The 144179-nt window shown below is 45.0% G+C and overlaps 2 protein-coding genes across 3 annotated transcripts; both read right to left on the bottom strand.

Moving 5' to 3' along the window:
- Positions 1 to 31447: 31447 nt before the first annotated feature.
- On the bottom strand, positions 31448 to 72906 carry LOC121567556 (PTB-containing, cubilin and LRP1-interacting protein). Its single transcript, XM_041877699.2, has 3 exons — positions 72774 to 72906; positions 59663 to 59809; positions 31448 to 34121 (listed from the first exon to the last, which is right to left on the bottom strand). The coding sequence occupies exons 1-3, from the start codon at positions 72801 to 72803 to the stop codon at positions 33624 to 33626; spliced, it is 675 nt and encodes a 224-aa protein (XP_041733633.2). The 5' UTR covers positions 72804 to 72906; the 3' UTR covers positions 31448 to 33623.
- Positions 72907 to 80625: 7719 nt separating this feature from the next.
- On the bottom strand, positions 80626 to 141349 carry LOC121567555 (delta and Notch-like epidermal growth factor-related receptor). Of its 2 annotated transcripts, none has more exons than XM_045217743.1 (13): positions 140853 to 141349; positions 113995 to 114330; positions 111901 to 111998; positions 104117 to 104280; positions 101367 to 101518; positions 100238 to 100391; positions 99314 to 99430; positions 91892 to 92122; positions 84255 to 84377; positions 83641 to 83754; positions 83294 to 83425; positions 82544 to 82790; positions 80626 to 81974 (listed from the first exon to the last, which is right to left on the bottom strand). In XM_045217743.1, exons 1-13 carry the CDS (start codon positions 141150 to 141152, stop codon positions 81863 to 81865), a joined length of 2280 nt encoding a protein of 759 aa, XP_045073678.1. In that variant the 5' UTR covers positions 141153 to 141349; the 3' UTR covers positions 80626 to 81862. The 2 variants fall into 2 exon arrangements, with proteins under 2 accessions (XP_045073678.1, XP_041733632.2); XM_041877698.2 differs by having other exon boundaries at positions 99317 to 99430.
- Positions 141350 to 144179: the final 2830 nt, after the last annotated feature.

Below are 144179 nucleotides of genomic sequence, written 5' to 3'. Positions count from 1 at the left end.
CCCGGCCTGTTCCTGCTCCCCGCACCAAGCCAGTGGTGCGCGTTGCCAGCCCGGTCCGGCCTGTTCCTGCTCCCCGCACCAAGCCAGTGGTGCGCGTCGCCAGCCCGGTCCGGCCTGTTCCTGATCCCCGCACCAAGCCAGTGGTGCGCGTCGCCAGCCCGGCCCGGCCTGTTCCTGCCCCTTGCACCAAGCCTGTGGAGCGCGTCGCCAGCCCGGCCCGGCCTGTTCCTGCTCCCCGCACCAAGCCAGTGGTGCGCGTCGCCAGCCCGGCCCGGCCTGTTCCTGCCCCTTGCACCAAGCCTGTGGTGCGAGTCGCCAGCCCGGCCCGGCCTGTTCCTGCTCCCGCACCAAGCCAGTGGTGCGCGTTGCCAGCCCGGTCCGGCCTGTTCCTGCTCCCCGCACCAAGCCAGTGGTGCGCGTCGCCAGCCCGGTCCGGCCTGTTCCTGATCCCCGCACCAAGCCAGTGGTGCGCGTCGCCAGCCCGGCCCGGCCTGTTCCTGCCCCTTGCACCAAGCCTGTGGAGCGCGTCGCCAGCCCGGCCCGGCCTGTTCCTGTCCCTCGCACCAAGCAAGTGGTGCGCGTCGCCAGCCCGGCCCGGCCTGTTCCTGCTCCCCGCACCAAGCCAGTGGTGCGCGTTGCCAGCCCGGTCCGGCCTGTTCCTGCTCCCCGCACCAAGCCAGTGGTGCGCGTCGCCAGCCCGGCTCCGGCCTGTTCCTGCTCCCCGCACCAAGCCAGTGGTGCGCGTCGCCAGCCCGGTCCGGCCTGTTCCTGCTCCCCATACCAAGCCAGTGGTGCGCGTCGCCAGCCCGGCCCGGCCTGTTCCTGCCCCTTGCACCAAGCCTGTGGTGCTCGTCGCCAGCCCGGCCCGGCCTGTTCCTGCTCCCCGCACCAAGCCAGTGGTGCGCGTTGCCAGCCCGGTCCGGCCTGTTCCTGCTCCCCGCACCAAGCCAGTGGTGCGCGTCGCCAGCCCGGTCCGGCCTGTTCCTGCTCCCGCGCACAAGCCAGGGGTGCGGCGTCGTCAACCGGTCCGGCCCGTTCCTGCTCCCCGCACCAAGCCAGTGGTGTGCGTCGTCAGTCCGGCACAGCCCGTGCCTGTTCCACCGGTGCCTGGTCAGGCACCGGTCAGCTGCTCCACACCGGAGCCTGAGCAATCCGCTCTACCGGTGTCCAGTCCAGCTCCGGCCAGCGGGGCCAGACCAGACCAGGGGCGCTACGGGGGGGTAGCGAGAGAGTGGTGGTCACGCCCGGAGCCGGATCCGCCTCCGAGGCGGAATGCCCACCCAGCCCCTACCCTCTTGAGTTTGTGTGGCGCGGTCGCAGTCCGCGCCTTTGGAGGGGGGGTACTGTCACGCCCTCGCTCTGGGGACTCTTATACAGTGGGGGAAAAAAGTATTTAGTCAGCCACCAATTGTGCAAGTTCTCCCACTTAAAAAGATGAGAGAGGTCTGTAATTTTCATCATAGGTACACGTCAACTATGACATACAAAATGAGGAAAAAAAATCCAGAAAATCACATTGTAGGATTTCTAATGAATTTATTTGCAAATTATGGTGGAAAATAAGTATTTTGTCAATAACAAAAGTTTCTCAATACTTTGTTTTATACCCTTTGTGGGCAATGACACAGGTCAAATGTTTTCTGTAAGTCTTCACAAGGTTTTCACACACTGTTGCTGGTATTTTGGCCCATTCCTCCATGCAGATCTCCTCTAGAGCAGTGATGTTTTGGGGCTGTCGCTGGGCAACACAGACTTTCAACTCCCTCCAAAGATTTTCTATGGGGTTGAGATCTGGAGACTGGCTAGGCCACTCCAGGACCTTGAAATGCTTCTTACGAAGCCACTCCTTCGTTGCCCGGGCGGTGTGTTTGGGATCATTGTCATGCTGAAAGACCCAGCCACGTTTCATCTTCAATGCCCTTGCTGATGGAAGGAGGTTTTCACTCAAAATCTCACGATACATGGCCCCATTCATTCTTTCCTTTACACGGATCAGTCATCCTGGTCCCTTTGCAGAAAAACAGCCCCAAAGCATGATGTTTCCACCCCCATGCTTCACAGTAGGTATGGTGTTCTTTGGATGCAACTCAGCATTCTTTGTCCTCCAAACACGACGAGTTGAGTTTTTACCAAAAAGTTATATTTTGGTTTCATCTGACCATATGACATTCTCCCAATCCTCTTCTGGATCATCCAAATGCACTCTAGCAAACTTCAGACGGGCCTGGACATGTACTGGCTTAAGCAGGGGGACACGTCTGGCACTGCAGGATTTGAGTCCCTGGCGGCGTAGTGTGTTACTGATGGTAGGCTTTGTTACTTTGGTCCCAGCTCTCTGCAGGTCATTCACTAGGTCCCCCGTGTGGTTCTGGGATTTTTGCTCACCGTTCTTGTGATCATTTTGACCCCACGGGGTGAGATCTTGCGTGGAGCCCCAGATCGAGGGAGATTATCAGTGGTCTTGTATGTCTTCCATTTCCTAATAATTGCTCCCACAGTTGATTTCTTCAAACCAAGCTGCTTACCTATTGCAGATTCAGTCTTCCCAGCCTGGTGCAGGTCTACAATTTTGTTTCTGGTGTCCTTTGACAGCTCTTTGGTCTTGGCTATAGTGGAGTTTGGAGTGTGACTGTTTGAGGTTGTGGACAGGTGTCTTTTATACTGATAACAAATTCAAATAGGTGCCATTAATACAGGTAACGAGTGGAGGACAGAGGAGCCTCTTAAAGAAGAAGTTACAGGTCTGTGAGAGCCAAAAATCTTGCTTGTTTGTAGGTGACCAAATACTTATTTTCCACCATAATTTGCAAATAAATTCATTAAATATCCTACAATGTGATTTTCTGGAGAAAAAAAATCTCAATTTGTCTGTCATAGTTGACGTGTACCTATGATGAAAATTACAGGCCTCTCTCATCTTTTTAAGTGGGACAACTTGCACAATTGGTGTCTGACTAAATACTTTTTTCCCCCACTGTATGTTGAGCCAGGGTGTTAGTTTCTATGTTTAGTGTTCTATGTTCATGTTCTAGTTCATGTGTTTCTATGTTGGCCGGGGTGGTTCCCAATCAGAGGCATCTGTGGCTTGTTGTCTCTGATTGGGAACCATACTTAGGCAGCCTGTTTTGCACTTGTCATTTGTGGGATCTTGTTCCGGAGAGGTTTGTGTTTGTTAACCTTAGGACTTCACGTATCGTTTTGTTGTTTTGTATATGTATATAAGTACTCATTAAAAGATGTACGCATATCACGCTGCGCCTTGGTCCGTCTCTTACGACGATCGTGACATAGATACTGTATCTCTAAATCCCTAAAACATGTCACTACACCTCTATACATTACCAGTAGACAAGACAATTTGCTAGCCCCCAGAGGTTCTAGGTGGTGCTCCTCATGGATGGTCTCGCTGACAGTAATCACTTGTGATCACTTCGCTAACCAGAGACAACAGCAAGATAGAGAGGGAGAAGAGGAGAACGGGAGGACAAGATGGGGAGTGGAGGAGAGCGACAGCTCAACCCTCAACGTTGTCTGTGTCTCTGTGCGGACAAGTAGGCCTATCAGATCTCTATTGCTGTGCTGCTTGGGTGTGAAATGAATGGCTGTCTTCCCTATAGGCCTGTACTCTATGGTGCTGCACGCTCTGACACTATCTCACACCATCTCCCCAACCTGAGGCCTGCCATCCCCAGTTCTCCCCAGAGATTCTCCCCAGAGCTCCCAGTCTCTCCCTGTCTGTTTGATCCTAGTGGAGCTACTAGAGCTTATTCCATGTTCTAGGTCTGGACAGCTCTTTATCTAAACCTGCTTTAGACCTCCCCTCGGTCATCTCCCCCCTTGTATAGAGGACATAAGCATGGGTGTAAGGGTCAGTTCTATATCTACTCTTTTTTCTCTCCAATCTAGGCTGTTAGCTGTTTCTCACTAAGCCCATGGATATGAGGTTTTTACACCAGCCTATCCTTACAGAGATGAGCTGGTGACATTTGACACCAGCACTGATGAGAAAGAAGGATTAGACAACTCAGTCTCCCAGAGAGCAGTGGGCTGGTATCAGGGGAGCGAGGGACAACTGGGGAGAGTGGTCAAGTGCTGCAAAGAAGGACATAGAAAAGCTGCAGCTGGCCCAGAACAGAGCAGCACGTCTTGCCCGTCAATGTACACAGAGGGCTAATGTCAACAGTATGCATGTCAGTCTCTCTTGGCTCAAAGTAGAGGAGAGATTGAGTGCATCAATTCTAGTTTAAAAATATATATATTATTGTGTTGAAAATTCCAAATTATCTGTATAATCAACTTACATATAGCTCTGACAGACATACTTACCCCAACAGACATGCCATGAGAGGTCTCTGGGGGATGCAGGTAGCCAAGCAGTTAAGCGCGTTGGCCCAGTAAGTGAAAGGTTGCTGGTTTGAATTCCTGAGCCAGCCAGGTGGAAAAATCAGCTGTTCTTCTCTTGAGCAAGGCAGTAAACCCTCAACAACAACTGCTCCCCGTGCGCCAATGATGTCAATTAAGGCAGCCACCCGCACTTCTCTGATTCAGAGGGGTTGGGTTAAATGAGGAACACACATTTCGGTTGAATGTGTTCAGTTGTGCAGCTGACTAGGTACCCATTTCCCTCTTCATAGTCCCCAAATACAGAACAAATTAAAGGCAATGAACAGTATTATATAGACCCATGATCACACTTAGTTAAGGTATACAGTTGAAGTCAGAAGTTTACATACACTTAGGTTGGAGTCATTAAAACTTGTTTTTCAACCACTCCACAAATGTCTTCTTAACAAACTATAGTTTTGGCAAGTCGGTTAGGACATCTACTTTGTGCATGACACAAGTAATTCTTCCAACAATTGTTTACAGACAGATTATTTCACTTATAATTCACTGTATCACAATTCCAGTGGGTCAGAAGTGTACATACAGTAAGTTGACTGTGCCTTTAAACAGCTTTGAAAATTCCAGAAAATGATGTCATGGCTTTAGAAGCTTCTGTTAGGCTAATTGACATCATTTGAGTCAATTGGAGGTGTACCTGTGGATGTAGGCCTACCTTCAAACTCAGTGCCTCTTTGCTTGACATCATGGGAAAATCAAAAGAAATCAGCCAAGACCTCAGAAAAACAATTGTAGACCTCCACAAGTCATGTTCATCCTTGGGACAATTTCCAAACGCCTAAAGGTACCACGTTCATCTGTACAAACAATAGTACGCAAGTATAAACACCATGGGACCACGCAGCCGTCATACCGCTCAGGAAGGAGACGCGTTCTGTCTCCTAGAGATGAACGTACTTTGGTGCGAAAAGTGCAACTCAATCCCAGAACAACAGCAAAGGACCTTGTGAAGATGCTGGAGAAAACAGGTACAACATTTTCTATATCCACAGTAAAACGAGACCTATATCGACATAACCTGAAAGGCTGCTCAGCAAGGAAGAAGCCACTGCTCCAAAACCGACACAAAAAAGCCAGACTATGGTTTGCAACTGCATATGGGGACAAAGATCGTACTTTTTAGAGAAATGTCCTCTGGTCTGATTAAACAAAAATAGAACTGTTTTCCCATAATGACCATTGTTATGTTTGGAGGAAAAAGTGGGTGTCACGATCGTCGTTAGATGAAGCGGACCAAGGCACAGCGTGATATGCGTACATTCTTTATTTCTAGTACACACACGAACAAAAACAACAAAACAAACGATACGTGAAGTCCTGGGTTGAACACAAACCTTCCGGAACAAGATCCCACAATAAACAGTGCCAAACAGGCTGCCTAAGTATTGTCCCCAATCAGAGACAACAAGCTACAGCTGCCTCTGATTGGGAACCACCCTGGCCAACATAGAAATACACGAACTAGAACAAAACATAGAAAATCCACACCCTGGCTCAACATATAAGAGTCCCCAGAGCCAGGGCGTGACAGTGGGTGGCTTGCAAGCCGAAGAACACCATCCCAACCGTGAAGAATGGGGGTGGCAGCATCATGCTGTGGGGGTGCTTTGCTGCAGGAGGGACTGGTGCACTTCACAAAATAGATGGCATCATGAGGAAGGACATTTTATGTGGATATATTGAAGCCATATTTCAAGACATCAGTCAGGAAGTTAAAGTTTGGTCGCAAATGGGTCTTCCAAATGGACAATGACCCCAAGCATACTTCCAAAGTTGTGGCAAAATGGCTTAAGGACAACAAAGTCAAGGTATTGGAGTGGCCATCACAAAGCCCTGACCTCAATACTATAGAAAATGTGTGGACAGAACTGAAAAAGCGTGTGCGAGCAAGGAGGCCTACAAACCTGACTCAGTCACACCAGCTCTGTCAGGAGGAATGGGCCAAAATTCACCCAACTTATTGTGGGAAGCTTGTGGAAGGCTACCCGAAACGTTTGACCCAAGTTAAACGATTTAAAGGCAATGCTACCAAATACTAATTGAGTGTATGTAAACTTCTGACCCACTGGGAATGTGATGAAAGAAATAAAAGCTGAAATAAATCATTCTCTTGTCACGCTCTGGCTCCGGGACTTTGTATGTTGAGCCAGGGTGTGTTCGTTTTGTTGTGTTTTGGTTGGTTGTCTTTGGTTGTGTGTTCTTGGTTGATCGAGTGACTCCCAATCAGAGGTAACGAGTGTCAGCTGTCGGCTCGTTATCTCTGATTGGGAGCCATATTTAAACTGTCTGTGTTCACCTTGTGTTTGTGGGTTTTTGTTCCTGTACAGTCATTGTCACTGTGGACTTTACGATCGTCATTTGTTTTGTGGTTTTCGTGTTAGGCTTTAATTAAATAAAGTCATGTTCGCTCAACGCGCTGCGCTTTGGTCTACTCATTCGTCAGACGATCGTGACAGAAAAACCCACCATCAAAGGACCAAGCAGCGTGTCCAGGAATCGGCAGCCTGGACGTGGGAGCAGCGTCGGAGGGACGAGAGGCACCCCCAATAATTTTTTAGGGGGGGGCACAGGGCATGGACGACGGGGCTGACGGAGGCAGAGAAGGGGCGAATTCAAAAGGCCACCAGGTTACGGGGGCCACTGGTCAAAGTAGGGAAAGCAGGTTTAGAGGCACGGCGAGAGGTACTGGGGTGTGTTACCAGTCCGGTCCGGCCCGTTCCAATTCCCGGAGTAGAGCCAGTGGTGTGTGTCCCCAGTACGGTCCGGCCTGTTACGGCCCCTCGCACCAAATGGACGGTGCGCGTCTCCAGCCCGGTCCGGCCTGTTCCTGCTCCACGCACCAAGCCTACGGGGTGCGTCACCAGCCCAGCCCGGCCTGTCCCTGCTCTACGCACTAAGCCTACGGTGTGCGTCGTCAGCCCAGCCCAGCCGGTCCCTGCTCCACGCACCAGGTCCACGGTGTGCGTCGCCAGCCCAGCCCGGCCCGTTCCTGCTACTCGCACCAAGCCAAGGGTGCGAGTCGTCAGCCTGGTCCAGCCCGTTCCTGCTACTCGCACCAAGCCAGGGGTACGAGTCGTCGGCCTGGTCCAGCCCGTTCCTGCTACTCGCACCAAGCCAAGGGTGCGAGTCGTCCAGCCTGGTTCAGCTCGTCCCTGCTACTCGCACCAAGCCAAGGGTGCGAGCCGTCAGCCTGATCCAGCCCACTCCTGCTACTCGCACCAAGCCAGGGATGCGAGTCGTCAGCCTGGTGAGGCCCGTTCGGCTCCACGCATCAAGCCTAGGGTGCGTATCATCAGCCAGGTCCGGTCCGTTCCTGCCTCACGCGCCAAGCCAGGGGTGCGCGTCGTCAGTCCAGATCCTACCAGCTGGGTCAGATCGGACCGGGGGCGCCACGGGGGATTGAAGAAGGGTGGTGGTCAAGCCCGAGCCGGAGCCGCCTCCGAGGAGTAATGCCCACCCAGCCCTCCCCTGTTTGGGGTTTTTGAGGCGCGGTCGCAGTCCGCGCCTTTAGGGGGGGGGTACTGTCACGCTCTGGCTCCGGGACTTTGTATGTTGAGCCAGGGTGTGTTCGTTTTGTTGTGTTTTGGTTGGTTGTCTTTGGTTGTGTGTTCTTGGTTGATCGAGTGACTCCCAATCAGAGGTAACGAGTGTCAGCTGTCGGCTCGTTATCTCTGATTGGGAGCCATATTTAAACTGTCTGTGTTCACCTTGTGTTTGTGGGTTTTTGTTCCTGTACAGTCATTGTCACTGTGGACTTTACGATCGTCATTTGTTTTGTGGTTTTCGTGTTAGGCTTTAATTAAATAAAGTCATGTTCGCTCAACGCGCTGCGCTTTGGTCTACTCATTCGTCAGACGATCGTGACATCTCTCTACTATTATTCTGACAGTTCACATTCTTCAAATAAAGTGGTGATCCTAACTGACCTAAGACAGGGAATTTTTACTAGGATTAAATGTCAGGAATTGTGAAAAACTGAGTTTAAATGTATTTGGCTAAGGTGTATGTAAACCTCCGACTTCAACTGTATGTAGTAAGTCTGTAATGTTAATGTTTTTAAATTGTAAAGTATTTTTGTCAGTAATGTCCTTTTCATTATGTGTCGGACCCTAGGAAGACTATCTGTTGCCATTGGCTAATGGGGATCCCAATAAAATCAACAACTTAAAAAATAATGTTAATTCCTCTCTTGTTCAGAGTGGCGGGCATGTGAGGCGTGAAGCGTGAGGGCAAGAGGTCATTGACGTAACTCTGGGCTATATTTAGCTGATTATTCTGAAAATGTTTTTTAACGCTTGTGCGCTGATTAGTTTGGACGTGAGCATCTTGGCCGGGGGTAGAGCTGGCCCAGTGAAGGGGAAAGGAGCAGAGAGAGATAGCCGGAAGGTACAGTCCCTGTCAGCCAGCACGGCCCACTGAGATAATTGGAGCAGATGCTTCGGGCTGAATCCTGAACGCTGGGAGAGTAGGAGCAAAGCTATGGGCCATTCTGGTTCTGTACACACAGAACTCCTCCAGAACCACAACATAGGTTATACAACTCTCCACCAGAGGGCACAACTTCCTCAGAGAATATGTAAATCGTATATTTTCTATGTTAAAAGACAACTCATTTTTTGTTTTAGATTGTCGGAAGGTATGAGAACCATTTACCCAGATTTTGCAATGAATTGTTCTGTTTTACAATCGACTATTGGTTTGAACATTTCAACAACACATTCCTGTTGGTTATGTACTAGCACTTTGAGAATAAAAGGTTACACATTTCAACCTGTCCATGCTGCATGTTGTTTTCCCTTAATCAGCAGAATATTTTTCCTAACCTTTTCTCTTTATCCTTCGTTCACAGTGATTATATCGAGGAAAGCCAAAGATCCAAAAGCTTGGCCTAAAATAGTGTATAAGAGATCATCCAAAAGATTTTGCTGTGACTTATGTGGATGATGTAAAAAATATTTGTTGGTCTGATGTGATTAATAGGATGCATCCAGATGCTGCATTTGATAAATTTATGAAATTGTTTCTTCCACTTATTGATAAGCATGCACCTGTTAAGAAACTAACTGTTAGAACTGTTAAGGCTTCATAGATTGATGAGGAATTGAAAACTATATGGCTGAAAGAGATTGGGCAAAAGGAGTGGCTAATAAGTCTGGCTGCACATCTGACTGGCTGACTTACTGTAAATTGAGACATTATGTGACTAAACTCAACAAAAAGAAGAAGAAACTGTATTATGAAGCCAAGATCAATTATATAAAGTACTTTAAATGAAATTCTTGGCAGAAACACAAATTCAACTCAAAACCCTTTGATGTTGGCAATTATTTGAATGACTACTTTATTGGCAAAGTGGGAAAACTTAGGCAGGAAATGTCAACAATGAACAGTGAGCCATTGTACTCATGTATAAAAAAAACTAATAATGAAAGAAAAGCATTGCAAGTTAGAATTTTGTAAAGTTAGTGTGAGAGTGGTAGAAAAATGATTGTTATCGATCAATAACGACAAACCTCCTGGCATTGACAACTTAGATGGAAAGCTATTGAGGATGGTAGCTGATTCTATAACCACTCCTATCTGTCATATCTTTAATCTGAGCCTAGAGGAAAGTCTTTGTCCTCAGGCCTGGAGGGAAGCCAACGTCATTCCGCTACCCAAGAGTGGTAAAGCGGCCTTTACTGGTTCTAACAGCAGACCTATTAGCTTGCTGCCAGTTCTTAGCAAACTGTTGGAAGAAATTGTGTTTGACCAAATACAATGCTACTTCTCTGTATACAGATTAACAACAGACTTTCAGCATGCTTATAGAGAAGGGCACTCAACATGCACTGCACTGTTACAAATGACTGATGATTGGTTGAAAAAATGGATAATAAGAAGAGTGTGGGAGCTGTAATATTAGATTTCAGTGCAGCCTTTGGTGTTATTTACCATAACCTGTTGTTGAGAAAACGTATGTGTTCTGGCTTTTCAACCTCTGCAATATCATGGATTCAGAGTTATCTATCTAATAGAACTCAGAGTTGTTGTTTTTATGGAAGCTTGGTGTACCGCAGGGCAGCTCTTTAGGCCCCTACTCTTTTCTATTTTTACCAATGACCTGCCAGTGGCATTAAACAAGGCATGTGTGTCCATGTATGCTGATGATTCAACCATATACGCATCAGCAACCACAGCTAATGAAGTCACTGAAAGCCTTAACAAAGAGTTACAGTCTGTTTTGGAATGGGTGGCCAGTAATATCCTGAACATCTCCAAAACTAAAAGCATTGTATTTGGTACAAATCATTCCCTAAGTTATAGACCTCCGCTGAATCTGGTAATGAATAGTGTGGCTGTTGAACAAGTTGAGGAGACTAAATTACTTGGTGTTACCTTAGATTGTAAACTGTCATGGTCAAAACATATAGATGAAATGGTTGTAAAGATGGGGAGAGGTCTGTCCGTTATAAAGAGATGCTCTGCTTCTTTGACACCACACAAAACAAGTCCTGCAGGCTCTAGTTTTATCTTATCTTGATTAGTGTCCAGTCATATGTTCAAGTGCTGCGAAGAAAGATCTAGTTAAGCTGCAGCTGGTCCAGAACAGAGCGGCACGTCTTGCTCTTCATTGTAATCAGAGGGCTAATATTAATACTATGCAGGCCAGTCTCTCTTGGCTAAGAGTTGAGGAAAGACTGACTACATCTCTTCTTGTTTTTATAAGAAACATTAATGTGTTGGAAATTCCAAATTGTTTGCATAGTCAACTTACACACAGCACTGACACACACACTTACCCCACCAGACATGCCACCAGGGCTCTTTTTTCACACTCCCCAAGATAAATTCAAGGAAACGTACAGTATTATACAGTGCCATGAGTGCATGGAACTCCCTTCCATCTTCTATAGTGCAAGTGAACAGCAAACCTGGTTTCAAAAAACAAATAAAGCAACACCTCACGGCACAACGCCGCTCCCCCATGTGACCTACTTGTTGTGTGTATGTAATGATATGTATGTGTAACTGATAGATGCACACACACACTACATGTTCATGTTTTTAAATGTATGTAAATTGTAACGTCTTTTGTCTGTAATGTATTTTTCATTATATGTCGGACCCCAGTAAGACTAGCTGTCGCCATTGGCGTCGGCTAATGGGGATCCTAATAAATCAAATCAAAATCTATTCCCTGAAGCCTTAGATATATATATAGAGAGAGCGAGAGAGCGAGCGAGAGACGGAGACGGAGACAGAGACAGAGACAGAGACAGAGACAGAGACAGAGACAGAGACAGAGACAGAGACAGAGACAGAGACAGAGACAGAGACAGAGACAGAAAGATCAGTGGGTGTCTGAGCGATCTTGCCGGTCGGATGGTCAGTGGAATCCCAGTCAAGCTGTTCGGCAGCCCTGTGAACTTCCTGCTCTGTTTGTTTGGCTCCCAGGCGGTCGGCAATGAACACAGAGGTTACAGAAAGAAATGTCAGACTGCTGAGGGGGAATTCCGTTGTAATCAGAGCAAAAGGTCAGAACCGGAGGATCAGTAGGACTAATAAGAATGAAGACATGAGGTTGACTATTCCACGCGTGTAAGGGAACCTCAGGTCAGATCTGAGCTGGGGGTCAGTTGAGCTGAAGGTCAGATGTTTAGATGTATGGTTTGATGTCACAGGGAAGCCTGGCCACCTGTTTAGCATGTCTTAGCAGATGATATAGCCTTTTGGGAAACAGTTAGCATGTCTTGGCATGCAGTATGGGAAGCTATGGTCTTTGGCTAGCAATTAACGTGACTTAGCACACACTAGATAGGAAGATATGGCATGTATATCACGTTCATAACCAAGTTGGAAGGTGGTATTTACCACGGACGACTGGGGAAAATCCACTTGAACCCTCCAACTCGTAATTACTAGTGGGGAAACGTATCTATCATCCCTAAGCTCCGACTTCTCCCACATGCTGACATCTGAGGTCACCTACTAAGTAAATGACTTCGATAACAACATTTTTGGCAGTTAAATGTAACAACAAAACATTATTTATAAAAAGCAATCTATTAATATGTTTTTTTTAACACTATAATTTGTTTACATGCATGATAGCTGTACTTTTAGTTTATGGTTGATGCAGCTTGTTGGCCATTAGCCAATCAGCGGTTTATAACAAGTTCAAACCACGTGAATGCGTCCAACTGGTATATACGACTTCCCACTACATTATGAATGCATGTCTTAGCATACACTAGATAGGAAGCTATAGCCTTTAGCTAGCAGTTAGCATGTCTTAGCATACAGTATGGGAAGCTATGGTCTTTAGCTAGCAGTTAGCATGTCTTAGCATACAGAATGGGAAGCTATGGTCTTTAGCTAGCAGTAAGCGTGTCTAAGCAGCACACAGTATGGGGAAGCTATGGCCTGTCGAGGCAGTACTAGCTAGCTGCTTTAATGGAACCACCATTCTACTACAACCTCATTACCAGTGAAGATGAAAATGACTTTGCTGTATGATGAGAGATTTGTCTTGTATGTCTTAATTATCCACAGAAATAACACTTTATTATTTATGAGAAAGTCAATTTTGTTCAAGTGACTTATTCTCTATGTTCTTGTCAACGTCACCCCCTAAAGAATAGGTTCCTTTGGTGATTTATAAATGCATTGAAATGCAAGCTGTGACATGGGAAGACAATTCCAAGGACATCATCTCATTAAAAAGCCACACTGGGTGTCTGAATAACTGTCCAACACACCCAACTCATAAAAGTGCCACCCGCAGCCTATACAGGAATCCAGCAGCATTCTTTATGGAAAAATACTCTGAGAATAGAATTCAATTGTGGCACTATATACAGTAGGCATATGTATGTACTATTATGTGTATGATTTACTGCTTGATGGGATGATAAAACCATCTGCTGTGTGTGGAATCTGTATAAGTTTGTATGGGGTGTACTTGACTACACTCTTAGAAAAAGGGTGCTATCTAGAACCTAAAAGAGTTATTCAGCTGTCCTCATAGGATAATTCTTTGAAGAACCCTTTTTGGTTCCAGCTAGAACCCTTTAGGGGTCCATGTAGAGCCCTTTCCATAGAGGGTTCTACATGGATCCCAAAAAGGTTCTACCTGGAACCAAAAGGGTTCTCCTATGGGGACAGCTGAAGAACCCTTTTGGAACCCTTTTTTCTAAGAGTGTATATGTGTAGATGGACTGTATGTGAGTCTATCTGTGTCATGTATACACACACACACACAAACACTCCTTGACACGCAAAGATACAAATAATTGGCATAATTTCAGGATACAGCCTGTCTCCCCCATCTCTCTCTTCATGTCCTCCTGTACATACATGTGATTCAACCAATGAGATTAGTCAACACTATGCTTAGCCATGTTAAATATAACAATAACCAAATTATTTCACTCATGTGCTCCTCAAGTAGTAACACAACTGTGCTTAGAGCAAAACAACATATTGCAGTGGTGCAAAACAACATATTACAGTGGTGCAAAACAACATATTACAGCGGTGCAAAACAACATATTACAGCGTATAACAACATAGAGCAAAATATCAACTGTCATTGAGTGAGCAAGAAAATATAGGAGGGGACACGTGTTGGCATGACAACATACAGTATGTTGATGTTCTACAACACAGACGAACAACAAATAAACTAAGAGTGAAATATCAATTGAGTGCAGTCTTTCATTATTTCATTCTTTACTCATGTACAGCTATTTTTATACCAATATGGCTCTTTCTTACATTTACATTTTACATTTTAGTCATTTAGCAGACGCTCTTATCCAGAGCGACTTACAGTTAGTGAATACATTTTTTTTTTTTTATACTGGCTTCCCACTTCCTTTCCATCTCATCCTCAAAGGTTTGTCTCCTCCCACTGGGCACAAACTGGTTAAATCAATGTTGTTTCAACGTAATTTGTCAACGTATTGTGACGTGTATTCTATGTGGAAAATACATTTGATTTGAAGAAAGTCATCAACGTAAACTGTTGCTTTGAGGATAAAATTAAAACCACAGGATTATGTCATGGTGGTAACCAATTTTTGACATTGACAAACCTTTTATAAAATATGTTGAATTTGTACCTTTGAAACGTCAGATCTTCAACGTAATATCCACTATCAGAAAACAACCATAGGCTGGGCAGCACCTCCTACTGGAGAGTTTATCTATGTACAGGAGGGATGGGCAACTGGCGGCCTCGGATCAATTCAGTTTTTCTCTTGTTATGTCAGTCACTGATAGTCAATTAGCCCATGTCAGCTAAACATTTTTAGATTGCTAAGTTAGTTTAGCGGCCAGCTATCTAAACTTGTTATCGTAGTCGAATTACCGGCCGGGGGGCCCCCCATTGATTTTGTTAGTCAGTCTCACTCAGATATGACATTAAAAACTGCAAACATTTCCCTCCACCCTATAGCAAAATGTGTAGAAAGGCAGGAAATTAGTTATAGAATTGCTAAATCTTCTCTCCGCCCCATGGCAAAATGTGTAGAATTACAGCAAACTTGCTTTAAACCTGCAACATTTTCTCTACACCCCATGGCAAAATGTGTAGAATTGCACAACATTTACTCTATAACGTACATTTTTTATTTCCGCTGTCAAGAGGGGGGGCCACTAAAATGTTTTGCTCACAATGTGGGTATCCCTTCGGTCTCCCATCCAGGGTTTTAACCAAGTCCAGCCCTGCTTAGCTTTGATATTTGTTACTGACTATTACCAATGTTCTATAATGAGAATGATTGTTGAGGAATCTTCACTTAATAGATTCACTGTTGCTATCGAAGTCATTCCAAAGGGTAGGTTCAACAGAGCAAATGAAATGTAAGCATATTTTGTTAATCATATCATCAATGATGCTATTTAGGCCTACAGTGAGGGAAAAAAGTATTTGATCCCCTGCTGATTTTGTATGTTTGCGCCCACTGACAAAGAAATGATCAGTCTATAATTTTAATGGTAGGTTTATTTGAACAGTGAGAGACAGAATAACAACAAAAACATCCAGAAAAACGCATGTCAAAAATATTATACATTGATTTGCATTTTAATGAGGGAAATAAGTATTGGACCCCCACTCAATCAGAAAGATTTCTGGCTCCCAGGTGTCTTTTATACAGGTAACGAGCTGAGATTAGGAGCACACTCTTAAAGGGAGTGCTCCTAATCTCAGCTTGTTACCTGTATAAAAGACACCTGTCCAAAGAAGCAATCAATCAATCAGATTCCAAACTCTCCACCATGGCCAAGACCAAAGAGCTCTCCAAGGATGTCAGGGACAAGATTGTAGACCTACACAAGGCTGGAATGGGCTACAAGACCATCGCCAAGCAGCTTGGTGAGAAGGTGACAACAGTTGGTGCGATTATTCGCAAATGGAAGAAATACAACAGACCTGTCAATCTCCCTCGGCCTGAGGCTCCATGCAAGATCTCACCTCGTGGAGTTGCAATGATCATGAGAACGGTGAGGAATCATCCCAGAACTACACGGGAGGATCTTGTCAATGATCTCAAGGCAGCTGGGACCATAGTCACCAAGAAAACAATTGGTAACACACTACGCCGTGAAGGACTGAAATCCTGCAGCGCCCACAAGGTCCCCCTGCTCAAGAAAGCACATATACAGGCCCATCTGAAGTTTGCCAATGAACATCTGAATGATTCAGAGGAGAACTGGGTGTGTTGTGGTCAGATGAGACCAAAATCGAGCTCTTTGGCATCAACTCAAAGAACACCATCCCCACCGTCAAACATGGAGGTGGAAACATTATGCTTTGGGGGTGTTTTTCTGCTAAGGGGACAGGACAACTTCACCGCATCAAAGGGACGATGGACGGGGCCATGTACTGTCAAATCTTGGGTGAGAACCTCCTTCCCTCAGCCAGGGCATTGAAAATGGGTCGTGGATGGGTATTCCAGCATGACAATGACCCAAAACACACAGCCAAGGAAACAAAGGAGTGGCTCAAGAAGAAGCACATGGCCTAGCCAGTCTCCATACCTTAATCCCATAGAACATCTGTGGAGGGAGCTGAAGGTTTGAGTTGCCAAACGTCAGGCACGAAACCTTAATGACTTGGAGAAGATCTGCAAAGAGGAGTGGGACAAAATCCCTCCTGAGATGTGTGAAAACCTGGTGGCCAACTACAAGAAACGTCTGACCTCTGTGATTGCCAACAAGGGTTTTGCCACCAAGTACTAAGTCATGTTTTGCAGAGGGGTCAAATACTTATTTCCCTCATTAAAATGCAAATCAATTTATAACATTTTTGACGTGTTTTTCTGGATTTCTTTGTTGTTATTCTGTCTCTCACTGTTCAAATAAACCTACCATTAAAATTATAGACTGATCATGTCTTTGTCAGTGGGCAAACGTACAAAATCAGCAGGGGATCAAATACTTTTTTCCCTCACTGTATATAGCATTTGGGAATTCAGCCCAGGATTCAACTTAAAATAGACAATACGTATAGGCCTAGGGTTTCAAGCTTTGGTTTATTTCAAATGGAATATACAAGTTAATAATACATATCTTTGGATTCATGTCTCGATCTCAACCAAAAATCTAAATTAAAGAATAGGATTAAATCAAATCAAAGTATTCAAAGCGCATTTAAAGTTTTATTTGATTTAGTCCTTTTCTTTAACATACATTTTCCATTGAAATGGAGCCATGAATCTGACATATCAATTATCAATTTGTAGACAAACTGGAATTAAATCCAGACTCAGTGGCACAGATGGAGCTATCCAAGCAGTATATATATATCTCCTTTAAATGTTGATTTTTGGTTGCGTTGTCAACCAAACACAATTCAATATTAATTTTGTAAGACAGTAAATAGCCTAATGTTAAGGCCATTTTACAAACTGATGGAACAGTATTTATTCAACCTCAAAATGAGTAACATCCATGGCCTCATTTTGAGGTTAATGTAACAATAAATGTCTTCTTATGTAATAATAGAAAGTGTGCATGTTGAGGGTCGCAGGTCTGTGGAAATTTTCTCAATTGCTATAATAATCTGCATAGAATCTCATTGATAACTTGCACCATGTACTTTAATGTAATCTCAACTAACTGCAATCCAGGTCATTTGGTTGTGCTATTGGATGCAGCAGAGTGGTAACACATTCAGTTGTTGTATAAATAAACAAAATATCTGACATTGTATTCCAATTTGAACTTTGTTGTGCTTTTAAAATGGTTGAAAGCGCAGTGATAAGACATTTAGGTGACATTTAACCAAAAATCAAATCATAGATTTTCCACAAGGTTTTTAGACATTTTTGCTAATAAAAAATGCTTCACCATAGGGATGGTGTTAGGTTTCCTCCAGACGTGACGCTTGGCATTCAGGCCAAAGAGTTCAATCTTGGTTTCATCAGACCAGAGAATCTTGTTTCTCATGGTCTGAGAGTCCTTTAGGTGCCTTTTGGCAAACTCCAAGCGGGCTGTCATGTGCCTTTTACTGAGGAGTGGCTTCCGTCTGGCCACTCTACCATAAAGGCCTGATTGGTGGAGTGCTGCAGAAGTGGTTGTCCTTCTGGAAGGTTCTCCCATCTCCACAGAGGAACTCTGGAGCTCTGTCAGAGTGATCATTGGGTTCTTGGTCACCTCCCTGACCAAGGCCCTTCTCCCCCAATTGCTCAGTTTGGCCGGGCGGCCAGCTCTAAGAAGAGTCTTGGTGGTTCCAAACTTCTTCCATTTAAGAATGATGGAGGCCACTGTGTTCTTGGGGACCTTCAATGCTGCAGACATTTTTGGACACAATCCTGTCTCTGAGCTCTATGGACAATTCCTTTGACCTCATGGCTTGGTTTTTGCTCTGACATGCACTGTCAACTGTGGGACCTTATATAGGTGTGTGCCTTTCCAAATCATGTCCAATCAATTGAATTTACCACAGGTGGACTCCAATCAAGTTGTAGAAACATCTCAAGGATAATCAATGGAAACAGGATGCACCTGAGCTCAATTTTGAGTCTCAATTCCTCCTGTAGCTCAATTGGTAGAGCATGGCGCTTGCAACACCAGGGTTGTGGGTTCAATTCCCACGGGGGGCCAGTATGAAAAATGTATGCACTCACTAACTGTAAGTTGCTCTGGATAAGAGCAGCTGCTAAATAAATGTAAATGTAATGCAAAGGGTCTGAATACTAATGTCTATAAGGTATTTCTGTTTTTTATTTTTAATACATTTGCAAAAAAATCTAAAAACCTGTTTTCACTTTGTCATTATGGGGTATTTTGTGTAGATTGATAAGGAGAAATATAATTTAATCTATTTTAGAATAAGGCTGTAATGTAACAAAATGTGTTAAAAGTGAAGGGGTCTGAATACTTTCAGAATGCACTGTAAATGTATGTCAAATGTATATCACATTATATTTTAAATGCATCGGGAAATGTATTTTAATTATTTCAAAATACATTCTGAAATACTGTACATTAATTAATGTATTTTAGAAAATATTTTTACATGTATTTATCAATATATTTGGTCAATATATTTTTAATGTATTAGGAAATGTTTTGTAAAATATATTCCAACATGCATTGAAATGTATTTGCCAGAAATATATTTTTTTATGAAAATGTATGGCAAAAAAATAATAATTTTTGTTTATATTGTAACGAAGTGGTGACTGTCTTAACAATGAGACTTTAGTATCATATGCACTTGTGTCACTCTAATTAAGAATGCAGAAGTCTTAGTATACAAGCTCAACCTTTAATCATAGAACACAGAACACATTAACATTGATCTAGTGATCAATATGTAAAGAATAATTTATCCCACAAGAGTCTAAACCCTGTCTAAGCCAGGAGAGGGGAGGGGGGGGGTTATACTAAGCTATATGGAATTGCTTTAAGGTCATACCACATATCATTTTGCTATTTGATTTAGAATTTTAAGACCCCTTCAAGTATCAAAAAATATATATACAAAAATGAGTTGATGAAAAATAATTTTTGGCCTTACTGCTACTAGCCCATACATTCATGTTTACATTTTAGTAGACACTCTTATCCAGAGTGACATACAAGAGCAATTATAGTTAAGTGCCTTGCTCAAGGGCACATAAACAGATGTTCTGCATAGTCAGCTTGGGGATTCAAACCAGCAACCTTTCGGTTACTAGCCCAACACTCTTAACTGCTAGGATACTTGTTATTCAAATGCATTGAATAAGAGATTCACTACATGGAACAACAGATAGACCCCAAAATATCCAAAGGAAGTTTGTTCTGAAGTGTCTGTCCTATATCTGAGCGATATAAGAAAGATCAGGATGTATGTTGTTGTTTTTTACATGTATTTAACCCCTTATTTTTGGCACTAAACAGTCTCTATATTTACTTCCAATCATTTTTCCAACTGGTACCGGTGGACCTTCAGACGAGTCAAGTGAGGCCTGTGGGTGTCCTAGAGCAAAACATATACGTGTTCGTGAGAGTCTCATCTGTCCATAGAGAGGTCATATTAGTGTGTCGGCCAAACCGTTTGGACGTTACTGTCACGATCGTTGAGAGACGGTTCAGACCAAGGTGCAGCATGGTATGCGAACATGTTTATTAAACTCAATAAACAAAACAAGAAACAACGTAACGTGAAGTCCTACGGCTATACACATACAAGCCTAAACACGGAACAAGATCCCACAACTAAGGTAGGCAAACAGGCTACTTAAGTATGATCCCCAATCAGAGACAACGAGCGACAGCTGCCTCTGATTGGGAATCACACCCGGCCAAACCTAGAAATACAATTCTAGATCCTAAACATAGAAATTCTAACATAGAGTTTCACACCCTGACCAAACTACCTAGAGAATAACAGTCTCTCCAGGTCAGGGCGTGACAGTTACAGACGATTTTGTGAGAAGACCGATTTTTGGGGATGTCTCATGGTCTGACAAACACCGCTCTAGCTCTGTCACCGCAGATGCGGAAGAGCGACATATCAATCAATCAAATGTATTTATAAAGCCCTTTTTACATGTCACTAAGTGCTTATACAGAAACCCAGCCTAAAACCCCAAACAGCAAGCAATGCAGATGTAGAAGCACGGTGGCTAGGAAAAACTCCTTAGAAAGGCAGGAACCTAGGAAGAGACCTAGAGAGGAACCAGGCTCTGAGGGGTGGCCAGTCCTCTTCTGGCTGTCCCTGGTGGAGATTATAAGGCCAGATTGTTCTTCAAGATGTTCAAACGTACATAGATGACATTGGCGGATGTGGAGGATTGAGACGCATCCAATGCAAAAAAACTGAAATCTCTATCTTAAATTGGAGTTTTTATATGTGGCTTTATATTATGCTAATTAGATTTCCGTGGGGGCACGGACATCGACCTTAGGGGGTTTACGAAGCCGAATTAGGAACCACTTTGCCCACCCTGTAGACTAGATGGCTTAGCCATACATTTCTGGAATATTGTCAGCATTACATGCATTTGAGCAAAGATACAAATGTATGTACATGCATCTCTGGAATACATTTTAAGGCATTACATGCATTTTAGCAAAGATGTAAATGTATCTAGATGTTTTTGTGACATTAAATGTATTGAAATAAAGGTTTTCCCATAAGGGGGAAGGATTTGCAAATTGTTTCCAGCAGGTGACTGAACTACAAACAAAAATAGGCCATAACACTAAAATATCCTCTAAGGACAAATCTAGAGCTCTTTCCTCTAGTCTAATCTTGAATTTCTTGATAAGGAGTTTGTAAAGGGCCAAACATATTAAAACTATGGATTAGGGAGTGAGATCCTATCACAGATGAATCAAGGGCCATTTCCTGTTATTTTGTCTCCACAGAGCTGTCTGGGATTAAGGCTCTGCGGTCAGCGATGGATGGACACACACAGCCTTTCAATCTTTGATGCTCTGATAAAACCCTATCTGAGACCAGTCAAGAACAGATTGGGTTTCCACCATATGGGCTCCACTGCTCTGCTGTACTACTGTTGGCTCTGAGGGTCTTACTCTTATCGCTAAACCTCAAGCCCTGAGCTCCAGCGGGATCCTAAGCAAACTGGCTCACATAGTATCTGCCAATCGTCTTTTTTCTGGCTAAAAGGCCAATGTGAAATGTCAGGGCCAAGGAGCTTGTAAATGGTACTGCTTGCTGGTTCAATTCATTTCCCTTGGAAGGCGGAGTCAAGGAGGGCTACGCAAAATTGAACACACCCGACTTCAATTGGTCTTCTTCAGGATGCTGAGAAGCTGGCCTGTGTTCTGAGCTGACCCCTAGCAAAGTATATTACTGTGGTGTGTGCACCCAACCTGCCTAGACTAGGGCTTGTTGACTGTATGACCTTGCCTGGCTAAGACCGGTTTTGTTAAACGACTACTTTATGACTTAAAAGGAAGGCTCAATCAATTCTGCTTATCCGGCAGGTAGCTTAGCGGGTAAGAGCGTTGTGCCAGTAACTGAGAGGTCGCTGGTTCTAATCCCCGAGCCGACTAGGTGAAAAATCTGTCGATGTGCCCTTGAGCAAGGCACTTAACCCTAATTGCTCCTGTAAGTCGCTCTGGATAAGAGCGTCTGCTAAATGACTTACATGTAATGTAAAATGTTATCCAGTGGTAGTAGGCCTACCAGATTATCATCTAGAGATGACTGGCTGGAGCCCAAACTAGACATAACTAGATAATCTGATGCTCATAGCTAACTTTCATAGTCATTTCTAGGTTCTACCCTCTCTCCCTCCTCCATAGTCCCTCTATCCAATCCCTGGACAGCAGGGCCACGCATTATTATACTGAACAAAAAGATAACAATTTCAAAGATTTGACTGAGTTACAGTTCATAGAAGGAAATCAGTCAATTGAAATAAATTCATTATGCCCTAATCTATGGATTTCACATGACTGGCGCAGCCAAGGGTGAACCTGGGAAGGCATAGGCCCATCCACTTGGGAGCCAGGCCCCCTCAGACGATCCCATAGGTGAAGAAGCCGGATGTGGAGGTCCTGGGCTGGCATGGTTACACGTGGTCTGCGGTTGTGAGGCCAGTTGGACGTACTGCCATATTCTCTAAAACAATGTTGGAGGCGGCTTATGGTAGAGAAATGAACATTACATTATCTGGCAACAGCTCTGTTGGACATTCCTGCAGTCATCATGCCAATTGCACGCTCCCTCAAAACTTGAGACAGCTGTGGCATTGTGATGTGTGACAAACCTGCACATTTTAAAGTGGTCTTTTATTGTCCCCAGCACAAGGTGCACCTGTGTAATGATCATGCTGTTTAATCAGTTTCTTGATATGCCACACCTGTCAGGTGGATGGATTATCTTGGCAAAGGAGAAATGCTCACTAACAGGGATTTAAACAAATTTGTGCACAGAATTGGAAAGAAATAAGCTTTTTGTGCTTAAGGAACATTTCTGGGATCTTTTATTTCAGCTCATGGGACCAAAACATATTAATATTTTTGTTCAGTATACAGTTCATAGACAAAAACCTAAACATCCCTTGTCTGTAAAGAATGTTGAATAAAATGATATTTCAGCTTACTCTACCAATTGTCTGTGCGTTTGGTTATTATATAGGGCGGAATTTGAGACAAGATATCCAAAGAAACGTATTATTAAACACTTTCCAAATGTGGGTCTGTTGTAGACACACTTCTTCTGCTTTCCTTGTGTCAAAATAAAAGTCCTGAACGTGCGCCATATTTGCACAAACAAGCGATAACTTTTATTTTGACATGAGGAAAGCAGAGAGGAACTGGGTATCATGTGTGGAGGTCCATCTGTGGGGAGAGGAGGAAACCATCTGGGATCCCTAGATCTCCTCCCAGAAGATCACTGAGGAAAAAGCAGTCACTCCTGCCAAAGATGGTGGATAAATGAAGATGTCACACTCAGGCCATTTAACATTGAAAAACAATTGTCACAGTTCAGGTCTGCTCAAGGGGTGTCTCTCCCATAGGCACCAATGCATTAGCAGCTGGTTCTGGTCTGCTTAGTTCATTGACTGTATATGAACCAGAAAAGTAGTGAGTGAGATGTCTCTGCTCCTGCTACCTTGCTAACCTGTTGTATGTTAATGAACTATTATGCAGAGCCAATAGAAAGATGTGTCCATTGGATTCGGAAGACACACAGAGTACTCAAGTTTTGGTTACTGCTCAGAGGCTGTCCAGATAAGAAGAGAATCTTTCACTTTGTACATACGCAAGCCAATAACACCATGATGTTTTTTTCTAGAAAACAACACAACTGCATCATCCTGGCATTTGAAGACTGTGTTCCTTTGAAAAACTAGAGTGCCCTCTTGAGGAAATTAATGTGCAGTAGCATCCAATTAGTGACTCCAATGGGAGCAGAGGCAGATATATTACAGTAAATGGAAATGAATGGCCACAAATGAGAATTACTCACTGTAATTTTCTAACCACCTTTTATAATGCGTTGATATGATATGATAGAGAAAACATACAGTCCTTGTGTTCACCTGTCATCCGCAGTAGGTAATATTGAGGACACATGGATAGCGACTCTGATGACACCAAGTGGTGTATAATAGACTTCATTTTTCATGGAAATAGAAACTGATGTAAGATGATATCAGCTGAATCATGAAGCCCACTGCCAATGCATAGATTCTACAAGTCTAACTGTGTTTCCATAAGAATCATAATCAACCTCAACACACTACCATCAACTTGTCATCAAAATAAATATAGGTTTATCATGAGGTACATTGGTCAACAAGGCCTTAAGTATAATGTTCTGGAGAAACACAGGATACAGTAAAAATGTAAACATTTGGGAAACAGCATTTTTATTAACTGAGTGTGTTTTGAGTGTGTGGGAGATTTTAGTAGGTTTTTGTATACTATGAATCTGTCTGTGTGTGAGTGTATGTATGTACAGTGAGGGGAAAAAGTATTTGATCCCCTGCTGATTTTGTACGTTTGCCCACTGACAAAGAAATGATCAGTCTATAATTTTAATGGTAGGTTTATTTGAACAGTGAGAGACAGGATAACAACAAACGCATGTCAAAAATGTTATAAATTGATTTGCATTTTAATGAGGGAAATAAGTATTTGACCCCCTCTCAATCAGAAAGATTTCTGGCTCCCAGGTGTCTTTTATACAGGTAACGAGCTGAGATTAGGAGCGCACTCTTAAAGGGAGTGCTCCTTATCTCAGCTTGTTACCTGTATAAAAGACACCTGTCCACAGAAGCAATCAATCAATCAGATTCTAAACTCTCCACCATGGCCAAGACCAAAGAGCTCTCCAAGGATGTCAGGGACAAGATTGTAGACCTACACAAGGCTGGAATGGGCTACAAGACCATCGCCAAGCAGCTTGGTGAGAAGGTGACAACAGTTGGTGCGATTATTCGCAAATGGAAGAAACACAAAATAACTGTCAATCTCCCTCGGCCTGGGGCGCCATGCAAGATCTCACCTCGTGGAGTTGCAATGATCATGAGAACGGAATCAGCCCAGAACTACACGGGAGGATCTTGTCAATGATCTCAAGGCAGCTGGGACCATAGTCACCGAGAAAACAATTGGTAACACACTACGCCGTGAAGGACTGATATCCTGCAGCGCCCGTAAGGTCCCCCTGCTCAAGAAAGCACATATACAGTGGGGGAAAAAAGTATTTAGTCAGCCACCAATTGTGCAAGTTCTCCCACTTAAAAAGATGAGAGAGGCCTGTAATTTTCATCACAGGTACACGTCAACTATGACAGACAAATTGAGAAAAAAAATCCAGAAAATGACATTGTAGGATTTTTAATGAATTTATTTGCAAATTATGGTGGAAAATAAGTATTTGGTCACCTACAAACAAGCAAGATTTCTGGCTCTCACAGACCTGTAACTTCTTCTTTAAGAGGCTCCTCTGTCCTCCACTCGTTACCTGTATTAATGGCACCTGTTTGAACTTGTTATCAGTATAAAAGACACCTGTCCACAACCTCAAACAGTCACACTCCAAACTCCACTATGGCCAAGACCAAAGAGCTGTCAAAGGACACCAGAAACAAAATTGTAGACCTGCACCAGAATGGGAAGACTGAATCTGCAATAGGTAAGCAGCTTGGTTTGAAGAAATCAACTGTGGGAGCAATTATTAGGAAATGGAAGACATACAAGACCACTGATAATCTCCCTCGATCTGGGGCTCCACGCAAGATCTCACTCTGTGGGGTCAAAATGATCACAAGAACGGTGAGCAAAAATCCCAGAACCACACGGGGGGACCTAGTGAATGACCTGCAGAGAGCTGGGACCAAATTAACAAAGCCTACCATCAGTAACACACTACGCCGCCAGGGACTCAAATCCTGCAGTGCCAGATGTGTCCCCCTGCTTAAGACAGTACATGTCCAGGCCCGTCTGAAGTTTGCTAGAGTGCATTTGGATGATCCAGAAGAGGATTGGGAGAATGTAATATGGTCAGATGAAACCAAAATATAACTTTTTGGTAAAAACTCAACTCGCCGTGTTTGGAGGACAAAGAATGCTCAGTTGCATCCAAAGAACACCATACCTACTGTGAAGCATGGGGGTGGAAACATCATGCTTTGGGGCTGTTTTTCTGCAAAGGGACCAGGACGACTGATCCGTGTAAAGGAAAGAATGAATGGGGCCATGTATCATGAGATTTTGAGTGAAAACCTCCTTCCATCAGCAAGGGCATTGAAGATGAAACATGGCTGGGTCTTTCAGCATGACAATGATCCCAAACACACCGCCCGGGCAACAAGGAGTGGCTTCGTAAGAAGCATTTCAAGGTCCTGGAGTGGCCTAGCCAGTCTCCAGATCTCAACCCCATAGAAAATCTTTGGAGGGAGTTGAAAGTCCGTGTTGCCCAGCGACAGCCCCAAAACATCACTGCTCTAGAGGAGATCTGCATGGAGGAATGGGCCAAAATACCAGCAACAGTGTGTGAAAACCTTGTGAAGACTTACAGAAAACGTTTGACCTGTGTCATTGCCAACAAAGGGTATATAACAAAGTATTGAGAAACTTTTGTTATTGACCAAATACTTATTTTCCACCATAATTTGCAAATAAATTCATTAAAAATCCTACAATGTGATTTTTTTTCTCATTTTGTCTGTCATAGTTGACGTGTACCTATGATGAAAATTACAGGCCTCTCTCATCTTTTTAAGTGGGAGAACTTGCACAATTGGTGGCTGACTAAATACTTTTTTTCCCCACTGTACATGCCCGTCTGAAGTTTGCCAATGAACATCTGAATGATTCAGAGGAGAACTGGGTGAAAGTGTTATGGTCAGATGAGACCAAAATTGAGCTCTTTGGCATCAACTCAACTCGCCGTGTTTGGAGGAGGAGGAATGCTGCCTATGACCCCAAGAACACCATCCCCACCGTCAAACATGGAGGTGGAAACATTATGCTTTGGGGGTGTTTTTCTGCTAAGGGGACAGGACAACTTCACCACATCAAAGGGACGATGGACGGGGCCATGTACCGTCAAATCTTGGGTAAGAACCTCCTTCCCTCAGCCAGGGCATTGAAAATGGGTCGTGGATGGGTATTCCAGCATGACAATGACCCAAAACACACGGCCAAGGCAACAAAGGAGTGGCTCAAGAAGAAGCACATTAAGGTCCTGGAGTGGCCTAGCCAGTCTCCAGACCTTAATCCCATAGAACATCTGTGGAGGGAGCTGAAGGCTCGAGTTGCCAAACATCAGCCTCGAAACCGTAATGACTTGGAGAAGATCTGCAAAGAGGAGTGGAACAAAATCCCTCCTGAGATCTGTGCAAACCTGGTGGCCAACTACAAGAAACGTCTGACCTCTGTGATTGCCAACAAGGGTTTTGCCACCAAGTACTAAGTCATGTTTTGCAGAGGGGTCAAATACTTATTTCACTCATTAAAATGCAAATCAATTTATAACATTTTTGACATGCGTTTTTCTGGATTTTTTTGTTGTTATTCTGTCTCTCACTGTTCAAATCTACCATTAAAATTATAGACTGATCATGTCTTTGTCAGTGGGCAAACGTACAAAATCAGCAGGGGATCAAATACTTTTTCCCCTCACTGTATGTGAGCGCACGTGTTTGTTAGCGTGTGTGTGTTAGCGTGTGTTTGTTAGCGTGTGTGTGTCTCCTTTGCTTTGTTTGTTTGTCTGCTGTTCTCTTTCCAGGCGGTGCTTGTGGCCCAGTCAGCAGGATGTGTGTATGTTGTGTGCTGCAGTGTTGCCCAACTCTCCCCTCAGCATCTGTGAGCAAGATGCTGCTTTTGTGGGCCCGCAGGAATCTGTGTGAATCTCAAAGAACATTTATACATTGAATCACCCTGAGAGTAACGTATTCCATTCTTCTTAGTTGATTCTCTCCTGGGGTTAACACACACACACTTCTGGGATCAATCATTGCCATGGCACGCTCTGCTCTGAGCTTCTTCTCAACATCCATGTTTTTCATGGACGAGATTCTCAGACATTTCCTGTGTTCTGAGAGCACAATGAGATAGGATTTGGAAATGTAGGTTCACTAGGATAGTGGTGTGCTGGAAATCCCGGTGGCTTAACTTCCAGGGATGAGAGAATCTGGTGTCCTAGTGTTGTGATCGGCACCGGCCTCCTCCACTCAGACACTCCATCTTTCCTTATGGTCAGGATCTAAATCATATGAATGGTTTATGAGCCAATCAGACGTGAGCGATGAGTAGGGATGAAGAGCTTGGACATGACTGAAACGTTATGTAAGTCAGACAGGGACCTTGTGGTCTCCTCTGTTCTGTTCTGGAAAGGACATCAGGTTTACTAAACTTACCTTCCTTTCTCATTCTCATTCTCTATCGCTCTCTCTCTCTCACACACACACACACACACACACTTCTGGGATCAATCATTGCCATGGCACGCTCTGCTCTGAGCTTCTTCCCAACATCCCTGTTTTTCATGGATGAGATTCTCAGACATTTCCTGTGTTCTGAGAGCACAATGAGATAGGATTTGGAAATGTAGGTTCAGTAGGCATCAGGTTTACTAAACTTACCTTCCTTTCTCTCTCTCTCTCACACACACACACACACACACACACACACTTCCATCTATGGTACCTTTAATCACCTTCTTTTCATATGTTCTCTGAAATGCTTTCTTATTGGCCTACTGCTCTATTCCTTTTCTTATATTTGAAACACCCATTTCATCTACACTGATACAAAACATTAAGAACACCTGCTCTTTCCATGACATAGACTGACCGGGTGAATCCAGGTGAAAGCTATGATCCCTTATTGATGTCACTTGTTAAATCCACTTAAATCCACAGTGTAGATGAAGGGGAGGAGACAGGTTATAGAAGGATGTTTAAGCCTTGAAACAATTGAGAGGATAAATGGGAAGACAAAAGATTTAAGTGCCTTTGAACAGGGTATGGTAGTAGGTGCCAGGCGCACCGGTTTGTGTCAAGAACTGCAACGTTGCTGGGTTTTTCACGCTCAACAGTTTCCCGTGTGTATCAAGAATGGTCGACCACCCAAAGGACATCCAGCCAACTTGACACAACTGTGGGAAGCGTTGGGGTCAACATGGGCCAGTATCCCTGTGGAACGCTTTCGACACCTTGTAGAATCCATGCCCCGACAAATTTAGGCTGTTCTGAGGGCAAAAGCAGGTGGTGCAACTCAATATTAGGAAGGTGTTCTTAATGTTTTGTACACTCAGTGTATATATCCATCAAACAAAATCTCCACTTCAAAGTGATCAGTTTTATGCAGACAGTTGGTATTAGTGAATGTCATGAAGAGCAAAAGTTATATAGAGCACCTGGCAATGTCAAAATGAGTCCTCCTAACTATTTACTGTCCACTCCTGATGAATCCAAGTTCAAAGTGCACATCGGAGTGTAATCTGCTCTTCACAAGTCCCACCTCAAATGTAACCATTGTATTTACTCTGATATCTGCAAACTCTGTTTTAGAGCAGACATTCACAACAGTCCCAAGTCACTCACTGCACGTACTTTACTCACAGGAATCGTCTATACCTCTGTGGGCTGAGTTATGGCCTATACACATAAAGGTAGAGAGTGAACTGAACATGTGTAGCAGGAAGGTAGGCCAGTGCTCAGATCCTGACAGTACGGAGGTCAGGGACATTTCCTTTAGTGTAGTGGGTGATGTAATCCCTGTGATGTAATCCCTGTAGACTTCCTGGTCCATTTCACACGCGTTTCTCTGCATACTCTCTCTCTACACTCCTCCTCTCTCTCTTCATGAGGCCCAGGCCACCTGCTTGGGGAAAGAGTGAATGAGTGACTGAGTGAGTGAGTAACTCCTTACTGATCTAGCCTGTAACTCCTGATGAAGATCAGTGAAATTATGGAGATATGAGAAAGAGAGAAAATGTGTGCGAGAAACAAGGGAGAGAGGAGCAGAGAGAGGTGGGAGATCAGAGAGAGGTGTAAGATTAGAGAGAGGTGGGAGAGCAGAGAGAGGTGGGAGATCAGAGAGAGGTGGGAGAGCAGAGAGAGGTGGGAGATCAGAGAGAGGTGGGAGAGCAGAGAGAGGTGGGAGAGCAGAGAGAGGTGGGAGAGCAGAGAGAGGTGGGAGGTGGGAGATCAGAGAGGTGGGAGATCAGAGAGAGGTGGGGGATCAGAGAGGGGTGGGAGATCAGACAGAGATGGGAGATCAGAGAGGTGGGAGAGCAGAGAGAGGTGGGAGAGCAGAGAGAGGTGGGAGATCAGAGAAAGGTGGGAGATCAGAGAGAGGTGGGAGATCAGAGAGAGGTGGGAGATCAGAGAGCTGTGTGCTGTGTGTTCCCCAGGACCGGATCTCAAGAATGCCGGCGCTGGCCGGGTAACTAGGCGGCGTAGGGACCCAGCGGACAGCAGCCAGCTGGAGGAGGAACAGAGTGGTATTGTATGGCTGACTGACGCCTTGTTGGAGGAAGCAGGCAGGCCCCGGCAGAGGTGGCCTCATTCTGGGGCCCGCGGGCCCCCGGCACTGACGTACTATACTTCCAGAACTGGGTCAAACATAGAGGAATACTGGAGCACAGGAGAACACTCAACACATCTCCGAGACAAAATGGTGGAGCAACTTGAAAGGTTCAGGCTGGCTCCTCAACCAAGACAGAAAGTGGCACAGAGACAGAGAAGCATACCCTAACTATGTAACTGTCTACACATTAATTGTATGGAGACAGGCAGACAGACAGATAAGTCCTTCAGAATTAGTCAATTTGCGAGTTGTGATACGCACACTTCTCATATATAATAAACCCATAACATAAGTTATCAAAATATCTAAATATATTCTCTATGTGGGTTATGCTCTTTTATCTGAATGGGAAAGTGAGGAAGGTGTTCCTCTACCTTCCAGAAGGAGGCAGTGCTCCCATTCAGCAGTCATTCACACTGTTTCCAGCATCCATTTTGCTCTCGATTCTCTGCAGTTTCTGAGCAGCAAAATGATAGCAAAGACAGTACAGTATGAAGATAGGCAGAAACTGCTTCTCCAATAGAAATCCCTGATCGTGCTTGTAGGGGATGTCATGGCGACGTTGGCTAGCTAAGCTCATGCGCAGAAACACGTCATCGGGTCTAACGTTCGTCTCGCACCGAACTGCGCACGTGCAGGCCGTCAAATCAAAGGCACTCCTTCAATATAAAGCCGTTTTTGACTCAAATGAAAATGTGTCAGTTTGTCACTTTCAGAAGTCTATGCCTTTAGATTAACAACTAAGAAATACTTTTTTACTTCTCAAACCCCATAATGACTTCTCAAACCCCAAACCTCAGCCTGGTCTGCCTGGTCTGCTTCACAAGCGTTCCCGGAAGTCTTGTCATGTTGCACCTCTGGGTTTAGAAACTCTGTGACGATAGCCAAATGTATAAGCACCCAAGTTATGGGAATACCTTGAGACTGATGTGGGCCCCAAAATGGCTGCCACACATTGCTGGTGGTTGAGGGGAATGAGCCCCACAACAATGAAAAGAGCTTTGCAGTCTATAAATGTAAGAAATGGAGACAAATACAATTATTGGTAGGCTTTGAGCAAACCTCTGGCTGTAATATTGTATGTGTACACAAACATAATACATAAACAGCCATTGAAATTCACCCACATGTACAATTCCTAGTACTGTGAGAAACATTTGTTATGGAGGCCAAGCATCACAGCCAACCTGAATCAATATGAAAGTTTTCGTAACAAACAATACACTTGTCATCACCAGTCAGTCTTGGTAAATAGTTTATATGTGATTGTTTCTTTATCTTTGCAAATACTGTATAGAAAACACTTATGGTAACATTTCCAGACATTTAAAGCACATCTGAGCCTTCAGACAAGACATGACACAGTAATCTACAGCTTTATAAACATTCTCTCCTCCTCTCATCCTGGCATTTCAAGCCCGGTGTCCCGGGCTCACACCTTCTTAACAGCCAGTTCTATGGAACTCTACATATTCACAATTGACTTTAAAACACTGGTGCTGTCTTTAATTTCCCGTTGTTTATTTAAAATAGCTATCAACATTTAATGCTGTAATATTTGGAAACGGATACTTCTTTTTTGTATTTACATAAGCTTATTGAATGAGTTTCAAATACAATGTATATATTTATATATGTACGTACTGACCAGAGCCATCTTAATAAAATCTGCTTTAGTCACAACAGACAAAATACATGACCCACCCCACTGTGAGTACCAGCATCCAGTCCATTCAAAGGAGTCTTGTTAGAAAGGTGGGTGGGGTGGAGCTCTTGTGTCATGGGGACTTCCAGTTGCCCCAAAATGGCCGCTCTTACCCTTCAACAGCACAGGGAAACTGAGAAATGTGTGTCTGTTCATGGACTCAATACGCATTCAGCCCACGAGACATAATCGTTACCTTAAGGTGTCTGTACAGAAAACTGCCCTCGCCAACTGCACCTAATCCACATATAACAATGTAGAAGACATGTACTAACAAAACAAAGGAACTAAAAGGTGCAAGGAGCTTGCAGCACGACAGACCTATAATACATTCAGCACAGGCCAAGAGACTTCAGGCATTCTTTATGGACGGCTGTGTTTGGGGTCCTAGAACATTGTTTCTGTTACTCTCACATTTACCTACCCTTTTCATAACCCCAAAAAAAAAAAAAAATAATAATAATATGTGGCAAATGGTCACATTACTGTTTCAATTTAAAAAGCCCTGCAGAGCTTCCCAAAATGGATGCCGCGAAGGCTGTGAGAAGTTTTACACTTTTAGTTGGATTACTAGGCCATTATCAGTCATGCTCTCTCTCCTGACCATCCTTTTTCTTAGATCACACATTGCACACACACACACGCACGACTACACACACACACACACACACACACACACACACACACACACACACACACACACACGTTTGGCACTGCGGGACTGAGAGACCAGCCTTGGTGTGTGAGAAGTGAGGCACAAAGTCAACAGACAAAACACAGCTAAAAGACTCACTTTTGGTATGCTTCAAAACAGGAATCAAAATGTGATCGATAAGGGATGACGCTCTCATGGCCTAATAAATATGTCAGGACATCCCTCCTACCGGCAACCTTACACACATATATTAGAGTCAAGACTTTCTTTTTTAAACCACACATTTAACAGTGCTACAGGCATACCTCGTAACTCGTGCTGTTGTTTTAAAGTCAGAACGTGAGGCAGTGATCTGGGATTTTTAGGAAGTGATCTGTGTTTTTGATTGGGCAGGAAGGGAGGGGCGAGAGGTGGTGTAAAGAGGCAGAGTCTCTCTGCACATTGCAGCCAGACAGACGGACAGACAACAGTGTCGAATGGGAATGTAACTGTCTTATACCCATTATTCACTAATCCCTTATGGGCAGATCAGGCGCTTCAATGGCAATCCAGATGTTTGAGGACCGATTTATCCAAAGCGGCAGCTAGTTTAGTTTCGCTTCCTCATATGTTAGGTCTCCTGTTGTTCCTTTGTCCTCCTATTTTTCCCTTTTTAAAACTACGTCCTCGTCATCCTTTAGTCAGCGTTTGCGGTCAGTGTGTCGGTCAGTTTTAGTTTTTGTTCCGTGATTTTTCTTTAAACCAGAGTAGAGTGAGAGAGAGAGACAGAAAGTAGAGCGAGTGCTCCGGTTGCCCCTGTGCACCTCCCCTCACGGGCTTGCAACCGGGGGAGGTGGGCGGCGGCGACCCTGGCGCTCAGCCGTCCTCCTCTGGGGTGGAGTCGTCTGGAGCGGAGTCGTCGGTGGCGAACTCGTCCGAGGAGCCGCTCTTGTGGATGCGTCCATCGCTGCGCATACTGTGGAAGGTCTTGCGGAAGGCCTCCATCATGGAGTGGGCCAGCTTCTTGGCCTCCAGCTTGCTCTCACACTCCACGGCGTGGCAGTCCATCTGGAAGGTCAGGTCGTCGTTGATCTCCCGGTAGATCCAGGCGAACACATTGGGGCTTGTGCAGTGGTCCGCCGTACAGTAGGCGATGCGCGCCACCTGGTACGTGTCCATGGTGACCGAGGTCTCGCCGCGCCCGTCCAGGTGGTGCAGGCGCACCTGGAAGGGGCGGATCTCCAGGAGGGAGTTGGCAGGGAGGTGCTCTTCCTGGGCCAGCGCCCGGCGGTCCCACAGGCCCACCACCGCCGACTCTGTGCAGCCCGACAGGAACTGGGTCCCTGAGATAGTCACCTTGCCCAGGTACGTCACCTGTGGAGAGAACACAGAGAGAGAGAGAGGCTGTTAAACATCTAACAGCATTTAGTGGTACAAAACTATGACTGCCTATGTGGCTCAACTGGTAAGAGTGTGGGGTTATCAATGCTAAGGTCATGGGTTCAATTCCCGCAGGGATCACGTACACACATATTATTATCAATGTATGCATTCACTGTACTGTAAGTGTCAGCTAAGTGGCATATTATACATATCAGCAAGAAACAAATATGTACACTCAGAATCATTCAGCCGAGTACTAGTTGCAAATCAATGGTTTTCTATTGGGACACCATCTGTAAGTCTCCAGACATGCAAAATGCAGACGTGATGAGAGGTTTGTCTGTTGGTATGTGTTGACATGCTGAGGAACGTGTGTGTTATTTTCCCAGATGGAAAACACTGTGTGGAGCTGAGAGTCTTCTCCTTATGGCCGCAGCAACCAGCCAACACTACAGAATAACATAGTAATGAGACACACTACATACTGGGAGAGGCTAGCTACTACTGTACTGACAGACTCTACTTTTGAGGGAGAGAGAAAGAGAGTGTGTTAAGGGGTGAGTATAAAGGGTTGATGGAGGGAGGGAAAGGAGAGAATGTAAAGCAGAGGGAGAGAGAAAGGTGAACTGATTTTGTGAAAAGATTTTGATAATTAGGTGAAAAGATTTTGATAATTAGCGGGTATCGGCCTAATTCTGCTCTGCATGCATTATTTTGTGTTTTTCGTTGTACACTGAGGATATTTTTTGCAGAATTCTGCATGCAGAGTCTCAATTTGGTGTTTGTCCCATTTTGTGAATTCTTGGTTGGTGAGCAGACTCCAGACCTCACAACCATAAAGGGCAATGGGTTCTATAACTGATTCAAGTATTTTTAGCCAGATCCTAATTGGTATGTCAAATTTTATGTTCCTTTTGATGGCATAGAAGGCCCTTCTTGCCTTGTCTCTCAGATCGTTCACAGCTTTGTGGAAGTTACCTGTGGCGCTGATGTTTAGGCCGAGGTATGTATAGTTTTTTGTGTGCTCTTGGGCAACGGTGTCTAGATGGAATTTGTATTTGTGGTCCTGGCAACTGGACCTTTTTTGGAACACCATTATTTTTGTTTTACTGAGATTTACTGTCAGGGCCCAAGTCTGACAGAATATGTGCAGAAGATCTAGGTGCTGCTGTAGGCCCTCTTTGGTTGGGGACAGAAGCACCAGATCATCAACAAACAGTAGACATTTTACTTCAGATTCTAGTAGGGTGAGGCCGGGTGCTGCAGACTGTTCTAGTGCCCTCGCCAATTCGTTGATATATATGTTGAAGAGGGTGGGGCTTAAACTACATCCCTGTCTCACCCCACGGACCGTGGAAAGAAATGTGTGTGTTATTTGCCAATTTTAACCGCACACTTGTTTGTGTACATGGATTTTATAATGTCATATGTTTTTCCCCCAACCCAACTTTCCATCAATTTGTATAGCAGACCCTCATGCCAAATTGAGTCAAAAGCTTTTTTGAAATCAACAAAGCATGAGAAGACTTTGCCATTGTTTTAGTTTTTTGTTTGTCAATTAGGGTGTGCAGGGTGAATCCATGGTCTGTCGTAGGGTAATTTGGTAAAAAGCCAATTTGACATTTGCTCAGTACATTGTTTTCACTGAGGAAATGAACTAGTCTGCTGTTAATGATAATGCAGAGGATTTTCCCAAGGTTGCTGTTGACGCATACCCCACGTTAGTTATTGGGGTCAAATTTGTCTCCACTTTTGTGGATTGGGGTGATCAGTCCTTGGTTCCAAATATTGGGGAAGATGCCAGAGCTAAGGAGGATGTTAAAGAGTTTAAGTATAGCCAATTGGAATTTGTGGTCTGTATATTTAATATTTTCATTGAGGATACCATCAACACCACAGGCCTTTTTGGGTTGGAGGGTTTGTATTTTGTCCTGTAGTTCATTCAATGTAATTGGAGAATCCAGTGGGTTCTGGTAGTCTTTAATAGTTGATTCTAAGATTTGAATTTGATCATGTATATTTTTTTGCTGTTTGTTCTTTGTTATAGGGCCAAAAATATTGGAGAAGTGGTTTACCCATACATCTCTGTTTTGGATAGATAGCTCTTCGTGTTGTTGTTTGTTTAGTGTTTTCCAATTTTCCCAGAGTCTATGGATTCTTCAATTACATTGAGCTGATTTCTGACATGCTGTTCCTTCTATTTCCGTAGTGTATTTCTGTATTTTTTTTGTGATTCACCATAGTGAAGGCGTAGGCTCAGGTTTTCTGGGTCTCTATGTTTTTGGTTGGATAGGATTCTCAATTTCTTTCTTAGGTTTTTGCATTCTTCATCAAACCATTTATCACTGTTGTTACTTTTCTTCGGTTTTCTGTTAGAGATTTTTAGATTTGATAGGGAAGCTGAGAGGTCAAATATACTGTTTAGGTTTTCTACTGCCAAGTTTACACCTTCACTATTACAGTGGAACATTTTGTCCAGGAAGTTGTCTAAAAGGGATTGAATTTGTTGTTGCCTAATTGTTTTTTGGTAGGTTTCGACACTACTTTCCTTCCTTCTATAGCATTTCTTAATATTATTTAGTTCCTTTGGCTTTGATGCCTCATGATTGAGTATTGCTCTGTTCAAGTAGACTGTGATTTTGCCGTGATCTGATAGGGGTGTCAGTGGGCTGACTGTGAACGCTCTGAGAGACTCTGGGTTGAGGTCAGTGATAAAGTAGTCTACAGTACTACTGCCAAGAGATGAGCTATAGGTGTACCTACCATAGGAGTCCCCTTGAAGCCTACCATTGACTATGTACATACCCAGTGTGCGACAGAGCTGCAGGAGTTGTGACCCGTTTTTGTTGGTTATGTTGTCGTAGTTGTGCCTAGGGGGGCATATGGGGGAGGGAATGCTGTCACCTCCAGGTAGGTGTTTGTCCCCCTGTGTGCTGAGGGTGTCAGGTTCTTGTCCAGTTCTGGCATTTAGGTCGCCACAGACTAGTACATGTCCCTGGGTCTGGAAATGATTGATTTCCCCCTCCAGGATGGAGAAGCTGTCTTCATTAAAGTATGGGGATTCTAGTGGGGGGATATAGGTAGCACACAGGAGGAAATTTTTCTCTGTTGAGATCATTTCCTTTTGAATTGCTAGCCAAATGTAAAATGTTTCTGTTTTGATTAATTTAATAGAGTGAGTTAGGTCTGCTCTATACCAAATTAGCATACCCCCTGAGTCCCTTCCCTGTTTCACACCTGGTAGTTTGGTGGATGGGACTACCAGCTCTCTGTAACCTAGAGGGCAACCAGTGGGTCCGTCTCCTCTATACCATGTTTCTTGTAGGATGACAGTGTCTGTATTTCCGATTGATTTGGTGAAGTCCAGGTTCCTGCTCTTTAGGCCAAAGGCAGATGACCTCAGGCCTTGGATATTCCAGGATGAAATAGTGAAGGCTTTGTGTTCCATAAAGCTCAGTTGGTAGAGCATGGCGCTTACAACGCCAGGGTTGTGGGTTCGTTTCCCACAGGGGGCCAGTATGAAAAATGTATGCACTCACTAACTGTAAGTCGCTCTGGATAAGAGTGTCTGCTAAATGACTAAAATGTAAAAATAAAGTGTCTAATGTTGTTGGTCATGTGGTTTGGCCTCTCTCTCTCTCCATGGTGCACTTTATGACTTTATAAAAATACACAGGGGAGGTGCCTGGTTCTCTATTGCTCCTCTATGGTTCCCACAAGCAAGGGGGAGGCCAATGACATCAGAGTAAACCCATCAGACCAACCCCTTGAATGGCCAACTCTTGAAGTTTGTAGTTGTGTCAAAATTGTTTTGCTGAAAACATATGTTTTATTACCCTTAAGTGTGTGTACATTATTGTATTTGTCCTTGGATATTGTTTTTCAACAGGAAAAGTAAAACAATTGCTGGAATTCTTCTTTAAAAGATGAAGCATAACATCAGAATGTATCGTAAAAGTACATCTCTGGACCCTAGAGCAAGCTGGCAAAACGGTATATCATTAAGAGACACAAACGTGAAGACACAAAATACACATAATGTACACAAAAGACTGTATACAAACAACACAACAGTTACTCTGAAAGATACAGTGCTATCTGATAATATGTCAAGGACAGGGGCACACAGACATGTACAACAGTATCAATGAAATATTGACACAAACAGGAACTGCAGAGGAGACAAGCGAGAAATAAGGAGAAAATAGAACTTCTGTGACTTTTGTCTGACAGTTTTTTCTTCCATCTGGAAGTTTTGTTTAGCCTGTGACCACAACGACTATATCTGGCCCCTCTCTCGCTCTCTCTTTCACACCCTCCATCTCTCCATCTCTCTCTCTCCCTCCATCCATCCCTCCCTCCTTCCTTCCCATTTAGAAACTTTCTTCTCAGTCCCAGTCATTCCATCCACAAACTATTACAACCCTGTAGTGGTGAAGCCTGGGAGAACAGAGAACAGAGGACGGTCTTCAGGCTGGCTGGCTGGTGTGAGAAACACTAGTCCCCACCACATCACACCACAGAGAGGCCAGCCAATAGAGAAATCACAGCCAGTGCCAAGGCAGACCAAGATCCCTTTACATCCACAGTCCTGTCTGCCACCACCATGACCAACTGAACCACTCTGTAGCGATGGAGAGAGGGGAAGGGACTAAGAGGGAGGGGGAAGTCGGGGAGAGAGAGGGAGAGGTGGGAGAGAGAGGGGTAGAAGAAGGGGAAGGACAGCGAGAAGGAGCAAGAGAGAGAGAGAGAGAGCGAAAGACAGAGAAGGGGACAGAGAGCAACCCAGGGAGTGAGCGAGACAAAGACAGAGCAAGTGAGATGAGAGAGAGAGACAGAGAAAGCGAGATGGAGTGAGAGGGAGACAGAGCAAGCGAGATGGAGAGAGAGGGAGACAGAGCAAGCGAGATGAGAGAGGGAGACAGAGCAAGTGAGATGGAGAGAGGGAGACAGAGAAAGCGAGATGAGAGAGAGGGAGACAGAAAGCGAGATGGAGAGAGGGAGACAGAGAAAGCGAGATGAGAGAGAGGGAGACAGAGAAAGCGAGATGAGAGAGAGGGAGACAGAGAAAGCGAGATGGAGACAGAGCAAGTGAGATGGAGAGAGGGAGACAGAGAAAGCGAGATGAGAGAGAGGGAGACAGAGAAAGCGAGATGAGAGAGAGGGAGACAGAAAGCGAGATGGAGAGAGGGAGACAGAGCAAGCGAGATGAGAGAGGGAGACAGAGCAAGTGAGATGGAGAGAGGGAAACAGAGAAAGCGAGATGAGAGAGAGGGAGACAGAGAAAGCGAGATGAGAGAGAGGGAGACAGAGAAAGCGAGATGGAGAGAGGGAGACAGAAAGCGAGATGGAGAGAGGGAGACAGAGCAAGCGAGATGGAGAGAGGGATACAGAGCAAGCGAGATGGAGAGAGAGGGAGACAGAGAAAGCGAGATGATGGAGAGGGAGATAGAGAAAGCGAGATGGAGAGGGAGACAGAGAAAGCGAGATGGAGAGAGGGAGACAGAAAGCGAGATGGAGAGAGGGAGACAGAGCAAGCAAGATGGAGAGAGAGCAAGCGAGATGGAGAGAGAGCAAGCGAGATGGAGAGAGGGAGACAGAGAAAGAGAGATGAGAGAGGGAGACAGAGCAAGCGAGATGAGAGAGAGGGAGACAGAGAAAGCGAGATGGAGAGAGGGATACAGAGCAAGCGAGATGGAGAGAGGGAGACAGAGAAAGTGAGATGGAGAGAGGGAGACAGAGCAAGCGAGATGGAGAGAGGGAGAGAGAAAGCGAGATGGAGAGAGAGCAAGCGAGATGGAGAGAGAGCAAGCGAGATGGAGAGAGGGAGACAGAGAAAGCGAGATGAGAGCGAGGGAGACAGAGCAAGCGAGATGGAGAGAGGGAGACAGAGCAAGCGAGATGGAGAGAGGGAGACAGAGCAAGCGAGATGGAGAGAGGGAGACAGAGCAAGCGAGATGAGAGAGAGGAAGACAGAGCAAGCGAGATGGAGAGAGGGAGACAGAGCAAGCGAGATGGAGAGAGGGAGACAGAGAAAGCGAGATGAGAGCGACGGAGACAGAGCAAGCGAGATGGAGAGAGGGAGACAGAGCAAGCGAGATGAGAGAGAGGAAGACAGAGCAAGCGAGATGGAGAGAGGGAGACAGAGCAAGCGAGATGGAGAGAGGGAGACAGAGAAAGCGAGATGAGAGCGACGGAGACAGAGCAAGCGAGATGGAGAGAGGGAGACAGAGCAAGCGAGATGGCGAGAGGGAGACAGAGAAAGCGAGATGAGAGAGAGGGAGACAGAGCAAGCGAGATGGAGAGAGGGAGACAGAGCAAGCGAGATGGAGAGAGGGAGACAGAGCAAGCGAGATGGAGAGAGGGAGAGAGAAAGCGAGATGGAGAGAGAGCAAGCGAGATGGAGAGAGGGAGACAGAGCAAGCGAGATGAGAGAGAGGAAGACAGAGCAAGCGAGATGGAGAGAGGGAGACAGAGCAAGCGAGATGGAGAGAGAGAGACAGAGAAAGCGAGATGAGAGCGACGGAGACAGAGCAAGCGAGATGGAGAGAGGGAGACAGAGCAAGCGAGATGGCGAGAGGGAGACAGAGAAAGCGAGATGAGAGAGAGGGAGACAGAGCAAGCGAGATGGAGAGAGGGAGACAGAGCAAGCGAGATGGAGAGAGGGAGAGAGAAAGCGAGATGGAGAGAGAGCAAGCGAGATGGAGAGAGGGAGACAGAGAAAGCGAGATGGAGAGAGGGAGACAGAGCAAGCGAGATGGAGAGAGGGAGACAGAGCAAGCGAGATGAGAGAGAGGGAGACAGAGCAAGCGAGATGGAGAAAAATAGGACAGAAAAAGAGAGAAAACAGGCAAGCAAGAGAGAGAGAGAGAGAGAGATAAACAGAAAGAGAAAACGAGAGTACAGAGAGAATCCTAGTCACTGGATCCAGTTGCTGCAGCCTCAGCCTCAGGCAGCATGGTTGTCATCATGGGGCGACCGCGACATTTCTCCCCCGACGTTTCTCCAGCAGATCCATCATGGTGAAAACCTCTGGAGCACCCCCAGAGGCCAGGCGGTTAGCCAGCCAACCACACTGACATCCCACTCTCAGCCAACTGACATCCACAAGGATATTTACAGTGGAGATAAAGTATAATGCTATCAATAATTAGTTTTGATGGTCTTTTGAGTGATTTATTTTCTTTTTCCATTTTGTATTGAGGTTTTAGATTATTTTCTTTTTAGATCTGCTTAGTAGTTGAGTGCGGGCTGGTAATGATGGCCTGTGGATGTCCTATGTACTGGATATATAGAGATCTTACTATTAGAATGCACAGAGCATTTGGATGACGCATGTTAAAAAGTAATAATTGAAATCTACCTTAGCATTCAAATCGAATCTATATGTCTGTTAGATCTATCTGTCCAATTCTCTGACACTATCCACTCTCACACTGTCCCCTACTGCCCCATCTGTCCCCATGCCAGGCAGGTCGTACTCTGCTCTGTGTCAGGCAGCACTGTCAGCAGGGACAACTGGCCCATTCTAGAGGCCCATAGCCTACCGGTTGTACTGGGTGACCAGTGAGCACACCTTACCACACACACGCATGCATGTACACTACCGTTCAAAAGTTTGGGGTCACTTAGTAATGTCCTTGTTTTCGAAAGAAACTCTTTTTTTTTGTCCATTAAAATAACATGAAATTGATCAGAAATACAGTGTAGACATTGTTAATGTTGTAAATGGCTATTGTAGCTGGAAACGGCTGAATATCTACATAGGCGTACAGAGGCCCATTATCAGCAACCATCAGTCCTGTGTTCCAATGGCACGTTGTGTTTGCTAATCCAAGTTGATCATTTAAAAAGGCTAATTGATCATTAGAAAACCCTTTTGCAATTATGTTAGCACAGCTGAAAACTGTTGTGCTGATTAAACAATCAATAAAACTGGCCTTCTTGAGACTAGTTGAGTATCTGGAGCATCAGCAATTGTGGGTTCGATTACAGGATCAAAATGTCCAGAAACAAATAACTTTCTTCTGAAACTCGTCAGTCTATTCTTGTTCTGAGAAATGAAGGCTATTCCATGCGAGAAATTGCCAAGAAACTGAAGATCTCGTACAACGCTGTGTATTACTCCCTTCACAGAACAGCGCAAACTGGCTATAACCAGAATAGAAAGAGGAGTGGGAGGCCCCGGTGCACAACTGAGCAAGAGGACAAATACATTAGAGTGTCTAGTATGAAAATGTATGCATTCACTAACTGTAAGTCGCTCTGGATAAGAGCGTCTGCTAAATGACTAAAATGTAAAATGTAGTTTGAGAAACAGACGCCTCACAGGTCCTCAACTGGCAGCTTCATTAAATAGTACCCGCAAAACACCAGCCTCAACGTCAACAGTGAAGATGCGACTCCGGGATGCTGACCTTCTAGGCAGAGTTGCAAAGAAAAAGCCATATCTCAGACTGGCCAATAAAAATAAAAGATGGGCAAAAGAACACAGACACTGGACAGCGGAAGATTGGAAAAAAGTGTTATGGACAGACGAATCGAAGTTTGAGGTGTTCGGATCACAAAGAAGAACATTTGTGAGACGCAGACCAAATGAAAATATGCTGGAGGAGTGCTTGATGCCATCTGTCAAGCATGGTGGAGGCAATGTGAAGGTCTGGGGGTGCTTTGGTGGTGGTAAAGTGGGAGATTTGTACAGGGTAAAAGGGATCTTGAAGAAGGAAGGCTATCACTCCATTTTGCAATGCCATGCCATACCCTGTGGACGGCGCTTGATTTGAGCCAATTTCCTCCTACAACAGGACAATGACCCAAAGCACAGCTCCAAACTATGCAATAACTATTTAGGGAAGAAGTAGTCAGCTGGTATTCTGTCTATAATGGAGTGGTCAGCACAGTCACCAGATCTCAACCCTATTGAGCTGTTGTGGGAGCAGCTTGACCGTATGGTACGTAATAAGTGCCCATCAAGCCAATCCAACTTGTGGGAGGTGCTTCAGGAAGCATGGGGTGAAATCTCTTCAGATTACCTCAACAAATTGACAACTAGAATGCCAAAGGTCTGCAAGGCTGTAATTGCTGCAAATTGAGAATTCTTTGACGAAAGCAAAGTTTGAAGGACACAATTATTATTTCTATTAAAAATCATTATTTCTAACCTTGTCAATGACTACATTTCCTATGCATTTTGCTATATTTCCTATTCAAACTCATTTCATGTATGCTTTCATGGAAAACAAGGACATTTCTAAGTGACCCCAAACTTTTGAACAGTAGCGTACGTATGCACACACACACGCACACAAACACACACATACACACACACACGGTGTGGGAGGTGTTTGGGGTTGCTACAGGGGGAACAGAGGCCTCCTCTCTTCCTCCAAGGCTGGCTGGCGCTCCACAAAGAGTCCCTCACTCCTCAGTCTCACTCACTGGGCTCTGCAGTATTTCTGTCCTCAAAGCCCCTCATTGACAGCAGTTCTCTTTGGTCTTTGTAATATCACACAGACTAAACATGTTTGCTCTAATACGACCGAAGAGGGGGGGTGGGGGGGAATGAAGGGAAAGGGGGAAGGGGTAGGTAGGTAGGTAGGTTGGGGTAGGCAGGAATCAGTGCAGTGAGGATGTAGAGCTATAATTATTATTACACATACTGTAGTAAAAGGATGGGAAAACCCCGATTCTGACTTCTCATTTTACCTGTCTACTTTTACTTGTCTTGGAGGCTCAGTCAGGAGAAGACATTCAGACAGATAAGATTCACCTCTTTCCAGAGACCCTATTAGGTGTTTTCTCTTTGTATTCACACTGCCTTTGCCTTTGAATGAGGACTCAACTCTTTTGCCAGTTCACTTCAACTATTTTGTGGACAGAGTCCTCTTTGCATTCACATTGCTATGTTTAGAAAGGAACCGAGATCTTGTTCCAACATGAACTCTGGGTTTTTACAAAGTGCAGGACAAGCCATTCAATCAGAATGCGTTATCAGACAGCTAGATATACCTACAGTACTTACATTTTGGAAGCTAATCAATTGCATTTAATTAAAATATGAGACATAATAATTGTAATCAGAAGATACTATTAACATGTAAATGTTATTGGTAACAGAATAAATAGCAATAGAATAACTGCAGAATAAATAATGCTGTCATTGAAAACTGTACACCCAAGGTAGGCTACTGCCCCTTTAAGAGCTAGAATAGATGTTGTACTCTATGTTGTTATTCTCACCAAATATGTTGTCTTCTCACACTATTCAAACCCCACAATCAATAAACAGCTTATGAAGCTCTCTTAGCCTATCGATCACATATTGCAAACAAATAATCTGAACTAAAAACTCCACACATTTTGGAATTTCTGTGCATCCTTGACAATCACTAATCAATATCCAAAAACAGCACACACTTTTTTTAGCGAACCTGCACATCATCATCTTCTCTCTTTTGTGGCACCAATGTGAGGGTTTATGGCAGGGGAAACCGTGTTGCAGTAGTCTAGTGTGTGGTGCGGGAATAATGACAAGCGAACCGTGGGGAGCTTTGCGTTCACATTGTCCTAAAAAAAGGGAACCGGGCCGTGGAATTCAAGCGAACCAAACTCAGACCACCTCTCGAGATGGTCTCAGTTCGGTTCGCTCCGGGGGCTCTTTTGAGGGTTCCTTTGGAGTGTTCACACTGCAAAAAAAAAGAAAAGCAAACCGCACTGAGTTCACAAAAATTGTCTGAAAGGGACTGAAAGTGTGAAAACACCGTTAGAGACTCTGTAGAGCGGGACAACTATACACAGGAATAGAGGATAATCCTTAGATAATCCTATATAGATTAAATTAGCCTGGGTGCCAGTCTGTTTCTGCTTAAACCTACTTCCTTGTCGTGGTCATACCAGAGAATGACAAGTTGTCTGCAGCAATAGACTGGACCCAGGCTAAGATAAAAGAACAGTCACAGGTACATACTGTATGTGAAGTTTGTTCAGGTCGGCTTGTCCCAGGGCTATAGTATCAGCACGCAGGGGTGTGTGTTCCAGTAGGAGACAAAGGTCATTTTATACTGACTGCTGAACAGAATCTCACTGTGCATTTGTGACCTCACCATCACAACATTACAGCAGCCTGTGTTCATGTCTGGTGTAAACGTTTGAAAACAGGAGGAAATGCCTCCTCTCCTCTCCTTCTCTCCTCTGATGATTTACAGGGATGAAAGAATGAGGGGGTGACAGTCCTCCTCATCTGGGAAACTAGAATGTTGGAGCAGTGTGTGTGTGTGGATGTGTTTAACTATACTTGTAGGGACCAGAAGTCCCCACAAGAATAGTAAACAAACAAACATTTGACCACCTGGGGACATTTTGTTAGTCCCCACAAGGTCAAATGCTATTTCTAGGGGGTTTAGGGTTAAGGTTAAAATTAGTGTTAAGGTTAGAATTAGGTTTAGGGTTGGGAGCTAGGGTTAGTTTTAGGGTTAGGGTTAGGAGCTAGGGTTAGGTTTAGGGTTAAGGTTAGGCTTTCGGGATAGGCTTAGAGTTAAGGTTAGGGTAAATAGGATTTGAATGGAACTGAATTGTGTGTCCCCACAAGGTTAGTTGTACAAGACTGTGTGTGTGTGTATATGTGATACCTTCCTGTATATGTGGATACATACACGAATGCACCCGTACGCACACACACACACACACTCACATACAACACACACATATGCATGCACATACACGTCAGTGCTCAACAGAATCTCACAGGCAAACACCAGAAAGCAGGTGGGTAGGGGTTTCACATGGGTCTAGTCTATTAATCATACAGACAGTTATCTACCATGGTGTACTCCTTCTCAGGAGCGATGCTCAGAAACTCCTCATATACAGTGGGGGGGAAAAGTATTTAGTCAGCCACCAATTGTGCAAGTTCTCCCACTTAAAAAGATGAGAGAGGCCTGTAATTTTCATCACAGGTACACGTCAACTATGACAGACAAAATGAGAAAAAAAAATCCAGAAAATCACATTGTAGGATTTTTAATGAATTTATTTGCAAATTATGGTGGAAAATAAATATTTGGTCAATAACAAAAGTTTCTCAATACTTTGTTATATACCCTTTGTGGGCAATGACACAGGTCAAACGTTTTCTATAAGTCTTCACAAGGTTTTCACACACTGTTGCTGGTATTTTGGCCCATTCCTCCATGCAGATCTCCTCTAGAGCAGTGATGTTTTGGGGCTGTCGCTGGGCAACACGGACTTTCAACTCCCTCCAAAGATTTTCTATGGGGTTGAGATCTGGAGACTGGCTAGGCCACTCCAGGACCTTGAAATGCTTCTTACGAAGCCACTCCTTCGTTGCCCGGGCGGTGTGTTTGGGATCATTGTCATGCTGAAAGACCCAGCCACGTTTCATCTTCAATGCCCTTGCTGATGGAAGGAGGTTTTCACTCAAAATCTCACGATACATGGCCCCATTCATTCTTTCCTTTACACGGATCAGTCGTCCTGGTCCCTTTGCAGAAAAACAGCCCCAAAGCATGATGTTTCCACCCCCATGCTTCACAGTAGGTATGGTGTTCTTTGGATGCAACTCAGCATTCTTTGTCCTCCAAACACGACGAGTTGAGTTTTTACCAAAAAGTTATATTTTGGTTTCATCTGACCATATGACATTCTCCCAATCCTCTTCTGGATCATCCAAATGCACTCTAGCAAACTTCAGACAGGCCTGGACATGTACTGGCTTAAGCAGGGGGGACACGTCTGGCACTGCAGGATTTGAGTCCCTGGCGGCGTAGTGTGTTACTGATGGTAGGCTTTGTTACTTTGGTCCCAGCTCTCTGCAGGTCATTCACTAGGTCCCCCCGTGTGGTTCTGGGATTTTTGCTCACCGTTCTTGTGATCATTTTGACCCCACGGGGTGAGATCTTGCGTGGAGCCCCAGATCGAGGGAGATTATCAGTGGTCTTGTATGTCTTCCATTTCCTAATAATTGCTCCCACAGTTGATTTCTTCAAACCAAGCTGCTTGCCTATTGCAGATTCAGTCTTCCCAGCCTGGTGCAGGTCTACAATTTTGTTTCTGGTGTCCTTTGACAGCTCTTTGGTCTTGGCCATAGTGGAGTTTGGAGTGTGACTGTTTGAGGTTGTGGACAGGTGTCTTTTCTACTGATAACAAGTTCAAACAGGTGCCATTAATACAGGTAACGAGTGGAGGACAGAGGAGCCTCTTAAAGAAGAAGTTACAGGTCTGTGAGAGCCAGAAATCTTGCTTGTTTGTAGGTGACCAAATACTTATTTTCCACCATAATTTGCAAATAAATTCATTAAAAATCCTACAATGTGATTTTCTGGATTTCTTTCCCTCAATTTGTCTGTCATAGTTGACGTGTACCTATGATGAAAATTACAGGCCTCTCTCATCTTTTTAAGTGGGAGAACTTGCACAATTGGTGGCTGACTAAATACTTTTTTTCCCCACTGTACCTCATAGACAGACAGACAGAAAGAAAGCCAGACAGACGGATGGACAGTAGGCTTGGGCAGTATACTGTATATACCGTATACCAAGGGGCGGCAGGTAGCTTAGTGGTTAAGAGCGTTGTGCCAGTAACCGAAAGGTCGCTGGTTCTAATCCCCGAGCCAACTAGGTGAAAAATCTGTTTATGTGCCCTTGAGCAAGGCACTTAACCCTAATTGCTCCTGTAAGTCGCTCTGGATAAGAGCGTCTGCTAAATGACTAAAATGTAAATGTATTTGGAAATAGCCACGGGATGGTTTTTCAATACTGTCAATACCATTTAAACTTTTTTTTATACTTTTGAATATTTGTAGCTACTTTTTAAGTAAATACCTGCAGTCAACTTCTGCAATAAATTAGGAGATAAAGAAGATTGCGTTCTTCATTTCACCTGTCAGATAATAGTCCACAGTCACGTGGTGTTTGTTTTAAAGCACACAACAACAAGAGACAAGAGACCGGAGCCTTGTGAGTCACTCACTGTTGTGCAGCATGCACCAGGTGATCTAGTTACTGTATGGAATTCACAACTAAATGTTTGCCAGCTAGATATCTTATAATAATTAAGTTAACATTCTAAAATGTGCAAAATGCTCTGCAGTTGTGCATTTGGTTTGCTAATTTAGTAGGTTAGTTAGCTACTGTATATAGCTAAGTGGTTAGCTTCTTCCAAAATCAAGCTTCACTTGGTAATAGCAGATAATCCCCTCCTGGATCAAGAGCCTTGCTGTCTAATATTTGTTTTGTGCGTGCAGAAAACTGTGAGTAGCATTTTTGAGTTACTTGTATAACTTTATGAGCTGGGACGTCTATCCTGCAAATAGTTTAAGTCTCCCGAGTGGCGCAGTGGTCTAAGGTACTGCATCGCAGTGCTAGCTGTGCCACTAGAGATCCTGGTTCAAGTCCAGGCTCTGTCGCAGCCGGCCGCGACCGGGAGACCCATGGGCGGCACACAATTGGTCCAGCATCGTCCAAGGTAGGGGAGGGTTTGGCCGGCAGCGATGTGGGTACGTTTCCCACAGGGGGCCAGTATGAAAAAAACATGTATGCATTCACTAACTGTAAGTCGCTCTGGATAAGAGCGTCTGCTAAATGACGTAAATGTAAGTCAGAAACTGTATAAAATGTGCTCGTTAGCATTTAGCTAGCATTCTCTGCGGGATTTTACATGTACTTGTTAGCATTGCTAACCTTTGGATTACAGTGGCTCAGTGGGGTTTGAAAATAGTGTCCCTTGTGTTCAGTGCCGGTATTACATAATATCCCGGAATGGCACAAGGTCTGTATGAAGGTATGACAGTCTGGATTCCACCCAAGCCTAACAGACGGACGGACAAACAGTGGCTGCATTCTTGTGTTACAGTCCCTTTTCAGACCTCTCTACCTTTTAGGAAAGTGTTTGACACACACACACAGACTTGCTGACGTGTTACTCAATCCTCTCTCTGTGTGTGTCTGTGACGACCCAGCGGGGGTGTCAGAGACAAGGGGTCCGGGCTTGTCAGTCTGTCTGCTAGAGGGATTGACACCTCCTCAAGTGTAATGATATGATGATATGTGTGTGTGTGTGTGTGTGTGTGTGTGCATGTGTGCATATAGCGTGTGTGCCGTATAGTGTGTGCATGCTTGTGTACGTGCCTGTGTGTGTGTGTGTTTGTGTGTGTCGTCTTTGACGAGCTGATGATAACTCATCTCAGTCCCCGTTTGTGTGCTGCAGCCTCGCAGTCTGACTGGTGGCTAGGGGGCCTAAATCATGCAGCCTGGGCGCTACATAGCTCCACAGTCTCCACAGATTCCTCTCATTTCTCCCCATGTGTTTCCCCCAGCCAGCCTCCCCTCCCTCCTCCAGCCTTCTCTCCATAGCTAATTGCTAACAGTGCCAAGCGCTGATCCTGATGAAGGCAGCATATTGGTTCCATCTGAACATTCTGAACACAAGGACCAGAAAAAAAGACCAGGGAAAGCCAAAGCCTTGAGGGCCTGAGGCAGAGGAATGCCAGAGAGCCAGAGTGGATCACTCACATACAGACAGACAGACTGACACAAGGATAGGCATACAGACAGAGCAGACACACAGAGCAGACACACAGACAGACAGAGGTAGACACACAGACAGACACACAGAGCAGACACACAGACAGACAGAGGTAGACAGGCAGGCCGTGAGGCGCAGGAACAGTGGGTTGGTGGCTATAACAGAGTTAAAGCATGGATATGAAGAGGGGACTGAAGAGAGGAGGGAGATGTGGAGCGATAGTGTGGCAGCAGTAATGTGGGTGACTGATGAGGGGTACAGAATAGTAGAGTAGGAGGGTCAGAGGTTGCATTGTACAAGGTAGGGGAGTCAGGTGGAAGACGCCATAGATGACTGATTGGATGGGGGACGCGGGTTCAGATCTAAAATCAGATTGCCCTACCTCCAATCCTAACCTTAACCTTTAGGGGTTAAAATAATATCTGACCCTGTATCAGTTGTTAAATTAGGTACTGAATACACACATGATTCCTGCTAGCTAAACAAGACACATGACTTTGCTGTAGTTGGTTAGGCCTGCAGAGAGTTGTGCTGTGAGACAGACACTCAGAAAGAGAGCGAGAGAGATAGAGAGCATGGTTAAACACTAGCTTGTGTGGATAAACATGTGGCCACAATTACCAGCACTGGGATTATGGACGATTCTCTCTCTCTCTCTCTCTCTCTCTGTCTCTCTCTCTCTCTCTCTGTCTCTCTCTCTCTCTCTCTGTGTCTCTCTCTCTCTCCAGACTGTCTCTCTCTCTCCAGACTGTCTCTCTCTCTCCAGACGGTCTCTCTCTCTCCAGACGGTCTCTCTCTCTGTCTCTCTCTCTCTCTCTGTCGCTGTCTCTCTCTCTCCAGACTGTCTACTCTCTCTTTTCCTCTCTCCGTCTCATTTATTTTCTTGTTTTTACTCAGTATCTCCCGGTCTCTCGTACATGTACGCACACACACACGCACACACACACACTCACTTCACAAAAGCCAAAGCTGAACCATGACTGCCAAGAGAGTACAGAATGTTTGTGCAGATAATTCTTTGTGAAATAATCTCTGTCATTTCTTCCCGTTGAATCACCAGAAAAATACCTAACTGATTACCTGAACACAGCATATTATGAGTGATCAACACATAGGTGTAGAGACCAGCGAGAGGTGAGAAGGACCGAAGGAGGGAGAAAAGAGGTGGTGGTAGAGAGAGAGTGAGAGAGGCAGAGAGAGAGAGAGAGAGAGAGAGAGAGAGAGAGAGAGAGAGAGAGAGAGAGAGAGAGAGAGAGAGAGAGAGAGAGAGAGAGAGAGAGAGAGAGAGAGAGAGGAGAGAGAGAGAGAGAGAGAGAGAGAGAGGCAGAGAGAGAGAGAGAGAGAGAGAAGCAGAGAGAGAGAGAGAGAGAGAGAGAGAGAGAGAGAGAGAGAGAGAGAGAGAGAGAGCAGAGAGAGAGAGAGAGAGAGAGAGAGAGAGAGAGAGAGAGGCAGAGAGAGAGAGAGAGAGAGAGAGAGAGAGAGAGAGAGAGAGAGAGAGAGAGAGGCAGAGAGAGAGAGAGAGAGAGAGAGAGCGGCCAGGGAGTCAAGAGCAAACATCCGCAGATCAGCTTTCCTAAACCCAATAGGGAGACAGACACTGACAGGAACATCCTGGCTCTTTCGCTCCCCTCCTCTCCAGTCTCCTCTCGGCCCAGACAGATAGGTGGGGGGTAGGATGTGGGCCAGAGGGAGGTGGGGGGGTCAAGTGAATGGGGGTGGAGTGGGTGGGGTGTGTAGCTCTGTGTGTGTGTGTGTATGTTTGTCTGGCTGTCTGTGTGTGTGTGTGTGTCCAGCACATGCGTGCTGGTGGAGCAGTACGACACGTCCAGCAGCTGCATTAACCCCCCCCGTACGTCTCCCTCTCCCTCTCCCTCTCGCTCCCTCTCTATCCTAGACTGTTTACTGAACGGAGACGCACAGCTGGTTTGTGTATCAGAGGAGAGAACAGAGGAGATGAGAAGAGAAAGAGATAAGATGAGAAAGAGTGAAGGACGCGAGTCCAACTGGAGAAGTGGAGTTTTGGGAACGGACTGTGATGTTCAGGTACTTGTGTTGGGAACACTTCTCATTAAAACACTGTGCACTTTTCCCTGGACACACTCCAAATCTAGGCTAACTCACATACCATACTGAGGACTGACAGCACAGGAGGCTACTGAGGGAAGGACAGCTCATAATAATGGCTGGAACGGAGCGAATGGAATGGCATCAAATACATGGAAACCATGGAAACCATGTATTTGATAACATTCCATTCATTCCGTTCCAGCCATTACCACGAGCCTGTCCTCCCCAATTAAGGTGCGACCAACCGCCTCTGACTGACAGAGAGAGGGAACCATGTCTATAAAACCAAAACATGCCACGACAGCCCTGGTTTAGCTACTCTAGTAGAAAGCCTTTCCTGTATTGGCATTGTAGGTTTTGAAAATGTTCTGGGTCATACTGGTCTTATTTGGGATACTACCCGTGTCCAAAATGTCTTCTTATTTCCTACAGAACACACTCATAAAGCTATGGCCAAAAGTAATGTGTTATATAAGGAATAGGGGGGAATTTGGTATTTGCCCCTTGTCTCTACTGAGGTCCCTCTTTGTAGGCCTCCCCTTACATTACATTCCTACCAAAGAACTCCTGGACAATTCTGCATTCCTGAGGTGGTTGTTAACATTCTTCTCCACTTATTGAATCAGCCTAGTACAGCTGGCTAGGGACTGAGCTGCACGTGAAAGTGCGGGAGTTTGTTTAAAGATATTCTACAGTACTTTTGTATACTTTTTAGCCAGTAGTTCTGAAAGTAGCACCCACAAGCCAAAAGTGGTCCCAGAAAATTGCGTATTACATCACAAATGTGCAGATATGTGCACCACGTCATTGCTCTCTCTCGCTCTACTGTTTGTGTGTCTTGCTAATTGTCACTCAAATGGTGAGGGGCTGAAGCTCAGTGGCTGAAACTCAAATTGCTAGGGGCTGGCCCACGTGGGGGTAAATGTAGGGAAAATGGCACTGCACAGCTTTCAGAAAACAGTCGCTTTCAAACTACTGATTTCATGGCTAGCTAATCGAGGTAAGTAATTCTGCTCATAGATTATGCATGTATGAACTACACATTGACACATCCAGTCCAAAGCAGGAGGTAAAAAATACTTACTAGTCGCCAAAGTACCGGAGCATGTATTTAAGTATGTGCTCACTGGCTTGTGTTGAATAACAGTGCCTGTGTGTTTGTATGTGTGGGGGCAGGGGACAGGTTTGTGTGTAGACAAAACAGACGCTGTAGGCTAAATCCCAGTGAGTCCTCAGAACCACCTCAACGCGGTCCTTCACACCCCCAGAATCCCACAGCATTCCTGCCACCAGTCTCTCTCTCTCTCTCTCTCTCTCTCTCTCTCTCTCAAAATGAGCTGAGTCATTTAGCCACAACTCTAGCCAACATAGAATGGCTAAATTCAGCAGGCTAGCGGGTAAGCTAACAATCTAGCTTTAAACTAGCTTAACCATGCTAGCAGAAAGAGCACATTGTGAGCTCACCGACAGATCTTGTCACTCCTAGCCTTAGTTCTTAGTGTGATGAAGGTATAGGCAGCCATATTGACATAACTTATGCTAGCTGATAGACTGGGGTCATGTGGCTTTCTGTGAGATTATATCCATTATCTGTCTCTAAGACTGTTTGTTGTACTGCACTCACCCCTCAACATCTCTCTTCCTTCATAAAATGTGGTCCTCTGTAGCTCAGCTGGTAGAGCACGGCGCTTGTAACGCCAAGGTAGTGGGTTCGATCCCCGGGACCACCCATACACAAAAATGTATGCACGAATGACTGTAAGTCGCTTTGGATAAAAGCGTCTGCTAAATGGCATATTATTATTATTATTATATTATTATAAACTCCTGTTTTTATATCCCCCTCCCCCATTCAACATTTTCATTGTTCTTTTCATGGACACAAATACAGAAGTGCTTTGTTCTAACACTTCTCTAAAATTAAGTTAAGTGATGTTGTGAAATGCAAGCAGAGACAGGAAGAAAGATGGTGAGGAAAAATAGGATTATAATGCTGAAAATGATGAAATGTTTTGGGACTTTCCTATTGGTTTATTAAAGGGATATTTTTACATGAGCCCCTTTATCTACATCCCCAGAGTCATATGAACTCGTGGATACCATTTTTATGTCTCTGCATGCAGTTTGGAGGAAGTTGCTAACTAGTGCTAACGCAATTGCTAATTAGCATTAGCGCAAGCCAAGTTAGCATTGGCTGGCGAAACTACCTCTAACTTCCTTCATACTGGACACAGACACATAATCTGACTCTGGGGAAGTAGATAAAGGGCCTCATTGCCAAAATCCCTATCCCTTTAAATCAGGCACACAAAGCAAACAAGAGTGAATTTGATATCAAAGGGACCAATCTGAGGGAAGCCCTGGCTGAGATTGTCACCGCCAAGAGAAAGTAGTTAATTTAAAGCAGACATCTGCCTTGTTTGTGTGTGTGTGTGTGTGTGTGTGTATGTGTGTGTGTGTGTGTGTGTGTGTGTGTGTGTGTGTGTGTGTGTTCGACAGATAGGGAGAGAGTAAAAACGAGAGAGAAGAGTGTGAGAGATCATAGATCATGTGTCTGTCAGTGATGCCTTTGTTTCGCTTTGTACTTTGTATTCTAATGTAAGTGTGTGAGATGGTGTGTGTGTCTGTACGTGTTTGTGTACACAAACAATGAACCTACTAAAGCTTGAGAATCTGTCTTGAGTGCTTTTTCTTAGAATCCCACAGTGAAATAGAGCTAATGTAATATACAGAGACAGGACCGGGACCAGAGAAGAATTTCCAAGAGCTCCAGGGATTCTGTCACACAGCTCCCGACTGACCCAGATGGTTATAAAATCACTGTTCTCCAAAACAACTGAAAACGGACAATAATACTCCTACCCCCTCCCTGGGTCTGTCTGCAAACAGAATGCCATTATCCTGGTCCATTATTAAATCTCAAGCAGACCAAAGACTCCAGGAAAGATTAACTTTTTAAATGTCCATGAAACCAATTTGTCAGAGTAAAATGACCAACGTTACGCAAAACAAAATAAATGAAAATGTATACTGAACAAAAATATAAATGCAACATGTAACAATTTCAAAGATTTTACTGAGTTACAGTTCATATAAGGAAATCAGTCAATTGAAATAAATTCATTAGGCCCTAATCTATGGATTTCACATGACTGGGAATACATATATGCATCTGTTGGTCACAGATACCACAAAAAAAGGTAGGGGCATGGATCAGAAAACCAGTCAGTATCTGGTGTGACCACCATTTGCCTCATGCAGCGCGACAATGAACACAATTGCATTTTATCGATGGCAAATTGAACGCACAGAGATTCATCTCCTTCGCATAGAGTTGATCAGGCTGTTGATTGTGGCCTGTAGAATGTTGTCCCACTCCTCTTTAATGGCTGTGCGAAGTTGCTGGATATTGGCGGAACTGGAACACAAGGTCGTACACGTCAATCCACAGCATCCCAAATATGCTCAATGGGTGACAGGTCTGGTGAGTATGCAGGCCATGGAAGAACTGGGACATTTTCAGCTTCCAGGAATTGTGTACAGATCCTTGCATTGGGCTGTGCCTTATCATGCTGAAACATGAGGTGATGGCAGCGGAGGAATGGCACGACAATGGGCCTCAGGATCTCGTCACGGTGTCTCTGTGCATTCAATTTGCCATCGATAAAATGCAATTGTGTTCATTGTCCGTAGCTTATGCCTGCCCATACCATAACCCCACCGCCACCATGGGGCACTCTGTTCACAACGTTAACATCAGCAAACCGTTCGCCCACACGACGCCATACACAACGCCATACACGTAGTCTGGGGTTGTGAGGCCGGTTGGACGTACTGCCAAATTCTCTAAAACGACGTTGGAGGCAGCTTGTGCTGTTTAATCAGCTTCTTGATACGCCACACCTGTCAGGTGGATGGATTATCTTGGCAAATGAGAAATGCTCACTAACAGGGACGTAACTAAATTTGTGCCCAACATTTTTGTTCAGTGTACTACACATGTATATATATATCAATCCAAGTATAACCTTGAGGTATAAGCAGATCTGGTTGGTTGTTGGGTTCAAAGGCAGAATAATCTTTGTTTCATCACAAAACCGAAGAGAGCAACATCTGTCCGGTGAAGTCCACAAAGCATATTACATGTAACAAACAGTTACATGACCTACAGCATGGCCAAGCAAGTTAATGTTTCCGACATTTGATTTAGAACCACGGAGAGTTACCCCAAGTCGGAGAGAAAACAGGAGCTGCCTCCTCTATTCCAGCACCATTTCAACTTGAACATTTAACATCAACATCACCTATGCTTAGTCTAATACAGTGACAACTTACCAAAAACAAACAATTTAGGCCTAGTCCCATCAACGTAAGCTAAATATCATGTGGCTGTCCATGGTACTGATTTGTATGTGTGTGTGTGTGTGTGTGTGTGTGTGTGTGTGTGTGTGTGTGTGTGTGTGCACAAGCACACAAGTAGAAAAAACATGTTGACTCACCTACTTGACTCACCTACTTAACATTAGCCTACTAATTGAACTTCCATCCTCACAGGCCAGGGGCACAATGTATGAATTAATGGTTGGATCAGAATCGGCGTTATAATCATTGGGCAGTATGAAGAATGAAGTCCAAATCCCTATATCCAAGGCTTATTTAGGGAAGGGACGATTTTAGCTAGGTAGATAGCCAAATGCTTGCTGGCTTCCGTTGCTATTGAATTCAATGCTACAGGCGGCAACAATGTCATACTCTTTTTGGCCAGACAGCATCAGATACATGGGCTACACATACTGAGACAGAGGGACGCTACTTCGCTCACTTGGATTCATTTTCCGTTGAGATACATACTTCCCTTGGCATCCATGAATATATGCCACTGAGAGAATGCTAAACGTTTAGAAAAAGTAGTTTTTTAAATAAGTCCTAAGATCAACTGTCTGTTCAGTAAGGCTGAGACATGGATGGCCATGGGAGAAGTAGAGGGCAGATAAAAGGGCCTGATGAAAGGTCTGGTGCTGTAACAGACAGGGCGTCTTTGACCAAAGTCGTCATCTAACCAATTAAACCAATTCCTTAAGGTAGGGGGGAGGGAGGGCAGCCCGCCTATACAATGCTAGCGGAAACAGAGGCGTGAACACTGAGGCTGAAGCTTTTAGCTGACGAGCCGAGATGGTCAGCAGCAGAGTACCCAGATCCTCACCTGGCCTCATCTTTGTCTCCATGGAAACGCTGTGCCGCTGCTGACCTCTGCAGCTGGGTAGTTATATAATCAAGGAGATGCAGACCAGAGCCAGGCGATTAGCTCTCGCTTTCTGGATCACATCCTTGTCTCACACACACACTCACAGGGGGTGCTTGTATGGTTCTTTGTTTGGTTAGTCAGTGTTCTGTCTCAAAACTGGGAACACCGAATGGAAAACTCAGCTCCTTCCCAAGCTGCAGCATCTTTTTTCAGAAGCACACTGAAATAAGGAGCTTTCCTTTTCCTCTCCCTGCTTCTTTACCTGGAGGAGCTGTAGAACTCAGAGCCACAAAGTGCACACACACACACACACACACACACACACACACACACACACACACAGAGTGTGAAAGCTTAGATGCCTCCCTGAAGGTAAGTAACACACTAATACCCCTCTGCAGCTGCTCTGAGTAAAGGTGGTTCCTACCAGTGTTGACAGAGTGACGGGGGAGTGGTTGAAACGTGGTTGGAACGTGGTGTGGACCACAGCTATGGACTCCATGGCAGAGATTGGGATCTGGGTTGTAGAGAGAGCAGGTAGGGAAAAGAGAGGCCCAATCCAAAATCAACCCCGTACCACCCTTGGCACTTATTGAGATCTGAGACGATTGTACAGGTATGAGCAATATGGTAATAACGCCACCTTGCCCCCTGACAGGCTAGGGTGAAGTTTTGCCATAATGTTTATTCCTATCCAAGGCTCCGTGGTTGGGAGAGCAGAGAGCAGGGCAGTGTCTGTGCAGAATCACTGATCTACAAATCACCTTAACTAAGGCCCAAATAACTAGGCCTATGTGATCAAGATTAGCAATTTTGTGCCTCACCTTGCTCAAACTGATCCCTTCAGACACACTGAGTCTCCAGCCAGAGAGGGGCTGTGGGTTGGGAGAGAGGGGAACATTGAGAAATAGCTTTTCATCCCAGCAGCTGTTAGCATTGGCAGGGGGACAGCGGTGGTCGGGTTGGGGTAGGTGGGTGGATGGATGGATGGAGGCTATGGCTGGGAATTGCCAGGGACCTCACGATACGATATTAACACGATACTTAGGTGTCGATTCGATATAGATTGCGATTCTATATTTATTGCAATTCTATACTGTGATTTTATTGCATTTCGATGTTCCAAACATATTGTTCACCATATGTCTTCTGCAGAGGGACAAGAGAGCCATGAGAAAACAAGTTCTGATCATACACACACACTTACACACCTCTAATGTAGCTGCTAGCATTCAAATCCACGCCCCTGGAAAAAGCCCTGGAAAAGCATAGAGCCAGTGTGAGTAAGTAAAAAACAAAAAATAAACTTCTATTGTAGCTGGCATTCCCTGATAAATAGATGTTGTGGTATCCATGGCAACTAAATCAAGCTCTCTCACAGCTACCTTGAAAAGAGCAACGTCTGAGCCGAGGGGAAGAGGGACTGTGTGTGTGTGTGCATGCGTGTATACTACAGACTGTGGGCAGATTGAGACCTTACTAGTCCACACTGGACAGAGAGGTCCACTGAGGAGCTCCAAATAATCAGCTTCAACCTCACAGTTCAGCAGAGGACAGAAGTCTGGGAAAAATACAGGCATGCACAAACACCGTAACACAAGCTAGAGACCAAAACCCCAGTCAGTGTATGCATCCCAAATGGCACCCTGTTTCCTTTATAGTGCACTACTTTTGACCAGCGCCTCAAAAGTAGTGCACTATATCGGAAACAGGGTGCAATTTGGGATGGAGACTGCCAGTTTCCCATTGGCTGTACTGAGCCCCAGACCCAAAGACCAAAAGCCCCACTGTTCCCTTCTCTTCTGTCCTGCCAGAGGGTTATATAGGATGGCCGGTTGGATTTCAGAAGGAACATTTTCGCAGGTGTTCTGGAACAAGTCCTGTCCCGACAGAGATCAGCACCTCTACACTAAATAGTGTCTGCTCTTCTAATCAGTCAGTCATGTGATCTGCATGTGCACCCCTCTTAAAAAGGTACAACCTGACCTGTTCATTCTACTAGCACATAGCATAGCCGGTCACTCAAATAGAATAGAGCTTTATTGTCCATTGTGAAACGTCAAGTTGTCTTTTGGTTGTCTGTGTTCTGTGTTGTGATTGAATGAGTTAGATCATAAGTGAGCCAGTGGTTTGGTGTGTGTTTATATTCAAAGCCTTTTCCAAATGAGCTGATATGAAAGCCTTACCAAGCCTGCCAAACATCTCCCACCATCTCACCCACACACGCACACACAACTGGAAGTTGCCTTAGTTACAGCCAACATACCACCCTGCGCCCCTACCCCAGTCTCCTGGGTTCCCCCCTGCTGGTGCACACACAGGGAAGTGTTGTCTGTAATAACAGAACATGTGTCTCTCCTGCTTTTTCAACCTGCATGACTGTTTCTGTTTGTTTTAGGTTGAATAGACTTTGACTCAGGCAGCTCGCAGGATAAACATCTAAATTAGACAGTTATCACAGCTAGGCAAACACACATACAATCAAATGATACACACACAACATTGATAGAAGACACGTGCCCATAACACACACCTACGATACGTGCCAGGATTACGGTTCTAACACAAGCCCATTGTTCTCACCAGTGATACACACATAACCGTGTGTGTGTGTGTGTGTGTGTGTGTGTGTGTGTGTGTGTGTGTGTGTGTGTGTGTGTGTGTGTGTGTGTGTGTTACCTTGTAGCCGTTATGGGTGCTTTTCTTCATGAGCGGCGTGGTAGAGCACAACTCGATGGCCTCTGGCTCGTGGAATATCACCGTGGGCATCGGCTCCTTCCTCAGTGTCAGCACGTTCAGCTTGGTCTTCAGCATCGTCTGGAAGTGCTGGGGGAGATAATGTCATGGTCAATCAATAAACCAATCAAGAAATCAATCAAGAAATCATTCAATATGCCCATCCATCCATCCACCCATACACCCACCCATCCATCCATCCATCCATATACACCCACCCATCTATCCATTCACCCACCCACCCATCCATCCATCCTTCCATTAATCTATCCATCCATCCTTTCACCAACCCATCCTTCCATCCATCTATCCATCCACCCACACACCCATCCATCCATCTACCCATACACCCACCCTTACATTAATTGATCCATCCATCCATATAACCAACCATCCATCCATCAATCAACATTGAAGAGGAGGAGAGGAGAAGAGGAGGAGAGGAGAAGAGGAGGAGAGGAGGAGAGGAGAGGAGAGGAGAAGAAGAGGAGAGGAGAAGAGGAGGAGAGGAGAGAAGAAGAGGAGGAGAGGCAGTTTTGAAACTAAAGCCACGTGTGTAAATGATCGCTGACCTCCGCATCAGCACTTTATGGCTTTCTGACAGTGCTCCACATTCCTGTGGTCAGGCCGGATCGGAGGGTGGGGGACTCACACAGGCACCGCGCGGAATAAAACTGGAATTCTATTCATAATATTTTCACTGACTTTTCATTATTTTATTATTCCTCTGGATGAAAAATAACCTCATCGAGTTACGACTATTGATTCTATTTGGGTTGGGGATGAGGAGGAGTGTCTGATTCTGGATCCAAGGAATTGACATTGATACTGAGATTATCCTCAGATAGAGATCTCTCTCTCTCTCTCACTATACTCTCTCCTTCTCTCTATACTCTCTCCTTCTCTCGCTCTTTCTACCCCTCCCTCCCTCCCTCTCTCCCTCTCTCTCTGACACACCAGGCTCTGTCTGTACAGTCTGGTCCTCATCTAGCCCATTCACTGAAATCTTTAGATGCATTTCATACTCTAATGCAACATGTGTTTTGTTACTTGTAAACACTGGTATACATTTCACGCATGAGCGAGGCACATGGCTTTTCCCAAATAACTTTTGGCTGAATGTTATGGATTGGGAGAGAGCATTTGAAAATAGAGGGGAGTAGAAATTTTACACTGTTTGTAAGTGACCATTCTGGAGTGAGAGAAAGGGGATTCTATAGCTCTGTGAGAGATAAGAGGAGAAACAGTACAGGGATTGTTCTGCCATTGAAATCATTGGGCGGGCTGCCTAAGCGTTTTTTCATGATGCCTACAGTGGGGAAAAAAGGATTTAGTCAGCCACCAATTGTGCAAGTTCTCCCACTTCAAAAGATGAGAGGCCTGTAATTTTCATCATAGGTACACGTCAACTATGACAGACAAAATGAGTGTGACTGTTTGAGGTTGTGGACAGGTGTCTTTTATACTGATAACAAGTTCAAACAGGTGCCATTAATACAGGTAACGAGTGGAGGACAGAGGAGCCTCTTAAAGAATAAGTTAAAGGTCTGTGAGAGCTTGTTTGTAGGTGACCAAATACTTATTTTCCACCATAATTTGCAAATAAATTCATAAAAAATCCTACAATGTGATTTTCAGGATATTTTTTTCTCAATTTGTCTGTCATAGTTGACGTGTACCTATGATGAAAATTACAGGCCTCTCTCATCTTTTTAAGTGGGAGAACTTGCACAATTGGTGGCTGACTAAATACTTTTTTCCCCACTGTATGTCCAAACAGTGTAAAATAATTGGTTTTGATACAGAAAAAAACCCTGCTTGTTTTTGAGAAAAGTAAAACTAACACACTCACTCACACACCACAAAGTAAAAGCATCAATTTACAGAATATACACACTGGCACACTGTTACCTTTTTAGTCCTTCTCTGACAAATATACATTGACAAACACTAAACAGTGTTCAGGTAGGCATAGATTGACTCTGGAGTGTGTATGTGTGTGTGTGTATTTGCGCGTGTCAACTGTGATGTGTCTGTGTGCACACGAGCGTGTATGCATGTACAGTGCCTTGCAAAAGTATTCATCCCCCTTAGCGTTTTTCCTATTTTGTTGCATTACAACCTGTAATTTAAATTGATTTTTATTTGGATTTCATGTAATGGACATACACAAAATAGTCCAAATTGGTGAAGTGAAATAACTTGTTTAAAAAAATTCAAAAAAAATAATAAAAATAACGGAAAAGTGGTGCGTGCATATGAATTCATCCCCTTTGCTATAAAGCCCCTAAATAAGATCTGGTGGAACCAATTACCTTCAGAAGTCACATAATTAGTTAAATAAAGTTGTGTCACATGATCTGTCACATGATCTCAGTATATATACACACCTGTTCTGAAAGGCCCAGAGTCTGCAACACCACTAAGCAAGGGGCACCACCAAGCAAGCGGCACCATGAAGATCAAGGAGCTCTCCAAACAGGTCAGGGACAAAGTTGTGGAGAAGTACAAATCAGGGTTGGGTTATAAAAAAATATCCGAAACTTTGAACATCCCACAGAGCACCATTAAATCCATTATTAAAAAATGGAAAGAATATGTCACCACAACAAACCTGCCAAGAGAGGGTCGCCCACCAAAACTCACAGACCAGGCAAGGAGGGCATTAATCAGAGAGGCAACAAAGAGACCAAATATAACCCTGAAGGAGCTGCAAAGCTCCACAGCGGAGATTGGAGTATCTGTCCATAGGACCACTTTAAGCCATACACTCCACAGAGCTGGGCTTTACGGAAGAGTGGCAAGAAAAAAGCCATTGCTTAAAGAAAAAAATAAGCAAACACGTTTGGTGTTTGCCAAAAGGCATGTGGAAGACTCCCCAAACATATGGAAGAAGGTACTCTGGTCAGATGAGACTAAAATTGAGCTTTTTGGCCATCAAGGAAAACGCTATGTCTGGCGCAAACCCAACACCTCTCATCACCCCGAGAACACCATCCCCACAGTGAAGCATGGTGGTGGAAGCATCATGCTGTGGGGATGTTTTTCATCGGCAGGGACTGGGAAACTGGTCAGAATTGAAGGAATGATGGATGGCGCTAAATACAGGGAAATTATTGAGGGAAACCTGTTTCAGTCTTCCAGAGATTTGAGACTGGGACGGAGGTTCACCTTCCAGCAGGACAATGACCCTAAGCATACTGCTAAAGCAACACTCGAGTGGTTTAAGGGGAAACATTTAAATGTCTTGGAATGGCCTAGTCAAAGCCCAGACCTCAATCCAATTGAGAATCTGTGGTATGACTTAAAGATTGCTATACACCAGCAGAAACCATCCAACTTGAAGGAGCTGGAGCAGTTTTGCCTTGAAGAATGGGCAAAAATCCCAGTGGCTAGATGTGCCAAGCTTATAGAGACATACCCCAAGAGACTTGCAGCTGTAATTGCTGCAAAAGGTGGCTCTACAAAGTATTGACGGGGGGGTGAATAGTTATGCACGCTCAAGTTTTCTGTTTTTGTCTTATTTCTAGTTTGTTTTACAATAAAACATATTTTGCATCTTCAAAGTGGTAGGCATGTTGTGTAAATCAAATGATACAAACCCCCCAAAAATCCATTTTAATTCCAGGTTGTAAGGCAACAAAATAGGAAATATGCCAAGGGGGGTGAATACTTTCGCAAGCCACTGTATGTGTGTTTGCGTGCGTCGACCGCGTAATTGTGTGTGTGTGTAGGTTGCAGGTCATAGATGGTACAATCCCAGCCCTCAGGGAGCATTCTGGCTGGAGTAGACAGGCTCTCAGGTCAATCATAGTATAAGCCACAGTACAACAACCCACTGACACAGCTGAGACACAGAATATAGGGGTCATACATAGGCTTGGGCGTTATACAGTATATACTGTATACCGGATTATTTGGAAACAGCCACAGGATGGTTTTTCAATACCGTCAATACCGTTTAAACTATTTATTTGAAGTGTTGTAGCTACTTTTTAAGTAAATACCTGCAGTCAACTTGTGCAATACATTAGGAGATAAAGAAGATTGCGTTCTTCATTTCACCTGTCAGATCATTTTTCAATTTGAAGCTCATCGCTACTTCCCAGTCACATGGTGTTTGTTTACAACAATAAGAGACCGGAACTTTGTGAGTCACTCACTGTTATGCAGCACACGCCAGGTGATCTAGTTACAGTATTGAATTCACAACTAAATGTTTGCCAGCTAGATATCTTATAACTATTAAGTTAGCTGTCTAAATTGTGCTAAATGTTCTGCAGTTGTGCATTTGGTTTGCTAATTTAGTAGCTAGTTAGCTGCTAAGTGCTTAGCTTCTTGTAAAATCAAGCTTCGCTTGGTAACAGCAGAGAATCCCCTCATGGATCAAGAGCCTTGCTGTCTAATATTTGTTTTGTGAGTGCAGCAAACAGTGAGTAGCAATTTATAGTTGATTGTATAACTTTATGAGCTGGGATGTCTGTCCTGCAAATAGTTTAGGTCAGAGACTGTATAAAATGTTCGCAATGCGCTCGTTAGCATTTAGTTAGCATTTGCTATGGGATTTTACATGTACTTGTTAGCATTGCTAATCTTCGGATCTCAGAGGCTCAGTGGGGTTTGAAAATAGCGGCTCTTGTGTTTAGTACCAGTATTACCGAATATCCCGGGATGTTACAAGGTCGGTAAGAAGGTATGACAATCTGGATACCACCCAAGCTTAGTCATACAAACATACCCAGTGTTGCCAACTTAGCGATTTGTCGCTATATTTAGCGAGTATTCAGACCCCTCTAGCGACACATTTTCAAAAAAACAACTAGCGACAAATCTAGCGACTTTTTCTGGTGTTATTGGAGACTTTTGGAGACTCTGACGTGAAAGCACGTATCGTTCTTACTCTTCTCAACGAGCAGCGGGTGCTTTGTTACCCCCGTCCCAAAGCACTCACAGGCGGCCCAGTCCTCGCGCAGCAGTCCCTCCTAGCTGCAGTCAGAGCAGGAGATGTTCACCCCTCCGCGTCCAGACTGCAAATGAATCGTGCATGCGGGAAGCTGCCGCTGGCTGATCCCACCCTGGCTTACATTCAGGGCGGGATGTAAATGTAGGGTGTTTTTTACTCACTTTTTGTCTCTCCCACGATGTTATTCCTCTCTCCTACAGCGTCCATCACAATTACATGCACATGGCCAATTATGCAAGTCTAGCGACTTTTAGGACAGCCAATAGCTACTTTCCTTACTGAGGAGTTGGCAACACTGCACATACCACCTTATTCAAACACACAAACGGACTGATATACAGTACACGATTGCAAACACTAGTCTGTAACGTCCACATTTAGCATTGAAATAAACTGACCCCAAAACTTTCCACTGGAAGCAAACACAAAGATTCACAGAGACACATGCATGCACACACACACAGAGACACACACACACAGTCTGAAGATGAAAGAGCAGAGTGGAGCAGACTAACAGATGTTTGAGAGCTGGGCTGGTGTGTGTTGGCGTCGGGTTGAGACAGTGGGCCATCTCAACCTGGTCTCAGACTGTTATCAGACCATCTCTCTCTCTCTGTCTGGCTGGCTGGCCAGACGCTCACATAAACCAACATCAGCCTTGGCCCCTCAACTCACTCTGACACACACACACACATAACTCACTATGACACACACATTCTTACTCCATTTGCGCTCTGACTGAGGCATTAAAAACACAGCTGGAGCAGCGGAGGACAGGTAGTCAGGAAGCCACCCACGCCCATCCAGTGGTTGGCTCCCAAACCATAAGTGGGACCCCTCGCCCTCACCCCCAGCATAGTACGAGTCAGCCGTATCACCCTGGTCCTGCCAGACTGTGTTAATGGCCTCCGCCTCTGATCCTGGACCAGTTTATGAGTAGAACCACCACGTTTCACAAGCGTCTGAGAGGCCTAAATCCAGAGAGGACCGTGGGAGGTCCTGCGCCCTGATTGGTGGCTTGGTTCTGTGGGAGGTGGGCTGTCGTCGCTCTGATTGGTGGGTCAATGGTGTTGTGGGAGGTGGATATTGACAGAAGCCAACCACAGACCCCAGCCGGGGGTGGCTGTATCTTTGGCTGGCCGTAAAAACATTGTCAATTCTCTGACGCAAATGACCACAGTTAACCCGCCCCCACATATACAAGAATAGAGTAAACACATTAACTACCCTGACGGAGAGACACAATACATTAACGTCATTTAGCAGACGCTCTTATCCAGAGCGACTTACAGTTAGTGAGTGCATACATCTTTTATTTTTTTTTATACTGGAATCGAACCCACAACCCTGGCATTGCAAACACCATGCTCTACCAACTGAGCTACATCCCTGCCGGCCATACCCTCCCCTACCCTGGACAACGCTGGGCCAATTGTGCGCCGCCCCATGGGTCTCCCGGTCGCGGCCGGCTACGACAGAGCATGGATTCGAACCAGGATCTCTAGTGGCACAGCTAGCACTGCGATGCAGTGCCTTAGACCACTGCGCCACTCGGGAGGTATTGCACCTTGCAATACACATGCAATATTCACAGTGATCAATAAAATAAATAAACCACTACACCTACAAAACAACTGAGGTAAACAGTTAATTGGAAATGGGCTGCGGTAGTGTCGCAGTATAATTTGGGTAACAATCCATTGGACCCTTTAACTTAAATGTATTCTCCACAAATGCAATGTCTTCAAAAAAGACATGAAGGCCTTGAGGCAGGAATAATGTCAGCCTTTGTCCACAGATACAGTGCCCTCTGTAATTATTGGGACATGAAGCATTTTTTCTTATTTTGGCTCTATACTTGAAATCAAACAATGACTATGAGGTTAAAGTGCAGACTGTCAGCTTTAATGTGAGGGTATTTTCATCCATATCGGGTGAACCATTTAGAAATTTCAGCACTTTTTGTACATATTCCCTCAATTTTAGGGGAACAAAAGTATTGGGACAAATTTTTTTTTTTTTTTACATTTTAGTCATTTTAGCAGACGCTCTTATCCAGAGCGACTTACAGGAGCAATCAGGGTTAAGTGCCTTGCTCAAGGGCACAGACAGATTTTTCACCTAGTCGACTCGGGGATTAGAACCAGCGACCTTTCGGTTACTGGCACAATGCTCTTAACCACTAAGCTACCTGACGCATTTATATATGTATTAAAGTAGTAAAAAGTTAAGTATTTGGTCCCATATTCATAGCACGCAATGACTACATCAAGCTTGTGACTCTACACCTTTGTTGGATGCATTTGCTGTTTGTTATGGTTGTGTTTCAGATTATTTTGTGCCCAATAGAAATGAATAGTAAATAATGTATTGTGTCATTTTGGAGTCACTTTTATTGTAAATAAGAATATAATATGTTTCTAAACACTTCTACATGAATGTGGATGCTACCATGATTACGGATAATCCTGAATGAATCGTGAATATTGATGAGTGAGAAAGATACAGACGCACAAATACTGTATCATACCCCCCCAAAAAATGTTTGTAATGGTGAGAGGTTAGCATGTCTTGGGGGTATGATATTCTGCGTCTGTAACAAATTAAAGCTGACAGTCTACACTTTAGCCTCATAGTCATTGTTTGATTTCAAATACAACTTTTGGAGTATAAAATAATACAAAATGCTTCACTGTCCCAATAATTACAGGGGGCACTGTAGTTGAATCCACATGGAGAACCTTGTTTTTCTCATTACTTCCTCCTTCTAGCAGAGAAGGCGCCACAGGAGCCCCAGACAGACAGACAGACAGACAGACAGACAGACAGACCTAGTGGTGCTTCTGACCATGAGTGACCTCAAACAGGCCCGGAGGCTGAACACATTTCTGCAGTGTCAGGATAGGACGTTTTGTCTGCTCAGCCAGTTGTAGTCAATGTACAAAACTATGAAAGCACTGGCAGCAGTGAGAGGTGCTGAGTAAGAGGAACGTACATAAATTGGGAGATGGTTGTGATGGAAGTGTGTGTGTGTGTGTGTGTGTGTGTGTGTATATGCACAGACCGGCACTGCACACATTGTGAAATCGGTTGAAAATCGCTGAGCGATGCCAGGGAGAGAGGTGGCTCTTGAAATTGATTCTTCAGGGGGACTTGTTAGGAGAGGAATGGGAGGACGGGGGAAGAGAAGAGGAAGTAGTCAATGCTGCATGATACGTCCTGTGTTGCAACATAGAAGTCTAATAGTGGACAAAAATATGTCTCAATATGGGACATTTTAAGCTGTTGGTACCACAGAGGCCATTTTGTAGACACAAACACAAAGTCATGTTGTTTATGTTTCCATCATCCCTCTCTCCATCTGACACATACAGCAGGTTCTTAATACCAGCCTGAAAAGGTGTCTGCTCTAACATTGGCTCATTTATCTTCTTCCTGCTCTGACATGAGACGAGAAAATGTAGCAAGACACTGGACGTTACCATGGCAACAGAAGAGAGAAGAAAGAAAATGAAGGATACCATGGTAACGACGAGCAAAACAGCCAAACACAACATTCTCGGATGTATAGGATACGTGACGCAACTCTACTAGAACAGGATTGTTCCAGAACAGGGATAAAGGACAACAACGTAGTCAAAGGGGCTAGAGCGACTGATCAGTGCAGCAGCGAGCCATTGAGCGTCACCATGGCAACAGTACAGTGGCAAGTCACTGAGAGAACCAAAAATGGCCGTCACTACAGTGGCAAGAAAAAGTATGTGACCCCTTTGGAATTACCTGGATTTCTGCATAAATTGGTCATAAAATGTGATCTGATCTTCATCTAAGTCACAACAATAGACAAACACAGTCTGCTTAAACTAATAACACAAAAATTATTGTATTTTTATACATTGAATACATCATTTAAACATTCACAGTGTAGGTTAGAAAAAGTATGTGAACCCCTAGTCTAATGACTTCTCCAAAAGCTAATTGGAGTCAAGAGTCAGCTAACCTGGAGTCCAATCAATGAGACGAGATTGGAGATGTTGGTTAGAGCTGCCCTGCCCTATAAAAAACACTCACAAAATTTGAGTTTGCTATTCACAAGAAGCATTGCCTGATGTGAACCATGCCTCGAACAAGAGATCTCAGAATAATTGTTGACTTGCATAAAGCTGGAAAGGGTTACAAAAGTATCTCTAAAAGCCTTGATGTTCATCAGTCCATGGTAAGACAAATTGTTTATAAATGGAGAAAGTTCAGCACTGTTGCTACTCTCCCTAGGAGTGGCCGTTCTGCAAAGATGTACAGCGCAGAATACTCAATGAGGTTAAGAAGAATCCTAGAGTGTCAGCTAAAGACTTACAGAAATCTCTGGAACATGCTAACATCTCTGTTGACGAGTCTATGATACTTAAAACACTAAACAAGAATGGTGTTCATGGGAGGACACCACAGAAGAAGCCTCTGCTGTTCAAAGAAAACATTACTGCATGTCTGAAGTTCGCAAAAGAGCACCTGGATGTTCCACAGCGCTACTGGCAAAATATTCTGTGGACAGATTAAACTAAAGTTTAGTTGTTTGGAAGGAACACACAACACTATGTGCGGAGAGAAAAAGGCACAGCACACCAACATCAAAACCTCATCCCAACTGTAAAGTATAGTGGAGGGAGCATCATAGTTTGGGGCTGCTTTGCTGCCTCAGGGCCTGGGCAGCTTGCTATCAATGAATTTCCAAGTTTATCAAGACATTTTGCAGGAGAATGTAAAGCTATCTATCCACCAATTGAAGCTCAACAGAAGTTGGGTGATGCAACAGGACAACGACCCAAAACACAGAAGTAAATCAAAAACAGAATTGCTTCAACAGAAGAAAACGCGCCCAATTGAGATGCTGTGGCATGACCTCAAGAGAGCGGTTCACACCAGACATCCCAAGAATATTGCTGAACTGAAACAGTTTTGTAAAGAGGAATGGTCCAAAATCCCTCCTAACCGTTGTGCAGGTTTGATCCGCAACTACAGAAAACGTTTGGTTGAGGTTATTGCTGCCAAAGGAGGGTCAACCAGTTATTAAATCCAAGGGTTCACATACTTTTTCCACCCTGCACTGTGAATGTTTACACGGTGTGTTCAATAGACATGAAAACGTATAATTGTTTGTGTGTTATTAGTTTAAGCACACTGTGTTTGTCTATTGTGGTGACTTGAAGATCAGATCAAATTTTATGACCAATTTATGCAGAAATCCAGGTAATTCCAAAGCGTACAAACATACTTTTTCTTGCCACCGTAACTTGGCCTCCTTTTTACCAGAATTGTCATTCTTACTGAGTCTCTTCATATCATTCAGATACGGAACTAAACGAAAACTAAGCATCGTTAGGGGCACAGTTAACTGCCATTCCGCCTGGTATTCCATCCATGGGGGTCACATGACAAGGGAAATTAGTGTGCAGGCAGCGAGCTGGAACAGCTCCATTACCATGTGATAAATGGCTCTCCCTCAGAACCATACGTCATCTCAGCACTTTCCCCCAGGGATGTGATTGATCACAGGGCTCCGGTATGGAGAGCTGAGGCCCGCCACTCTAGGATCAGTAGGCTGGGACAGGCTCCATCAGTCAACCCAGAATATGGAGTATGGAGATCAGTACCAGAACACATGCAGGCCAGGCCACGCTGTTAGTACCACTAAGCTGCAATGAACAGATCAGGGGAGCCTCCAACCTGCAATCGAGCTAGCCTCCAAAAATATTTTTGAGAAATGCTTGAATAAGCACTTTGGTCACATTACGCCGGCATTTTGTGACCAATAGATTAAGGGGGTTAGCACTTGGAAGGCCCCTATGAGAATGAAAGATTGTTTTAACAGTCTGTACATTAATGAAGGCAAACATAATAGCGCAGAAGTATGGAAGTTATGTGTATAGGTCCTTATGTATATCAAAACATGTGATGGGAATAAATTGGTCCTTTCTGGTCTGGTGGCTGGTGTAAGGTGTAATTACTCAATAATTACAATGTAATAAACATTCACCTCTTAAAGTGGTAGTATTTCACGGCGTGCAGCTGTAAAATATGTAGATAGTATCGCTTAAAACTATTTACCCAAGTTTACTACGAGATTCAATCTTCTTGATGCTTGGGCAAGCACTGTGAGAGGGGTTGTGCAAGTTAATTTGGCAAAGTAGTCGACCCGACATCTGGATAGCATTAAAGGAGACACGAAGCCAGCCTCAGTGAATGGCTTGCCCCGCGCCCCTGGAGATCAAAATAAGTGTCATTAACAATTTTTTCACCACTTCCAAACAGGTCAGAGAATCGGTGTTAATTACTTGAACTGTAGTGATTAATGACACCTCTGTTTGCTATGTAGGCCTAGACTATAAGGCAGGGTTCCCCAACTGGCGGCCTGCAGGCTGAATATGGCCTGTGGGTGATTTTATTTGGACCCCCAAGTTTTCGGACCCCCCCCCCAAAAAGAACAAAGTAATAATTGTCTAAGTGATTTTATTTTGGGAAATCTGTTCCAAAGTATCCCCACGCATAATAGAGAGCTATACAGCGCCTTCAGAAAGTATTCATACCCCATTTTGTTATGTTACAGCCTTTTTCCTCATCAATCTACACACAATACCCTATAATGGCAAAGCAAAAACAGGTTTTTATACATTTTTGCAAATGTATTAAAAATAAAAATCAGAAATACCTTATTTACATAAATATTCAGATCCTTTGCTATGAGATTCGAGATTGAGCTCAGGTGCATCCTGTTTCCATTGATCATCCTTGAGATGTTTCTACAACTTGATTGGAGTCCACCTGTGGTAAATTCAATTGATTGGACATGATTTGGAAAGGCACCCACCTGTCTATATAAGGTTCCACAGTTGACAGTGCATGTCAGAGTGAAAACCAAGCCATGAGGTCGAAGGAATTGTCCGTAGAGGTCAAAGACAGGATTGTGTCGAGGCACAGATCTGGGGAAGGGTACCAAAACATTTCTGCAGCATTGAAGGGCGCCAATAACACAGTGGCCTCCATCATTCTTAAATGGAAGAAGTTTGGAAACACTAAGACTCTTCCTAGAGCTGGCAGCCCGGCCAAACTGAGCAATCAGGGGAGAAGGGACTTGGTCAGGGAGGTGACCAAAAACAGGATGGTCACTCTGGCAGAGCTCCAGGGTTCCTCTGTGGAGATGAGAGAACCTTCCAGAAGGACAACCATCTCTGCAGCACTTCACCATTCAGCCTTTATGGTAGTGGCCAGATGGAAGCCACTCCTCAGTAAAAGGCACATGACAGCTCACTTGGAGTTTCTGACCATGAGAAACAAGATTCTCTGGTCAGATGAAACCAAGATTGAACGTACAAATGTGGAAAAAGCGAAGGGGTCTGAATACTTTCCGAATCCACTGTATGTGATCGTTTACAAATATAAGCAAGGTTTGAAATTATTATGTTTTAGTCAAATATTATCTGTTTGCTGTCAATTTTCAGTCTACAAATTATTTTGCATTTATGTTCTGGTCCGCTGACCATCCTTTCAATGCCCGCGGCTGAATCTAGTTGATGATCCCTGCTATAGGGTGATCCATGGCCTCTGCAACATTACTAAAACTAAAAAACTGCTTGACAGACATGGGGTCCAGCAAGTAGATGTTATACATTTTTCATGATGAAAAATGGAAGGCCATATTCCAGCAGAGTTTCAGGAGTCTGATAAACCTATAGCTTACACTGTAACATTGGCAGGCTTGCGTAACGTGTATGAACGAGACACAACGTAGCCTACAACTAGTTGGGCAATGGGGTTACTCGGGGAGGGAGGAGGCAACACGAAAGAGAGGGTTTGAATTCAGAAAAACGAGCATACCATCGCGCAGGCGGCCACCTGCGTAATAAAACAATCCTTGATAGGACTGAAACACACAAACCATCCGGGGAAGCGTTTGTGTTTTGCATCTGAGCAAAAAAAACACATCAAAGCACAGAGACCAGGTTTATATGCACGATGGGTTTTCATACCGTTAAACATCTGACAGTCAGCCAAATATCCCTAAATATGCGCTGGTCAGGAATACTAATCAATCCATACCTGCAATCGCTCTGTCGCTGGCTGCCACATTTTAGTATAATCAAAGGTTTCCGTCTCTACTGCAGCTGGTTCTTCTCTGCGTAGTCCAGCTCACATCTGCTTGTTCTCGGCGCTTGCTTCTCCTGTTCTGCAATCTGGAGAAAACAGACAGTGAATTCCAATGAAGCATGATGAAGCTCCGCCTGCGAGCAGTTCCGAGACTGGTCTGCAGAGGGCGGTAGCGACAGCTTCAAGGAAGGACAGGCCCTATAGTCAGCCAGAGAACCCTTTTTTACAGACACTCAAACTTTCCTCCTGGAATGTCGCAAAATAATTCAATTGACTGCATATTAAAGGCTCACATAAAAATATTGCCATTATTTTAAAAAATTTTGGTCAATGTTACTCCACAGCTTGGTTTACTAATTGCTGTGTTGTGTTATGGTTTTTGCCCAAACAGTCATGGTTTTGATGGTTGATGGCCACTTCTAAAGACCCTGTTTTAACAACAGACACATTCCAGCCTTCTGGCTCCAGTGAAGTGGCTCAGTCAGATCTGGCCGTGACTCAGTTTATAGGAGCTGTGCCCACCAATGGACCCCTACAGAGGCCAAACAGTGCCTGTGACCCTGGAGGTCATGGAAAGGGGGAAGTGGGTAGAGGTCAACAAAGGCCCCCCACTCAGACTGCAGTGTAGGGTGAAACTCATCAATAAACTGTCTGTTTTCTCCAGATTGCAGAACAGGAGAAGCAAGCGCCGAGAACGAGCAGATGTGAGCTGGACTACACAGAGAAGAACCAATGTCGTTTTAGAATTTGGCCGTACATTCTCCCGGCCTCACAACAGCAGATCACGTGTTACCAGACCAGCCCAGGACCTCCACATCAGGCTTCTTCACTTGTGTATGAGACCAGCCACCTGGACAGCTGATGAAACTGTGGGCTTGCACAACCGAATAATTTCTGCTCAAACAGTCTAAGGGAAGCTCATCTGCATGCTCATCATCCTCACCAGGGTCTTGACCTGACTGCAGTTTGGCATCATAAACGACTTCAGTGGGCACATTTTCACCTTCGATGGCCACTGGCACGATGGAGAAGTTTCTTCACGGATTAATCACTATTTCAACTGTGCCGGGAAGATGACTGATGGCATCATGTGGGCGAGCGGTTTGCTGATGTCAACGTTGTGAACAGAGTGACCCATGGTGGCGGTGGGGTTATGGTATGGGCAGGCATAAGCTACGGACACAATTGTATTTTATTGATGGCAATTTGAATGCACAGAGATAACGTAATGAGGGGTCCCATGTGACTCAGTTGGTAGAGCATGGCGCTTGCAATGCCAGGGTTGTGGGTTTGATTCCCACGGGGGACCAGTAAGGAGAGAAAAAGTATAAAATGTATGCACTCATTACTCTAAGTCGCTCGGGATAAGAGCGTCTGCTAAATGACTAAAATGTAAAAAATGTATGTGTATCTGTCTGTCTGTCTGTCTGTCTGTGTGTGTTTGTGCGTGTGTGTCCGTGCACGTACATGTAAAGTATGTTTGTATATGTGTGTGTGTGTGTGTGTGTGTGTGTGTGTGTGTGTGTGTAGGTGCGGTGAGTGACGAGATGACATCACAGCCAGCCTGTATTTACAGATGTTTACTCTGGGAACATCTGGATCAAGCAGGAGGTCACCAAGGCTGCACACAGGGCTAACAAGAATCCTTATATATATTTTTTATTTTTTATTTCACCTTTATTTAACCAGGTAAGCCAGTTGAGAACAAGTTCTCATTTACAACTGCGACCTGGCCAAAGCAGTGCGATAAAAACAACAACACAGAGTTACATATGGGGTAAACAAAACATAAAGTCAAAAATACAAAAAAATATATATATACAGTGTGTGCAAATGTAGCAAGTTATGGAGGTAAGGCAATAAAGAGGCCATAGTGCAAAATAATTACCATTTAGTATTAACACTGGAAGGATAGATGTGCAAGAGATGATGTGCAAATAGAGATATTGGGGTGCAAATGAGCAAAATAAATAACAATATGGGGATGAGGTAGTTGGGTGGGCTAATTTCAGATGGGCTGTGTACATGTGCAGTGATCGGTAAGGTGCTCTGACAACTGATGCTTAAAGTTAGTGAGGGAGATAAGAGTCTCCATCTTAAGAGATTTTTGCAGTTCGTTCCAGTCATTGGCAGCAGAGAACTGGAAGGAATGGCGGCCAAAGGAGGTGTTGGCTTTGGGGATGACCAGTGAGAAATACCTGCTGGAGCGCATACTACGGGTGGGTGTTTCTATGGTGACCAATGAGCTAAGATAAGGCGTGGATTTGCCTAGGAGTGATTTATAGATGACCTGGAGCCCGTGGGTTTGGCGACGAATATGTAGTGAGGACCAGCCAACAAGAGCGTACAGGTTATAGTGGTGGGTAGTATATGGGGCTTTGGTGACAAAACGGATGGCACTGTGATAGACTACATCCAATTTGCTGAGTAGAGTGCTGGAGGCTATTTTGTAAATGACATCGCCGAAGTCAAGGATCGGTAGGATAGTCAGTTTTACGAGGGCATGTTTGGCAGCATGAGTGAAGGAGGCTTTGTTGCGAAATAGGAAGCCGATTCTAGATTTAACTTTGGATTGGAGAGGCTTAATGTGAGTCTGGAAGGAGAGTTTACAGTCTAACCAGACACCTAGGTATTTGTAGTTGTCCACATACTCTAGGTCAGATCTGCTGAGAGTAGTGATTCTAGTCGGGTGGGCAGGTGCCAGCAGCGTTCGATTGAAGAGCATGCATTTAGTTTTACTAGTGTTTAAGAGCAGTTGGAGGCTACGGAAGGAGTGTTTTATGGCATTGAAGCTTGTTTGGAGGTTTGTTAACACAGTGTCCAATGACGTGCCAGATGTATACAGAGGTGGATCTGAGAGTCACCAGCAGCAAGAGCGACATCATTGATATACAGTGGGGGAAAAAAGTATTTAGTCAGCCACCAATTGTGCAAGTTCTCCCACTTAAAAAGATGAGCGAGGCCTGTAATTTTCATCATAGGTACACGTCAACTATGACAGACAAATTGAGAAAAAAATTTCCAGAAAATCACATTGTAGGATTTTTTATGAATTTATTTGCAAATGATGGTGGAAAATAAGTATTTGGTCACCTACAAACAAGCAAGATTTCTGGCTCTCACAGACCTGTAACTTCTTCTTTAAGAGGCTCCTCTGTCCTCCACTCGTTACCTGTATTAATGACACCTGTTTGAACTTATTATCAGTATAAAAGACACCTGTCCACAACCTCAAACAGTCACACTCCAAACTCCACTATGGTCAAGACCAAAGAGCTGTCAAAGGACACCAGAAACAAAATTGTAGACCTGCACCAGGCTGGGAAGACTGAATCTGCAATAGGTAAGCAGCTTGGTTTGAAGAAATCAACTGTGGGAGCAATTATTAGGAAATGGAAGACATACAAGACCACTGATAATCTCCCTCGATCTGGGGCTCCACGCAAGATCTCACCCCGTGGGGTCAAAATGATCACAAGAACGGTGAGCAAAAATCCCAGAACCACACGGGGGGACCTAGTGAATGACCTGCAGATAGCTGGGACCAAAGTAACAAAGCCTACCATCAGTAACACACTACGCCGCCAGGGACTAAAATCCTGCAGTGCCAGACGTGTCCCCCTGCTTAAGCCAGTACATGTCCAGGCCCGTCTGAAGTTTGCTAGAGTGCATTTGGATGATCCAGAAGAGGATTGGGAGAATGTCATATGGTCAGATGAAACCAAAATAGAACTTTTTGGTAAAAACTCAACTCGTCGTGTTTGGAGGACAAAGAATGCTGAGTTGCATCCAAAGAACACCATACCTACTGTGAAGAATGGGGGCGGAAACATCATGCTTTGGGGCTGTTTTTCTGCAAAGGGACCAGGACGACTGATCCGTGTAAAGGAAAGAATGAATGGGGCCATGTATCGTGAGATTTTGAGTGAAAACCTCCTTCCATCAGCAAGGGCATTGAAGATGAAACGTGGCTGGGTCTTTCAGCATGACAATGATCCCAAACACACCGCCCGGGCAACGAAGGAGTGGCTTCGTAAGAAGCATTTCAAGGTCCTGGAGTGGCCTAGCCAGTCTCCAGATCACAACCCCATAGAAAATCTTTGGAGGGAGTTGAAAGTCCGTGTTGCCCAGCGACAGCCCCAAAACATCACTGCTCTAGAGGAGATCTGCATGGAGGAATGGGCCAAAATACCAGCAACAGTGTGTGAAAACCTTGTGAAGACTTACAGAAAACGTTTGACCTGTGTCATTGCCAACAAAGGGTATATAACAAAGTATTGAGAAACTTTTGTTATTGACCAAATACTTATTTTCCACCATATTTTGCAAATAAATTCATTAAAAATCCTACAATGTGATTTTCTGGATTTTTTTTCCTCATTTTGTCTGTCATAGTTGACGTGTACCTATGATGAAAATTACAGGCCTCTCTCATCTTTTTAAGTGGGAGAACTTGCACAATTGGTGGCTGACTAAATACTTTTTTTCCCCACTGTACACAGAGAAAAGAGTCGGCCCGAGAATTGAACCCTGTGGCACCCCCATAGAGACTGCCATAGATCCAGACAACAGGCCCTCCGATTTGACACATTGAACTCTATCTATCTGAGAAGTAGTTGGTGAACCAGACGAGGCAGTCATTTGAGAAACTAAGGCTATTTAGTCTGCCAATAAGAATGTGGTGGTTGACAGAGTCGAAAGCCTTGGCCAGGTCAATGAAGACGGCTGCACAGTACTGTCTATTATCGATCGCGGTTATAATATCGTTTAGGACCTTGAGCGTGGCTGAGGTGCACCCATGACCAGCTCGGAAACCGGATTGCATAGCGGAGAAGGTACGGTGGGATTCTAAATGGTTGGTGATCTGTTTGTTAACTTGGCTTTCAAAAACTTTTGAAGGGCAGGATGGATATAGGTCTGTAACGGTTTGGATCTAGAGTGTCACCCCCTTTGAAGAGGGGGATGACCGCGGCAGCTTTCCAATCTCTGGGGATCTCAGACATTACGAAAGAGAGGTTGAACAGGCTAGTAATAGGGATTGCGACAATTTCGGCGGCTAATTTTAGAAAGAAAGAGTCCAGATTGTCTAGCCCAGATGATTTGTAGGGGTCCAGATGTTGCAGCTCTTTCAGAACATCAGCTGTCTGAATTTGTGTGAAGGAGAAGGGGGGGGGCATCGGCAAGTTATAGCGGAGGGTGCAAAGCTGGTGGCCGGGGTAGTGGTAGCCAGGTGGACAGCATGGCCAGCCGTAGCTACATTTCTGTGGGTATTTCTCACTGCTGACATGTTGTCTGGGGCAGCAGGGCATGGAGGGACTATCTATTGGTGGAAACATTTTGCACATTGTCCTATGGTAGTGGGTGCTGAGTCTATGGACACTCCTCATTCTGAAAACTGGCTGGCCAGTGTTGTTGAGGTCATATAGTGTCTCTTGTGTTTAGCATGTCTTTTGGTGGCTTGATGCTAGATAACGCCAGTGCTTACAAAACCTCTGGTGTTTACCTGTTTTTCCTTCAATTGATAAGATTGATCATGTTTTCAGGAGTTGTGAAATGCACAATATTGATATGATAGAATTTTGAGTTGGTTTTCACGCACTAGTCTACAGTTGATGTGGGAAGTTTAAAACGCATTTTTCAACCGCTCCACAAATTTCTTGTTAACAAACTATAGTTTTGGCAAGTCGGTTAGGACATCTACTTTGTGCATGACACAAGTAATTTTTCCAACAATTGTTTACAGACAGATTATTTCACTTATAATTCACTGTATCACAATTCCAGTGGGTCAGAAGTTTACATACACTAAGTTGACTGTGCCTTTAAACAGCTTGGAAAATTCCAGAAAATGATGTCATGGCTTTAGAAGCTTCTGATAGGCTAATTGACATCCTTTGAGTCAATTGAAGGTGTACATGTGGATGTATTTCAAGGCCTACCTTCAAACTCAGTGCCTCTTTGCTTGACATCATAGGAAAATCAAAAGAAATCAGCCAAGACCTCAGGAAAAAATGTCTGGTTCATCCTTGGGAGCAAATTCCAAATGCCTGAAGGTACCACGCTCATCTGTACAAACAAAAATACGCAAGTATAAACACCATGGGACCATGCAGCCATCATACCGCTCAGGAAGGAGATGTGTTTTGTCTCCTAGAGATGAACGTACTTTGGTGCGAAAATTGCAAATCAATCCCAGAACAACAGCAAAGGACCTTGTGAAGATGCTGGAGGAAACGGGTACAAAAGTATCTATATCCACAGTAAAACGAGTCCTATATCGACATTACCTGAAAGGCCGCTCAGCAAGGAAGAAGCCACGCTCCAAAACCGCCATAAAAAAGCCAGACTATGGTTTGCAACTGCACATGGGGACAAAGATCGTACTTTTTGGAGAAATGTCCTCTGGTCTGATGAAACAAAAATAGAACTGTTTTCCCATAATGACCATCGTTATGTTTGGAGGAAAAAAGGGGGACTTGCAAGCCGAAGAACACCATCCCAACCGTGAAGCACGGGGGTGGCAGCATCATGCTGTGGGGGTGCTTTGCTGCAGGAGGGACTGGTGCACTTCACAAAATAGATGGCATCATAAGGAAGGAAAATTATGTGGATATATTGAAGCAACATCTCAAGACATCAGTCAGGAAGTTAAAGCTTGGTCGCAAATGGGTCTTCCAAATGGACAATGACCCCAAACATACTTCCAAAGTTGTGGCAAAATGGCTTAAGGACAACAAAGTCAAGGTATTGGAGTGGCCATCACAAAGCCCTGACCTCAATCCTATAGAAAATGTGTGGGCAGAACTGAAAAAGTGTGTGCGAGCAAGGAGGCCTACAAACCTGACTCAGTTACACCAGCTCTGTCAGGAGGAATGGGCCAAAATTCACCCAACTTATTGTGGGAAGCTTGTGGAAGGCTACCCGAAACGTTTGACCCAAGTTAAACAATGTAAAGGCAATGCTACCAAATACTAATTGAGTATATGTAAACTTCTGACCCACTGAAAATGTGATGAAAGAAATAAAAGCTGAAATAAATCATTCTCTCTACTATTATTCTGACATTTCACATTCTTAAAATAAAGTGGTGATCCTAACTGACCTAAGACACGGAATTGCTACTAGGATTAAATGTCAGGAATTGTGAAAAACTGAGTTTAAATGTATTTGGCTAAGGTGTATGTAAACTTCCGACTTCAACTGTAAGTGAGGCGAAGTCTTTCACTTTGCCTTGTGCTTTCTCCAAAAAGAGTACTTAGCTTTCTGCTTTGGAGGTTATCCAAACCCACTTCTCATGTCAGGTTGTGATAATTAATCTTTGCGACTTCAGTATTATTTTCCCATTTCAAGAGTATGGAGATCTACTTGCTGACGTTTTGGTCACAATACTCAAGAGACGCTGCTGGAGCTGGATTGGACATGTTCTAAGAATAAATGCAGATTCCATTCCAAGGTTAGCTGTCCATTGGACATGGAGAACAATGAAGAGTGAAGACTGAGAACCAGCAACACCAGTAGAGCTGGAGCACAATGGAGAAGATGGCCAAAGACGGCAGGAAGTGGAGATCCTTTGTTGCTGCCCAATGCTCCAGCCGGCGTGACGGGATGAGTGAGTCAATGAGCTGAGGTTTTACATATTAAATGCATGTTTATACACGTGAATTACAATGATCAAGTCTTGTCATAGTACATTTCCATTCAGTCAACAGAATCCTGTGAGTCAAATGTTTTCCTAGACACAAATAGACCTCTGGTGTAATAATAAGTACAAACACCACGGAACTCACACGAGACACCAGCTGGGTTTGTGTTCACTTAAACCTTTATTGTTACATCATTGAACATAGATAATAATAATGTGGTTCTTCTCATTTAAAAAAGGACAATGACCCTAGTAGGCCAAAATTCAGTCAAGTGGAGAGCTCACTCGATGCTCCGGGGGGGCGGAGATTTCACTAAAGAACCAATGGAATGGTCTAAAATGTGCCGCCCATCCAGCGCCCAAAAACCAATGCACCCAGGGGTTGACCCTGAGTGGAACAACACAACCGCACACAGACAGAGAGAGACACCTATACCTGGGACACAGAAGCACATATATTACTGGAGCAGACCCACCAGCTAAACCCCACCTGTCAATCATCCACACAAGACCCGCCCACCCCACCTGTCAGTCATCCTCCACACAAGACCCGCCCACTGGCTACTCCGACCACTCCTGCGAAAAACACTGTCCTCATAATAGGGAAACCATACAACACTGTGAATACAATTATTACTCCTCCTTTATTTGTACAGAACTTGCATGTAAATAACAAAAACATGATAACCAATGTTTTTTTTAAACACTGTTTTAAAGCTTCCCCCAAAGTGGTTTTATACGTGTTCTACCTCTACCACACGTTGTCGCCTGAAGAAGGAGACGATTTTGGCACAAACCTGGCAAAGATACAGTAAATCAACCACAATGTACGGAGGGTTTCAAAATTATGCAGAAACCATCGAATCTACCCATGCACCAAGTAAGGCAACCTACTGCAGATTTTTAATATAGAAAGATATATATATCGTACTGCACTATGACAAGTGCACCTATTTCTACCACACCTGTAAGAACTCCTATCAGCAGCCTCTGCTGAATCTACACTTTAAACTGAGCTCATGGGTTGGTGGGGGATGTCAGGAACCGCCCCCTCTAGGACCCCAATGGCATCCTGGGTAATGTAGTCACATTCTACTGGAGAGAAGAAGCAACCAACATGGCAATGTCACCCAACACCTACTAAAATTATGCAAGGTACGCTCTTATGCTACAGTATCTTTATGGATATTCCAACCGTAAAATAGATTTATCAAATTCCAGATTTGTATTTTTCTTCCCGCAGAACTATTGTTTTGTTCACATTTATTTTGTAAATTTGTATCTAAAGAAATACTAAATGGTCTGCATTGACTGAGTTTGTGTGTATTGGTGCACATCCGAACATGTGCAGTTGTATGTGTGAACAGGTGATGTGTGATACTGTGTGTGGGTGTGTTTTCTACAAATCTTTTGTTTTGATCAGAGTGACCAGGGGCTTGTCATCAGGGCTGTAGTCCTCGTAGGAGATGGGTGCGGCGTCGTACATGGCCGGCCGGGACTTCTTCCCAAATCTGAGAGAAGGAAGAAAACACATAAATGGAACATCACTTCAGGTAGGACAGCTAGCTACCTGCAATACAGTTCTTAATGTTTCAAGTGTAGAGTTGTTAGGTTGAGAATGAAATACAGGTGACAGGTGAGTGTAGTGTTATAAAAGAGATGTTCCAAACAGAGTAATATGAATATGATGTTGTAAGAGAGGTATTACACATTTCCCCACAGTGTATTACAGGTGAGTATACACTAGTGCTGGCAACCTTCCCAGTTTGGCCTGAAATCTACCGGAATGGGCCTTTATCTCGTGTTTTTTCTAGTATTACATTGTTATTGATTATTGCATTGTTGGGTTTTGAGTTTGCAAGAAAGGCATTGCACTGTACTTGTGCATGTGACATTAAAAACTTGAAACTTGAATGGGTCTTTATCTTCCGGTGAACAGTAAAGCTATAACAGGAGGTGTTTCTAATGGCTGAATCAAATGAATACATTAAATATCAACAATGTTCTGGCACTTATATACTTATAGTAAGCAAGTCTACCCTGAGGTGTGACTGGTTCAGAGAGATTTGTGCCGTCTCACCTGGCGTGGCGGATGGAGGCGATGGCGTTGCTGAACTCGCTGTCGATGCTGCGGCAGTTGTAAAACTCCTGGTAGGCATGGCGAGACGAGCCCTGGTACTCGATGCGGCTGATGCGGCAGATGCCCACGATGAGGATGATGAGCATGAGGACGAAGGCCACGCACAGGGCGCCGATGATGATGTAGAGGGAGTGACGCGGCATGTTGGTCAGGGTGTCCTCGGGGTGGGCCGTCTTCCACTGCAAGTCTGAGAGAGAGAGAGAGAGAGAGAGAGAGAGAGAGAGAGAGAGAGAGAGGGGAGGGGGGGGGGGGGGGGGGGGGGGGAGAGAGAGAGAGAGGGGGGGGGGGGGGGGGGAGAGAGAGAGAGAGGGAGAGAGAGAGAGAGAGAGAGAGAGAGAGAGAGAGAGAGAGAGAGAGAGAGAGAGAGAGAGAGAGAGAGAGAGAGAGAGAGAGAGAGAGACAGACAGACAGACAGACAGACAGACAGACAGACAGACAGACAGACAGACAGACAGACAGACAGACAGACAGACAGACAGACAGACAGACAGACAGACAGACAGACAGACAGACAGACAGACAGACAGACAGACAGACAGACAGACAGACAGACAGACAGACAGACAGACAGACAGACAGACAGACAGACAGACAGACAGACAGACATGAATAACATAAGAAAGGCATGTGCATGTAATTATATTTCATAATTTACTCCTTCAAACAGGGGATTCTGGGTAATGTACTTACGTATCTCACAGCTGGCCCCTATCCAGCCTGGGGGGCAGTGGCAGGTGTAAGCATTTGATTGGTCGATGCAGGTTCCTCCGTGATGACAGGGGCTGCTCTCACACTCGTTAACATCAACCTCACAGGCCTCCCCTGAGAGAACCGGTAGGGGGGGGGGGATTATGTTTAACTGGAACATCGGGTACAGTTATATTTCCAAAAGGTTCAGAGGGGGTTTGCTCCCTAGTCAGAACAGCCTGTGTCCCCAAGGCCCATTATGATAGACTGGGTGACAGACATGTATTCACACACAGACGCATGCACGCACGCACACACAAAACACACACATACAGAGTTGAAATCCTCACCCAGGTAACCAGGTGGGCAGACACAGGTGGCGTTGAGGCCCACACTCTCACAGCGTCCACCATTCTGACAGTGAGCCGTCAGACAAGGATCCGTGTAGATCTCACAGTGTCTGCCTGCACAGGGACACACACACATATGGCCCGTTAATGACACTCACACAGTACGCTCTACAGACCTGGGTTCAAATACCATTGGAAATATTCCAAACTCTTTAAGCATTTGCTTAAGCCTGTCTGGAGTGCCAGGGGGGCTGTGTTTGCACTTTTGGGACTTTTCTATTGGTTCCATTGCAACAGACAAGCTCAATCAAGCACAGCATAAGTATCTGAAATGATTACAACTAGTATTTGAATCCAGGTCTGCTTTACATATGACAGTTTACACCAACACAGCACACTTTCTCGCAATCTACTACACAAATACATACTGTAGACAACATACAATCCCTTTTATGGATACATTTGTGATACAGGTTGTATAAACTCATTGAATTAGCATACATATTGCAGTATCAGCATCATCACACAAGCCCACCCCAGGATAACATATGTAAAAGTGTCCCCGTTGAGTTGTCAGTCACATTGGATGAAAATCAACACACACACACACCTACCTTCATACTGAGGAGTGCAGACACATTCGTAAGCATTGATGAGGTCTCTGCAGGTAGCGTAGTTCTGGCAGGGGGCTGACAGACACTCGTTGTATTCCTCCTCACAGTACAGACCATGGTACCCTGGGAGACACACACACACACCACACACACCACACACACCACACACACATTAAGTCACACTGTCTTTGATCATAATATTAGATGACAGTTAAAGTAATGATTACGTTTAGATATCACTAACGAGAAGATCACGGTGGTACACTCCTCAGCACATATCATATTTTTTATGAGATGGTTTTAAAGGGTGAGTTAAAAGTAGTTTAATGTGCCTTTATTTCTACATAGAGATTATCACTTAGACGGAACAAGTCAATGCATTTGTTTCCCTACATGACTATGACAAAACCTTGTGGATGTTATATCCACAGACATCCTATTAAATTAATTCTAGATGTAATTCTATGGTTACATCGATAAAGCCTAGATTCAGCCGTGACTGTTAGTGGTCTATTAAATGCAGTACACTCCAGTTGCCACTGGGTGGCAGGTTTGCACTGGGACTGAGAACTGTGGGTCTTGATGTTTTTTCCTATAAAAGAGAAGCAGTATGAGCCCAAGGTCAGAACACAGTGATTAACAGAATCTCAGAGTTGATGTAGGACATTGTGTTCTTTCTTCAGAGCTTACAAGCAGAAGCTATTGTACTGAGTATAGACATGTCTGTATGTGTAATGTGTGTGTGAGTGTGTGTCGGGCTGTGTGTGTCTGGCTGTCTGCTGGTGTGTTCATGTGTTTGTCGTTTACCATGAGAAGAAACATTTACATACAAAGTAAGCCTTGATAAATCACAGAGGTTCTCATAAAAAGCCAGTGAAATGTCAAGTGCCTTTCCCAGACTCCCAGACCCATTTCCTCTGGCTAGTCTGACTCTCCTCTGTCTGATATGGATACAGGGAGCCTAGGATCCACTAGAGTATATATCAGCTCCCTCACAGCCTCCTCTCCTTGTAGAGGACGCAGACACCAGCTGGCATATTGATGAACAGGAGAAAAGGTCAATTATTTCCCTAAACGAGTCTGATGTGTGTGTCTGTCTGTTTATGTGTGTGTGTGTGTTTGCGTTTGTGTGTGTGTTTGTATGTGTGTATGTGTGTGCGTGTGTTTTGGTTGCGTGTGTGTGTGTGCGTGTGTTTTGGTTGCGTGTGTCCCTTCTTGCATGTGTGTGTGTGGAGTCTGGGTGTGGAGTGTTAAGCGTATCATCTGGAATGCTGATTGCGAATCACCAATCACATCATTCCCATTAGATGCGGGCTGTCTGAACGGAGATGTGTGATTGGACGGCATCATCTGCCCAACTTGTGTAGACAGACAACGGCTGCAGACATACAATGGTCTGGAAGGAAGTGAAAAGCACCTGTCTCACTTAATAAAAAGAGATCCTAATAAAAATGACAGAGGAGGGGGGAGAGGGAAATGAGGTGAGGAAAGAGAAATAAAGAGAGAGAAGAGAGGAGGACAGAGAGAAAGAGATGAAGAGCAATGGAGAGTAACAGAGAATAGGTTAGAGTGAAAGGTGAAAATAGATATTATGTGTGAATATACTGTCAGTATACAGTACATGGGAAGGAACTGTCACGATCGTTATAATGAGTGGACCAAGGCGCAGCGTGATATGCGTACATCTTCTTTAATAGAGTACTTAGCAACACAATAACACAACAAACGATACGTGACGTCCTCGGTTAACAAAGCACAAACCTACACGGAACAAGATCCCACGAATCACAAGTGCACAAAAGGCTGCCTAAGTATGGTTCCCAATCAGAGACAACAAGCAACAGCTGATTCTCGTTGCCTCTGATTGAGAACCACCCCGGCCAACATAGAAACACATAACCTAGAACAGAACATAGAAAACGAAACATAGACACTACACAAAGAAACTAACACCCTGGCTCAACATACACGAGTCCCCAGAGCCAGGGCGTGACAGTACCCCACCCCAAAGGCGCGGACTGCGACTGCGCCAACATAAACCCAACAGGGGAGGGGCCGGGTGGGCATTCCGCCTCGGAGGCGGATCCGGCTCCGGGCGTGACCACCACCCCGTAACGCCCCTGGTCTGGTCTGGCCCCGCTGGCTGGAGCTGGACTGGACATCGGTGGAGCGGATTGCTTAGGCTCCGGTGTGGAGCAGCTGACCGGTACCTGACCAGGCACCGGTGAAGCAGGCACGGGCTGTGCCGGACTGACGACGCACACCACAGGCTTGGTGCGGGGAGCAGGGATGGGCCAGACCGGGCTGGCGACGCGCACCACAGGCTTGGTGCGGGGAGCAGGAACAGGCCGGACCGGGCTGGCGACGCACACCACAGGCTTGGTGCGGGGAGCAGGAACAGGCCGGGCCGGGCTGACGACACGCACCATTGGCTTGGTGCGGGGAGCAGGAACGGGCCGGACCGGGCTGACGAAGCGCACCACTGGCTTGGTATGGGGAGCAGGAACAGGCCGGGCCGGACTGGCGACGCACACCATTGGCTTGGTGCGGAGAGCAGGAACGGGCCGGGCTGGCAACGCGCACCATAGGCTTGGTGTGGGGCGCAGGAACAGGCCGGGCCGGGCTGGCGACGCGCACCATAGGCTTGGTGCGGGGAGCAGGAACGGGCCGGACCGGGCTGGCGACGCGCACCATAGGCTTGGTGCGGGGAGCAGGAACAGGCCGGGTCGGGCTGGCGACGCGCACCATTGGCTTGGTGCGAGGGGCAGGAACAGGCCGGGCCGGCCGGGCTGGCGACGCGCACCATAGGCTTGGTGCGGGGAGCAGGAACGGGCCGGGCCGGGCCGGGCTGGCGACGCGCACCATAGGCTTGGTGCGGGGAGCAGGAACAGGCCGGGCTGGCGACGCGCACCATTGGCTTGGTGCGAGGGGCAGGAACAGGCCGGGCCGGGCTGTGGAGACGGACTGGAGGTCTGGAGCGAAGAGCTGACACAACCCGTCCTGGCTGAATGCCTATTTTTACACACTCTGTGTGAGGTATCAGCACAGGACGTACAGGGCTGTGTACTCGTACTGGCACTACAGCACGTGACACTGTCGCAGGATATCCGGGACCGAGGAGGGGTACTGGAGGCCACGAGCGTTGAGCCGGCACACTCCGTCCTGGATGCATGCCCACCTTAGCACGACACGTGCGTGGTGCTCGCACAGGACGTACCGGACTGTGCCGGACCACTCGCGGCACAGTACGCAGCTCTGCATACCTCGGAACCTGCCCAGTCTCACGCTGCCTAGCCTGAGTACGGGGAGTTGGCTCTGCTCTACCTCTAGGCTCCGCCAACCTCCCTTCCAGCCCCCCCAAACCCGGTGGCATCCTCTCCTAATCCCCAAACTCGCCCCGTAGCTGCCTCCAGCAGCCCCGTCGTCCATGCCGTGTGCCCCCCCCAAAAAATGTATTGGGGTTGCCTCTTGCGTGTCCGACGTCGGCCCCGTTGGCGCCGCTGCTCCTCTCTATGGCGCGCCTCCACCGTCTCCTCCCACGGACGGCGATCCATTCCGGCCTGGATTTCCTCCCAAGTCCAGGACCCCTGCCCGTCCAAGATCTCCTCCCATGTCCAGGCTGTCTGCTCCTGGACACGCTGCTTGGTCCTTTGATGGTGGGATCTTCTGTCACGATCGTTATAATTAGTGGACCAAGGCGCAGCGTGATATGCGTACATCTTCTTTAATAGAGTACTTAGCAACACAATAACACAACAAACGATACGTGACGTCCTTGGTTAACAAAGCACAAACCTACACGGAACAAGATCCCACGAATCACAAGTGCACAAAAGGCTGCCTAAGTATGGTTCCCAATCAGAGACAACAAGCAACAGCTGATTCTCGTTGCCTCTGATTGAGAACCACCCCGGCCAACATAGAAACACATAACCTAGAACAGAACATAGAAAACGAAACATAGACACTACAAAAAGAAACTAACACCCTGGCTCAACATACACGAGTCCCCAGAGCCAGGGCGTGACAGGAACATACTGTACCAATGCAAGGTCTGAGGTTGTTTCTATGAGAGAACAAATAACATAATGCAATATTATGAGACAAGAATATACTAATAAGAGTATGAACACGGTGAGAAGTACCTGGCTACAGAGGACAATAGAGGACAGTCTGAATCGATAGTCTGGTCACCAAAGGAACTATTTTAAGTGAAGTGATCTAAAATGGTGGAATTGGGTTGTTTCTGTAAAAAATGTAAAACAGCCATTACTAATTTAGAGTGTATCTCACTCCCCGCCCAACCTAAGATTGCAAATTAAATCAAAATGTAACTGCAAGAAAGAAAGATATATAAAGGGAACTCTAGGACAGACTGATAGGGAGGGGGAGCAGCCTGTCACATTGTGTTGATGGTTCTATTGATAGGGTCCTGCAGTCACACTCAGACCTGGGTTCAAATACTATTTTAAATCTTTCCAATATTACTACCATTTGCTTAGCCTGCCTGGAGTGCCAAATGGGTGGGGTTTGCAATTTTGCGACTATTCTATTGGTTCCCTTGTACCAGGCAAGCGCAATCAAGTCCAGCTAAAGTAATTGAAATGATTTCGAATACTATTTGAACTCAGGTCTGGTTACACCGCTGGGTAATTGCTGAATAAGGGATAATGATTTGTCATGATTCCACACCATTAATCTGAGCATGGAACCACAAAAACCAGTGGCATGATCAATGAGCCTGTAATGACACGTCAGTCATGGTCACCGTATTACCGACTGTGTGTCTGCATCAATTATATCACTGGGGTGGGGAATGGGTTGTGGAATGATGAGTAGTAACAATGCTAATTTATGATGCTGTACAGTGCATTCGGAAAGTATTCAGACCCCTTCACTTTTTCCACATTTTGTTAAGTTACAGCCTTATTCTAAAATGGATTTGTCACGCCTACTCCCGCTCCCGCTCCCTCTCTCCAGCGCTCGACTTCGCCGGTCTACTAACCACCGGCCCTGGCAACAATCATTACCTACGCCCCATCATTACCTACGCCCCATCACCTACACACCTGCGCCCCATCAATACGCACACCTGGTCATCATTATCTCTTTAATTACTCCCCCTTTATTTAGCCATCAGTAGACAGCAGTCACTAGGTAGTATTGTTTTCTCTCACGTTCTGTACGCTTCTCATGTTCTGTTCATCTGCATCGTTTCATTATTAAACTCACCTTCTGCACCTGCTTCCTGACTCCCGGCGTATTTCGTTACAGAATACAATACGCAATATGGAAGCAGCAGAGGATAAAACACATTTCCAGACGGTCAAGGAACACTCCACCAACACCACGATCAGCTGGCGCAACTGGGTACGGCCATGGAGGAGGTCCTCCGCGTTCTCTACCGCCTCGACACACCCAGCGAGGCGAGGCTCTCCATACCCCTATCAGAGGGCCTCCTACCCCGGGTCGTCACAGTGAGCCAGTCCCCCAGCCTACCCAGCCGTCCGCCCAGGACAGCGACGCCTGACTGTCCCTTCCGGAGAAGTACTCCAGTACTCCCTTTATTTTGCCCATCAGACGGGAGCCCCCACCACCGAGAGGTCCAAGGTTGCCACGGTAATTTCCCTGCTGACCGGGTGGGCGTTGGAGTGGGCTACGGCCGTCTGGGAGAGAGGAGAGGAGAAGCTGGGTTCCTATGAGAGGTTCATGGCTCTGTTCAGGGTGGTCTTCGACCATTCTCCAGAGGGCAGAGAGGGAGGTGAGCAAGAGAGAGGGGGGCAGGGTGCCCAGATCGCTGTGGAGTACGCCTTCACCTTTCGGACTGTAGCAGTCTCCAGCGGATGGAATGAGCCGGCGCTCCACACTCTATTCCGGAGAGGACTGCGCAACGAGGTCCAGACGGAGTTGGCGTGTCGGGATGACAACCTATCCTTGGACGCACTCATCGTGATGGCCATCCGTATGTGCCCAATCCAAATCTCCCTGGGACGCTCCAGCAGGGAAACTACTTCCCCTTCCCGTGCCTCAGCGGCCTTGTCCACAGACTTCGTAACTGATCTCCCCCTTTCTGATGGTTTTACCACCATTATGGTTGTTGTTGACAGATTCTCTAAATCCTGCCGTTTCATCCCTCTCTCTGGTCAACCTACTGCTCTCCAGGTCGCTGAGGCACTATTCCAGCAGGTCTTCCGGAACCTCTCTGTGGAGATGGGAGAACCTTCCAGAAGGACAACCATCTCTGAAGCACTCCACCAATCAGGCCTTTATGGTAGAGTGGCCAGACGGAAGCCACTCCTCAGTAAAAGGCACATGACAGCCCGCTTGGAGTTTGCCAAAAGGCACCTAAAGGACTCTCAGACCATGAGAAACAAGATTCTCTGGTCTGATGAAACCAAGATTGAACTCTTTGGCCTGAATGCCAAGCGTCACATCTGGAGGAAACCTAACACCATCCCTACGGTGAAGCATGGTGGTAGCATCATGCTATGGGGATGTTTTTCAGCGGCAGGGACTGGGAGACTAGTCAGGATCGAGGGAAAGATGAACGGAGCAAAGTACAGAGAGATCCTTGATGAAAACATGCTTCAGAGTGCTCAGGACCTCTGACGGGGGCGAAGGTTCACCTTCCAACAGGACAACAACCCTAAGCACACAGCCAAGACAATGCAGGAGTGGCTTCGGGAAAAGTCTCTGAATGTCCTTGATGTCACGCCTGCTCCCGCTCCCCCTCCCTGGCACTCGAGGGTGCCAGGCTGCCCATCATTACGCACACCTGTCACCATTGTTACGCGCATCAGCGCTTCATTGGACTCACCTGAACTTCATCACGGCTTACTGACCTCCCCTATATCTGTCTGTTCCTCTGTTTGATCCTTGTGTCAGCATTGATTTTGTTTCATTTCCCCTGTCCAGACACTGTCCCTGTTTTGTTCCATGTCTTTTATTTATTAAATAATCACCCTGTACTTGCTTCCCGTCTCCCAGCGTCTGTCGAACCAAGATCGTTACACTTGAATGGCCCAGCCAGAGCCCGGACTTGAACCCGATCGAACATCTCTGGAGAGACCTGAAAATAGCTATGCAGCAACACTCCCCATCCAACCTGACAGAGCTTGAGAGGATCTGCAGAGAAGAATGGGAGAAACTCCCCAAATACAGGTGTGCCAAGCTTGTAGCGTCATACCCAAGAAGACTCGAGGCTGTAATCGCTGCCAAAGGTGCTTCAACAAAGTTTTCAGTAAAGGGTCTGAATACTTATGTAAATGAAATATATGTTTTTTATTTTTTTATTTTTTTCAAAAGAAAACTGTTTTTGCTTTGTCGTTATGGAGTATTGTGTGTAGATTGATGGGGGGGGGGACAATTCAATCAATTTTTTAATAAGGCTGTAAAGTAACAAAATGTGGAAAAAGTGAAGGGGTCTGAATACTTTCGTAATGCACTGTATATTATATGTGGCAGGTTCACTGTAATATCTGATTTATTGTGGGAGAATCAATCTGTTAGTTAGTCTTACAGCTTATCTATAGTGTGGGTAATGGAAGGTTGATCAGATGGAGAGTACCCCCCCATACAAACACACACACGCTCACTCGCACGCAGACACACCCACCCACAAACACAGGATGGCTCACCTGGGACACACAGACACCTGTAGCTGGTCCCCACACTGCGGCAGATCCCGTGGGCACAGGGGTTGAGGGCACAGAAGTCCACCAGCTGGGCACAGGTCGGGCCGGTGAAGCCGGCGGCACAGCTGCAGCCGAAGTCCAGGCCGGGACCCTGGGGGAAGCAGCTCCCGTTGTTGTGGCAGGGGCTGGAGGCACATGGGTCCACCCTCTGATCACACATACTGCCCTGATACCCTGAGAGAGATGATGGGAGAACAAGAGAGTGAGAGAGAGGAGCGAGAAAGAGAGAGAGAGAGAGTGAGACAAAGAGAAAGAGAAAGATAGGGAGAGAGAATGACAGAGAGCAGAAAGAGAGAGAATGAAGGAAAGAAAATTAGAGAGAAAGAAAGAAAGAAAGAAAGAAAAAGAAAGAAAGAAAGAAAGAAAGAAAGAAAGAAAGAAAGAAAGAAAGAAAGAAAGAAAGAAAGAAAGAAAGAAAGAAAGAAAGAGGGTGGGGAGCATCTGGTCTGGTGGCAGGAATGCTGTGGGGTTCTGGGGGTGTGAAGGACCGCATTGTGGGTGTTGAGGCGGCTCTGTGGACTCACTGGGATGTAGCCTACAGCATCTGTTTTGTCTACACACACACACACACACAAACCCGTCCCACATCCCCCGCCCACACACAAACACATACAAACAAACAGACACTGTTATTCAACACAAGCCAGCAAGCACATACTTAAAGACATGTTCTGGTACTTTGGCAACTAGTAAATCTTTTTTAAACCTCCCACTTTGGGCTGGATGTGTCAATGTGTAGTTCATACATGCATAATTGATGAGAAAGAAAGAAAGAAAGCCCACAGAGAAACCCACTGACTCCAGCAGATTATTCCTCCCTCTCTGCAGTGGCAGTGAGATAATAAATGTCCATCAGTCTGGGTGATATAGAGTCCTCCCTGCATCTGGACAAATGAATCAGCAGACCCTGAAAGCCTCTCTTCATTAGCCCGATGGAATACACACACTGACGCAATCAACATGCTCCTAGATTATATTGACTGTGTAACACACACGCACACGCACACACACACACACGCACACACACACACACACACAGGCCAACACACACACATAGGCTGACACAAACACACTCACATAGGCATGCTCACACACGCTCACACATGATCACACACACACACACAATAAACTACAGTCAGTCTCCTCTCTGCGCTACCATGGCGATGATCCTGATAAAACAGCTTGTGATTGAACCATTCTCCTGAGGAGGGAGGAAGGACAGAGGGGAGGGTGGACTGAGGGGAGGAGGGAAGAGGGGAGGGGGCACCTTGAGAGTGGCAGAGATGGAGGCAGCGATTGCAGAAGGTGTGACAAAGTGGAGGTTTGATTGAGGGTGACCTCAATTTATGATCAGTCTTTCTCATAAGAGCAACAGGATGCAGGAGGCTAGTGGAGCAGCCAGGTCACACCAGATAGGCTGCAGTATTAGACGTTTGTCCAGGTGCCCAGGACGTCGGGAGATGCCTTCAATACCAGTCACTAGAGGCAACGTGAGCACTTATTACCATCGAGTAGGCTCACGGCTTGCTAGGGCGTTGTGGATGGGGATAGAGGAAGGGCTTAAAGGTCACGAACAAAAAGGTCCCATGTAAAATAGCCTTTTATCATCCATAATATTTTGGGGCGATAGAAATGCTCAAAATTTGAGAATAATTACTTTTTCTCTCATGGCCAACTACCAGGAAGTTTGAAAAGACACCCTGAGTGGGCGGGGATCTTATATTCATGAGCTTGCCTTGACTGACAGCTCTTTTAAACGCCTATGTCAAGAAATCTGGATGCAGTGAGCACAGTTGCAGTAAATTCCACCTCAAGCTAATTTAGTGACACACAAAGCAACTCAAACAACATTGAAATTGCATCAATAGCTAGGTTTCCATCCAATTGGCGACAGATTATCATGCGAATATTCCAAAATCCACATAAAGAAAATATGCAAATTTTTCCACCAGTGGTGTGTTTCCACCAAATCAGCACGTGATGACATAGTGCACACAAAAATAAATGTTTCACTTAAGTTTTCATGTACCGAATCAAAATCTAGAGTTCAATGTGTTTCCATCGCATTTTCCACTCTATCGATAGTTTTGTCCGAAAAACTGTTGCTTTAAATAGCAAATGTGCCTTCTCTGGTCTTGGCACATGTGCTCCAGCCAACAGCTCCCAGATACAGTGTGGGTAGGCTGTGTGGGTAGGCTAGTCTACATGACGAGATTATTATGGATAAGAGCAAGAATATTTTTTTTTGTCAAACGGCAGTCAAGCTTAGGTAAAAGAATATCATGTTAACATTGGTATATTAAAATGAGAGGGTCACCCTATTCCCTTAATAATCCCGCCTCCTGAATCCAAGTGTTTGACGTGGGGGAGGGGACCAGTCACTTTATGATCAAACTGTATCAATGTAGAAGCAACAGTCAGTTTTCATACTTTGGCCATCATACTTTGATTTGGTATCATCCAAAAATCATAACATTTCATGATATTGACTGTTCCTGACCTTTAAACCACGTTCTACAGCGGGTTCAATCCCATTGCTAGGCACCCATTCTTATTTTTTCTGTTTTAACCCAAACCTCAACCCCCTGGACAAACGTTGGATACTGAAGTGAGGCAGTGAGATGTTGTTGAGTGGAGAAGTAACACACACAATCGCACATTATCTCAGATGTAGATGTAGTAGAAAAGGAGACATGACAAGAGGTAAAGACAAGAGAGAGGTCAAGGTGATAGGTGGGAAGAAAATCACAGCTCTATTCCTTTATCTCTGTAGAAGTCTGCACTGCACTCTGTGACCAAACAGCTTTCACACCCTGCTGTGTGCGTTAGCCTTGGGCAGTGTTGTCAGGGAGACTGGCTGGGTCTCGGTCTCTCTCTCTCTCTCTCTCTCTCTCTCTCTCTCTCTCTCTCTCTCTCTCTCTCTCTCTCTCTCTCTCTCTCTCTCTCTCTCTCTCTCTCTCTCTCTCTCTCTCTCTCTCTCTCTTCTCCTCTCTCTCTCTCTCTCTCTCTCTCTCTCTCTCTCTCTCTCTCTCTCTCTCTCTCTCTCTCTCTCTCTCTCCTCCTCTCTCTCTCTCTCTCTCTCTCTCCTTTCTCTCTAAGGGCTTTATTGGCATGGAAAACATATGTTAACATTGCCAAAGCAAGCGAAGTAGATAATAAACAAAAGTGTAATAAACAATAAAAATTAACAGTAAACATTACATTCACAAAAGTTCCAAAAGAATAAAGACATTTCAAATGTCGTATTATGTGCAAATAGTCTTTCTCTCTCTCCTCGCCTCTGATCATGCTGACAACTCTCCCCAAGACCAAGCTCATAATTCATTATGACACAGGGGGTATGGGTCAGCAGGCATGGTAAAGACACACACACATGCACGCACATGCATACAGAGGAACCCCCCCCCCCCACACCACCACCACCACCACACACTTTACCAAGCCTACACACTTAAACAGATTTCCAGGGGAGCTCTGATATGAAAGGAAAGCAGCTTTTGCAGAGCTGCTCTATCACTTCTCCTTGCTAATACTGTAGAGTGAGTTAGGAGTCTAAATATAGCGCCCCCACCCCTCCTGTTCCTCACTGGAGACAGTGGCAGTCCCAGAGCTGAGAGAGAGAGACCTCAGAGGACAGACACAGAGCTAGGAGGACTGCTGGGAGCAGCCTCCTCCAGAGGCTCTGGCTGTGTCTGAAATTGTACCCATATTCCCTCAGGCAAATCGCTCAAGATTGACTTCGAAATTGGACATCTGTCCATGTCCTGAGGATGTCAGGAAATGTCTTCAAAACTCGCTTTTGGTTTTAACCCTATCCCAATCCTTAACCCGTAACTTAATAATTCGTAATGAATGCCTAAACTTAATGTTTTAACCCTATCCCAACCCTTATTTTCTTAAATTAGTTTTGTCTCCAAAGCCCCATACACTACCCACCACTGTGACCTGTACGCTCTTGTTGGCTGGTCCTCACTACATGTTCGTCGTCAAACCCACTGGCTCCAGGCCATCTATAAATCACTGCTAGGCAAATCCCCGCCTTATCTTAGCTCATTGGTCACCATAGCAGCACCCACCCGTAGTCTGCGCTCCAGCAGGTATATCTCACTGGTCATTCCCAAAGCCAACACCTCCTTTGGCCGCCATTCCTTCCAGTTCTCTGCTGCCAATGACTGGAACGAATTGCAAAAATCTCTGAAGCTGGAGACTCTTATCTCCCTCACTAACTTTAAGCATCAGTTGTCAGAGCACCTTACCGATCACTGCACATGTACACAGCCCATCTGAAATTAGCCCACCCAACTACCTCATCCCTATATTGTTATTTATTTTGCTCTTTTGCACCCCAGTATCTCTATTTGCACATAATCTCTTGCACATCTAGCATTCCAGTGTTAATACTAATTGTAATTATTTTGCACTATAGCCTATTTATTGCCTTACCTCCATAACTTGCTACATTTGCACACACTGTATATATATTTTCTGTTGTATTTTATGACCTTATGTTTTTTTTACCCCATATGTAACTCTGTGTTGTTGTTTTTATCGCACTGCTTTGCTTTATCTTGGCCAGGTCGCAGTTGTAAATGAGAACTTGTTCTCAACTGGCTTACCTGGTTAAATAAAGGTGAAATAAAAAAAATATATAAAAAAAATATTTGACATTTGGAGAAACGTGGATAAAAGTTGGAATCTGAAGTCAAATTGGTAAAACTGTGAGATCTTATTGATTTCCTATAAAGTGCACTACTTTTGACCAGGGCTCATAGGCAGTATGTCATCTGACATGAGTGGTCATGAATGGACATGACACCTAATAACCAGACTTGTGTAATATTTATGATACTGCTATGCCATCAAACTAATACTATTCACCTGCTCATAGACATAGGAAAAACTGCAGATGTTTGCCTACAGCAGTGGCATTTGGTGATCATGAGCCGTGATTCTGCTATGATTGTCACGATCGTCTTGAAGCGAAGTAGACCAATGCGCAGCGTGTTGAGCGAACATCATACTTTATTATATTAAAGCACCAAAACAATGTGACAAAGTCCACGGTGACAAAATACCGAACACGGAACAAAAACCCACAAACACAAAGTGAAACACAGACAGTTAAATATGGCTCCCAATCAGAGACAACCAGCCGACAGCTGACACTCGTTGCCTCTGATTGGGAGTCACACCGGCAAACATAGAAACAGACAACCTAGAACACCCAACATAGAAACCGAAAACATAGAATGAACACACCCTGGCTCAACATAATGAGTCCCAGAGCCAGGGTGTGACAATGATTGCCTCTGCTATTGTTATCATCTGCTGTCGTCCATCACTTTGTTTTATGCACAGCATGATAACTTCCGCCGAGAGGATCTGTGCTAAGTAAACTTGGTTTGATTTATGTGTGTGTGGGTAGGCAGTGATACAACACTGGGAACAGCTGACAGAAATAGGTTTCTCTCTGTGTGTGTGTGTGTGTGTGTGTGTGTGTGTGTGTGTGTGTGTGTGTGTGTGTGTGTGTGTGTGTGTGTGAAGACTGTGTGTGTGCATGTGTGTATGCGCGCGTGTGTGTGTGTGTGCGTGTGCATGCGTCCGTGCCTGTGCACATTGGGAGAATGTCTCCAGAGAGAGTGATAGTTAAAAGAGAGGAGCTAATGTAAAGATACTTTTCACACTTCTTCTCCAAATAAAGAAGAGAGACAGTCTAGTCCAAAAAGAAACAGTCTAGAGGTAAAGAAAAGTGTGTTTTCCTCATGGAAGACACTGCTTCTGCTGTGTTATACAAGAAAATGCCATACACCACAACTTCTCTGTACCTAGTACTGAGGGGTATGCTACAACGCAGGATCAATGAGTTAGCCAGCTAACTTTGATAAGCAACCAGAAATAACTACTGATTTCATTAAAAAAGCTAAACTTAGATATGTCTATATTCGTTTGTTAAATCAATTAGACCATGCCCATTTCAAGCTTATCTTTCTACAAAATAAGTTAGCTCGCTAACTCCATAATCCTGCTTTGTAGAATACAACTCTGATCTACTTCTGCCGTCACATTCACCTGCAAGAAAACAACAAGAAAACAACAACAACCATGAACCCTAACACATTCTTTACGGCTCTCCTGCTCAGTCTCTCCCGACTGGATGGGAATCAGGTGGACAGGAGTCTGCAGTGTGGAGCCGTCTGCTCCCACTCCCAGTGTATTTGTGTATAAACAGAGGTAGAGGTGAGAGGTGCCTCCTCATCACCCTCCACTGGCTGATTGTGTTGACCTGCAGTCACATGCTCACTGGAGAATGTGATTGGCTAATTGCCATGAAACCCAGTAGAAAGGCTTCAAACGGCAGGATTACCTAACAAGCCTGTTAAATATTTAGAGGCTCTCTCTCAGACACACGCACGCACGCACAAACACGCACATCTCCTTGTCGCACTAATTAAAAGTGCTGAAGCAGTTTCCGCCCCCATTGTTGCACCATAACCACGATCTCTCTGTGAAAACAACCAAAGGAAAAAAACTGCTCTGGATGGATTTAAAATTCTGGTCAGCGTTGGCGCTCGTCCAACAGTGTAAGATGAATAATTTAATCCGAGTTGCGTTGTTAGCAGGACTGTGAATCAGAACTCAGTGACCGCAGGGAATTGTACCTGCAATGTACCATATTTTCTGGATCAGGTTGTACATTCATACCTCTGTTGTTGTATTGATGTGTTCGAAGAGGATTATTCCGGGATGGTTTTGCATGGGGGTGTCTGTGTGTGTGTGTGTGTGTGTGTGTGTGCATGTGCATTTGTGTGTGCGTGTGCGTGCGTGTGTGCGTGTGTTTGTATACATAAAAAAGCATGGATTGGCATCCCCTTATTTAGGAGTGCTGTGTTTGGCAGAATTTAGTTTTAGCGGGCTAGCGTAGATTTCCCATGTGGGTCTGAGAGCGGGCCATTAGGGCCAGGAGGACTAATTAGAGGAGCGGAGGAAAGTTTAAATTAAGCAACGGGCTGGCACAGATAAACACAGAGCAGACACAGAAACTAACGGCAGTGGAACTAGGATAGCCTCACACACACATTCAGACACACACTCACTGACACACATACACACACACTGACAAACATACACACCACGCATGCACACAAGAACACCAGACACACGCCTAGACCCAGAACCAGGACAGTCCAACACACACACACACACACACACAACCAGCTAATGAAGATCTGAAAATAAAACTGATTAACAACATGGTATTATGCAGTACATCCATGTTTTGTGCATTGCTGTAGATCTGTGCATGTTATGTTATGGCAAGAGTTGTTCTGTATTGTATTGCTATGCTATTGATACTGGGCTACATACTACCCTCAGAGCAGTAGCACCTGGGTCCGGCCAGGCTGCTGGAGCAGGTAGCCCCGTTCCTGCAGGGCTGAGACAGGCAGTGGTCCACCTGCAACTGGCAAAGATCACCCTCGAACCCTGGAGCACACAGGCGAAACACAGTGTCACATAGCATTAAACCTGAACACACGCAGGAGCCAAATAAAAACACACGCAACTCTAACGCACTGACATGCAAACCATCCAACTACCGCTATAACAAGCACGCACACGCACACAGAAAAGCGCATGCACGCACGCACGCATCACACACACACACACACACACTTGACACAGACCACCCTACGTCTCACACTTCCCCTCCAACCTTACTACCCATCCACATCAATCATGTAGTGCGGCCTCCACATTGCTCTGGATGAGCCTGTGAGAACCCACTGCCCTCAGTCTGTCAGGCAGGCAGACATACCACCACAGTCCTGTAATCACCCTTCTCTAATAAGATGTGGCTGGCCATCAACAACAGCCTCTGCTTCTATAACAAGGTAATTTACATCTCAGGTGAATCAGAGCTGCCCTCATTGGTCTGGGCCCCGAATATATCTAATTGACAAGTTGAAAGGGTGCATTCTTCTCTGCGTTCCCTATTTCATTTGGAGACACTTACACACACGCAGGCATGCACTCCACAGGAGGTTGGCAGCACCTTCATTGGGGAGAACGGGCTTGTAATGACTGGAGCGGAATAGGTGGAATGGTGTCAAATACATCAAACACATGGTTTCCATGGTTTCCAAGTGTTTGATGCCATTTCATTTGTACCGTTCTGGCCATTATTATGAGTCGTCCTCCTGTGATGCACGCACATACGCATGTACACACACACACACACACACACACACACACACACACACACACACACACACACACACACACAGTAGTTACCTGGAGGGCAGATACAAGTGAAGTTGCGGCCCTCGTCCCCCTGCCTCAGGTCACTACAGATGGCGTAGTTCTGGCATGGCCTGAGATGGCAGGCATCAAACTCCTCACAGAAGATCCCAGAGTACCCATCCTCACACTCACAGAAGAAGGTGCTCTGGAGGTCAGAGGGGTCACAGGGTCACTGTCACATACTGACTCAAAACTGTCACATAGGTCTCAAAACTAGAGCCATGAGTTTCTCCCAACCACATGACCTGACCAGGACAAACTCATGGCCTTATATGTGACAAGTGATTAGAGATACCGAGTGGTTCATGTTATGAGAAGACAAACTGATGAAACTTAGTGGTCAGATAACATTGTGGAACATTCTGAGCATAATGCTCAACACCATCTATCACTGGGATGGTTCTGGTTACTGGGGCTACATGGGACTCTATTGAGATTTACAACCCTGGGATTCTCTATTGTTAGTCCTCTACACCCCACCGATGCCCTTTTCCTCCCAGCTCCCCATAGTGAGGTGTGCTAAATCACCCTCTAACAATGCACCTGTAGGGGGGAGGGAAAGAGTTAGCAGGCCGTCAGTCTAGCACACGTCTCCTCTCTCCCCTCTCCTCTCCCTCCCTTCCCTCCTCTCCCTTTCTTTTATTTTCTCCCACTCTTCACTTCTGTTCTCTCCATTTCCTCTCTCTACTCCTCTCTGCAGCAGTGATCAGTCTGCTAACAGTAATGCCCCTAGGGACCTAGGGAGAGTGGGAGCCCCAGGGAGTAGTAGGGATGCAGGACTTAAGAACTCTCCATCCCACAATACATGTATGCCTTTCTCTGTTCCCATGGCAATAAGGCCTGGTCTTTATTCTGTTTTGCTTATCTTTTTCTTCTCTCAGTCTCCTGTTGCCATGTTACCGCATAGTGTATCATCAAGACAATAGTGTCGCAATCTTACAATATTCTGCTTAATTACACCAATTACCTTCTAGTATATTGAGGGGAAACTGTTTTCTGAATATTGAAAGTGATATGTTAAGCCTTGAAATATTGTTCACAGGATCAAGCCCAAAGACAAGGGACTGATTCACCAACTCAAGGGCAGGTGACATCACATATCTGACCCCTGACCTCTTACCACAGAGGGCTGAGTGATGCACTTCCCCTTCCCAGAGCATTGTGGGTCGCTGAAGCGGCTGCCAGGCTCCACACAGCTGCTGGCCTTCACTGTCAGATTGAGACGCAGGGTGACCTCCGAGCCACTGGGGGCGTCCCCCACGCGCAACACACCTACAACGGGAGAGAGAAAAAAACAAGATCATTCAAAAAACAGGGGGGGGTCGACAAGGACTTAGGTACAGAGGCTAGGAATTGTGTTAAGATAAGGTGCAGAGAGAATTAATGGTCCTTTACAAAGAAGATTATGGTCAAACTAACAGAAGATTAACATCATCGTGTGTAACATTGACCAGAACACCTTATGTTTGACAAATGTTCTAGGAGGGGTTGCATATGGATCATTGCTTGGATAAGACACCTCTAGCTGCCACTGCAAAAGATAAATGTATTCCCCGGTGACCAACTATTAGAGAAATGTTGAAGAAAAGGCCATGTGAGCAAATATGAATCAAAACAGAAGCATCCGTTTAAAAATAGCCTCAAAGTGAAGATTAACAGCCATTATTAGGAACCTGCTCTGAGCCAATGAGGCGTGCGCACAGCCAGGATAAGTCATTGCCACAGCAAAGCCCTGCAGCCAATCAGGAGTCTGTAAAAGCTGGTCCCCTAACACCTCACCATTTTCTGGTTAGGTCAGCCCAATGACGTCTGTTCCTCACAACACAAGCTCACAAATGCACAGTCACTGCTCCTCTCTGATGCAGCACTCGCATGCACACACACACACACACACACGCTGCTTTTAGACAGGCAGCCCAATTCTGATCTTTTTTTTACTAATTGGTCTTTTGACCAATCACATCAGATCTTTTCACATCAGATCTTTTTCAGTGCTGAACTGATTGGTCAAAAGACCAATTAGTGAAAAAAAGATCCGATTTGGTCTGCCTGTCTAAACGCAGCATTAAACGTGCACACTGTAAAAAAAAAGATTTAATAGAATTGTGAGTTTGTGCAACAAAATTACTCCTATTGCAGCTGGTTGCCTTACAATTGTGCGTTGAATCATATATACTGTATGTATATTTCACAGTCTACTCTGTATGCCACCATCAGTATTTCATTCACACTATCTGTCTCATGTACGTTCGTGTGGGAACTGTGTACTGCATGCTTTTGCATGTGAGGCAGATTATGTGGGATGCACACAAGCACACACACACACACAGCAGTCTTGCTCTCACGGACGTGACTCATTTATTATCCAGAGTCTTTAAGCGGTAAACAACCAAACACGATGACAGAAAAACAACTCTTTCTCTCTCTCTCTCTTTAATTCTCTCTCCTCTCTCCCATCTCTCACTCGCCCTCTCCCCCCTCTGTATCTCCCCTATCCCTCTCCTGTTTCCTCTCATCCCCCTCTCCCCTTCGCTCTCTTGGTCTTGCCCCCCACAAACACCATCTCCTCAGACAGAGCCGCAGGATCTCAGGCGGAGTGTCTCCAGCCAGCTCAAGGTCAGTGGACAGACAGGCTGAGACGTAACACAGCAGTGTTGGTATGGAGACCACGCACAGGGGTCAAGTAGACAATTCACTAAAGGGCAGGACACCAAATATGACGCCAAACCTGCTGGAATCTACCGAACCTTCAGACGTACGTTACTGTAACATTCCTTATTGAAAATAGAAAGACTTAGCGATAAAATATGCAGAAAGATAACAAAACTGAATTCCAGAGCCAAGTGTTTATGTGCGCCAGCCCCATTCAAATGAGACATTATCATACTGTTTATGGATTTTATGGATATTGTGTTCTTGATTGACCTTTCATGCAAATTACTGATCCAGACAACTCAGAACACTGCAGAGAATGTGAATGTTAATATTGAAAACATGATGGAATACCATTCTATCCTATCCCCCAATGGGCTTGTTTGATTAGGTGTGTATGTCTCTGACTTTGAGATACCTTTTACCAATAAACTACAAGTATCTTCTAAATATAAATATGTATAATATGCACTTTTATCACTATATGTGCTATGCAATGATCCATTCCCTTGGAGTTGAAGATCCATCTCTAACCCAAAATACAGAATGCACCAATGACAGGTTTGGAAGTATGGAAGTGATAGCGCCAAAGCATATATATGTTTACCACCAAATGGACAGACAGAATAGAGTAACCTATATTCCTCCATATGGTTTTTAACAGTTGTATTAAAGTGGGGGAAAACCTTCTGTTCCACACAGGAACAAATAGGATTACGTAAGTAAGTAAATTGAGATGGAGGAGGGGCCTTACTGAGGAAGTAGTTGTGTCTTATGCACTATATCATGAGATGTGCTACTGGATTCATTTCTTAGGAGATTGTAATCTCTAACCAAAAACATATGCACCAGTGATAGGTATACAAGTGCTTGCTACATGTGTCTAGGTTTCCCACAAGATGGACAGGAGGAGAGAAGAACATCTATTTCTTTTTTGTGACCAACTTTTTATTTAGTTATGTATTTGTTTTTTATTTTTTTTATTTTTTTTGGGGGGGGGGGTTGAGGTACAAAAACTATCAAAGAAATGCCTACAAATATAACCCCAACCCATCCCCCCTCTCACCCCAGTCTCCACCCGCCCGCATCCTCCCTCCACACCCGGAAACCATATTTCCCACTCCACCTAAAATTAAAAAAACACCTCCCCACCTCCCCGACTCCATTTAATTTTTTTTGTGCAATATTATTGTAGTTGTGGAAGTACTTCCTACTTACTGAGGTAGTAATTGTGTCCCAGGGGGAGGGAGTGGTCAGGGACCACCAGTCCATCAGAGGCCTGCTGGAACCACATGATGGTCCCCTCCACCAAGGAGGAATGCTGGAAGCCATCCTCTCCAACACGCCACAGGACGGGAGCTCCGCTCACATTCACCACAATCCTGAAGAGAGAGGGGAGAGGATTGGGGGATAGAGAGTGTGAGCGAGAAAGAGAGAGTACTTTCAGAAATTATTCATACCCCTTGATTTATTCCACATCTTGTTCTGTTACAGCCAGAATTCAAAATTGATTATTTTTTTAATTCTCACCCATCTACACACCCCATCATGACAAAGTCAAAGCATGTTTTCTGAAATGTTTGCAAATTGATAAAAAAATGATATACAGAAATATCTAATTTACATACACTACCAGTCAAAAGTTTGGACACACCTACTCATTCAAGGATTTTCTTTATTTTATAGTGAAGACATCAAAACTATGAAATAACAGATATGGAATCATGTAGTAACCAAAAAAGTGTTAAACAAATCAAAATATATTTCATATTTGAGATTCTTCGAATAGCCACCCTTTGCCTTGATGACAGCTTTGCACACTCTTGGCATTCTCTCAACCAGCTTCACCTGGAATGCTTTTCCAACAGTCTTGAAGGAGTTCCCACATATGCTGAGCACTTGTTGGCTGCTTTTCCTTCACTCTGCCGTCCGACTCATCCCAAACCATCTCAATTGGTTTGATGTCGGGGGATAGAGAGAACAATTAATGGAGCCAAATACAGACAAATCCTTGATGAGAACCTGCTTCAGAGTGCAAACAACCTTAGACTGGGGGCGAAGATTTACGATCCAACAGGACAATGACCCCAAGCATATAGCCAAAGCAATGCTGGAATGGCTTTAGAACAAGAATGTGAAAGTCCTTGAGTGGCCCAGCCAAAGCCCAGACTTGAATCCCATGGAAAATCTGTGGAAAAACGTAAAGATTGCTGTTCACCGCCGCTCCCCATCTAACTTAACAGAGATTGAGAAAATCTGCAAGGAAGAATGGGAGAAAATCCACAAATCCAGATGTGCAAAGCTGATACAAACATACCCAAAACGACTCAAAGCTGTAATCGCCGGCAAAGGTGCTTCTACAAAGTATCAACTCAGGGGTGTGAATACTTATACATTTGTTTTCACTTTGTCATTATGGGGAATTGTGTGTAGATGCGTGAGAACACAACAAAATGTGAAATAAGTCAGGGGTATGAATAGACACTGTATACGTTTTCTTAAGACACACAAAACCCCATGCTAGTAGGATAGGATGGTGGACATGAGTAATGCCTGGTCCTGTCGGTCTCAGTGGGGGTACTATACTGCTCACTGTGGTGACTGTACAGATCTGAAGGCCAGGGAGTAGAGTTATGACTGCTGTGGTCAAGGGCCATTACTCATCTGACTTTGGGCCAATTACTGGAAGAGAGAGTCTCTCTGCACAGACAGACAGTGTCAGCAAAGCAGATGCGCTCCAACTCAACACAAGACCAGCTACACTCCCAGACTCTTCCCACTGGCTGAGTCACTCACAGATAAATAAATACACACACACATAAGTAACTAAGTAAGTAAGTACTGACCTTTCAAAAGCCTTCGGTACCGTTGAGCACAATTGTTTTTTGCATAAATTACAAACTTATGGCCTTCGAAATAGAGACCTCAACTGGTTTAGGAGCTCCAGTGGCTTGCGAAAGTATTCACCCCCCTTGGCATTTTTCCTATTTTGTTGCCTTACAACCTGGAATTAAAATGGGTTTGTATCATTTGATTTACACAACATGCCTACCACTTTGAAGATGCAAAATATTTTTGGGGGTGAAACAAACAAGAAATAAGACAAAAAAACTGAAAACTTGAGCGTGCATAAATATTCACCCCCCCAAACTCAATACTTTGTAGAGCCACCTTTTGCAGCAATTACAGCTGCAAGTCTCTTGGGGTATGTCTCTATAAGCTTGGCACATCTAGCCACTGGGATTTTTGCCCATTCTTCAAGGCAAAACTGCTCCAGCTCCTTCAAGTTGGATGAGTTCTACTGGTGTATAGCAATCTTTAAGTCATACCACAGATTCTCAATTGGATTGAGGTCTGGGCTTTGACTAGGCCATTCCAAGACATTTAAATGTTTCCCCTTAAACCACTCGAGTGTTGCTTTAGCAGTATGCTTAGGGTCATTGTCCTGCTGGAAGGTGAACCTCCGTCACAGTCTCAAATCTCTGGAAGACTGAAACATGTTTCCTTCAAGAATTTCACTGTATTTAGCGCCATCCATCATTCCTTCAATTCTGACAAGTTCCCAGTCCCTGCCGATGAAAAACATTGGAGATTGGAGACATGGTCTCCTCGTCTGACCATGTGTTCTCGCATACCCCGAGAGCATCTGGTCAGCGGGGTGGTGGCACAGGAATCCTCATCTCTCCCGAGTTGACATTCTCTCTTTTTCCCCTTACCCATCTGTCTATCTCCTCATTTGAATTCCATGCTGTCACAGTCACTAGCCCATTCAAGCTTAACATCCTTATCATTTATCGCCCTCCAGGTTCCCTTGGAGAGTTCATCAATGAGCTTGATGCCTTGATAAGTTCCTTTCCTGAGGATGTTTCACCCCTCACAGTTCTGGGTGACTTTAACCTCCCTATGTCTACCTTTGACTAATTTCTCTCTGCCTCCTTCTTTCCATTCCTCTCCTCTTTTGACCTCACCCTCTCACCGTCCCCCCTACTCACAAGGCAGGCAATACGCTTGACCTCATCTTTACTAGATGCTGTTCTTCTACTAATCTCACTGCAACTCCCCTCCATGTCTCCGACCACTACTTTGTATCCTTTTCTCTCTCGCTCTCCTCCAACACTACTCACTCTGCCTCTACTCAGATGGTAATGCGCCGTCGCAACCTTCGCTCTCTCTCTCCCACTACTCTCTCCTCTTCCATCCTATCATCTCTTCCCTCTGCTCAATCCTTCTCCCTCCAATCTCCTGATTCTGCCTCCTCAACCCTCCTCTCCTCCCTTTCTGCATCCTTTGACTCTCTATGTCCCCCTATCCTCCCGGCCGGCTCGGTCCTCCCTCCTGCTCCGTGGCTTGACGACTCATTGCGAGCTCACAGAACAGGGCTCCGGGCAGCCGAGCGGAAATGGAGGAAAACTAGACTCCCTGCGGACCTGGCATCTTTTCACTCCCTCCTCTCTACATTTTCTTCATCTGTTTCTGCTGCTAAAGCCACTTTCAACCACTCTAAATTCCAAGCATCTGCCTTTAAACCTAGGAAGCTCTTTGCCACCTTCTCCTCCCTGCTGAATCCTCCTCCTCCCCCCCCCCTCCCTCTCTGTGGATGACTTCGTCAACCATTTTGAAAAGAAGGTTGACAACATCCGATCCTCGTTTGTTAAGTCAAATGACACTGCTGGTCCTGCTCACACTGCCCTACCCTATGCTTTGACTTCTTTCTCCCCTCTCTCTCCAGATAAAATCTTGCGACTTGTGACGGCAGGCCGCCCAACAACCTGCCCGCTTGACCCTATCCCCTCCTCTCTTCTCCAGACCATCTCCGGTGACCTTCTCCCTTACCTCACCTCGCTGATCAACTCATCCTTGACCGCTGGCTATGTCCCTTCCGTCTTCAAGAGAGCGAGAGTTGCACCCCTTCTCAAAAAACCAACACTCGATCCCTCTGATGTCAACAACCACAGACCAGTATCCCTTATTTCTTTTCTCTCCAAAACTATTGAGCGTGCCGTCTTTAGCCAACTCTCTTGCTATCTCTCTCAGAATGACCTTCTTGATCCAAACCAGTCAGGTTTCAAGACTGGTCATTCAACTGAGACTGCTCTTCTCTGTGTCACAGAGGCTCTCCGCACTGCTAAAGCTAACTCTCTCTCCTCTGCTCTTGTCCTTCTAGACCTGTCTGCTGCCTTTGTTACTGTGAACCATCAGATCCTCCTCTCCACCCTCTCCGAGCTGGGCATCTCCGGCACGGCTCACTCTTGGATTGCGTCCTACCTGACAGGTCGCTCCTACCAAGTGGCATGGCGAGAATCTGTCTCCGCACCACGTGCTCTCACCCTGGTGTCCCCCAGGGCTCAGTTCTAGGCCCTCTCCTATTCTTGCTATATACCAAGTCACTTGGCTCTGTCATATCCTCACATGGCCTCTCCTATCATTGCTACGCAGATGACACACAACTAATCTTCTCCTTTCCCCCTTCTGATAACCAGGTGGCGAATCGCATCTCTGCATGTCTGGCAGACATATCAGTGTGGATGACGGATCACCACCTCAAGCTGAACCTCGGCAAGACGGAGCTGCTCTTCCTCCCGGGGAAGGACTGCCCGCTCCATGATCTCACCATCACGGTTGACAACTCTGTTGTGTCCTCCTCCCAGAGTGCAAAGAGCTTTGGCGTGACCCTGGACAACACCCTGTCATTCTCCGCTAACATCAAGGCGGTGACCCGATCCTGTAGGTTCATGCTCTACAACATTCGGAGAGTACGACCCTGCCTTACACAGGAAGCGGCACAGGTCCTAATCCAGGCACTTGTCATCTCCCGTCTGGATTACTGCAACTCGCTGTTGGCTGGGCTCCCTGCCTGTGCCATTAAACCCCTACAACTCATCCAGAATGCCGCAGCCCGTCTGGTGTTCAACCTTCCCAAGTTCTCTCACGTCACCCCGCTCCTCCGCACACTCCACTGGCTTCCAGCTGAAGCTCACATCTGCTACAAGACCATGGTGCTTGCCTACGGAGCTGTGAGGGGAACGGCACCTCCGTACCTTCAGGCTCTGATCAGTCCCTACATCCAAACGAGGGCATTGCGTTCATCCACCTCTGGCCTGCTGGCCCCCCTACCTCTGCGGAAGCACAGTTCCCGCTCAGCCCAGTCAAAACTGTTCGCTGCTCTGGCATCCCAATGGTGGAACAAGCTCCCTCACGACGCCAGGACAGCGGAGTCACTCACCACCTTCCGGAGTCACTTGAAACCCCACCTCTTTAAGGAATACCTGGGATAGGATAAAGTAATCCTTCTACCCCCGACCCCCCCCCAAAATTTTTTTTTAATTATATATATATTGTAAAGTGGTTATCCCACTGGCTATAAGGTGAATGCACCAATTTGTAAGTCGCTCTGGATAAGAGTGTCTGCTAAATGACGTAAATGTAAATGTAAATGTTATCTTTGTTGCCACTCTGATTAATGCCCTCCTTGCCTGGTCCATGAGTTTTGTTGGGAGGCCCTCTCTTGGCAGGTTTGTTGTGGTGCCATATTCTTTCCATTTTTTTTATAATGGATTTAATGGTGCTCCGTGGGATGATCTGTACTTCTCCACAACTTTGTCCCTGACCTGTTTGGAGAGCTCCTTGGTCTTCATGGTGCCTCTTGCTTGGTGGTGCCCCTTGCTTAGTGGTGTTGCAGACTCTGGGGCCTTTCAGAACAGGTGTATATATACTGAGATCTTGTGACAGATCATGAGACACTTAGATTGCACACAGGTGGACTTTATTTAAGTAATTATGTGACTTCTGAAGGTAATTGGTTGCACCAGATCTTATTTAGGGGCTTCATAGCAAAGGGGGTGAATACATATGCATGCACAGTTTCGGTGTTCATAGCTTTTTTAAATTTATGTTAATTACAATTTTGATTGTGTACATTTTATATTGTTTGCTGTTGACACCAACATTTTTCTGTCTGATAAAGATGGTCAGAAATTGATCGTTAAAATCAATATATAATAAAACAGATTTAGATGACTGGTTTAAAGCAAATAAGGTGTCTTTACATTAGGACTATCAAAGTTAACGCGTTAATAACGTGTTTTATGCGACATGTTTATCGCCGTACATTGTTTTTACGCCGTTAATCGCGTCTCCATTTCTTCACCGCACGGAAACTTTTAAGAGCACGTTTCCGTAACAGACCTTTTAAACACAGAACACAACATGGAACACAGCTACAGTCAATGCTTGTGCATTAAAATAGATGAAGACTGTGTGCCTCTAGCCAAAATCAAGTAAAAGTTATGCCCAATATTACCAGAGCTATATATATTTTTTCTGCCACGGATTCGTGTGCATACTGTATTTGTGTGTGTGTGTGTCTGTGTGTGTGCTGTGCGCAAGTGTTAAACTTCAAGAACATTGATAAGAGGGAGTAGGCCTACTTAAACATTGGGAGCATTAATAGCTGTATGTTACGGTAACTTTTGTGTTGTTTATAGTGCCATTAAAAACATTCTGATACAGATTATGTTGTGTTTCTTTCCCTTACAATCAAAGTATGCCTGTAACTCAATGCTTTTTAAATAGAAACATATTTATTTAGGGCAACATATGAGCAAATCGCCATTAACTCGATTCATTATTTTAATCATTTGACAACCCTACTTTAAATATACAAAAAGTTCTTACATGTTCTTTATTCTACATTTTCCATTAGGAAATCGATTATCCCGCATTCAATCCACTAAATTCTTGGGGGTCCTCACTGAAAACAACAAAAACTTGAAAAATCACATTTAATTTGTTTCCAATAAAATTGATGGGGCTGCAGCTGAGAGGGTCAACATTTTCCAGTTCCCCGGCGCACACATCACAGAGGACCTGACATGGACCAATCACACCGACACCGTGGTGAAGAAGGCGCAACAGTGCCTCTCCAACCTCAAGTGGCTGAAGAAATATGGCATGGGCCCTCAGATCCTGAAGAAGTTCTACAGCTGCAAGACCTCTCTGCCCTCCAGGACATTTACACCAGGCGGTGTCTGAGGAAGGCCTGGAAGATCGCCAAGGACTCCAGTTACCCGAGCCATGGACTGTTCACTCTGTTACCATCTGGCAAGCAGTTTCGAAGCATCGGTTCTCGAACCAACAGGTTCCGAGACAGCTTCTACCATCAGGCCATCAGACTGCTGAACAGCTAACCCTAGCTGTCTACCTGCTCAGACCTGACTACTTGTTATTTTCTCTCTCTCTCTCTCTCTCTCTCTCTCTCTCTCTCTCTCTCTCTCTCTCTCTCTCTCTCTCTCTCTCTCTCTCTCTCTCTCTCTCTCTCTCTCTCTCTCTCTCTCTCTCTCTCTCTCTCTCTCTCTCTCTCTCTCTCTCTCTCTCTCTCTCTCTCTCTCTCTCTCTCTCTCTCTCTCTCTCTCTCTCTCTCTCTACCCATCTTCCATTTAGCCTCTTTCTCATTAGCATTCCTAAATTGATGTCACTTTCAGTTTGTGTGTGTGTGTGTGTGTGTGTGTCTGCGTGTGCATATGAACACAACACAAAAACGATATTTGCCTGCAGCCAAGAGCGGACACTGTTGTGCTGATAAAGACCTCTTATGTCTCCACTCTCCCGTCATTCATAAAGACACACTATAAATGGACATCTACCACTAAAGGACATTTATGATGTTTGCTTAAATCAGAACACATTGCATTCAGGCACTAAACTTGGGCAACACAATGGGGGTTATTTGCTACCATCGGGGTTGCTGACTGAATAATGAAAGACTGCAAGTTCTATGTAAATGACACAGGACGATAATCATAAGACAATGATCTCAAGGGAAGACAGATGTAGTGTAGTCTCCAGTGTGGTTTTATGCAGAACTATAGTTCACTTGGGAGAGAGGGAGAAGTTAGGATAATCAGGGGAGGGAGGAAGAGAGGGAAAGGGGGATTTGGAGCACACAGGGGAGAGCGGGAGAGCACTACGCAAACACACACACAGGAAGGTACCAGTAGTCTTACTTGATGGCAGTCTCCTCAGGCACCTCTAGAGAGAGAGTCAGAGTTCCAGAGGTCAGCTCACACAGCTCAGGACTCACACAGTGCAGTCCCTCCGTCACCTGCAACAGCAGAAACACACACACACAAACATACACATGCATGGACACACATACACACTCACAGAAACATACCAACACACACACAGTACCAGTCAAAAGGTTGGACACACATTTACATTTTAGTCATTTAGCAGACACTCTTATCCAGAGCGACTTATATGAGCAATTAGGGTTAAGTGCCTTGCTTAAGGGCACATCGACAGATTTTTCATCTAGTCAGCTTGGGGATTAGAACCAGCGACCTTTCGGTTACTGGCACAACGCTCTTACCCACTAAGCTACCTGCCGCCCTACACACCTACTCATTCAAGGGTTTTTCTTTATTTTTTTTACTATTTTCTACATTTTTTGAATAACAGTGAAGACATACAAACTATGTAATGACACATATGGAATCTTGTAGCAACCAAAAAATTGTTAAACAAATCAAAATATATAAGTAGCCACCCTTTGCCTTGATGACAGCTTTGCACACTCTTGGCATTCTCTCAACCAGCTTCATGAGGTGGTCACCCGGAATGCATTTCAATTAACAGGTGTGCCTTCTTAAAAGTTCTTTTGTGGAATTGTTTCCCTTCTTAATGCGTTTGAGCCAATCAGTTGTGTTGTGACAAGGTAGGGGTGGTGTACAGAAGATAGCCCTATTTGGTAAAAGACCAAGTCCATATTATGGCAAGAACTGCTCAAATAAGCAAAGAGAAATTACAGTCCATCATTACTTTAAGACATGAAGGTCAGTCAATACGGAAAATGTAAAGAACTTTGAATGTTTCTTCAAGTGCAGTTGCAAAAACCATCAAGCGCTATGATAAAACTGGCTCTCTTGAGGACCACCACAGGAAAGGAAGACCCAGAGTTACCTCTGCTGCAGAGGATAAGTTCATTAGAGTTACCAGCCTCAGAAATTGCAGCCCAAATGAATGCTTCACAGAGTTCAAGTATCAGACACATCTCAACATAAACTATTCAGAGGAGACTGCGTGATTCAGGCCTTCATGTGCGAATTGCTGCAAAGAAACCACTACTAAAGGACACCAATAATAAGAAGAGACTTGTTTGGGCCAAGAAACACGAGCAATGGACATTAGACCGGTGGAAATGTGTCCTTTGGTCTGATGAGTCCAAATTTGAGATTTCTGGTTCCAACAGCCGTGTCTTTGTGAGACGCAGAGTAGGTGAACGGATGATCTCCGCATGTGTGGTTCCCACCGTGAAGCATGGAGGAGGAGGTGTGATGGTGTGGGGGTGCTTTGCTGGTGACACTGTCTGTGATTTATTTAGAATTCAAGGCACACTTAACCAGCATGGCTACCACAGCATTCTGCAGCGATATGCCATCCCATCTGGTTGGCACTTAGTGGGACTATCATTTGTTTTTCAACAGGACAATGACCCAAAACACACCTCCAGGCTGTGTAAGGGCTATTTGACCAAGGAGAGTGATGGAGTGCTGCATCAGATGACCTGGCATCCACAATCACCTGACCTCAACCCAATTGAGATGGTTTGGGATGAGTTGGAGCGCAGAGTGAAGGAAAAGCAGTGCTCAGCATATGTGGGAACTCCTTCAAGACTGTTGGAAAAGTATTCCTCATGAAGCTGGTTGAGAGAATGCCAAGAGTGTGCAAAGCTGTCATTAAGGCAAGGGGTTGCTACTTTGAAGAATCTAAAATCTAAAATATATTTTTGATTTGTTTAACACTTTTTTGGTTACTACATGATTCCATATGTGTTATTTCATAGTTTTGTTGTCTTCACTATTATTCTACAATGTAGAAAATAGTAAAAATTAAGAAAAACCCTTGAATGAGTAGGTGTGTCCAAACATTTGACTGGTACTGTACATGGAAATACACAAAAATACACACGAGGCAGCAAGAGGATAAATGTCATTATTTTATAAGACAAATAAAGAAGTTATGTGAACTCTGAACCTAGCTAGCTGGTCAGCTGGTCTGTTGTGACGAATATAGTACAGGTAGCATTCATCTCTGACCTGTTGTTTCTCCCACTGCACCACCAAGAGTCTCTGTCCAGCCTTAGGCTGCCACGGCTGCAGCGTGGGAGGGGCCTGCGTTGTGGTGGACACCGTGGTTGTCTGGGAGGGCTGAGTGGCGGTTGTGGGCGTGGCGGGTGTGGCCTGTTCGGGGGCAGGGGGTGTGGCAGGGTCCCAATTGGAGACAGGCAGCAGGTCCAAGGGGTCCAAGGTGGCTTGCTCACACTTCTCCCCCTCGTACCCCTCGCTGCACTCGCAGGTGTACACATCGCCCTCGCCACTGCGGCTACAGTTGCCATGGAAACAGGGGCTGCTGCCACAGGGGTCTGTGAAAAACTGACAACACAAAGAGGAGAGGGAAAATGACTGTAGATAATAATATGCCATTTGGCAGATGCTTTTAACCAAAGTGACTTACAGTCATGCGTGCATCAATTTCTTTTTTGTGTATGGGTGGTCCCGGGGATCGAACCCACTACCCTGGCGTTACAAGCGCCGTGCTCTACCAGCTGAGCTACAGTTGACATGTGAAACAAAACGACAATTTCAGACTCAATATTCGTTGTATATAAACCACTGTATATTATGGATGCATCTCAAATTACAACTTTTCCTCCATAGTGCACTCCTTTTAACCAGAGCTCTTTACTCTCCACTAATCACACCCTTTACAACCACTACTTCTGTTAATAAGTAGTACACTACATAGGGAATAGGGTGTCATTCCAGACATAGCCTCTATCCTCACTATTCTCTAATGGCCATCACCATTTGCTCAGAGGATTCTCCCTTTGTCCATTATTAATGCCTGGATCTTTATTACAACTTTTCCTGCTTAGGCTGCAAAACCAACAGTAGCAGAAAGTGCAATGTTATACGGCCATTTTATATATCAAGTCTAAACACTGGATAGTGCTCGAGGTGCTGAACTACCAGCCTAAACTCTCAAATCTCCTTTTCATCCCTCCTATCATGTCTCATCTCTCTTCTTTCATGTTATTTTCCCTCTTGTCTTCTTTGCTTTTCACTCTCTCTCTACTTGCTAAAGCCTGTTGCCAATATGTCCACTCGCCACATTCTAGCTATATTGTTATTGTATGTAAAGGCCAAAACAAAAGATACATTAATGCACAGTTACAAACAAATACTCAATCACGACCAAAGTGTCACGCCCTGGCTCTGGGGACTCGTTAATGTTGAGCCAGGGTGTTAGTTTCTATGTTTAGTTTTCTATGTTTCTGTTCTAGATCGTTGTTTTCTATGTTGTTAGGTGGTTCCCAATCAGAGGCAGCTGATTCTCGTTGTCTCTGATTGGGAACCATACTTAGGCAGCCTGTTTGGCACAGTTTATTGTGGGATCTTGTTCTGTATAGGTTTGTGTTGGTGAACCTGTAGACTTCACGTATCGTTTGTTGTTTTGTTATTTGTATTAAAGTACTCATTAAAAGATGTACGCATATCACGCTGCGCCTTGGTCCGCTTCTTACGACGATCGTGACAGAAGATCCCACCAAAATAGGACCAAGCAGCGTGTGCAGGAGCAAATGCCGGGTATGGAACAGGAGGTTACTCTGGTAGATGTCCTCCTCGGTTGGGGGAGAATCACAGAGGAGGAGGCCGTCCGCTACCGGAGGGCGATGAGGGAGGATGCCCAGGCAGGAGAGGAGAAGCGGCGCCAACCGGGTCGTCGTCGGACAGGCGAGAGGCAAACCCAATAATTGTTTTTGGGGGGGCACACGGCATGGACGACAGGGATGCTGGAGGCAGCTACAGGACGTATCGGCGGATTAGGAGAGGAGGCCACCAGGTTTGGGGGGCTGGAAGGGAGGTTGGCGGAGCCTAGAGGTAGAGCAGAGCCAACTCCCCGTACTCAGGCTAGGCAGCGTGAGACTGGGCAGGTTCCGAGTTATGCGGAGCTGCGTACTGTGCCGCGAGTGGTCCGGCACAGTCCTGTACGTCCTGTGCTAGCACCACGCACGTGTCGTGCTAAGGTGGGCATGCAGCCAGGACAGAGTGTGCCGGCTCAACGCTCGTGGCCTCCAGTACCCCTCCTCGGTCCCGGATATCCTGCGCCAGTGCCACGTGCTGTAGTGCCAGTACGAGTGCACAGCCCTGTACGTCCTGTGCTGATGCCTCACACAGAGTGTGTAGAAATAGGCATTCAGCCAGGACGGGTTGTGTCAGCTCTTCGCTCCAGACCTCCAGTCCGTCTCCACAGCCCGGTCCGGCCCGTTCCTGCTCCACGCACCAAGCCAGTGGTGCGCGTCATCAGCCCGGTCCGGCCTGTTCCTGCTCCCCTCACCAAGCCAATGGTGCGCGTCGCCAGCCCGGTCCGGCCTGTTCCTGCTTCCCGCACCAATTCAGTGGTGCGCGTCGCCAGCCTGGTCCGGCCTGTTCCTGCTCCCCGCACCAAGCCTGTGGTGCGCGTCGCCAGCCCGGCCCGGCCCGTTCCTGCTCCCCGCACCAAGCCAATGGTGCGTGTCGCCAGCCCGGTCCGGCCTGTTCCTGCTCCCCGCACCAAGCCTGTGGTGCGCGTCGCCAGCCCGGCCCGTTCCTGCTCCCCGCACCAAGCCAGTGGTGCGCGTCGTCAGTCCGGCACGGTCCGTGCCTGTTCCACCTGTGCCTGGTCCGGCACCGGTCAGCTGCTCCACGCCGGAGCCAGAGCAATCCGTGTTCAGTCCAGCTCCGGTCAGCAGGGCCAGACCACGAGGGCGAGAGAGAGAGAGTGGTGGTCGCGCCCGGAGCCGGATCCGCCTCCGAGGCGGAATGCCCACCCGGCCCCTCCCCTGTGGTGTTTGGTTGGCGCGGTCGCAGTCCGCACCTTTGGGGGGGTACTGTCACGCCCTGGCTCTGGGGACTCTTTATGTTGAGCCAGGGTGTTAGTTTCTATGTTTAGTTTTCTAGGTTTCTGTTCTAGATCGTTGTTTTCTATGTTGGCCAGGGTGGTTCCCAATCAGAGGCAGCTGATTCTCGTTGTCTCTGATTGGGAACCATACTTAGGCAGCCTGTTTGGCACAGTTTATTGTGGGATCTTGTTCTGTATAGGTTTGTGTTGGTGAACCTGTAGACTTCACGTATCGTTTGTTGTTTTGTTATTTGTATTAAAGTACTCATTAAAAGATGTATGCATATCACGCTGCGCCTTGGTCCGCCTCTTACGACGATCGTGACACAAAGGCTTCCCGGTTATGTCAATAATTCATCAGAAATGTTCTACGAACAAACCTAGGGTTTGATATGCGCAACCAGAGCCTCAAGGTTCTTCAATCTCACGCACACATGACTTTAATGGACCCTGACAGTCTCTTTCATGCTGCTTTCTCCCATTAATAATTCACCATATTTGGAGAGAGAGAAAAAAAGCTCTGACAAAAGCGTTTGAAGGTGAGAGAAGGTAAAGCTAAATATGTCATGTTGACTCCAGTCCAGGACACGTTGGTGATATTCATTAGGCACTTAACGGAAAACGGACTGAAACAAGGAGAGAAACCTGAATACGACCCATGCCTTTGTTTAGTGTGACAGACGGTTCTTACATGAGTCAATAATCTGCTTCCCACCACAGAATCCCAGAACCATGCTGATGATACTCATGTAGAATCCCCAAGTTTGTGTGTGTGTGTGTTTGTGCGCGTGCATGTGTGTGTGAGATTGTGTGTTAGAGCGTCATTAACAGCCCTGCTGTCCCTATGACTGACTCACAGCTCATTAGCACTAAACTCTCTCAAGTGTTTTCTCATGAGGCTCTATCAGACACACTTAGAGCACTACAGAGGAGGAGCACAGAGGCTCAACAGCCCACTCCACAACCCCTCAGAGAGACTGCTGACCTGATCACACAGCTGTAGCACGGCCCACAGACCCAGCCACTGCAACCAAGACACACTAGGAAAACTGTCTCTCTGTCGGTAAGCACCACACTCCCTCTAGATACAGTATATAGGCTGACATCACTAAAGGCACCACACACACACAACACAGTATCAACATAGCATAGAAACCTGTCACAAAAACTGTCGCCTACGTAACTGACATCATATAGCAAACACCCAATATACTAGAATCAGTTTCTCTGGGTGTATGAATGATAAAGCTGTTGGTGCAATTGGCTCGCCTACTTCTCTTGATAGGCAACCACTGCCTATAAGCACAGGGACAGGGATAACAGTGTGAATTAGCACTTCTAATAGCTCACAGAGGCACAGAACAATAACAACCAACATACGCAACAAGCACTGTAACTATATTCCCACATAGGCCACGAACGAAAAAGATCTAAAGATATTTTAGAGAAAAAATGTATTACTTCACAAGTAGGAATTATCAACTTTCTAATTGTCCTGAAACAAATAAGGATCAATACTATTGAAAGAAGATCGTATTCCATTAAGCAACTGGCATCATCAATTTGAGGTGGTGGAGGAAGTGGGATGAGCTGCTGGCCATTCTCCAGCCCCTCACACACATACACACACCATTGTATATAGATTTTCTATTGTGTTATTGACTGTAGGTTTTGTTTATTCCATATGTAACTCTGTGTTGTTGTTGTTTTTATCGCACTGCTTTGCTTTATCTTGGCCAGGTCGCAGTTGTAAATGAGAACTTGTTCTCAACTGGCTTATCTGGTTAAATAAAGGTGAAATAAAATAATAAAAAAATAATAATGGAATTGCTCAGGACCACGGCAAAATGAACAAGATCAATATCAACTCTCACCGCAGGCTGAGGATTTCTTCATTCAGTAAAACATACTGAATTATAGATGCCAAAGTGATAAATGAAAGTGAATGTGTGTAGGGTATAACGGTAATAAAGTTTTAATGTACAATATATGGAGTCAGCATTGGTCAAACTTGATAATCCTGGAGGAACTCTCAGATAGTCCTGGTGCTACAGCACCTGGCCAAGCGTATTCAGGTCTGGGACTAGCACCACTGGGCCACCTCATTGGACAGAGGTGTAACAGTGGGCCTGGAGTATGGCCAGTGGGATCAGCAGGCCTGTAAAGGTTGGTAATTGGGCCTGCCCATTTATCCAGTTTATCAGCCAGTCAATGTTTATGGCTGAGTCATCTGTGCCGTGGGTGAGGCTGCGGGGGCGGCCGGCGGGGGCTGTTTAATGGCAAGCTGGTTCACCCGCCCACGGACCACACTAAGGAAGATGGAAGATATTTAGGAAAATGTAAGGCAAGCCTATGCCTTAGTGACAAATATGAAAACATGCTTGCAAGCACACAAACACAACTCAATGCCCCAACCATGGGCCTGTAAAGTTGTGGCAATATTGGATCAATTTCCAAGAGTCCTCTGGGTGTTTTTCTCAAACAAAGAGCATTCCGTCTTGAACATGATTATTACCTGATAATCTGTGAAGCCAATATGGTCTCTCAGCATGATGTCGCAAATGATTTTGAAAGCATTTTATAATGCCATAGCTACAGTAGCTAGGTAACCCGAAAGCAATTAGCCTTGGTGCAAAAACATTTTGTGTGTGTGTACATGAGAGACAGAGACAGAGAGACAGAGAGACAGAGAGACAGAGACAGAGAGAGAGAGCACTGTAGTAGTAAGAGTACACAAACATATCTGAGGGTCGTTTTTCACAAAGAACGACAACCCTTGACAGACAGCTAGCTCCATCACGTCTCACTGAAATTACTCGTCAAATCCCAGACAAATTGTCTGATATCTGAGGCACCGCTAATAGCTGCTTTTCCTGAATGGTTCCCGGTACTGCTGACAATACTCCTGTTGAGGAGGCGCTCAGGACATTAGTATCTATTAGCATAACTCAGCAGCACCCAGAAAGACATGAAACTGTCACATAAAAGTTTCACCAGACAGCGCCTCAGGCACACAGATGCATTTTCCATGCCAGAGAAGATGTTATTGTTTGTGTGTGCCTGCCGAGGCACTGATAGCGAGAGTTAGCTGGCTGTCTCTCTGATCGTTCTATCAGCCATAAACCGGTTGGTCGGACAAACGCAATTATAATGTCTCCAAACAGCTGTTGAGAATGAGAGCTACTCTCCCCCAGATAAATCTCCTGGTTCCACTTTGAAACATGCTCAATCATTGCTTCTGAATATTGGTATCTTACTCCTTGGGAGAATTGAACTTGTCAAAACTCTTACTTATACGATAGCTTAAAGTAAATGCCAAGTAATGCCAGTAATTTCCCTCTCTTTCTTCCTCCTCTACAATATCCTCTCAAGCTCTGTCAGGTTGGATGGACAGCTATTCTCAGGTCGCTTCAGAGATGTTAGATCAGGTTCAAGTCCGGGCTCTGGCTGGGCCACTCAAGGACATTCAAAGACTTGTCCCGAAACCACTCCTGCGTTGTCTTGGCTGTGTGCTTAGGGTCGTTGTCCTGTTGGAAGGTAAACCTTTGCCCCAGTCTGAGGTCCTGAGAGCTCTGGAGCAGGTTTTCATCAAGGATCTCTCTGCACTTTGCTCCATTCCTCTTTCCCTCAATCCTGACTAGTCTCCCTCCTGCTGAAAAACATCCCCACAGCATGATGCTGCCACCACCATGCTTCACCGTAGGGATGGTGCCAGGTTTCCTCCAGACATGACGCTTGGCATTCAGGCCAAAGAGTTCAATCTTAGTTTCATCAGACCAGAGAATCTGGGTTCTCATGGTCTGAAAGTCCTTTAGGTGCCTTTTGGCAAACTCAAAGCGGGCTGTCATGTGCCTTTTACTGAGGAGTGGCTTCCGTCTGGCCACGCTACCATAAAGGCCTTATTGGTGGAGTGCTGCAGAGATGGCTGTCCACAGAGGAACTCTGGATCTCTGTCAGAGTGACCATCGGGTTCTTGGTCAACTCCCTGACCTAGGCCCTTCTCCACTGATTGCTCGGTTTGGCCGGGCGGCCAGCTCTAGGAAGAGTCTTGGTGGTTCCAAACTACTTCCATTTAAGAATGATGGAGGCCACTGTGTTCTTGGGGACCTTAATGCTGCAGAAATGTTTTGGTACCCTTCCCCAGATCTGTGCCTCAACACAATCATGTCTCGGAGCTCTATGGACAATTCCTAAGACCTCATGGCTTGTTTTTTGCTCTGACATGCACTGTCAACTGTGGGACCTTATATAGACAGGTTTGTGCCTTTCCAAATCATGTCCAATCAATTGAATTTACCACAGGTGGACTCCAATCAAGTTGTAGAAACATCTCAAGGATGATCAATGGAAACAGGATGCACCTGAGCTCAATTATGAGTCTCATAGCAAAGGGTCTGAATGCTTATGTAAATAAGGTATTTCTGTTTTTTAATTTGAATACATTTTCAAAAATTTCTAAAAACCTGTTTTCGCTTTGTCATTATTGGGTATTGTGTGTAGATTGATGAGGAACATGTTTTATTGAATCCATTTTTAAATAAGGCTGTAACTTAACAAAATGTGGAAAAAGTCAAGGGGTCTGAATACTTTCCGAATGCACTGTAACTCCTAGTGATGGTGTGCCATGGACAAATTAGTAACAGTCCAAGTTAGAGAGAGTCTCCAGTTAGGCACCCCCCTCACAGCCTCTCATCACAACAACCCCACTCTATAGAACCAATCTACAGTAGTATTCACCAGAGTCCTCCAGTGTTCACTGTTCATATCGACAGAGCTGATACACCATTCATCACAGAGCTCTAGGAGTTACAATCAGGCCCCGTAGCACTCACTTCTGTCATCCTGAAGTGCTTTGAGAGGCTAGTTAAGGATCATATTACCTCTACCTTACCTGACACCCTAGACCCACTTCAATTTGCTTACCGCCCCAATAGATCCACAGACGATGCAATTGCCATCGCACTGCACACTGCCCTATACCATCTGGACAAGAGGAATACCTATGTAAGAATGCTGTTCATTGACTATAGCTCAGCCTTCAACACCATAGTACCCTCCAAGCTCATCATTAAGCTCGGAGCCCTGGGTCTGAACCCCGCCCTGTGTAACTGGGTCCTGGACTTCCTAGTCACTTTAATAATGTTTACATACTGCTTTACTCATCTCATATGTATATACTGTATTCTATTCTACTGTATTTTAGTCAATGTATTTTAGCTCATCCTAATATTTGTATATTTCTTAATTCCATTATTTTACTTTTAGATTTGTGTGTATTGTTGTGAATTGTTAGATACTTCTGCACTGTTGGAGCTAGGAACACAAGCATTTCGCTACACCCACAATAACATCTGCTAAGTGTGTGTATGTGACCAATCAAATTTGATTTGATTTGATTTATTTGGTCATCAACACTGGTCCCATATGGCCAGTAAACCCACAGCATGCTCTCCAATTAATGTATCCTTTATTCGATACAGCACAAGAGCTGGTGTGCTGTTGTTCTAGCACTCCCCTGCCACCTTCACACTACTGCTGTTTTGTCCCATCTTCATTAGAGCATCCCTTCCTCCCCCTCCCGCTCCCCCTCCTCCTCCTCCTCCATGTCTTCCCCCGCACAACATGGTGGAATCTGATAACTACCTTCACACCAATCTGTTGATTTTCTCGTTTTGGCTGCTTTGGGATGGAGAGTAATTAGGAAACGGAGACAGCATGCATCTAAAATTCGCAACAGTCAGTCACACGGCACAAGCATGCTCACACAAACAAACAAACACAAACTAATGAAGCTGTTCTGTCAGATAAGTGGAATTGGGATAGTGACCCCGAGAATGAACAGGATTCCCTTAAATAAAGAGGGGGAAAAGGACCCAATAATAAACTGTCAGGGATGGAGCATTACCAAACCTAGCACACTGGGGACAAATATACTTTCTGGATGTTGTCATCTCATGACGAGGTTTAAAAAAAAAAAACAGAACAGGCTACAGTACAGGCTACAGGCTACAGTACAGGCTACAGGCTACAGTACAGGTTACAGTACAGGCTGTAGTATAGGCTACAGCACAGGCTACAGACCACAGTACACTGTGTACAACAGCTACAGTACATGTAGGACACCAGAAGAACAACATGTCCTTCCTCATAGTGTATGTTAGCCTCAGTGTTTCCCATCATGCAGTTCATCATTATCTCCTCTGTAGCATGTGTTTTTTGGAGAGCATGGCCTAGGCTTTGGTTTAGCAGGCTAAAGCATTCTTGTGGGCCTGCAGGAGTCCTGGATTCTAACTGCATCAGTCACAAGTTCTCAAATATGAGAGAGAACTTTGGAAGGGAACGTTGAGAGAACGTTCCAGAACATTCCAGTTGGAGGTCCAGCAGCTGCTTCTATTAGAGCCAGTGTTTCAGAATCCAGACCAGACAGGGTATGTATGTATGTATGTATGTATGTATGTATGTATGTATGTATGTATGTATGTATGTACATGTATGTATGTATATTATTTTACTGCTCTATGGATATAATTATTGTTTGGATAACCTTATTTACTATTATGTATAGATTTTTACCTTTAATTTTTTCACTCTTTATGCGATGCGCACTGCAGAGAACACTGGAAGAAGAATTGTCACTCAATTATCACAGTGAATTATTGTAATGTTTGTTTATGTGTCAATTCTTCCAATAAGGGACGGGTTGCCAATTGGCAATTTGTCACAAAAATAAAATGTCATTCATTCATAGAGAAGTCAGGTGGAACACAGAGGAGGGAGTGTTAAACCACTCATTACCGACAGACCTGGGTCTTGTCTCCGATGGACAGTAACTCTTAGGGAGCAGAACGATGCATAGAAGATGTAAAACACGGCAGGTCAATATACCACTAATGATGCACACACGCAGGCACACACACACAATAACCCTGAACATTGGTGCTCTTTGGGTCATGAAGGTCTGATGATGGTCTAGACCGAAAATCTATTGATCGAAACTCAAGTTCCTTTTCATGTCTTTCGGACATTGCATTTACACAGCCAACATCGTATCCGATCTGAATCTTAGACATACAGTACCAGTTAAAAGTTTGGACACACCTACTCATTATATTTGAGATTCTTCAAATAGCCACCCTTTGCCTTGATGACAGCTTTGCACACTCTTGGCATTCTCTCAACCAGCTTCACCTGGAATGCTTTTCCAACAGTCTTCCCACATATGCTGAGCACTTGTTGGCTGCTTTTCCTTCACTCTGCGGTCCAACTCATCCCAAACCATCTCAATTGGGTTGAGGTCGGGGGATTGTGGGGGCCAGGTCATCTGATGCAGTACTCCATCACTCTCCTTCTTGGTAAAATAGCCCTTACACAGCCTGGAGGCGTGTTGGGTCATTGTCCTGTTGAAAAACAAATGATAGTCCCACTAAGCCCAAACCAGATGGGATGGCGTATCACTGCAGAATGCTGTGGTAGCCATGCTGGTTAAGTGTGCCTTGAATTCTAAATAAATCACAGTGTCACCAGCAAAGCACCCCCACACCATAACACATCCTCCATGCTTTACAGTGAGAAATACACATGCGGAGATCATCCGTTCACCCACACCGCGTCTCACAAAGCCACAACGGTTGCAACCAAAAATTCAAATTTGGACTCCAGAACAAAGGACACATTTCCACTGGTCTAATGTCCATTGCTCATGTTTTTTGGCCCAAGCAAGTCTCTTCTTCTTATTGGTGTCCTTTAGTAGTGGTTTCTTTGCAGCAATTCGACCATGAAGGCCTGATTCACACAGTCTCCTCTGAACAGTTGATGTTGAGATGTGTCTGTTTCTTGAACTCTGTGAAGCATTTATTTGGGCTGCAATTTCTAAGGCTGGTAACTCTAATGAACTTATCCTCTGCAGCAGAGGTAACTCTGGGTCTTCCATTCCTGTGGCGGTCCTTATGAGAGCCAATTTCATCATAGCGCTTGATGGTTTTTGCGACTGCACTTGAAGAAACTTTCAAAGTTCTTGAAATGTTTTCGTATTGACTGACCTTCATGTCAGTCAATACTGTCGTTTCTCTTTGCTTATTTGAGCTGTTCTTGCCATAATATGGACTTGGTCTTTTACCAAATAGGGCTATCTTCTGTATACCCCACTACCTTGTCACAACACAACTGATTGGCTCAAACGCATTAAATTAACTTTTAAGAAGGCACACCTGTTAATTGAAATGCATTCCAGGTGACTATCTCATGAAGCTGGTTGAGAGAATGCCAAAAGCGTGCAAAGCTTGTCACCAAGGCAAAGGGTGGCTATTTAAAGAATCTCAAATATAAAATGTATTTTGATTTGTTTAACACTTTTTTGGTTACTCCATGATTCCATATGTGTTATTTCATTGTTTTGATGTCTTCACTATTATTCTACAATGTAAAAAATAGTAAAAATAAAGAAAAACCCTTGAATGAGTAGGTGTGTCCAAACTTTTGACTGGTAGTGTACATTCTCTAGTGAAAGCAATCATCATTGTAATGTACAGCCATTCTACTTTACATAGACAGAGTTAATATTAACAGAGAAACAAGTATTTTTGTCAAAGATGTCAACCTCCTTTAGTCTGCGATCAAAGCATGATCATTTCAGACTCCATCAGAGTCTGTCTTTGTCCGGGTGATTGACAGAGACTGACACCTGTCAGAGACTATGAGAACATGGGTGAGAACAAGTAGAAAATAACATTCCAAAATAGAATCTCAAATCCTGAGGAGAACCCACCCAGAGAGATGACAACTACCAACAACCACACTGTAAGGCTGCTGCATCAGACTCCATCTGGGTGGGGGGATAGTGAATACTCATAGGGCCAGGAGTTTGTCCCGGCCACATGACCCGATTAGGAAAAATTTGTAGATCTGGGGGCAGATCAAGCTGTAGTATTGAAGATAGATTGTAGGTTCTATCAATTTAATTGTTTGCATCTACGGTGCGAGTAGGGACATATCTCTCACCTGGTTGTAACCTGGTTACCACACAGAACTGAAGGCACAGTTATGCCGAAACGATGGTGGTTTTTTACCCAATACATTACTGGGAGTTTATACAGAGTGTGCGACTCTCTTTATTTGTTTTTATAGCTTACAGTTTATTCTCCATTGGTCAGCACTTCTACACTAAGTCATGTTCTCTGGGTGTGCGCCAGCTCATGCTTTTTAGAATACCACACAAAACTAACAACTTCCAATCAGGATGTGTCCCAAATGGCAACCTATTCCCTATATAGTGCACTACCTTTGACCAGAGCCCTATGGTGTCAGCCTATCAGGCTCCCTGAATGGCTGGAGAGCGCATGGACACAAGCTAGCTTTTAATGTTCTCTATTTCTGCACATGAAAGCATTGGCCCTCCCTCACACACTCACTTCCCCCTGAGCCCTCTGGTCTGTGGCATCAAAGGACGCGCTTAAAAATCGGATCCATGGAAATCACACAAACACCTTCAAACACAGGGGGAAACACCTGTCTTGTTGCATTAATACCAGCCCTTGTGTCCTGTCTCCCTTCTTCCCTCCTCGTTTCCCCCCTCACTTCATCTCTTCCCCTCTTTCCTCCATTGTTGTGTTATAGAGTTTCATCATCAAGACATTTACATTTTAGTCATTTAGCAGAAGCTCTTATCCAGAGCGACTTACAGTTAGTGAGTACATAAATGTTCATACTTTTTCATACTGGTCCCCCGTGGGAATCGAACCCACAACCCTGGCATTGCAAACGCCATGCTCTACCAACTGAGCTACACGTTCTTATGTAAGGATCCCTTACTCCTCCAATAGATCACCACGAATTAGGTCACAATCCCACCCAATCAACCCACATGCAGATTACCAGCAGAGAGGATCAAGAGGTATTGCTATGGGGAAGGAGAGAGAAAGGGAGCAAGGTCGTGCAAGAAAGAAAGAGAGAAAGAGAGATGGGAGAGGATGAAAGAGGTAGACAGCAAGAGCGATAAGTGAGAGTACACAGAGAGAGAGAGAGAGAGAGAGAGAGGGAGGGAGAGAGAGAGATAATAGAGTAAGAGAGAGACAGAGGGAGAGAGAGGGGGTGAGGGAGAAAGAACAGTGGAAGAGAGATAGGAGAGGAGGAGTTTAGGGGCGGGCTGTCAGCAGTGGTCTGTTTATACCAGGTGGAGGAGACTGACGTGTCTCTCCGGGGATAGCATAGCGTGGTGACGTCACAAGTCATTACCTGGCTGTCTCTTTAGTCACACCATAAAGGACATAGCTAACTAGCAAAAGGTTTAATAAAACCTCTTTAGACTGGGATGAAGTGTGTGTGTACACGTGTGCATTCGTGCTAAGTGTGTGTGTTTGTGCTAAGTGTGTGTGTGTGTGTGCATTTTAACAGAAGGACTTTAAAGTGCTGAATGGGAGCAGTATCCTGAATAGACAGTGTTTATGTCTTGCTTGTTTCTGTTTGTTACAGTTAATCAGTATGTAACATCCACACACAGTCAACACACAGTCATGCCCAGTCACTCCCTCCCAGAGCTCCTCTGCTACATGGAGGAGAGCCAATCACAGCTGGCCTGAGTGAAGATTTATTTCATGCACCATATTGATTGATATATGTGGTGCCTGTTCACTCTGACCTATATACCTATGCCTCCCTGCTGCCTGACAGCCAGTAAAAAGACCACAAAAGAGCCCTGTTAAGCCTCAGCTTGATGTCATGGAAACATAGAACCGGAACATTCTGTTCCCTGTGTCAAACAAAATTTGTCCTGCAATTTATGATTGTTTCTCTTTTCTTTTCAGGCCTTACAGTAAGAATAACACAGTGGTTAGATATTGAGGGAGCTAGAACAATGGGAAATGATGAAAGCTCAGGCAATAGAGAGTTCACATTATAAAAAGAAAATGAAGAGAGCATCTGGCACGAAATGTAACAATGTGTTACACTCCGAATAATCATTATATAACTTTAGTTTAGCACTTTGAAAGCAGGAGATAGATAGGACCAATATATAACAAGTACTAACTTCTTTGAGGCAGCATCTACAAAACCCATTATAAAACACACAGGAAGTAGTGCGGTATATTTCCTGTCCAATGGGGTATGCAACAATGCTACCAGAGTTTCCCACTCATATACCACTGTTTTTGATGGTTTTAGACATTGTAAGCTCCAAATTACATCCAATCGCTTTGCAGCTGTTTTTTGTTCATCATCAACTACAAGTCATGACCATGTTGCCAGGCAACCATAAAAGGAAAGAGTAGGTTCTAGAAATGATGGTGACTATGTAGCTACCCCTTCTGGCTGGAAGTGACTGGTGTCTGGCACCTCCTTCTATAGATGATGTAAGATGTGGGGGGGTATGGAAGACCAATGTAAACAAAACTAGACACGCTAGATTTAGATGAATTAGGTGAGTTTGATGAGTTCCTTAATAATAGGAAAGTACAGTATGAGTGATTGCTTTGTCCATCGTGAGGAGATATGCAGGAAGGAAGGTAGCTCCACATATTGGATCTAAAACTAAGGGCCTGGAGTTTTTACTTGGTCAGGTCACCTGGTGAAGAACGTTGAAAGAACCCTGTACTGTATGTAAAGCAATGATATATATGTACAGTGGGGAGAACAAGTATTTGATACACTGCCAAATTTGCAGGTTTTCCTACTTACAAAGCATGTAGAGGTCTGTAATTTTTATCATAGGTACACTTCAACTGTGAGAGACGGAATCTAAAACAAAAATCCAGAAAATCACATTGTATGATTTTTAAGTAATTAATTTCCATTTTATTGCATGACATAAGTATTTGATCACCTACCAACCAGTAAGAATTCCGGCTCTCACAGACCTGTTAGTTTTTCTTTAAGAAGCCCCCTTGTTCTCCACTCATTACCTGTATAAAAGACACCTCTCCACACACTCAATCAAACAGACTCCAACCTCTCCACAATGGCCAAGACCAGAGAGCTGTGTAAGGACATCAGGGATAAAATTGTAGACCTGCACAAGGCTGGGATGGGCTACAGGACAATAGGCAAGCAGCTTGGTGAGAAGGCAACAACTGTTTGCGCAATTATTAGAAAATTGAAGAAGTTCAAGATGACGGTCAATCATCCTCGGTCTGGGGCTCCATGCAAGATCTCACCTCGTGGGGCATCAATGATCATGAGGAAGGTGAGGGATCAGCCCAGAACTACACGGCAGGACCTGGTCAATGACCTGAAGAGAGCTGGGACCACAGTCTCAAAGAAAACCATTAGTAACACACTACGCCGTCATGGATTAAAATCCTGCAGCGCACGCAAGGTCCCCTGCTCAAGCCAGCGCATGTCCAGGCCCGTCTGAAGTTTGCCAATGACCATCTGGATGATCCAGAGGAGGAATGGGAGAAGGTCATGTGGTCTGATGAGACAAAAATAGAGCTTTTTGGTCTAAACTCCACTCGCCGTGTTTGGAGGAAGAAGAAGGATGAGTACAACCCCAAGAACACCATCCCAACTGTGAAGCATGGAGGTGGAAACATCATTCTTTGGGGATGCTTTTCTGCAAAGGGGACAGGACGACTACACCGTATTGAGGGGAGGATGGATGGGGCCATGTATCGCGAGATCTTGGCCAACAACCTCCTTCCCTCAGTAAGAGCATTGAAGATGGGTCATGGCTGGGTCTTCCAGTATGACAACGACCCGAAAAACACAGCCAGGGCAACTAAGGAGTGGCTCCGTAAGAAGCATCTCAAGATCCTGGAGTGGCCTAGCCAGTCTCCAGACCTGAACCCAATAGAAAATCTTTGGAGGGAGCTGAAAGTCTGTATTGCCCAGCGACAGCCCCGAAACCTGAAGGATCTGGAGAAGGTCTGTATGGAGGAGTGGGCCAAAATCCCTGCTGCAGTGTGTGCAAACCTGGTCAAGACCTACAGGAAACATATGATCTCTGTAATTGCAAACAAAGGTTTTTGTACCAAATATTAAGTTCTGCTTTTCTGATGTATCAAATACTTATGTCATGCAATAAAATGCAAATTAATTACTTAAAAATCATACAATGTGATTTTCTGGATTTTTGTTTTAGATTCGGCAGTGTATCAAATACTTGTTCTCCCCACTGTATTTGACCCCTTTTTTTTGTTGGCACAAAACTACCTCCGCACTTCCATTTGTTTGTATGGGTTACCAGATGGTCATTGGCAAACTTCAGACGGGCCTGGACATGCGCTGGCTTGTGCAGGGGGACCTTGCATGCGCTGCAGGATTTTAATCCATGACGGCGTAGTGTGTTACTAATGCTTTTCTTTGAGACTGTGGTCCCAGCTCTCTTCAGGTCATTGACCAGGTCCTGCCGTGCAGTTCTGGGCTGATCCCTCACCTTCCTCATGATCATTGATGCCCCACGAGGTGAGATCTTGCATGGAACCCCAGACCAAGGGTGATTGACCATCATCTTGAACTTCTTCCATTTTCTAATAATTGCGCAAACAGTTGTTGCCTTCTCACCAAGCTGCTTGCCTATTGTCCTGTAGCCCATCCCAGCCTTGTGCAGGTCTACAATTTTATCCCTGATGTCCTTACACAGCTCTCTGGTCTTGGCCATTGTGGAGAGGTTGGAGTCTGTTTGATTGAGTGTGTGGACAGGTGTCTTTTATACAGGTAACAAGTTCAAACAGGTGCAAGTTAATACAGGTAATGAGTGGAGAACAGGGCTTCTTAAAGAAAAACTAACAGGTCTGTGAGAGCCGGAATTCTTACTGGTTGGTAGGTGATCAAATACTTATGTCATGCAATAAAATGCAAATTAATTACTTAAAAATCATACAATATGATTTTCTGGATTTTTGTTTTAGATTCCGTCTCTCACAGTTGAAGTGTACCTATGATAAAAATTACAGACCTCTACATGCTTTGTAAGTAGGAAAACCTGCAAAATCGGCAGTGTATCAAATACTTGTTCTCCCCACTGTATATACGTTTTATACATGTATATACGGTATCATTGATGTAAAGTGATGGCTTCTTCTACAGCAGGGGACGCTGGACCCACAGACAGAGATCCCCTAACTCCCTGAGGCCTCGTCAGCCCCCCTCCCCTGTCAACACAGAGATCCAGCTGCTAACGCTAGCTAATCACTCTGGTTAGCGCCCTGGGCTAACAACACTTCCACTGGGAGGGGAACAGTGTCTTCCTGTCTGTCTTAGGGCTCTGTCTGTCTGTCTTCCTGTCTGTCTTAGGGGCTCTGTCTGTCAGTTTGTCTGCCTGCCTCTCTATTTCTCTGTCTCCCTTGTCTGCCTGCCTGCATTGAAAAAAAACTAAATTTGTTAAATCCAAATATATGATTCAATGCCAACTACCTCCCCCAGGCCTTGTAAAAAGCTCAATCCAGGTGGGAGATCACATTGATCTGCTGGCGGCTCTGATTACATTACCTGATTATCTTAGCTTGGTTTCCAACATCCTCAAGTCATTTCTATGCTTAATTTACTTTACAGAGGAGAGTGGAAGGGGAGTTTGTGGCCTGTGCATGGTTTCTGAGTTAGAGACTGGATGCATCTCAAATGGCACCCTAGTCCCTATATAGTCGAAAGTGTTCCACAGGGATGCTGGCCCATGTTGACTCCAATGCTTCCAACAGTTGTGTGAAGTTGGCTGGATGTCCTTTGGGTAGTGGACCATTCTTGACACACTTGGGAAACTGTTGCGCGTGAAAAACCCAGCAGTGTTGCAGTTCTTGACACAAACCGGTGCGCCTGGAACCTACTACCATACCCTGTTCAAAGGCACTTAAATATTTTGTCTTGCCCATTCACCCTCTTAATGGCACACATACACAATCCATGTCTCAATTGTCTCAAAGCTTTAAAATCCTTATTTAACCTGTCTCCTCTTCATCTACATGGCAAGAGCAGGTGTTCATAATGTTTTGGACACTCAGTGTATATATATGCACAACCCAAGTAGATGTTTCCCTTTGGAATTACCTATCCAAATTTCTTCAGTTGGGTTACAAGCAATTAAATCAATTTCCTGTTAATCAAGATATTAAGTTGGTTCCATAACATGAAATAATGACTCCAAACACTTTCTTTACATAGGACTTTCATATTAACTGGTTACAATATTGTAACCAAATGGTGAACATCTCATCAATGGAAACCTTCCCAGGCTCTTAAGTATCACAGTACTTACTCAGATACCATTTAAGATTCAGTGCTGGCAGGCAACATATAAACATACAAAAATACAAAGAACAGAACACATTACCTGGAATGACATTCACTCTTGTTGTGGAAAATTCGATCCATAGATTAAGACAGAGACTATTTAATGATATAATAGAAAAATCTTTAATCAAGCAGCTGCAGGGGAACTCTATCTCTGATTTCACAGGGAAGAACTCAAATAATAAATGGTTACATGTCCCTTATATAGCGGGAGGTAATAATACAATCATATTGATTACACAACAGTTCTATAAATACAAGTAACAGTTCCGGAACACAATGGCCTTGTGTTAGAGTGCAGATATAGCATATGTCTATGAAAGGCATAACATCACAGTCCAACACAGAACATATCCCTTAAGAAGTTACAACAGCTCACCCCAAATTCTGCCACCACACACTGGTGACCAAAAAGAACAAACTGAAGGCCACGGCGCCAATAGGCCACTCCTCCAACTCTTCTGAGAGAAATCACATTGATCTATCAAGTTCGTTATTTGATTTCAGACAAATTGAATAGAATAGGTTGAATGAAACAAAGTGTAATTTTGGATCATATCAATCAAATAAAGAACTTCAGATGAACAACAGTGCCGTTCCACTTTTTATAGTGTATCTGTCTGCCTGCTTGCCCTTGTGATCCTGTATGGCTCAGTTGGTAGCGCATGGTATTAGCAACGTCAGGGTTGTGGGTTAAATTCCCTAGGCCACCCATATGTAGAACGTATACACGCACGACTGTAAGTCACTTTGGATTAAAGCGTCTGCTAAACGGCATATACAGTGAGGGAAAAAAGTATTTGATCCCCTGCTGATTTTGTATGTTTGCCCACTGACAAAGACATGATCAGTCTATAATTTTAATGGTATGTTTATTTGAACAGTGAGAGACAGAATAACAACAAAACAATCCAGAAAAATGCATGTCAAAAATGTTATAAATTGATTTGCATTTTAATGAGGGAAATAAGTATTTGACCCCTCTGCAAAACCCGTTGGCAATCACAGAGATCGGACGTTTCTTGTAGTTGGCCACCAGGTTTGCACACATCTCAGGAGGGATTTTGTCCCACTCCTCTTTGCAGATATTCTCCAAGTCATTAAGGTTTCGAAGCTGACGTTTGGCAACTCAAACCTTCAGCTCCCTCCACAGATTGTCTATGGGATTAAGGTCTGGAGACTGGCTAGGCCACTCCAGGACCTTAATGTGCTTCTTCTTGAGCCACTCCTTTGTTGCCTTGGCCGTGAGTTTTGGGTCATTGTCATGCTGGAATACCCATCCACGACCCATTTTCAATGCCCTGGCTGAGGGAAGGTGGTTCTCACCCAAGATTTGACGGTACATGGCCCCGTCCATCGTCCCTTTGATGCGGTGAAGTTGTCCTGTCCCCTTAGCAGAAAAACACCCCCAAAGCATAATGTTTCCACCTCCATGTTTGACGGTGGGGATGGTGTTCTTGGGGTCATAGGCAGCATTCCTCCTCCTCCAAACACGGCGAGTTGAGTTGATGCCAAAGAACTCGATTTTGGTCTCATCTGACCACAACATTTTCACCCAGTTCTCCTCTGAATCATTCAGATGTTCATTGGCAAACATCAGACAGGCTTGTATATGTGCTTTCTTGAGCAGGGGGACCTTGCGGGCGCTGCAGGATTTCAGTCCTTCACGGCGTAGTGTGTTACCAATTGTTTTCTTGGTGACTATGGTCCCAGCTGCCTTGAGATCATTGATAAGATCCTCCCGTGTAGTTCTGGGCTGATTCCTCACCATTCTCATGATCATTGCAACTCCACGAGGTGAGATCTTGCATGGAGCCCCAGGCCGAGGGAGATTGACAGTGCTTTTGTGTTTCTTCCATTTGCGAATAATCGCACCAACTGTTGTCACCTTCTCACCAAGCTGCTTGGCGATGGTCTTGTAGCCCATTCCAGCCTTGTGTAGGTCTACAATCTTGTCCCTGACATCCTTGGAGAGCTCTTTGGTCTTGGCCATGGTGGAGAGTTTGGAATCTGATTGATTGATTGCTTCTGTGGACAGGTGTCTTTTATACAGGTAACAAACTGAGATTAGGAGCACTCCCTTTAAGAGTGTGCTCCTAATCTCAGCTCGTTACCTGTATAAAAGACACCTGGGAGCCAGAAAACTTTCTGATTGAGAGGGGGTCAAATACTTATTTCCCTCATTAAAATGCAAATCAATTTATAACATTTGTGAAATGTGTTTTTCAGGATTTTTTTGTTGTTATTCTGTCTCTCACTGTTCAAATAAACCTACCATTAAAATTATAGACTTATCATTTCTTTGTCAGTGGGCAAACGTACAAAATCAGCAGTGGATCAAATACTTTTTTCCCTCACTGTATATTAAGTGTCTGTCTGTCTCCTCAGGGGGCCTCGTTCATCATCTGCCATTGACACCGCAGATGGAGTCACGCTATCTGAGGTAAAACAACAGGCCTCTTTTAGATTAAGCCTCCGTTTAGTGTCTCAGGGACCCAGCAAAGCTGTTCAGGACATACTCCAACACACAGAACATACTGGGTATCTTCCCCCACTGCCTCATGAAATGCGGTTATGCTGACTGATAAACTGTGTCTTCGGCTCAGATTCATGTGTGTTTGCATGCCTGTCTATATTTCTGTGTGTGTAAACTATAACTCAGTGGAGACGGCAGGCAGATTTGGCTGCACTGTAGCTAAGAGACACCCTCCCCTGGAAGAACAAAGGGCAAAAGTACAGATGAGGATGACACACATTAGCTGGTGGTATCAGTCTTTCCACATCTCCATCCTCCACACACACACACACACACACACACACACACACACACACACACACACACACACACACACACACACACACACACACACACACACACACACACACACACACACACACACACACATGACTGATGATTATTAGGAGGCATGAATACTAATGACCATTGTGGACAGAGGGTAAAGGGTGAGTACTTGCTGAGTAAGAGCAGAATGCATTTTACCCCTAGCCTTGTGACGCAAAGCCTAGGGCCGCAGAGGATATAAATAGCACTTAGGACAGACAGACAGCAGAAACCTAAACACACCAGGCAAAAGAGCCTTTCTCTATGTAGGGCAGACAAAAAGACAAATCTCTGTGTCCTGTGACAACAGACAAAAGAGTAATCTTCTCTTCAGTCCTCCTCCATCCCGCACCCGAACTAACATTGACCTGACAACAGCACCAATAGAGGATGAGATCAGAAAGAATAGGGTGGTGTCTGAGTTCCAGATCAGCTGGAGCCTTTAGCCAACTCCCCTAACATTTGTCATTGAATAATAGAGAAGTCTGGCAACCAGGCTATATTGGGATGGGTTGTGAAGTTGCATGGTTGGATTCGGCTTATTGTACCTCAACACCACAGAGCCTATAAAGGTTGGCAATGAAGGCCATATTCACCCCATCCATATGCATAGACCTCTCTCAGCCACAACGTTTCCTCAACATCAAAAGGGCAGGTGATGTGTGATGTGGAAATGAGCAAGGCAATTGGCCGAGTGAGTCCTCTCCTCTTCAGAGAAATATGGGCCACATCACATTGAGAGGACAGCACCCTGAATATAAGATTATTGATGATTGATGATGGCAAAAAAAAGGTCATTCATCGTATTCGGTGACAGATACTGCATTGATGGTATTGTATATTTTCGGGTTCTTCGGAATTAGCAATAACAACATCATTTTTTCTGGTGTGCACATTCGCTAGGCTACCAGGATGTATACAGAAATGACTCACTAAAATATGAGCCTCTATATGCCAAACTAAACAAACACGGCTGAGTGAAAAAAAGAAGGGATACGATACTTCAGAGTGAGATAAAACTCAGATAAAGAAGGCAAGAGGGAGAGGGGAAATGAAAGGAAGAAAACGTAAACAGAGAGACAAGGAGAGTAGAATACCCAAGGGGTGCTGTACTCTAGAATGTTCCATGCTGCTGTTCTATTTCTTGTAGGACAAATGGGTGAGTGACAGGATGAGACCGTCTGCAGAGCTGCAGGGCTGCAGAACGAGGTGTTTCAGTCCAGAACTGTCGGTCTGCAGCTGTCTGCCTTGCAGACAGTAGGACTCATACATCCTGCTGCTAATGTTCAAGGGGATACTAGGACTGTATAGATCAACCTTACCCGACACCCTGGACCCACTACAATTTGCATACCGCCCAAAGAGATCCACGGACGACGCAATCGCCATTGCACAGCACTCTGCCCTATCCCACCTGGACAAGAGGAATACTGTCATTAAGCTCAGGGCCCTGGGTCTGATCACCTCCCTCTGCAACTGGATCCTGGACTTCCTGACGGGCAGACCCTTGGTGGTGAGGGTAGGTAACAACACACTCAACACAGGCCCCCCCACAGATGCATGCTCAGCCCCCTAAGGTGTCCGCATGCTTCCCAGCCGAAACAGTTCGGAAGAGTTTGTGCAGATATTATAACGACATTTTGTGACGTTTTTGTTAGGTTGGACTTCGGTAAGGGTTTTTTCGGCTGTTCGGGCGCACAAAATGTTTTCTAGAGGCAAGCCGAAGTCGGTAGCCGAAGTCCACGTCCATTTGTTAGTGATTGATCAACAGTAGGGATTCTTCAATAAAGTCTTCGTTGTCATTCAACGAGAGACGACTTGTTTTCATGCACATTTCTTCATTGAGAAATACTGCACCAAACATCTTAGTTAGATGTAAAATTGTGCGACTAAGATCTCCTTCGCAAAAACGTTAAAATTAATGACAGATTTCTTGAATTATCTTAGATTAATTCAGACTATTTTGAGGATGGCTACGGCGTCTCAGAATGGACAAACTATTGCTGCTTTTTTCTGGTTTTCCAAGCGAAGGTCTTTTAAGGGAGTACGCAAGCACACTCGTTCGGTTCGCCTAGCCGACTTCTAATCCAAACATTATGATCTGATGATAAATGATAAAGATGACACCTTCTCCCAAAACACACCACTGTACACTTCCTGTGCCACAGCCTCTCGACAGTACTGCAAAGATCATGTAAATACTGTCATGAGTACTCCCTCTGCAGTGTTCGGATAAAAGCTGTGTGGGTATTACCATATTCCTCGTGGCCTCTATCTTTCTGCTCCCCTAACAAGCAGGGGACATCAAAGCAGCTCAGACCGACACCAAAGGGCTGTGTGGCGATGCGCCTTGAGCTTGCCTTAACTGGATGGCGCTGAAACGCAAGCAGATCACCACCACCACCAACACTCACTATTGGACAGTCCCTTCTCGTAGTATCCCACATGTTAGTATTCTGCAGGGCCCTGTGCATAGGAGAGGGTACTGAGGGGGACTGAGTGACCCCCCTGGTGGTAAGGGGGACTGAGGAGCAGCAAGGAGCCATTATGGGTGCTGGGAGGGTTGGGGGAGTGCTAAAAAGGGTGCTATCTAGAACCTAAAAGGGTTCTTCGGCTGTCCCCACAGAAGGTTCTACATGGAACCCAAAAGGGTTCTGCCTGGAACCAAAAAAGGTTTATCCTATGGGGACAGCCGAAGAACCCTTTTGGAACCCTTTTTTCTCTGACATTTTTTTTCCCTTCAAAGTTGTGATGCACAGCTCCCTTACCTATTAGTTCTGAATAAATAGAGCCACCTGCCACTTGAAACAGCTCAAACAGTTTCCATTCCACCACACATGATAACCCATCATGATAAACCGCCACACAATCTCCAGAAAAGTGCAGAGCTCAAACTAAATCCTTGCTAGGAATCATTGGAGGTGAGTGACTCATAGAGGTAAACACAAAATGCTCATAGAGAGGTATGCTTTGTAATGGTAAACACAAAATGCTGGGGCAATGAGATTAAGTGAACCCAGCCCAACAATCCACTTTTCAGCATCTCATAATGCTGAAAGGCTGAACAATCCAATAAGAGCTCCTTGTGTGCTAGTCTTTAGGGAGTGATACACTTTACAGACTCCCTGACACTGACACACAACCTTATTGTAGAGGAGTTTAGCACATCTATCAGGGCACAACCAGTCTTTCAATAATGAATAAGCCTGGGCCCTGGAGTCTCATTGGTGAATAACTTACGGATACACAAGCAGGAGAAATCTCATCTGCCGACAAGGAACACACCCTATAGGACCAGGTAAAGCTATAGGTACAGACTAGAATTGGTAGAGGTTTAGGTAAACAAACAACTGCACTTAATTCACATTATATGGCCGACCTGAACCGTACTGTGCTGGCTGGGATATCTTCTTTTCACATTGTCCTTTCCAGTACGGTTCCAGCAACTATGGAACCGTACTGGTGTATGCATATCCTGGCCAGTCCAGCACAGCTCCTATGTGCTTGATTTGTGAAAATGGACTGGTTTAATTAGATTATATTAGATTAGATACCCAGTCTCACCATAGCTCCCATCTGAACCAGAACTCTGACTATCAAACAATGGCACATCCTCCGAGATGAAATCTCACCTTCTTCTCCTCCTACTCTCATTCACAGAAACATTTAGTCTCCTAAACTCTTAAGCTCATTTGACCAAATTGACAAACGATTCCTTTAGGATAGGATGTTTGATTGATTCCCTCACAATTTCTTACTGTCAGCCGATTTCTCTCTATCTCTCTCCCCATCTCTTTCCCTCTTTCTCTCTCCCCATCTCTTTCTCTCGCTCTCTCTCCCAATCTCTTTCTCTCTCTCTCCCCATCTCTTTCTATCTCTCTCCCCCATCTCTTTCTCTCTCTCTCTCTCTCTCTCTCTCTCTCCCCCATCTCTTTCTATCTCTCTCCCCATCTCCTTCTCTCTCTCTCTCTCTCTCCCCATCTCTTTCTCTCTCTCTCTCTCTCCCCATATCTTTCTCTCTCTCTCCACATCGCTTTCTCTCTCTCTCCCCATCTCTTTCTAACTCTCTCCCATCTATTTCTCTCTCTTCCCCATCTCTTTCTCTCTCTCTCTCTCCCCCATCTCTTTCTTTCTCTCTCTCTCTTTCTCGCTCTCTCTCTTCCCATCTCTATCTCTCTCCTCATCTCTTTCTCTCTTCCCATCTCTTTCTCGCCCTCTCTCTCCCCATCTCTTTCTCTCGGTCTCTGTGTGTGTGTGGGTGGTGCGAGCGTGACGCATGGAGGAAGAACGCAAACAGCCAGTGTGTCCCGCCGACAAAACAGGTTGTTTACCCAATCCCTATTGACTGCTGCTCAAGTTGCCATGGAGAAAGAGGGGGTGAATGGGACAGGGAAAGAAAAATCAATTACTCCCCAAAGAGTTGATCTAATAGGCTGGTGGTGGCGGACCTGTGGCATGGAGTAGCGGAGTGGTTGCGACAGTAACAAACTGCAGCTGAAGCCCTCTCCATTTATATTCCAGGAGTAGGAAACAAGGACAGCCAAGGAGTCAGTAATAAGGTCCCTGATTCACCTTGGTAGTTTGGTTATGAGATACAATGACACTGGCTGATGTTTGTTGTTTGTGGATCTCTTACCCCAGAATGAGTCAGACATGGGCCTTACAGACTGAATCCTATTGCTAACTACCTCATACAAACAAGCAGTTTTCACTACATGCAACTCTGAGGCTGTCTCCTTCAGGGATTCTACACAGAACTGGGTTAGGTAGGATTGAAATGCGAAGCATTCCGCTATTGAGGTCATTATGGCTAGTGGTATATGAAGCAAGGACATTGGAAAAAAGCCATTCAGGTTATTCACTCAGACGTGTCATCACACGTGTCATTTATTCAAGTGCATGACCTCTACCACTGGTAAAGTTGTTTGAATGACTGGTAAAGTTATTTTCTAACTGATGTAAAGAATAATCAGGAATAGTCACAAAATTCAATGAGGGTCAAAACCCAATTTTCTCTGGGAAAAGTCAATGCCATGGGTTCACATAAAGAGGTAATGATTAATGAATGATAACCATATCAATCGTAGGAGATCACATTCATTGATAACAGTTCTCTATAATAGAATCAATGGCCCGATCAATGCCAATAGTTGTAGGCTAGTTCTTCTCTGCTCACACCAGTGCTTACTTACAGTAGCCACACACACACACACGCAAACACACACACAACCCTAAGACACACATGTTTGTTTTACTATCCTTGTGGGGACCAAACAATTGATTCCCATTCAAAATCCTATTTTCCTTAACTCCTAACCTAACCCTAAGCCTAACCCTTAACATAACCCTAACCCCACATCCTAAACCTAACCCTAAATTTAACCCCTAAGCCTAAAATAGCATTTCTCCTTGTGTAGAACAGTGAAATGTCCCCAATTGTCTGAGTTTTCCTTGTTTTACTATCCTTGTGAGGACTTCTGGTCCCCATAAGGATAGTTAAACCGAACACACACACAAATACACTGAATATTGTATTTCAATGCATTTAATTGACACCGTCAGTTTTCAGGCTGATGAACCACTTGCCTCTAGCTATGAACAACTCAATATTAGCTTGTAGTATGACATGATACTCCTGCTCAGCCTGTGAAGCTTGGTTGGTGTGAACCCCATAAACATCTGTGCCTCACAGTACTGCTGTACTGAACCATCTCTGTTTCGTATCATACGCACTCCCGTCTCCTACTCCTCTCTACTCCTGTTGCCACAGCAACGCAGCACTCCTCTTCACGTCTCGCTCACAGCACATGCTCCCATTAAAAAACATCTCCAAGGGAGAAGAGAAAGAGAGGTGCACATTATGTTGTATTGATATCAACAGTCCAAATATATAATAGAACCAAGCAGGTTAATATCAGACAGACAGACGGGTACAGGCAGGTGGTTCGGGCTTACCTCACAGTTGCGTCCGGTGAAGCCGGAGGTGCAGGTGCAGCTGTAAGCCCAGGTGTTGGGCAGAGTGTCCTCTGTCTCCAGGTCAGAGGGCTGGGCCTCGCAGGCGCCTCCGTTGAGACAGGGCCGTCCCTCGCAGGGGTCAGGCAGGGGAGTGGCCTGGGTGGGGTCAGCCTCAGCCGGGGCAGCCGCCTCCGGAGCAGGGGGCTCCAGATCAAGGGGGGAGGAGAGACCCCCACCCCCGGCACTCAGCAGAAGCAGGAGGAGGTACAGGGGGCGCTGCTGGGTCACAGGCATCCTCATCTTCTCTTATGTACGTATATCACTTAACTGTCTCTTCCTCTCTGCGTTCTCTTTTCCTCTTAACTCTGGCTCAGTGAGTAAGCGGCTGGTCTCTCTGCTTTCTGGGTGTGTGGATGAGGGAGCTGAATGGAGAGTGTGTGAGAGGCAGCCTGGTAGGGATGCTGTAGACTGGCTGTGTGCACTGCGACTGAGCAAGCGAGTCTACTGGCTGACGAGGAGACTGAGGAGGGGGCTAGCTCCCGCCCCCGCTCTGATTCATTGTGACGACAACACTCTCTCTCTCGCCCTATCTCACGCAAGCACACATAGCCGCACACACACACACAGCTGCGAGCACACATGCACACGCACATGGACGCACGTACGCACACACACAGTGACAGAGCGGCGCGGGCCTCATTTGGAATCTCATCATTCATAACCTCTCCTTGGAGCTGGCCCATTTCTACTAGTTTACCACAAAGTTTCAGCTAAATACATCTGGTCACAATTCACATTTGGAATGATGTAAAGTATGTGCTTTTCAAAGCACTAAAACTGCACCACATGAGAGATTCCGCAGTGCAAGTGGGGACAGATCCCCATCTGCTACATTGGAATCAGAGCAATAATCCAACTGACAAGCTCTTAGAAAAAAATATAAACTATTGGAACCAAGACTTAAAAATAACAAATATTGGCACAAGATGGAGGGAATGTTGGAACATAACTAACGAAATGACAGTTAATGAAAATGTTCCCTTAATCCAGTATTATACAAGAGACAATTCACAAACTCTACAGCACAACGACAGTCATGTCTTATGTGTATAACTAACAATGACTCAATAATCCATGCATTCCGGGAATGCTATAAAGTCCAAAAGTTATGGGTGGAGTTAGAAAGTTCGCTGTCAGAAGTATTACAGTGTAAATGTACTTTTAATCCGTCTGTCTGCATATTTCAAGACATCATATGAGGGTGCAGTGAGATAACCGATGGATTGGACGATACTCTTCTTGTCAATTATCTTGAAAAAACGTAGACTTAAAAACTGGAAATCAACCAATCCTCCATCGTTAAGACAATGGAAAAATCATATGCTTCATTATCTAAATATTGAAAGAGCATGGGCGATGGAAAGGAACGCAATTTGAGGACGCGGCAGAGAGTAGTGCAGGCACTGGAGATAGGGGTGAGAACAGGTGGGTCTGGGCAGGTGTGATGTCTTTGATGTTTGTGTTCGTCTGTATGTTGTCTTTTGTATGTGTATGTTTTGTATTGTTTGAAAAATTTACAAAAAAAGGAATCAGATCAATAATCCAAACTACACCCCCTCTTCAAATACTCAGAAACCAGTTTCCATGGCGATCCCTAGGTACCTGTACACTTGACAGTCATTATAGCTGTAATGTCGTCGACTCTTATTTTCTCTCCATCACCTTCAGAGGTAAGCCCAGAGGTCAGTTCATTCTCCACCCAACCCTGAACTGCCTCTGACGTGAACTACCTCTCACCCTGCTCTTCCACCAAACTCTGCCTATGAATGGTTCTAAACACCTTCAAGGAGAAATAAAACCTTAGCAAGTTGCAAGAATCTAATTAAAGACGTTTGCATAATAAATATAACAGACAGATTATGAGTCTCTCAATGATCTTCAAAGACCTTGCTGAAATACCATTCTCTCAATCAGGAGTTTTCAAAGTCTAACCAAACCGTTCCCCAAAGATGAAGGCTATGTCCCAAATGGCACCCTACTACTACTTATATAGTGGCCTATGGGCTCTGGTCAATAGTTGTGCACTATGTAGGGAATAGGATGCCATTTATGAAGTACAATAAATATTCCCTCTATATCACTACCTGAAATGAATCTCATAAGGTTGGTATGATTCATGACCATTTCGGTAAGTAAAACGTCTTCGTAGGCAGCTACCTCAGGAAGTGACTCCGTCGCCATGTCATGTGACCATGCGGTGTGGTCGACATAAAGCACGTGGCCGTTAATAGCACGTCAGCCCACCCGAGTCCCAACTCTCCCATTTCCATAATAAGTCTTCACACAGGCTAGTAAATCTGTCAGCTCAACCACTTTACTCATCTCACAGAGAGAGCCAGGTACTGTACTGTAGCCAACTTATCTACTAGCTGACTGGACCCGGACCCTCAAACACCATACATATCCACTGGGCCTAAGTAGGATGTAGATGGGGTGTGCAATATGCATGTGCATGAAAACAGTGAAATTACAGGCAGGAGTTAAAGGGATACACATTTGCAACATCTGAAAAAGTTTGCTTCTTTTTTTAAGTATGCTTTAGCTATTCAGTGACATTTGGCAAAGACGTTTCTTCTACATCATTTCCTTCACGTAACAAATTACGCAGAACTTAAGGCAGAGTTGAGTAAGAATTTGTTGTGCGCTACAGGGCTGCAGGTGAAACTGGGGGCAAACAGCAGCGAACCCTTCTCTGCGGTATCTCCAAAGCCTCACTACCCATTTCCCCAACCAAAAAATATTTGTTTTGTAACTGCAGTCAACTATGGTATTTTGGACGCAGTAATTGCAGAATAACTTCTGTTATACTGCACTGTAACTGCAAAATTACTGCAGTAATTTATTTATTTTGGATGCAGTAATTGCAGCATACTGCACTCTAACTAGTTATACTGCACTCTGACTGCAATCTTTTTTTGTAAGGGAAGATGTTAAAACACCCTGCTGGGGTAGGAAAGGAAAACCAATTCCTCCAGAGGTGACATTCAAGACACTTTCTCTCCGCTTGTCCCCTAGCATCTCCCTGGCCGTGACCATACTCACTGAGGGAGAGTTGGGATATGTAAAAAAACACATTTCCAATTCACACGTGTCTTAATACACACTTGTGTAAAATAGGACAAATAAGCACCACCAAATTATAGTGTATATCTGTTGTGTCAAATGTGTCATATCCCTCTCAGAACATTAACAATGGTTCAAAAGAGTGATTAGTTATTTATAATGAATCTGTCCTTTCAAAACAAACATTTTGCAGTGTTGACTTAA

The sequence above is a fragment of the Coregonus clupeaformis genome, chromosome 6 (assembly GCF_020615455.1).
Source record: "Coregonus clupeaformis isolate EN_2021a chromosome 6, ASM2061545v1, whole genome shotgun sequence".
Classification (NCBI taxonomy): Eukaryota; Metazoa; Chordata; class Actinopteri; order Salmoniformes; family Salmonidae; genus Coregonus; species Coregonus clupeaformis.
The sequence above is the reverse complement of the archived record's forward strand: the minus strand, read 5'-3'. Positions and strand labels throughout refer to the sequence as shown.

What these genes read in the sequence shown, in the direction of transcription:
- LOC121567555 (XM_045217743.1), bottom strand. Translation starts at nt 141,152, where the DNA reads ATGAGGATGCCTGTGACCCAGCAGCGCCCCCTGTACCTCCTCCTGCTT. An exon ending in GGGACACAATTACTACCTCA is followed by an intron (nt 101,519 to 104,116) that starts GTAAGTAGGAAG and finishes CTCCCGTTGTAG; the next exon opens with GTGTGTTGCGCGTGGGGGAC. An exon ending in GTGCTACTGCTCTGAGGGTA is followed by an intron (nt 92,123 to 99,313) that starts GTATGTAGCCCA and finishes CATCTCTCTCAG; the next exon opens with GGTATCAGGGCAGTATGTGT.
- LOC121567556 (XM_041877699.2), bottom strand. Translation starts at nt 72,803, where the DNA reads ATGTGGCAGCCAGCGACAGAGCGATTGCAG. An exon ending in CAGCGACAGAGCGATTGCAG is followed by an intron (nt 59,810 to 72,773) that starts GTATGGATTGAT and finishes TATCTCCCCCAG; the next exon opens with CACTTCCAGACGATGCTGAA. An exon ending in GCACCCATAACGGCTACAAG is followed by an intron (nt 34,122 to 59,662) that starts GTAACACACACA and finishes TTCTCTCCACAG; the next exon opens with GTGACGTACCTGGGCAAGGT.